This window comes from Diabrotica undecimpunctata, chromosome 7 (genome assembly GCF_040954645.1).
Source record: "Diabrotica undecimpunctata isolate CICGRU chromosome 7, icDiaUnde3, whole genome shotgun sequence".
Classification (NCBI taxonomy): domain Eukaryota; kingdom Metazoa; phylum Arthropoda; class Insecta; order Coleoptera; family Chrysomelidae; genus Diabrotica; species Diabrotica undecimpunctata.
In genome coordinates, this window is record NC_092809.1 from 74661728 (window position 1) to 74805906 (window position 144179).

At 33.5% G+C, this 144179-nt stretch overlaps 2 protein-coding genes across 2 annotated transcripts; one reads left to right on the plus strand and one right to left on the minus strand.

Annotated features, from left to right (window-relative positions):
- Nucleotides 1-13259: 13259 nt before the first annotated feature.
- LOC140446460 (G-protein coupled receptor Mth2-like) lies at nt 13260-118186 on the plus strand. The gene is made up of 7 exons (XM_072539013.1): nt 13260-13986; nt 56868-57308; nt 59292-59370; nt 60446-60636; nt 83366-83543; nt 87900-88039; nt 118020-118186. Exons 1-7 carry the CDS (start codon nt 13293-13295, stop codon nt 118184-118186), a joined length of 1890 nt encoding a protein of 629 aa, XP_072395114.1. The 5' UTR covers nt 13260-13292.
- A 2742-nt stretch (nt 118187-120928) lies between these two features.
- Nucleotides 120929-121234, minus strand: LOC140446461 (uncharacterized). The gene has a single exon (XM_072539014.1). It carries the CDS (start codon nt 121232-121234, stop codon nt 120929-120931), a length of 306 nt encoding a protein of 101 aa, XP_072395115.1.
- Between the last annotated feature and the right edge of the window lie 22945 nt (nt 121235-144179).

Here is a 144179-nt window from a genome sequence, read left to right on the forward strand (position 1 = left end):
AAAACAGGAGTCACTCCACCGCGCTCCAATGCTCCAGACCATCCCTTTCCCCTCTATAGCACTCTGATGCGCGATAGGGGCACAACTATCAGCCAAATGCTCTTCATGTGGAGATCCTGGGTAATAGAACCCCAACATGGTTTCCTAACCGAATTCAAAACACAGGACAGCGCATTGTCGCTATATTCCTGTTATCTTAATGTGGCTTATCCGCGAACTAAAATTGCTTACTTGGGCCTCAAGTCTCCGCTCTGAGCTAGGCTCAGTTCGGCGACTTGGTGCTCAAGGGGTTGGGCCCTACATGCCCGAGTTTTTAGTGGTTTTTGTTAATATTTTTTTGTGGCTTGCGCCGGTTTTTGTTAGTAGTTTTTTGATTTTTTTGGTGGCCGAAGCCGTTATTTGTTGTTTTTTGGATATTTTTTGTAGGATGCCTGAAATATAAAATCAGAATTAGTGCATATTAATATAATAAATTATCTACATAAAATTTACTGGGTCCACGCTGTACGTTGCGATTGTCCACTAGGGTTATGAGCTACGAACTATCTTCATTGTGCGTTGTTGTTGTTTTTTGAAGTGTTTTCTCTCTGGTGTTTTGTTTTCTCTCTGGTTTGATTGTTGATTTTCTCTCTAGTATTATGATTTTATTCTAGTATTTGTTGTTTGGGTCTTTTGTGCTTCCATCTGTGGAAAGCGTCGTACCTTAATATCTCTAGCAATATGTGGCTGGGGTGGTTCTCTATCTCCGCGAACTTTGTCCTAGCTTTTTCTTTCATTGTGTCGGTCACTCTGATTTGTTGTAGTTTTCTAAAGAGGAATCTTTCTGCTACGTATCTCGGTACGTTGACTGCTTCTCTTAGGCTGTTGTTATGTGCCGCTTGTATTTTCTTTTTTGATGTATTGCATATGTGTCCCCATGCGAGAGATGCATATGTTAGTATAGGAAAAATTATACTATTTATTAATCTTATTTTGGTTTTCAATCTAAGTTTGCTTTTTCTTCCTGCTAGGCCTCTTATTGATGCTCTTGCCATGTTGGCTTTTTGTACTGTAGCTTCTACATGTTTGCTAAACGTTAAGCCTTTGTCCATGATTACTCCGAGGTATTTTGCTTCACTTTTCCACTCGATGGGATTGTCTTGCAGAGTTACCTGTTCTTCTGGTTGTTGGTGCCTCTTTTTGAAAAGTACAGCCTGTGTCTTTTCGGAGTTTATAGCGATTTTCCATTTTAAACTCCATTCTTCTATGTCGTCTAGCGCTGTTTGTAAGTTGTTTACCGCTATGTCTACATTTCTGTGTTTGGCCGCTATCGCTGTGCCGTAGGCATAGAGACTTAGTAGTGTACCTGGTGTTCTAGGTATGTCTGCTGTGTATATCGTGTACAGTAGAGGTTACAGTACCGCTCCCTGTGGCACTCCAGCCTCCGGGTTCCCGAGTTCGGATAGGACTTGTCCTATCCGGACTCTGAAACTACGATTGCTTAAGTACGAAGAGATTAGTCTTGTCATTGCTCGTGTGAATTGATTGTCATTAAATCCAGCTGCTATGTACTCTGTTAATCTGAGTACTTGTAGCTCACTGGAGTATTCTGATCTAAAACCGAATTGGGCTTCGGGTATTATATCTAATCTGTCTGTTTCAGCTTGGAGTCTGATGAGTATTATTCTCTCTACAATCTTGCTGATTGCAGGTAGTTTGCTTATTGGCCTGTAGTTTTGCGGTAATGTGCTGTTTTTTTCGGGCTTTGGTAACATTATGACATGAGCCTCTTTCCATCTGTTTGGGAATTTCTTGAATCTTAGCATCGCGTTGATAATATTTGTTAGATATACTATGACTCTCGCTAATAAGTATTTTAGAGCCCTGTTCGTTATTTGATCGGGACGAGGTGCTTTTTTCGGCGAGCTATTTTTAATTAGCTCGTTTAACTCCGCCAGTGATGTAGGAGGGATGATTTCGTTCGGGTTTTCGGGTCTTTCTCTTTGTCTTTTGACTTCTTCTATGAAGTCGATGTCCTCGTCTGGGTGGTAATTTAATGTACACTCTCTTTCGAGAGTACTCCTCATTACTTCTGCTTTTTCCTCTGTGGTGTAGACTTTTCCGTTTTCTCCATGTAATGGAGGGATTTGCTTTCTGTCGTTTCTCAGTATTCTCTGGAGCCTCCAAATATTTTGCATATTTGGTCCTTGCTCCTCCATGTCTCTTATATGGTTTTCCCAGCTTTCACCACGGTGTTATTGTAGAGCTGTTTTGACCCCTCTGTTTAGCCTATTTGCTTTATTTTTGTCTGCCTGGTTCCTTGTCCTTCTCGCTGTCTGCTTTGCTCTGTTCTTTTCCCTTATTAAGTCTTTTATTTCTTGTGGTATATCCTTAAATCTTCCCGTGTGCATTTCTACTTCTTCTTCTGTAGTGCTGTTTCTGAGTGCTTGTTGGATGATGTTTTCCAACTCTAGGACTCTGTATTCTATTTCTCGTGGGTTGTCTATCACTGGAACTATGTTAATTCCAGTGCTTACGAGTCTTTTAAAGTTTGTCCACTTTGTTTTCTTTTTAACTCTTTTGATTGTACTTTCTTTTTCCCACGTTCCTAGTTTTAATAGGATGGGGTTGTGGTCCGTTGTGCCTTCGTTTAATGTTTGTATTTCTGTTTGTAGTCCTAGGTTTCTTGCTACTACAATGTCTATGTGTGTAGGAAGTCCGTTTCCTGAGTAATGCGTTGGGTTTGTGGGGCCCATTGCCATAACGTCGTCATTATTTTCTATGTATGTGTTTAGTAGTCTTCCGTTTCTGTTCGTAGCTCTGTCGTTCCAGTTTGGGGATCTTGCGTCTAGGTCTCCTATTATGATTGAGGGTTCGTTGCTTAGGAACGTATTTAAGTCGTCTTCAATCAGTAGGTCTTGTGGTCTTACGTAGGCAGAGGTAATTCTGACTTCTCCTTGCCTCATTTGTGCTCTTATTGTTGTTGCTTGCATAGTATTTAGTTGTGGTGTTAGAATTCTGATGTGACCTATGCCTTTTTTCACTAATATTGCTGTGCCACCTGATCTTGCTGTGTTGTCGTTCCTGTATATGTCGTAGCCTGGAAACTTGATGTTGATGTTGTTCGTGAGCTTTGTTTCCTGTATTGCCACGACGTCCATTTCATATCTATTGACCAGTTCGTCCAGTATATTCTGGTTGGTCCTTATGCCTCCTGGGTTCCAGGAGCCTATCCTCAAGTATCCCCTATTTGCTTGCACTAGTTCAGTGCTAGCTTTATATCTGCAATCGCCTCGTGGACAATTCTAGTGACCAGTTCCTTAACTGAGTACACTAGGCTGTCTTGCTGTTGTTTCGAGATCAAGATGGTGTTCTCGGTATTTTGCGCTTTTGCTGCCTGTGCGTTGGAAGGTCCGCTTGATGTTTGTTGCGGCCTTTTTTGCGGGGCTTGTTGTCTCTGTGGTTGTTTTCTTCCCCAGGTTGGACATCTGGGGCATCCTCTGAAGTTTTCCGGGTCTTGCAAGAAAACGAAGACACATAGCTATTCGGACTTTTGAGACGGGTGCTCTGAAAAGTTCATTTGATGTACATCCGTACCACTCTCATAGGTTGCGCAGCCATGACATTCTACACCTCCCCATGCTTCTCTTTCCTTGGATCTTTCCCGGCATAATCGGAGCAGGGTGTATTATTTATCTTTACTTGTAATATGCCCAAGATATTCCAATTTTCTTGTTTTAATTGTATTTAAAGTTTCCATTTCTTTATTGATCCTTCTCAGAACCTATTTGTTTGTGACGTGTTCTGTCCACGATTTTTCAGAATTCTTTTATACACCCACAGCTCGAACGATTCCAGTTTTTTCGTTGATGCCGCATTCAAGGTCCAAGATTCCATACCATAAAACAAAGTGCAAAAAACATGGCACCTTGCCAACCTAACTTTTAATTTCAATTTTAAATCCCTTGTACATAGCACTCTTCTCATTTTGTTGAAATTTGCTCTAGCCTTTTCTATTCTGATTTTGATATCCGGAATGTAATCATCCGTGGAGTCAATTATTGTTCCCAGATATGCATATTTGTCCACTTGCTCGACGTTGGTTCCGTTTATTAGAAGATTTCTTTGAGTGTTCGATACTCTTATAAATTTCGTCTTCTTGGCGTTCATTGTTAGACCGTACTCTTTTATATATTCCGCTATTCTGGTCACCAGTCTCTGAAGATCGTCAATATTTTCGTCTAAGATCACAGTGTCGTCCGCATATCTAATGTTGTTAATGGGAACTCCATTTACCTTCATTCCAGCTGTTTTACCCTTAAGACCTTTTTTCAGGATCTCTTAACACGTACTTTTGCTCGCTGTTTATAGTATAAATTTGATATGATCCTGAGGTCGTTGTACTCAATCTTCTTTGATTTCAGGACATTCATTAATTGTTCATGTCGTACTTTATCGAATGCCGCAAATTGTGTATCATTAACGTCTATGTCCAGTTTGTGATATATTCGGTTATGGATGACTTTTAGTAGTAACTTTAGCACATGAGACATCAAGCTAATGGTGCGGTAATCGCTGCATTCTCTTGCGTTTTTCTTTTTGGGGAGACAAATAAAAATCGACGTTAACTACTCTCTGGGTAATATGCCTGAACTATAAATTTGGTTCAAGAGTGTCACTAAAATATCAATGTGCTTCTCATCTAGAATTTTTAGGATTTCTATAAAAAGCATGTCAGGTCCAGGACTTTTTCCACTCTTTATTGTTTTTAATGCGTGTAATATTTCTTTTTTGTAATATATAGACTTATTTATTCTAACGTTAGTTCTATGTGTTCCAGATCTCCTCTTTAATCATCGAACAGTTCGTCAATATATTCTGCCCACCTTTTTATTTTCTCGTCCGTCTGTGTTATAGTAGTCCCGTGTCTATCCAGAAGTGCACCAGTGTTTTCTTAGTCCTGCAGTCCTTTAACTTTCTTGTGTGGATTAAACAGATCATATTTATTTTCAAGGTCTTTGATCTCTTTGCATTTCTCTTTAAAATATTTTTCTTTTGTCTGCTTTATCATCTTCCTGATCTCGTAGTTTATTTCTCTGCATTTATTGTTGTCTTTGTTTTTAAATTGTGTCAGTTGTTCCATCATATTGAGTATCTCGTCATTCATCCATTCTTCTTTTCTCCTTGAGGAAGTCTTTAATATTTCTTTACAGGGTTCCGGTAGACAATGTTTTAGTCAATCCCAGTACTCGTCAATATCATTGGTGTTTTGTTCAATTTGCTGCAGTTTAAATGCAGTTAATGTTAGAGGCATTCTTTTACGTTAGGTTCTTTAAGTTTTCTTGCGTCTATTGTAGGAATTCTTTGATGTTTTTTAATATTCTTAAGCGTGAGTCTAATCTTGGCGATAACTGGATTATGATCTAAGGTCACGTCTGATCCAGGATATGCTTTCACGGCTTTAACAGCATTATGGTATGTTTCATTGATCATAATGTAGTCTATCTGGTTCCTGGCTACTTTCTCCGATGTATCTGCAGACGATCGTCATGTATACAGTCGTCTGTTTGGTAAATTGAAAAATGTGTTTGTAATAATCAATTTCTGCTCTTGACAGAATTGTAACAGATGGTCTTCTCTCTTGTTTTGATTTCCCAGACCATAGTTTTCTATACACTTTCCGCTTTGTCCCTTTCCAATCTTTGCATTGAGATCCCCTAGGACTATTGTGATTTCTCTTGTTTTCGTTATTCTCAGTGTCTCTTCGATATCTTGGTAAAATAATTCCACTTGTTCTTCGTCGGCATTCGCCGTAGGAGAATAAACTTGTACCAAATTCAGTTTAGCATTCCACCGCTCTATTAAATTTTTTATTAACTCTTATTACCACGCCGTGACTGCATTGGTTATTCTCTTTGCCGGAATAATATATTGTGGCTTCGTCTGTTAAAAAACAACCTGAGTTGGGTCACTTAGCTTCACTGATACCCAGTATATCGATATTCAACTTGTTCATTTCTTAAATAACATAGAGCATTTTACCAGACTGAAACATGCTCTAAACATTCCAGTTTTCTATTTTAGTGTTGGACAGTCTTATTTTCTCATCCACGTTCTTTTGACAAGGAATTGGCTGATAAACGACCTTAGAGTCCTTGTCTTCTTCTCCTCTGCCGGATCTTGGCTTTCGAGGGCCATGATCAGTAACGCCGCGCGCCGTTATGAGTTTCTAACACCATGATGATTGTACTAGGGATATCCATGGGGATCTTTAATGTAGTGGTTTCTCCTTGCCTTTTACATCCTTATGCTGTTGACCAAGATATTGGTTCAGCCACCTTCGGGACCGATTTCTTAACTCCAGGACAAAAAGGGTGCCCTACCATCTACCATCAAAAATCGGTTGGTGAAATTTTCACCAACTGGCAATATATGCACACAGTTTCGAGGAGGTTGAAACAATCAAATATTTGGAAGTACAAGTCAACAGAAGAAATGAAAGTGTAGATATAAAAAGAAGAATTCAAGCGGGAAATACAGCATTTTATAGAAATAAAAAAATATTTAGAGATAAGAATATAAGCCAAAACACAAAAATGAAAATCTACAAAACTACCATAAGACCAATAGTAGTATATGCTGCAAAAACATTTACTTTAACATCAAGAAAAAATTGGTAAAGCAACTCTCCGTTATTGCAGCTTATTGAAGAAATGCCCCAGGAAACTAGATCTTTGCCATACCATTTTTATTTTGATAACCTATTTATATTTATTGATATTCTTTATTATTTAAAAGAGAATGATTATGAAGTAACAAGATCAGTTAGATAAAATAGACTAACAAAGAATTTTCCACTTCGGACAGCAAAAGAGTTAAAAAGATACCTAGAAGTATTTATAACTATGCCATAACCACAGATTAACAATTAACGGTTACATACTGGATTGATAATTCTGTAGTTATTGTAGCATCAAATGTTCATGGAGTTTCTCCAGTATCGAATGCAAGCAGCTACTCATCGACTGAAAAATAGAAAATAGGGATACATCTATCCAAAATTCGAGGATAATATATAAAAAACATCACACGGGTGCAACCCAATTGATTATTCGAAGGAACATAGCACAAGTGTATTTAAAAAGGTTTTAAAACCTACCAGGAGCTGCTGGACGACCATCCACATATTCCCTGAAAGCAGGATTGCTGTCGATATTCGGTACAATCAGAGTGATTACTATGTTAAATAATATGTTCCGAATAATAGAAGACTTTGTGCTGGCAGTCACGCACAATCCATCAATATGAGAACACAATGGGGCAAATGCAATGTGTGTATTCAGTTCTCTAGTGACAAACAAAATTAAAGCTCTGTAAGAAATTTTCATAATTTTTCTAAAATTAACAATAAAAATAGATTTTTAAATATTTGTTTACTCTAGTAGTAGAGGGGAGTACCGTGTCATATATGGTACATGGTGTAATATTGTTATTACCAGACGCTTATTTAAAATATTAGTTATGTACAAAATTTGGACACCATTGAGAAAAAATTAAAAACTACAGCAAATTGCACAATTTTAAAATTCAGTACTTAATGTGTAAAATAATAGTAGTGACAAAATATAGTTGATTTTCCAACAGTTGCACTGCCTATAATTGCCGTCCTTTGGGTAAAGTGTAAAATCCCTTTGAACCAAATTATTTCTTTGGACTTAAACATAAAACTTAAATCAGATTTAAATGTTGCCATTGTTTACAGAAACTGAATAAACAGAGCAAAAAAAAGTATCATCCGTTCAATCATCGCTATGATATTCTTAGAATCTATATAGTCTGTGGTATATTACTGTTTACTTCAAATAAAACGGGAAATCTTATTTCAGAAAAATGAATACCAACAACCACAATATCTTATGAAACACACCACAATCTAATCTAAATCTACTACCAAGATAACATAAATAATCTAATTAGTTACATTGAATGGCATAAAAAACTAATTCTATTCTATCGTCTTCATTCCGAAAAATTAAAAGGCCATTTTTTTGGTTTTTATTAATATTTTTGACTCATTTTTGATATACTCTCAAAGGAGCGAAAGTCAGAACTTGTCGCAGCATAATAAAAGAAAAATAAAGAATGCTGTTACAGAGGTGTTGTCAAAAATTTCTAGTAGACTAGATGCTCCTAAATCCAAATAAAAGTTCAGTGCTTTCGGCGAACATGTGACTGAAAAGTTAAGATCAATGCCAAAAGGTACGACATTATACAGCCAAAAAATAATAAATGATGCTATTTTCTATGCCCACTGAGGTATTTTAAATTATACATCTCACATTGTCATTGTTAAAACAGATACCAGCCCAATTGCCACCTTCATAATTGGCTCAACAGCAACATGTACAACAGCCACCGGTCTATTTGGCACTTCCACCACGATTGTTCTAACAACTATTGGTCCAGTTACCACCTCCACTACCACCGGACCAATTGCCACCTCCACCAACCCAACAGCAACATGTTCAACAGCCACCGGTTTAAATACAACAAATTCAAAAATCACAAACAGTGAAACAGTGAAACTACAGGGTAAGATTAATGATGCTTAACCCTGTACTGTCCGATTTTTTTTAACAGCAAAAAAATCTGCTGTTATATACTTCCAGGATAGGACCAAATTAAAACATTTTTTAAGTTTTTTTTTTCTTTATTTCATTTGTTTTAATAGGGTTTGTAATTCCCAAGCTACAATGGGAAAAAAGTTAATTTTTATAAAAGTCCACAAAGCATTTCGAATTAGGCGTAAAGCACAAATTTATATTACATTTTTCACATATTACTTTTGGCACGCCTAGGCATTACGATTTTTTGCAACGACCGCGCTTTTCTGAAAATTTAGACCCTGTTGACAAAGACAAGCGGCAATAGATGTTTTGAAATCTAAAACACTTAATTCAACGTTTTTTCTCATACCAAGTAACTGGGTGGTTTTTCTATAAAGTAACCAAGCATTCACAACTGCTAAATCAAATATATGAAACACAATGCGGAGGTACCACTTTTTAGAACGAATCGTAGTTCTATATAAAGCCATCAACGTGTCCATTAAATCCACTCCGTCCATACAATTATTGTAAAATATAACAATCTTGGGACACTCCACAAGAATAGTAGTCCACAACGAACTAAGTAAATGCACCGGCGTGTTGTACTATTTGACTGCACTAAGGGTTATTTCTTCTTTCTTGTAGACAAGTTCTTCGAAACTCTCCCTTCCTTTCTTTCTCATATCTTTGTCAGTAGAGAAACTACATCCTTTCAATCTGTTAGCACTCGTACCTACAGAGCGAATAACATACTTGTAAACCAGTAACCAAAACATATCTTATGGTAAGCATTTCTTGGAATTATTGTAGCCAATCGAAGAACCACATTTCCGCCGACTCTAACATTTAGTAAATATTCTGGATGCTCTTCTTGACCAGTATATAGTTCAAAATTATATACAATTCTGTTGGTATCGCATAGGAGAAACGCTTTATAGCCCCACTTTTTTGGTTTGTTTTTTATATACATTATCCAGATTTAGCCATACGGTTCACACTCCCTCTAAGGGGAAAATTCACTCATCCCAGATACCTACGGTATCAAAAGGATTGAGCTCTGGTGGGACTCTTTACGTGTTATCGAGCCCTAGGTAACTTGGTCTGCTGGAGTATCTCCCAGAAATTTTCGTACACATCTGGACGTTGAGAGTAGTACAGCTTTCTGCATGGTCTTGTAGAGATGTTCATTCAGACAGCTTTTTTATGTTTTTTAGGAGGTTCTTTGGAATGACTCCAGTGGTAGAAAGAATAATAGGTATCGTATTATTCGTATCCAGATTTAGCCATACGGCTCACACTCCCTCTAAGAGGAAAATTCACTCATCCCAGATACCTACGGTATCAAAAGGATTGAGCTCTGGTTACATTACCAGATTTAGCCATACGGCTCTCACTCCCTCTAAGGGGAAAATTCACTCATCTTAGATACGGTATCAAAAGGATTAAGCTCTGGTGGGACTCTTTCCGTGTTATCGAGCCCTAGGTGACTTGGTACGCTGAAGTATCTCCCAAAAATTTTCGTACAGATCTGAGAGAAGTACAGCTTTCTTCAAACTGCATATTCTGGTTACATTATTATTATATATAGTTATTTTAGGATATACAGTACTGGCTGTTTTTCGAGAGAACTTAATCATTTTTGTCTGTTTAACAGAACAGTTAAAGCCATTCAAGTAATTTATCAGTAGTTTTCTCGATCAATTTGCACATGGAAATTTACTTATTGATTATTCGCAATTTCACTTTTATTTCTGAACCAGCCACTAGATTCGGGAAGGAAACGTACACCCTCTCCTTCTTTTTCACAAATTTTACAAGATCTACTTTTTTCTTTTTTTTTAATACGATTTTTCTTTTTGCCCTGGCGTCTTTGTATACTTATAAAGTATTCTAGAGATCTTACTTTATTAAAGAGATCTTCAGTATCTTCTAAAGTGTCTATCAGTTCTGTCTACTCAGAATAATGGGTATTGTCTGGGTACTTTCCATTCTCCACTGTCTTCGAATTTGAATTTCCAGATCCCTGTATTTGGCGATTTTTTCGTTCTGTTTAATACGAAGATTATTGTTGTTGGGTATCGCCACATCAATTAATGTTGTTTATCTCTTTAGTTTATTAACAAGTATGAGATCAGGTCTATTATGTGCCACTATTTGATCTGTGAGCACAGTGCGGTCCCAGTATAGCTTGTAGTTATCATTCTCAAGTATACTCTCAGGAACGTATTGATAATATGGAAGATGGTTTGTTTAAAGAAGTCCCAGTTTGATAGCTATCTCTTGATGAATGATCTTTCCTACAGAGTCGTGTCGTTCCTTATATTCAGTTGCAGCAAATGCCTGACAGCCCCCGGTAAGATGTTTGATGGTTTCCTGAGCTTGACACCCATATCGGCATTTGTCATTTTTGACCTGAGGGTCTTTGACGATATATTTTAGGTAATTTTTGCTTGGTATAACCTGATCCAGAATGGCCAGTAGTGAAACTTCTGTTTCAGGGAACATCTTTCCTGATGTCAGCCAATAGTTCGACGCTATATTGTCGACATGGTCTTGACTGACCTCATTGGGATGTCGCCCGTGCAGAGTTTTACCCATCCAGTTGCGCATTTTTTCGTCCTTAGTGAGATGGTTTATGCGCATCTCTGGTTCCCTCAGTTTGATCGGTGTTGTATCATCTACTGCGCAAATCGCGCGATGTAGAGTAGATGTCTCAGCCTGCACCTGAAAATAAGTTCTTAAATTAGTAATTTGTTTTTCTAGTTGCTCACTTATATCCATAAGTCCTCGTCCTCCTAAATACCGCGGTAATGTCGTTCTATCTACTGCACTTTGAGGATGGTGTTTTTGTGCCTTTGTGAGGCGTTATCGTACTTTTAGCTGAAGATTTTCTATATCGGTTTTTGTCCACTTAACAATACCAAATGAGTAGCTAACTACTAATAATTATATACATTATTACTGTGTTTTCCTTTGAAAGAAATATCCTGTTAATCCACTGAATTTTCCGAAAATTTGTTGTAACTGATTTCAAAAGCGGTTTGATTTTGTATAACTTATCTCTGGGAATTATCTGACTATTGTCATTGAAGCGGATATTGTTTTTTATTTGTTCCCAGCGATTCCGACTCATAGTTTCTACAACAACTGAAATTCGAGAAGACGCTTTTCAGTACATTTTAGTTGAGGGTAAACCATACACTGACATGAACAAACATACACCAAAAAACTATTCTATTTCGTTCTTGACCACATTTAAAAATTTTTTTGGTGTTTTTTTAGTTAGAATTACATATTTGTTTGATAAACGATATTGCCCAGAATGTTGCCATCTATTAACGTTCTAAAATACTTGATTGGAGTATACCCGTGTTCAGGTCCTAGCGGTAAACTATCTTTCCAGGGTTGAATTGGTGATATTCTGATGTGATATGTGAAATGTGATATTCTGATGATTGGGCACGTCATTTTCGTCGTCATTGTCATTCTCTTTTTCATTATCATCTACCTGGTTCTCATTATTGTCTTCCATATCTCCCTCGCTCACTTCTTCCGAACAAACATTTTCTGAAACATGTACCTCTTCATCATCGTAACTGTCGGATTCTGGAATATAATCTTCAGTTATATCCACAAATGTCTCTAATTTGAACAATATTTAGTTCTTTCTTGCCATAAAATTAAATAGAATGATAACTTTGGATGGTGAAATGCTTGTAAAAAATAATATATGGAGATGCATGCAGTAGAATTAGGGTGAAATGGAAAAAGTGGAAAAGAGTGAGTCGTATGTTATGTGACAGAAAGATTTCAATGAAACTAAAGGGAAAATTCTATGAAACTGAGATAAGACCAGCGATGATGTGTGAAACTGAGTGTTGAGCAGTTAAAAAGAAAGAAGAATAACTAATGCATGTGGCGGAAACAGAATGCCTAGATGGATGAGTGGAGATGTTCCTCATGGAGAAGTTAATCATTCAATGTGGATAATTACTGGTTAATACATTCCTGGAGGAAGTAAGAAAGAAAGACTAAATAAAACATTATAATACAAATATGCCTTAACCCAACTTAACCGTTATATAGACCTCTATACTTAATACAAACATTTATATTACTAATTTTTATAAATACTTGCTTTGACAACTTTTCATATTTCTTTATGACTTCTATAACATCATGTATACTTATTTTGAGAATCTGCCTTTGTGATTCGGTTCTTTATTCTAACTGTTGATTATATTTCTAATTTCTTCTTGATATATCGTTATTAAAGAACGTTATGACAGCTGGCCGTTTTTTTTATTTTGACTTTCTATGTAAAACATAGTTTATTGTTCTTTGATTAATCTGGTTATTATCTGCTTGTAATGGTCTGCACATTTTACTTGAATTCCTTTGTTTTATCATTATTATTAATTTTATCTAGAATTGTTTACTGAAAAAATTTAAAATATAAAGCAGATTTCTTAAAATAACGGAAAAAGATTTTCTTGTTTCTCTCTAATTTTTATTATTGCTTCAATTATAAACGCATATGATTATTAATAAAATATACAATGGGATTTTTTCGATATATAAACAAATCCCAGATGATATATGGCTATCGTCATACTCTCAAATTAAACGGGAAAAGACCCATCCGAATATAACGTCAGTCATGATGAAGATCTTGAGATAAACGTGTTATATATTTTTAGAAGAATGCGTGAACAATTGTTTTACTCGTTTGTATTGATAGTGGCGGATCTGCTCAACGGTGGTCAAAAATTGCATAAATGTTGTGAAAAGGAAGTGGTTTTTAATAGAGGTGTGTATTCATGCAAGGACAGAGATGATAATACAACAGCTTCTGAAGTGATAAGAACTAATGTGGTATTCGAAAAAGATGATAATAATACACAGTGCATGGATATTTTTGAAAAAACTGTTTCGAAGTTTAATAAAGAAGGTTTAACAATTTCTAAAACAGAAGATTTGTCTGTGCTCACCAAATGCTGCCCGGTGCAGTATTTTTATAATCAAACAGCAAGGTCTTGCACAAAAATGACAAATACAACCAACTCATTTACGAGAGAAATACTAAAAATTGGTTTGCAATGTGAAATAATTTTAGATATGATCATAAATTTCAATACAGATGTAATTTATAACAAAACTCTTACTGTTTTAAAAACAGGTGAAACGTATTTAGAAAACCAGTTTTGTTTGGACAACACAGTAGATGGAAAGGATATCGTAAGACTTTGTAAAAGTTGGAGATATTGTAAGAGAGTTAAGTGTGTGCGGAAATGTTGTCCAGATGGTCAGAGTTTCGTAAACGGATCATTTTGTCGGGATACTTTTATTCATGGCGTCGAATTTCAAAAATACAAAGATTTTTTTGGAGAAATAAAAGGTAAGTTCAATATGGTTCTTTCTCTTTGAAACAATTTTTGATTAAACTTAACACAATAGTGTTAAGTTTAATCAACAGTTTTAGGCAAATATGCAAAAAAGTGAAAAATATGCGCATAAATATCACTTATTTACTCAAAAATACATATTAAATATTCATTTCTTTTCAGTATTCAGAAAATATGTATTAAATAATCATTTTTTAGAAAATATCCCTACTATCAATGGAAACATATATTTAATAATAGTATATTAATTAATGTTTATTTTAATAATTTAAAAACAATATAAATACATTTAAAACTAAGTAATTGAACCAATACTAATGAAAGTAATAATAAAGTAAAATACTATTCCTTAGAATTATGGAAACAATACAGTCCTCTCTCTCTATAACGATATGCAAGGGACCAGGAATTTTCATCGTTATAAGGAGAGATCGTTATACAGAGAGAGACAAAATTCGGTACTGTGATATTAATAATACTGTACTAAATAACCTATTTTAATTTAAAAAAATTATCAAAACGAATATAAATGAATTAACATTGTATTTCACATAGATTTATTAACGAATAATATAAGCAATACAGTATAAAAAGTGACTGTACAATTAAAACATGTGTACTGTACAATAAAAAAAAATAATATGCTACTGTAAAATATATTTAGCCTACATTACCAAAAAAATCTGCACCTTGGTGTGTCTTCTTTTCCCTTTCCACTGAACTAAACTGACCTTGTCCTGAAGACGCATCGAATCTTCCACAGCACTCATATCGTCTTCCTGGTGGATGAAGAATCAATGCAGTACTTTTGCCGCATCCAATGCCTGCTGAGGGGTCGGATCTGGTTCTGGCTCTGCTTCCACTTCCGAGTAACTGTTTTCTTCTTCTTCTACAAGAACTGCTTGCAGGATGTCCTCGTCAGAAAGTCCAGATGTAGCTACATTTTCATCAACTTCTTCAAAATCTGTTACCTCTTTCGGTCCATAGGCGATAATAAGTTCAAACTGTCTGGCCTAAACATCTAATGGCAGGTCATCTTCATCATCAGTCAATCCTTGATCTTCCAGCCATCCTGCGTGTTTGAAGGAAAGTTTTATTGTATTGCTCGTCACCTCGTCCCAGGATTTACTAATCATTAGGATGGCGTCAAGAATGTTCAGTTTAAGATCTCCATTATTCTCAACCAATTCCATCAAAAGTCTTTTCCTGTAATGGCTTTTCAAACTCTTGATGACACTTTGGTCTATGGGCTGAAGGACACTCGTTGTGTTTGCTGGCAGAAAACAGAGTTCGAAATTGTCTACAAGCAAAAGAATTTTTTTCCCTTTAAGCTCAATATCCCACTTTCTTATCGCTTCTTCAAAAATTTCCGAGGTCATCCACGCACTCTTGTTTCCTTTATAGGTCACCGGTAGATTTTTTATGTTTTTAAAGCAATGCGAGTTTTTCGACTTCCCTATCACTAACAATTTTCGCTTCACCGAACCTGTCATGTTAGCGGCCACTAAAACTGTAATGCGTTCCTTAGAGAGCTTTCCACCAACGCACTTTTCCAATTTAAATTTTAAAGTTCTGTTTGGTGTCATTTTAAAAAACAATCCAGTCTCATCCGCATTGAAAATGTCGTCTGACGCATATCGTGCCTTCAGTCCAGGCCATACGTTTTCTAGCCAATCATCCGTTACGTTTTTGTTAACATCGCCAGCCTCTCCGCTGATTTGCCTGTAGTTGATCTTGTGCCGCAGCTTCCACTTGTTCAGCCAACCCTCAGATGCCTTGAAATTCTCGATTCCAAGTTCAAATGCAAAAAACTCAGCCTCGTCCTGACCACAGGCCCAGAAAGTGGAATATGGTTCATACGCTGCTGCTGGAACCATTGAAGCATAGCGCAATCTAAATCTTCGTGCTGAGGTTTCCGCAACTTCTTCCTGCTATCGCCCTCCATCTCCGCTTTAGGTCACTTTTTTCTGTCATTCCATATCGTAGCCATAGTTGACTGAGACAGCCCCGTCCAGCGAACGACATCCGCTTGCTTTTCACCTTTCTCTATTGCTTGAGTTATCGATAACTTTTCCTCCACCGAGAGCACTTTACGCTTTTTCGAAAACATGTTGACTGTTGACACACTAAGACACAACTCAAACTGGAAATGAAAAGTCGTCAATAGATGACAACATCTGTGTGATAACAGTTAGGTACGCCGCCCGAACAATAAACTTGAGTCACTTAATTTTCTGATAAGAAAGAGTAGAATGGGTGGCCGCATTCCTTAAGCGCAAAATAAAACAACCGCTGGATAATGACCGTGCTACTCGTGACTCAGGTAGTCTGAACTTTAAACACAATAATACATTTGTCATCAACTATTGAACGCTAAAAAGTTATCGCTATAAAGAGAGAATGATATCGGTATAGAGAAAAAATTAATACATTGTTCTTATGACGAACCAACCAACGTTTACTATTTTCATCGTTATAGAGGAATTATCGTTATATAGGGAATCGTTATAGAGAGAGACTACTGTAAATGAAATGTTTTTTAAAATTCTCGAAATAAAAACTTTTATCAGTATACATAATACTTGAGAAACTTCTTTTACATCAACGGTTGTAATGGGAGCATATTTTAAATTCACAAAAATATATGCTTCTAAATCTATTTCTTAGCAAAAATTACCAACAAGAACGTCAGCTACCTCAGTAACTTTCTAACTACCATTGTTTTTTTTATTATTATTTAAAATTTTTGAAAATATCTTCTCCGGTGTCACCTTTAACATTTTGATAAGCTGATCTAATTTCTTTTATTAAGGCTATGCTTTCAACCAACGACAACGTTGATGATTCTAATTGAGTCAAAAATATTTTCCAAGCAAACTAAAATTTGTTTTAATAAATGAAAGTTGCTACTGATGAACGTTGTTTTTAAAAATTTGTTTGTCATCTAGAAGGGATTGGAAACTTTCATCAGTTAAAGCGTCAATTATATTTTTTAAATCTACGAAATAGTCTGAATAGAAAAAAGCGGCTTCCAACCATATTCCCCATAGTGTTAGAACGGGTTCTGGTGGATGTGGACTATTTGGAAGAATTTCTTCAAAAAGTTAAATTGCTATAGGAGATTTAAAAAATACTTTTTTTATGCTTAATATCAGGAAGTTTACAAAAGGAAACTTTCTCATTTCTTTCGCAACTCTGTTCATTCCATGTACTAAACAAGTAATGTGCATTAAGTTGGTGTAAAATATTTTTAAATTTTGTCCTGCCTTGGCCATATATGCGACAGAAACGGATAAAAAGCAATAATTTACAGCTAGGAAAGCTAAAAGAAGAAAAAAAAATTGATATATCTTCTTGTACAAAACGTGATACTATTGCAGAGTTGGTTTTCTCTAATTGCTTGTATTAAATAGTATTTTGGTAAGATCTAATCGAATACAACACCAATCATTAAATAAGCGATATATTTTCCTGACGAATCAGTGGTTTCGTCAACACACACGTAGAAGTAACTGTCACTAATATTATTTTTATATTATCTATTACTGACGAGTACAACGAGTTGACGTGGTTTTTCTTTAGAGTCATTTCACTTGGAATATTTAATTTAAAATATTTTTTTAAAAGAAGTTAAGTTTTTATTGGATAATTTTGAAAGCGATATATTTGAAGAGATTAATGCACGGCACAAGTCTTCATTAAAAGCATCTTGTTCATTTCGTTCTTTCCAACTTGACTGAAGAAACTTAGAAACCGAAGGTTTATATTTTTCTCCAGTTTTAGTTTTGTCTTTTTTTGATAAATCTGACGTAGTTCTAACATGTTGATATATCTGAAAATTATGTTCGCATGCAACCTGTAATAAATTTTATAATATAAGTAACTACAGTTAGAAGCGATTTCTTTATAATCTTTAACTAAAGGCATCAATAGAAGAACTTCATTTAAGTAACTGCACGATTATTACATGGCAGTCACTGATATTTTAGCAATAGGTAAAATATTTATTTTATAATAAAATATACCTAAATATTTAATTTAATTATATTATTTCTGTTTTATTAACGTTAATTTAGGCAATCAAATATTTTAAATAACATATCAAATGTAGAAAAGTATTAAATATTTAGTACTTACAATTTTGCCACAAACTGAACAATAAACTTTTAGCCCAGTCTGGTTAAAAAAAAGGTCAAAAGTTTTTCGCAGATATCTGAAACTTTTAAGACATAGGTGGGGGTTACTAGATGACGAATAGATGAAAAGGTACTTATATTTTTACCTTGCGTTTTTTTATAAACAATAATTTATGGTTAAAATTTGATTTTTTGTTTTTTCCCTTACATAAACAATATTTATTTTTTTTTTATATTTTTTTATATCAAGAGTATCTTTATTTTCCCGTTTTTTTAAATTAAACTTGATAAATAATTTACGAAGATATTTGCAAAAAAGCAGTTTTTTTGCACTAATTTATAAATTTTATTAATATTTTTTATTTACAAAATAAAATTATATTAATACATTAGAACATCGAGAACTTACCCTCTTTTAAATTTAGCTGGTAAAAAAACCTTCTATGACCAATAGGAACGAAGTTAGGGACTATTTTTTAAAAACCCATGTCTCCATTGTTTATAAAAATTAAGAAGTAAAATTTGCACAAATTTTGAATGAAAATCTAAACTTTATATTGAAACTTATAGCTATCAAATTCATCCAATTTTTTGGAACTTGCAGTCCTTTGAAACGAAGGTACTTTCGAAAGATCGACATAGGAACGTGGAGGGGATAAGTGTTTCAGCTCCGTTTTTTTTTTCGAGATCGGAACTTCAAATTGATACACGTAGGAAAAATATACATTATCTCGGCTTCCGTTGCTGCTAGAAGCCTCTTTTTTTTAATCTGGGGTAGCTCGTCGAAATGTGAATAACTACATAGTTTTCACTGGCAGGGAAATATGGGAAACCTCGGAAAAATTGAGTCCATTTGAAATTCACCACCGTAAAAACTTACTTTTTCTTTAATTTGGCTGAAATAGTCTTTCGCAGTATTAATAATGATGACATAATTTTCATCCCCCCGGAAATTTCGGAAAATCCCGGAAAATCAACATAATTATAATTAATATAAGGAATATAGTAATATAATGTGTAAAAAATTACCTGAAATTTAATTTATAAAATATGTAAGTATTATTACATCATTGATATAAAATAAAAAAAATATATGTTGATTTTCCGGGATTTTCCGAGATTTCAGGGGGGCCAGGGGTGAAAATTATGTCATCATTATTAATAATGCGACAGACTATTCCAGCCAAATTAAAGAAAAAGTAAGTTTTTACGGTGAATTTCAAATGGACTCAATTTTTCCGAGGTTTCCCATATTTCCTGGCTAGTGAAAACTATGTAGTTATTCACATTTCGACAAGCTACCCCAGATTAAAAAAAAGAGGCTTCTAGCAGCAACGGAAGCCGAGATACTGTAAATTTTTCCTACGTGTTTTAAGTTCGGATCTCGAAAAAAAACGGAGCTGAAACAGTTATCCCCTCCACTTTCCTATGTCGATCTTTCGAAAGTACCTTCGTTTCGAAGGGCTGTAAGTTTCGAAAAATTTAATGAATTTTATAGCTATAAGTTTCAATACAAAGTTTAGAATTTTATTTAAAATTTTTGCAAATTTTACTTCTTAACGTTTATAAACAATGGAGATATGATTTAAAAAAAAATAGTTTCTATTGGTCTTAGAAGGTTATTTTACCAGCTATCCAATGGTTGTACATACAAGTCTGTAGCTTAAAAAATAAAGAAGTTATTACAATTATAAGTAAGAAACTAATCCCTTTTTCAAACGTTTATTTTGTAAATAATTTCGATGAAAACGCAATATGCATTTAACTTATGAGATAGTTTAATTCTTAAAAAATCCTATGAAATTTGCTAAATGTGTCCAGCATCATTAATAGAGCAAGTTCAATAGTTTAAATATTTAGCCTCAGGGATAAACAAATTAAATAACTTTTAAACTATTTGACAGATCGGGAGGAAATTTCGCACAAATTTAAAATACGGTAATTTCTCGATGTTAAAATATAATAATAACGTTTTATGTTCTTAATAAAAAAATTAATAAAATTTATAAATTAGTGCAAAAAACTGCTTTTTTGCAAGTATCTCCGTAAATTATTTATCAATTTTAATTTCAAAAACAAAAAAATTAAGATATTCTTAATATAAAAAATGATATAAATATTGTTTATGTAAAATATAAGGGAAAAAACTTATAGACAAGAAATCAAATTGTGACTATAAACTATTGTTAAAAAAAAGCAAGGTAAAAATACGAGTACTTTTTCATCTATTCGTCATCTAGTTACGCCCACCTATGTCTTTAAAGCTTTAGATATCTGCGAATAATTTTGCTGCGAAATCGATGATTTTTGCATAACTAGACTGGGCTATTTGTCCATATCCATAGATAGTTCTGTGTAAAGTTTATTCCAAGTAGCGACACTAGAGATTTTTGGCATTTTAAAATGTAAATAGTTCAAACAAATTAAACAAGCTCGACTGACAATGCTTAAGTTTTCACTTTTACTTTTGAGAACAACATGATTTGTAAAAGGACAATTCTATTCCTATTCCACGCAATACAGTTTTAAAACACCCTTTTATTAAGGGATTATAATCGGTTACCTGCTACAATAATACCAAGAATATTAGGTAATATCTATAGGTATTATCGGTAATTTTGTATTTTAAAATATTGAAATAAAATAAACATTCAAATGTCCAGTTATTTAGTCATACCATTATCTACGGTTAGATGAATATTATTTAAAATTCGCAATTCGAAATAAATTGACGTTTATGCATAATTATGAAATTGTTTGTATAAATATGCAAAACAATGTTTGTATAAATTAATTGGGAATTTCAAGGTTTAGAGAATAGTGTTTGCTTATTTCATATTATGAAATATAAATTATTGTATTCAAATCATCATAAATTTTAAACAGCTCATAAAAATAAAAAGTTTTCAATCGAAAAATAATTTTTTTATCATTTTCCCTTGTGTTATTATTGTGCTTTGTTTCTCTTATAATTTACAATAATTTTTAAGAGTAAGTATTTTATTGAGCCAGTTGTTTTATTAATTTTTTATATTTTATTGGAGCGACTGTAGCACAGCGGCCAACATACTGACCTTTTAAGCCAGATCGCACGAGTTCGACTCTTGGCACCAACAGTGGCATTTTAATTTCTAAAAATGATACCAACCGTTCATAGTGCTTTGGAAGGTATGTAAAATCGTCGGTCTCCCTAAGCTGATGTGCATTGACACTATACTTCAGCAAAGAAATAATGACATAAGTCATACGCGTGATATCGTAAGTTATCGTACAATTTAGCTGTACTTATGAGTGTTACCAAGAAGCGTATCAGTAGCGGAGAATTTATTTTTTATTTAGCGTATGGCATATTAAGAACACATAATTAAAAACAATATTTTTATAAAAAAAACTAAAACATTTTCGGTCTCATTCAGGAATTCTATCTTCTTAGTTATTCCTGATGTTCCGTCAATATATTTTCCCCTTATTTCTTTACTTCTTTAGTTTGAATTCCTTTTTACTTTTGTTCAGTTTCTGGTAAAATTTTCTCGTCTCTACTGGCTTACTTAAACCTTGTAGTTCTTTGTTTATAGTTTCTCTCTTTTTTTCTTCGGTGGATTTTCTTTTCTTCCTTGCATAGTTATTTATATTCCTCATCTGCTTGTCCAGTTCTGTACCCCTGTTGCATCAATAAATATGCTCTGTTTTTCTCTCTATTATAATCTGATATTCTTCATCAAAACAGTCATTCGTTTTTTTTTTGTTTACCTTTAACGCCTAGTAATTCTTCAGTTGCTTCTTTTATGACGTTTCTGCGCTCTTTCCACTCTTTTTCCATTTTTAAGTCCTCCTAGATTGTATCGTTCATGTCTAGAACCGATTTTCTGTTTTAAACCTTTAAAATTCTGGCCCTTACCCTACTTTCAATCCAGTAGTGATTAGAACCCGCATTTGCTACTCTTCTGGCGCGAACATTTATTATATTGGATTGATGTCTTGAGTCTACAATAGAATGATCTATCATATTTTTCTTCCTTTGACGAAATTTTTACTTTTCTATTGACGCTTATAAAATAAAAGTATTTGCTTCATTGTGTAGTTGCAGCAATCTTCTGATTCAGCTGTTGATTCATCTGTAGTCTCTTTATTTTGCTTTGTAAACACATTTCGACATAATGTCAGGACATTGATTAATTCTGTTATGAAATAGACTTCTCGGTTATTTAACACTCAAAAGGAATTAAATTTTTTTACTAGACATAAACTTCGAGTCACGATAATTGCGTTTCGTTGTGCTTACTGGCGTAAACGCAATACGTAGAATTAATTGCGGGGAGGATTGTAATGTATGACTCGAGGTATAAATTCTTCCAAATAAACACGTTTTGGCATGTTTTTAAAAGACATTATGTAGATACAAACCAAACAAGCATCTGCGGTTGCTACCACTTTTTCTATTGACAGGCTAAATAATTATAATTGAATATCGTTCTGAAATAAAAAGAATATACTAATTTGAGTATTTTACATCTTTAGGTATATAGTCGACTTTCGCACATCCGCTCAGCTTACATTATTAATGTAAATGAAAACTTATTTTATAAAGTAGATCTTATGGAATATTTTTATTATTCTAAGCAGAAATATAATATTCTATTGTTACAATGTAAAGTGACCGCAAGTAAACATATTTTCTTATGCGCCGCCAATGATTGAATTCAAAATTTCCGAGAACGCATGATAGACACGTGATTTCGGCTACATTTGACCACTTACAACGCGTGATTTGTGATTTATAGTTTCATTTAATATTTTTCAGATTATAGTTACCTGAAACAGGGTTATTGACGCCAGAATCTGTCCGAAAGGATCTCCCCGGTAAAAATGCCATAGGATATTTTTATTATATTTTATCAAGATGAAAAACTACAAGATGCAAATCAAATTAAAAATATAAGTTATTGCAACTAATAGAAGTTCTGGAATGGACATAAATTATAAGTTCAAAAAGATATAAAACATAATGTATGTATATGTATACGGTATCCCGTGTATAATGTATTGTATTCCAATGGAAATTAAATATTCATTTTCCTTCGAAACGGGACAGAGAGTCATTGTGTGGTTTAGCTCTTCTATGTGTACTTCGTTACTGTGTATATTGGTTTTGGTTGTTGTTTATATTTGTTTATTCCCATTCATGAGTCTAGTATAGTATGTAGTAGTATACGTAGATGTTAATTTGCAAATATTCGCATCTCTTTACCTAATACAGTGTACGGAAATGTGTTTACGATGTAATTAGTGACAGCAAATTGTTTGTTTTATTGCAAATGGTGTTTATTTGTTTGTTATTTCGATCTGGTACAATAAATAAAATATCTGTAAAGCATGCCTTAGGCCTTAGAGAGTAAGAATAAGAAATAGAGAAAATTCGAAAAGATTGTAAAAAATGCTCCTCTGGGAAGAGCTACTTTGGTGAACGGTTAATTAGGTTTTGGGGAGTGTAACGTGTTGTGGATTTGTTAATGCAATTTTAGTAAAAGTGCTAACAATATTAATTTTTCCTCAAATATGTCTCGTAAAAAATTATTATGGTAATAGTGACTATATTTTGTTTGATTTAATCTAAAACTGTGCCTAGTACCATTAAAATTGTGTAAAACTCCTTATAAATTAAATTAGACGAGATTAAACTATGTACAGAGTCTTGGATATAATGTCCTAAAAAATGTGCAGTTTACATGCTATGCAGAGAATGGATCGACGCTAAAGAGTCGGTACAGTAAATACTGCTAGGATGATAACTCGACCCTTCGTGGTGCTTCCTGGGTAACGCTAAATGACCTATCAATTTTGAATGCCAAACTAGCTGCCGATCTCCCCTGGCAATCATTACGTAAAAGAAAAGTAAGAAAAGTGAGAAAAAAAATCTCCATGTGGGAGTATGAAAAACTGCAAAGGTGTTTATCAAAGCCATTTGACAAGGCGTGTCGGACCAACCCTTCGCATATGCTAAATAAACATAAAGGAAAATAGTGAATCAAAATCTGAATTTATTTCAAAACTACTAATCGAAAATAATGTTCACATCATAGCCATTTAAACTCATACACCATCAGAAACCGAGCTTATTAGGAGGGATAAAATTCCGGGATACAGCATGATTGGAGCTACTTACAGCATTGTTTGCAGTACTGTAAACTACTAGACCGTCTAGAGCTGTAAAAATCATGTGTCCATAATATCTACAGAAGTGTATAACAATCAGGAACATCTATAAACCACCAGTAACTAAATGACCAATAAATGCAATCAGAATTCTGGACAACCAACCTATAGTTTCCAATAAGGACTTTAACAGTCACTATAATAAATAAGATTATGAAAACAACGATAAAAATAGAAAAAACTCCTGGAGTAGGCCAACGAGCCTTTTCCAGAAAATAGCACGAAGGCTACAACTCAGATCTTTATCGGGTTTTGAGGAGCTTACAGATGTAACCGCTCTTAAACTCCTGTATTCCCATTTTCCCCTTATAGCCAACATCGACCTATCATAATCGAAAGAGGCATTCAAATTCCTATCGTTGAATCTACAATGGCCAACAATTATCACCATTTTTAAGGAATAGCTACCTCTATTGCCAAAAACATATCCCTTGAGGTTTTCTAAAGTCGTACATCCCATGCTGTATGAAGAAAAGTCAAAAACTATATGGCGAATTTTTGAAATCAGAGAATTCCGAAATTGGAGACAATTTACTGAAGTCGGAAGGCATTGGACTGATTCGAAAATGAGCAAAGCATGTACAGCAGAACACTCGAACAAATCAGCAATTGAGCCAAATTTCAATAAGATAGCTGACAGAATAATTGAGAACTCCTGAGCTCCTTCTAAGAAAACTAATATATCGGCTGTAAGAAGAGCTCTTAAACAACCTAAAACAAATACTCCAGCAACATCTAAATACTCACGTGCCTTCTTATTGGATGAAATAAACGAAGCACTTAACCACACCAAAACAGGAAAAGCAGCCAGCTTCGATGGTATGTATCCTGAATTTATAGTCCACACCGGTACAAAAACACTTAGCGACATTATGTCTATAGTTGTGCTATCTCCAGAATTCAAAAGAACAAAAATTATCGCAATTCAGAAGCCTGGCAAAGACAACAAATTGTCTGAAAGTTATTAACCTATTTTTATATAACAGAATATGTAACACTAGAGATTGCTCTACCAATTCCCTACTGAGTCATGCCGTTCCTTATATTCAGTTGCAGCAAATGCCTGGCAGCTCCCGGTAAGATGTTGGATAGTTTCTTGGGCTTGACATCCATATCGGCATTTGTCGTTTTGGACCTGAGGGTCTTTGACGATATATTTCAGGTAATTTCTGGTTGGTATAACCTGATCCTGAATGGCGAGTAATGAACCTTTTGTTTAGGGGAACATCTTTCCTGATGTCAGCCAACAGTTCGACGCTAAATTGTCGACATAGTCTTGACTGACTTCATTCGGATGTCGCCCTTGCAGAGGTTTACCCATCCAGTTGCGCATTTTTTCATTCTTAGTAAGATGGTTTATGCGCATTTCTTGTTTCCTCAGTTTGATCGGTGTTGTGTCATCCACTGCACAAATCGCGCGATAAAGAGTAGATGTCTCCGCCTGCACCTGAAAATTAGTTCGTAAATTAGTAATCTGTTCTTCTAATTGCTCGCTTATATCAATAAGTCCTCGTCCTTCTAAATACCGCGGTAATGTCGTTCTTTCTACTGCACTTCGAGGATGGTGTTTTTATTTTATTTTATTATTATTATCCAGATTTAGTTATATGGCTCACACTCCCTCTAAGGGGAAAATTCATTCATCCCAGATACCTACGGTATCAAAAGGATTGAGCTCTGGTGGGAGTCTTTCCGTGTTATCGCGCCCTAGGTGACTTGGTTTGCTGGAGTATCTCCCAAAAATTTTCGTATACATCTGGACGTCGCGAGGAGTACAGCTTTCTGCATGGCCTTATAAAGATGTTTATTTAGACCCAGCTGTTTGATGTTCGCTAGGAGGTTTTTGGGAATAACACCAGTAGTAGATAGAATAATGGGTACTGCCTGGGTACTTTCCATTCTCCATTGTCTCCTGATTTGTATTTCTAGATCTCTATACTTGGCGATCTTTTCGTTGTATTTAACACGCAAATTATTGGTGTTAGGTATCGCCACATCAATGAGTGTTGTTTGCCTGGTAAGTTTATTAACTAGTATGAGATCCGGTCTATTATGTGCCACTGGTTGGTCTGTGAGCGCAGTGCGGTCTTACTATAGCTTGTAGTTTTCATTTTCAAGCATTCTGTCAGGGACATATTGATAATAAGGAAGATGGTCGATTTGGAGAAGTCCTAGTTTGTCAGCTAGTTCTTGGTGGATATTCTTTCCTACTGAGTCATGGCGTTCTTTATAATCAGTTCCGACAAACGCCTGGTAGCCCCCGGTAAGATGTTGGATGGTTTCTTGGGCTTGGCATCCATATCGGCATTTGTCATTTTGGACTTGAGGATCTTTAACAATATATTTCAGGTAATTTTCAGTTGGAATAACCTGATCCTGAATGGCAAGTAGAAAGCCCTCAGTCTCGGGAAACATCTTTCCTGATATCAACCAATAGTTCGACACTGTATTGTCAACATATTCTTGGCTGATCTCATTGAGATGTAGCCCATGCAGAGGTTTACTCATCCAGGTGCGCATTTTTTCTTGCTTAGTCAGATGGTTTATGCGCATTTCTTGTTCCCTCAGTTTTAGCGGCGTTGTATCATCTACTGCGCAAATTGCTCGATGTAAGGTAGATGTCTCAGCCTGCACCTGAAAATAAGTTCTTAAATTAGCAACCTGTTTATCCAATTGCTCACCTATATCCATAAATCCTTTTTCCCCTTGATATCGCGGTAATGTTGTTCTTTCTACTGCACTGCGTGGATGGTGTTTTTGCGCCTTTGTGAGAAGTGTTCTTACTTTCCGCTGAAGACTCTCAATATCCGTTTTTAACCACTTTATAATACAAAATGAGTAGCTCAGCACGGAACAGGCGTATGTATTTATTGCCTTAAACAAATTTTTACTATTAAGATATGACCGATTTAGTTGTCTTACTCTTCGTACGAACTCGGAAGTTAGTTCGGTTTTCATTAGCTTATGGTCATTTTTTCAAGCTTGCTGTACTCCGAGATATTTGTACATATCATTTTCACCCATCGCCTCGATGTTATGGCCATCTTGCATATCGAAACCTCCGGGGTGAATCTTTCCTCTGACTATATTTAGTATACGGCACTTATATGCTTCAAAAAGGTCACGACATTATCATCGACTTTATATATTTTCAATATATCTATAAGCCATTCATGCGGTACTGAATCAAAAGCCTTCTTGTAGTTAATGAAGGCAGTAAAAAGGTTTCTTTTTTTGGTGTATGCCTGGTTAGAAATGACTGAGTCGATAATAAGTTATTCTTTGCAGCCCATGGAGTCCTTAGCGCATCCTTTCTGTCGAGGCTTTATGATATTGTTCAGAGCACAGTGTTGGTAGATACGCCGGGCCACACAGGATGTGACCAATTTGTACAAACTTGGCTATATCTTGGGTGTACTTGGCTGGATCTTGGGTGTTATTTTGATCCTTCGGTATTACATAAGTGGTTCCCTGAGTAAGAAATGATGGTATTTCCTGTGAATTAGAAATAATAGTATTAATCAATACTGTTAAAAGCTTTTATCATTTTAAAAGCTTTTATTTTATTATTATCCAGATTTAGCCATACAGCTCACACTCCATCTGAGGAGAAAATTCACTCATCCCAGATACCTACGGTATCAAAAGAATTGAGCTCTGGTGGGACTCTTTCCATGTTATCGAGTCCTAGGTGACTTAGTACGTCGGTGTATCTCCCAAAAATTTTCGCACGCATCTGGACGTCGAAAGTAGCACAGATTTCTGCATGACGTTATATAGATGTTCATTTAGACCCAGCTTTTTTATATTTTCTAGAAGGTTCTTCGGGATGACTTCAGTGGTAGAAAGAATAATAGGTATCGTATTATTCGTATCCAGATTTAGCCATGCGGCTCACACTCCCTCTAAGGGGAAAATTCACTCATCCCAGATACCTACGGTATCAAAAGGATTGAGCTCTGGTTACATTATTATTATCCAGATTTAGCCATACGGCTCACACTCCCTCTAAGGGGAAAATTCACTCATCTCAGATACCTACGGTATCAAAAGAATTGATTATTATTATATCAGATTTAGCCATACGGTTCTCACTCCCTCTAAGAAGAAAATTTACTCATCGGTTGAGCTCTGGAGGGAGTCTTTCGGTGTTATCGAGAATCAAAAGGGAGTCTTTCGGTGTTATCGAGCCCTAGGTGACTTGGTATGCTGGAGTATCTCGCAAAAATTTTCGTACACATCTGGACGTTGAGATAAGTACAGCTTTCTGCATAGTCTTGTAGAGATGTTCATTCAGACCTAGCTTTCTTATGATTTCTAGGAGGTTCTTCGGAATGACTCCAGTAGTAGAGAGAATAATAGGTATTGTTTGGGTACTTTCCATTCTCCACTGTCTTCGTATTTGAATTTCCAGATCACTGTATTTAACGATCTTTTCGTTTTGTTTAACACGAAGGTTATTGTTGTTGAGTATCGCCACATCAATTAGTGTTGTTTGTCTCTTTAGTTTATTAACTAGTAGGAGATCTGGTCTATTATGTGCCACTGTTTGGTCTGTGAGCACAGTAGGGTCCCAGTATAGCTTGTAGTTATCATTCTCAAGTATACTTTCCGGAACGTATTGATAATATGGGACATGGTTTGTTTGGAGAAGTCCCAGTTTAATGGCTATCTCTTAATGAAGGATCTTTCCTACTGAGTCGTGCCGTTCCTTATATTCAGTTGCATCAAATGCCTGGCAACCCCTGGTAATCTGTTGGATGGTTTCATGAGCTTGACATTCATAACGGCATTTGTCATTTTGGACCTGAGGGTCTTTGACGATATATTTCAAGTAATTTTTGGTTGGTATAACCTGATCCTGAATGGCCAGTAGTGAACCTTCTGTTTTAGGGAACATCTTTCCTGATGTCAGCCAATAGTTCGACGCTTTATTGTCGATGTGGTCTTGAGTGACCTCATTAGGATGTCGCCCACGCAGAGGTTTACCCATCCAGGTGCGCATTTTTTTGTCCTTAGTAAGATGGTTTATGCACATTTCTGGTACCCTCAGTTTGATCGGTGTTGTATCATCTACTGCACAAATCGCGCGATGTAAAGTAGATGCTTCAGCTTGCACCTGAAAATAAGTTCTTAAATTAGTAATTTTTTTTTCTAGTTGCTCACTTATATCCATAAGTCCTCGTCCTCCTAAATACCGCGGTAATGTCGTTCTTTCTACTGCACTTCGAGGATGGTGTTTTTGTGCCTTTGTGAGGTGTGTTCGTACTTTTCGCTGAAGATTTTCTATATCCGTTTTTGTTTACTTAACAATACCAAATGAGTAGCTAAGCCTGTAACATGCGTGGGTGTTTAGTGCCTTAAACAAATTTTTACTGTTAAGGTGTGAACGGAGCAGCTGTTTTACCCTTCGTATAAACTCAATAGTTATCTCAGTTTTCATTTGCTTATGGTCGATCTTCCGCGCTTACTTTATTCCAAAGTATTTCAGTTTCAAATTCACTCATCCCAGATACCTACAGTATCAAAAGGATTGAGCTCTTGTGGCACTCTTTCCGTGTTATCGAGCCCTAGGTGACTTGGTTTGCTGAAGTATCTCCCAAAAATTTTCTTACACACCTGGACGTCGCGAGGAGTACAGCTTTCTGCATGGCCTTATAAAGATGTTCATTTAGACCCAGCTGTTTTATGTTCGCTAGGAGGTTTTTGGGAATAACACCAGTAGTACATAGAATAATAGGTACTGTCTGGGTACTTTCCATTCTCCATTGTCTCCTTATTTGTATTTCTAGATCTCTATATTTGGCGATCTTTTCGTTGTATTTAACACGCAGATTATTGGTGTTAGGTATCGCCACATCAATAAGTGTTGTTTGCCTGGTAAGTTTATTAACTAGTATGAGATCCGATCTATTATGTGTCACTGGTTGGTCTGTGAGCACAGTGCGGTCCCAGTATAGCTTGTAAATGTCATTTTCAAGCATTCTGTCAGGGACATATTGATAATAAGGAAGATGGTCGGTTTGGAGAAGTCCCAGTTTGTCAGCTAGTTTTTGGTGGATAATCTTTCCTACTGAGTCATGGCGTTCTTTATAATCAGTTCCGACAAACGCCTGGCAGCCGCCGGTAAGATGTTGGATGGTTTCTTGGGCTTGGCATCCATTTTGTCATTTTGGACTTGAGGATCTTTAACAATATATTTCAGGTAATTTTTAGTTGGAATAACCTGATCCTGAATGGCAAGTACAAAGCCCTCAGTCTCGGGAAACATCTTTCCTGATGTCAACCAATAGTTCGACGCTGTATTGTCGACATATTCTTGGCTGATCTCATTGAGATGTCGCCCATGCAGAGCTTTACTCATCCAGGTGCGCATTTTTTCTTGCTTACTCAGATGGTTTTTGCGCATTTGTTGTTCCCTCAGTTTTAGCGGCGTTGTGTCATCTACTGCGCAAATTGCTCGATATAAGGTAGATGTCTCAGCCTGAACTTGAAAATAAGTTCTTAAATTAGCAACCAGTTTATCCAATTGCTCACATATGTCCATAAGTCCTCTTCCCCCTTGATATCGCGGTAATGTTGTTCTCTCTACTGCACTGCGTGGATGGTGTTTTTGCGCCTTTGTGAGAAGTGTTCTTATAAACATTAAATTGTACTAATCTATACATGATCCTGCTAAAAATAATATTGGAATTTCGATTTTATCGGTGTTTTGATCGATTTTTAATCCAGTACAGCTAGTTCCTAAAAAAACTGATACGACTCTTAGTAAGATTTGATCATTTTAAGCAGTGTCATTGGTCTGACATTATATTATATTTATTATGACAGACAAATAATAAAATAAACAAACAAACAATTGATTACATATGCTAATTCATAAATTGTAACAAAATTGTTAAGGTCTAAATTTTTATATTATTTTGAATTACGGCATTTTATAAAGAGTATATAAATGATAGTTTTTACATAAAACAGGGTTGTCATTTTTATTAATGTTATTGAATAAAACAAACGACTTAACTCAACAATATATTAAAGAAAGAATTGTAACCAAATTAAAAGATAACTGGCGCTAAAATGACCAGCTGCTCGATATCTATCAACATATAAAGGAATAAATCTATTATTATCTGGCCTATACACCCAAACTTTGCCCTTTTAGAAGATTAAAAATTTTTTCATCTGTAAATATTACCCTGTCAAAAATCTTGATTTTGTTGCTGAAGGTTTAAAGCAAATATAAGTCTTGATTGCTTCTGTTACCTTGGTACATAGGACGCGATGCTTTAATTCTGCGCCAAGTTCTTGTCTTTCTTCCCGGAAACTGTGACATAATTCTTGCAGTTTTCTCATCTTCAAAAGGATTCTCTTCGAATCTCTCCAAAAGCGTACGATCTTCATAAGCGGTAGATATTTTGGTCTTCCAGAATCTTGCTTTCTTTCGAGAGTTTCTTTTTCTCTCCATCATTTATTAATATTAATAACTGTTGTTCTGTTTACGTTAAAATGGTTCGCTATGGCAGATAGTGACCAACCATCTTCTAATTACGTTAAAATTCTTGTTTTTAGTTCTTTGCTAGCAAGTGGAGCCATTTTTTGAGTTTGAACAGAATAAGTTATCTGTATATCAGTTTTTTAGGAACCAGCTGTACATTCACTTTTAATCTAATGTAAAACGTTCATATTTTAACCTGTGAATTTTTCTATTACTAATTTTTTTTAATAATTATTTTTAACTAGAGCTTTCAGATCTTTGATTCTTATTTGATGTAGTTATTTGTTATTTGAGGTAGTAACTTTTTGATTTGATGTAGATACTAACTAAGTATCTTTATCCAACGTGATCCACACTTTCTTGTAGTACCCCTTTTTGTTAGAGCTCTTTTTACTTTTTGAAAAGTTGCTGTAGCCTGTATTTTTTCATGATTGGAAATATTTTGCACATCGATTGCCATTATAAATATTTCATTTTTCTCGGTCTCAATTGAGGTTATGGTGATACAATTTGTTTTATTATCACTTGCTAATGCCTTCACGATAAAATAAAATAATAGTTTTGACATTTGAACGTAAATTATAAGCAAACATGTTGTTTTGTAATAATGTTTGTTTCTTTCGTCAGCAAAGTTTCAATATTAAAACTCAATTGCGTTTCTCTGCAAAAGGAACAGCTTTATTATTAATCACTATTTAAATGGGAATAAGCCACAGTTAAAGGTTAAAATACGTTTATTGACGTTTCAATTTCCACTTCGGAAACCGTTCTCAAAATACAAACATTCGTAAAAAAAAATTAATGGCAGTAATACAAATTAATAATGACAAGACTCCATGTCACTGTCAAAAGATGAGACTAAGTATTTTGACAGTTGCGTAACAAACTAACAAAAGACTCCATGTCACTGTCAAAAGATAAGACAAAGTATTTTAACAGTTGCGTAACAAACTAATAAAACGTACGGTTCCTTACAACGGTTACCTACTCCGACTAACCAATGAATATTAAGCAACCAATACGTCACGAGAGTACAGTACTTTGAATCGTTCAATGGATAATCAGCATTTTATTTCTTTGATGTACGGAAAATAGTAAAGATAGTTATGAAATACAGATGTTTAGTGGATTATAATATCTACCTAATTATGGAAAACTGTTGATCTGTAGGTAGTTTGGTACTTAAAATTAGTCAGAACCGGTTGTTCACGTTTATCTAACGGTTAATACAGGAATTACGTACAACTAGGAGTTCAATCTTTATTTTACACTGAACATTTGTCGCGTATACTGAATTTCCATCAATACTGGATTAATAATAGGTAATAAATTTTAATTGGTAAAAAACGTAACTAGTTTATTGTATTTCCAATAGATATAAATATACACGACATAATTATTTTTTCCATTTTTTTAATATTTTTTCTTGATTGATCATTAATGTCTTCAAGCATTTATTAAAATACTTGATCCGCATGATATTCTTTGTCTTCAACAATGACCGGAAACATACTTTGCAGTTCGATATATAATTTTCTTACCCCGATTTAGCTTTTCACCATGAAAATTTTGGAAATATTTTTCCATCGTCATTACTTGGTCTACCCATTCCGATGATGCGTTTATGACTCCACCAATTGATAAGTGTTGTATTTAGGATGGTACAGAATAATTATGAACATTTATATTTTAATCCTCATAGATAAGTCTTTCTAAATTTGGGAATTGATTTTTATAATTAAATGGTTTCGGTTTCTTTTGTTAAATTAACTATTTGTGACACGTCTGAACTACTGCTACTTTGACTTTGTAGATCCATGAACATAGTATCTTCACTTGTGGTTACTTCAGGTTGCAATATATTTATCTTTGCTTGTTTAAAAGCTTTTGCAACGATATATTCTTTTTTCTTGATTACCATAATGAGAAACGTTAGTAGTTCTTTGCACCATACCTGGACTTTTTTTTAGTATTATCATTTGTACTCTGTAAAGGGTATTTAGAGGTAACGGATGGTCCACCCCTTGTTCTCAACTAAAAATACAAAATAATTAAACATACCTATGCTTAAAATACTTTTTAAAATTTCTTACCTGTGAGAAAAAGTTTTCCAGACAGTCTTGGTTTACTCTGTGTGACTGATCTGACTGAATAGATTTGGAGGATAATATAATGCCCCTTTGGAAAATTTGTATGGATTTTTTCCAATGCACACCATTTTAGTAACAGTATCAATTACTGGAACCAATAACCTATTTTCTTCTTCCAAAATGTCAGTTCCGTAAGAACGTTTACATGTAGTTGTAGCTGATGTAAAGAATTCATTAAATTAAACCAACTATTAATAAGCTCTATAAACTTCCCAAATGTTTGTGCTGCGATTTTTTGATCCCTGGCTCCATTTTGAAAATCATGTTTTAAGGCTGTTGCAGTTGTGTGGGATAGTAATACTGTAGCAACTTATTTCTATCGTTGCAGCTTCAGTTAGTTCTTGTAACAATTTTTTTTTTAATACATTTTTATCTTCAAGTGTAAATCCTGTGTCGATTAACCAGTTTCTTGTCAATTGAAATATTCAATTTTTTCCAAAGTCCTTGATTGCCTCCCCCCGCAATCAGACAAGCATTCAACTACATTATATTTTACATTGTGCAACTCAGTAATTATTGTAGACATAATATGGTCAGTCATAATTGATTTAAAGCCAATGTAGACTGGTTGCTTCCATTTATCAAAAAGTCCTCTTGCCATCACTACTTGCATGTACCTATATGATCCAACCATTTTGTCTTCTTTTTGGGCAGATTCATACCGGGCACATACTTTCATTTCATCATATGACAAGATGGTTACTCTTTGTAGTTTAGTTTTTAATTTTCCAGCAATAAACATCACCTGAAGTACATCTTGTAGGGGACCAGATCTAAGATTAATGTGTGCAGCCCATTTTTGTAAAGTTGATATTCCAGGTAATGGATATTTAAGGGTATTTCTTAGATATAGGTAACATCTTTTACTAAAAAATCTTATTGTAAAAGCTTTTGAAATTTCTTCTGTTGTCCAACATGCTCCCTTTTTCTTTTTCCTAATAATTTCAATTTTGTTTTTGACTAAACATGTGACCAACGTGTTTCAAAATCTTTTGCTTTCTGTCAATGTCTTTTTCTTTGATTAATTTATTTAATTTTACAATTCTCTTTCTAGTAGTACACAAATCTTGTTAATTTTTTTCTAATTTCTCTTTTAGTTTTTTGTTTTCTTCAAGCAACTCCTCGTATTTTTATCTTAAAATATTTTCCTCCGATTCTTTACTTGGATCGGATACATCAGACAAATCAATGGTTACAAGATTAGTTTTTCCCTTTTATGTGAATACACCTCTAATAAGTCTACAATTATAGCTGTTTGTGTTTTCATTGCTACTTTTTTATCTCTTCTTGCTGTATGTTCACATTCTGTTTATTTTGAAACATCTTGAGATTTTAAGTTTTTATTTAGAATTGCTACAAAATAGTGATAATAGTAAACAGAATTACATTCAGTCAATAACACTTACCTCCAGCCTTTAATTTCAGTTAGGCCTAGCTCCAATTATTCGAGCATACATGTCATTCACAAAATCATCCTTCTTGAAATGATTAGTACATACTTTAGCAGTTTTTATATTTATTTTATCATTTCTGCAACAGCGCATAAGTCATATTTTTTCTAATTTTGTATTTTTGGGAAATGTGAAAAATGCTATGTTAATCAGAATCAACAAACTTCTTGTTTTTATAAAAATTATTTTTACAAGTGGCCACACTACAATCTGTGACTGGCGTTCTAAATTTTCATCAATATTATTATTACGTGTATACACAATGAAATTTTAAAGTTTTAACCTACCTTATAAAAGATATTCTTATGTAAGGTACTCTACAATAGGTACTATGTAAAACTACAATAACTAACTTTTCTTCGATAATTTAAAATAAGTTTTTTACAGGAAACAACACCAAAATTACAAATACAAAAATATAAAGTAAACTAAGATATTTAAGAAACGATAAATAATAAACTAAAAGATTATTACCACGCACAAACTGTGATAATAAATGGGCTTGTATTCTGATGTGCTTGAGTACTTTGATGACGTAAGTCAAGCATTTTTAACTCTCCCCACTCCAGTCGGAGTAGGCAACCGTAGTAAGTCTACGAACCGTGATTAAAACCTAAATTACGTAAATTAAAGAAAAGCAAAAGAGTGAGATATATATATATTATATATATATATATATATATATATATATATATATATATATATATATATATATATATTATAATATATATGTATATATATATATATATATATATATATATATATATATATATTTAATGACATCATTCAAAATAACATCGTTATTGATTCATTTAAAAACGCCATTGTGGTTCCTATCCTAAGGTCTGGTAAAGATCCAAATATTGCAAATTCATACAGACCAATATCGTTACTTTCCTGTGTTTTTAAAACTCTAGAGAGACTCATAAAATTTAAACTGGATTGGTGGTTACAAAAAAATAATTTGCTACCAGAAAATCAGTTTGGTTATAAGAGAAGCTTTGGAACACTAGATGCTCTAACAACCATTGTGGTAGATGTACAAAATACCTTAACCAGAAACAACTATTTAACAGGACTATTCTTGGATATTGAGGGAGCATACGAATCAGTTTGCTTGTCAACTTTAAGAAATAAAATGGTTAATTTATTTCATATGTCAATCGCATTCGTGGATACAATAATTGGATTTTACACAAAGAGGATCATCTATGTAAGAGATCATAATAACAAGCTAATTGGACCGCGATATAATTATCAAGGTATACCACAAGGCTCAGTTTTATCTCCAATCTTATTCAATATATACAGCTCTGACATACATAACATCCAAATAAATAACAGTTCATTCAAAATCGTACAGTATGCCGACGATTTCTGCATCTATACAGAAAACAAAAAATATGAAACCTGTATACAAAGCCTTAGCAAAGTATGTGAATCCCTTTTTTCATGGTTCTTAGAGAATGGTCTCAATTTATCTATAGAAAAATCTGTAGTATCTATCTTCACAAGACACAACATTCCTACAAATGAAAATATCATTCTGAACGATCAATGTTTTAAGCTTCAAAATCATGTCAAATATCTAGGCCTTATTTTGGATAAGAAGTTAACTTGGAGACAACACATAGAGTACATGCTTGATAGATGTAACAAAGGCAGCAATTTCCTCAGAATGACAACTAAAACGTGGTGGGGTTGCGATGTAGAAACATCCTTGTTGTTTTATCGCGCATATATACGATCTATTCTAGATTACGGTGCTACTCTTTATGGTTCCGCCTCTAAGAACCTTTTAAGAAAAATCGACACGTTTCAAAATTCTATTATGAGGATATGTTTGGGTGCTATGAGATCAACCCCTATACAACCCTTATATGTTGAAGCCGCTGAGCTACCCCTGGAAAATAGAAGAAATTTTTTAAGTGAAAAAAGCCTTCTTAAAATTCTATTAACTAACTCCCAGTTATTTTCAAGCGTCCGTCAACTTAACGAGTCAGATCTTACAAACAAATATTGGGAGAAAAAACCTTCCCCGCCTTTATGCATGGCATTACAGAATAATCCTATTTTTTTCAAGAAATTGGACACATTCTTTATTCCACAGAACTCAGGTTATAATACCCACTTATAGTGAGAACACCATTATGAGTAGCAATCTTCTAATATCTCTATTGCAGGATTATAGGGAAGCCACAGTAATATACACGGACGCATCAAAAACAACAGAAGGGACGGGATGCGCATACTTTTTACCTGCTGCAAACGTAGATTTCAAGTATAAACTACCATATGAATTTTCAATCTTTTCAGCGGAATCAATAGCTATACTTGAAGCTCTAAAATATGTTAAAAACACCTGTAATAGACATATCTTAATTCTGTCAGATTGCCTTTCAGTTTTGCAGAGCATAAAAAACATTGAATTACCCTCAACATTTAGCAACCCCTACATATTTGAAATAAAAGACCGATTGTATCATTTATCATCGACTGGAGTCAACATAAAATTTATTTGGGTCAAAGCACATATTGGTCTCAAACACAATGAATATGTAGATCACTTGGCTAAAATGAGTGTAACAACTGGCTCTACGTTGAAATATATGCCTAACACATCAGATGTTACTACGATTTTTAAAAAAAAATCAGCAACTTAGATGGAAAGAGCAATGGAAACATTACTGTTCTACAAACTCTAAAAGGTATACCTCTTTACAACCAACTCTACCTCAAACAACCTGGTTTCAGAATTTCAAAGCTCCTCGTAAATATATTACTACTATAAATCGAATACGATTTGGACATGCATGCTACCCATGCCATTTATTTAAAATTAAAGTCATCGATGATGATAGTTGCAAACATTGCGGCAAGCTAGGTGACCTCGATCACATCTTCTTTGAATGTCCTAAATTTATTCAGCATTCAAACTCCCTGTATACAAAATTAACTAAATGCAATACATACGCTCCATATAATATACAGTCTTTGTTAGCCATAGGTTCTGTAACAATATATAATTTAATTATAGAATTTTTGTCAGACACATGCATAGCTTTATAAATCTGGTACTCGTTCATGAAAATTTTCATGAGCGTGTATAGGATTAGACTTGTACCCTTTGTTTATCCTATATGTAACAATACCTTATCCGTGGTCCAGTATTGTTTGTCTGTTAAAATAAATGTCTTGACGGACCCCTAGACGAGAAGCGAGTGTCCTTGTATTTTCCTTCGACGTGTTCTTCTATTAATTATTCGTCTATTTCGTTTTAGGGATATCGCTGTGCATTTGTCTGAGAGAAATAACCTGTACTTATCTGTCTATACTTTTTTAAGGAATATATTATAACCTTTCGAGACTGGCTGAATGACGAAAGTCAATGCCACAAAAAAAATATATATATATATATATATATATATATATATATATATATATATATATATATATATATATATATATATTATAATATATATACAGTGATGAGTGTCTTACCACCCGGCTTTTTAACGTAAGAGATAGAAAACACAGTTACCTTGTGAAATAAAAAGAGATGAAACTCGTAGAGGTGAGAAATAATCGGAAAAACCTATAATTTATATTATATTACATTACCACTATCGATAGTCTCACACCTTTAGACGTTAGATTCGAGCTAAATCACCTCGGTCATAATTATTATGAGTAACGTCGAATGTGTGACGTATTTCCATTTTTTAATTTCGCATAAAGTAAAAACTGATTGACCACAATAAAGCAAAAATGTGTAGTGATTATTTAATCTAAAGTTTTAAATTATTAACCAAGAATAATTTCTACTATGATTTGAGGAGTTTCATACACTCTTGTTAATAATTTGAAATTATGCAAAGATCGTTTTGCTTTGAATCACTAAACAAAACTAAACAAAAACTAAAGTTAAAACAAAAAATCTTATTGACAAAATAGTATCGTCGTACTTTCGAAAATAAAGTAAAAACTTTTAAAGAATGTTTAAATAAGTAAAAATTCTACAAAAATAAAAAAATATCCGTGGCCACTAATCAATCGATTAGGAAAAGTCGCACTGAGATATTCACTGACGATGCGAGAATTATGTGCAGGACAACCATCGTGTTGAAATCATATGGAATCGAAAGGTATTGGTAAATTACAAAGGGCTGGGACAATTTCATTTTGCAGAAGTTCCAAGTATTTCCGCCCAGTCAACATACCGTCTATAAAAAATGGACCAATGACATGATTCCCTATTATGCCTCCACAAACATTTACTTTTCGAAGACGCTGGGTACGAGCGACATAAATCTGATAAGGATTTCCTCGAGATCAATACCTAGCATTGATTGAATTGTGACGGCCATGCAATGAAAACGTACATTCATCGGTGAACAAAACGTTCTCTAAAAAATGTTCATCTTGATGTGACATTTCCATTGCAGTTTGACAAAATTCTAAACGTCTATATTGATCCCCAGGGAATTGTTCGTTGGATTTATGAAGTTTATAGGGACGGTATCGATGTCTTTACAAAATTTCACCTACTCTAAATCTTGGAATTCCACATTGTTCTCCGAGACGAGGTGTTGATTGGGTAGGATTTTGCTCAATACTTGCACAAATCAAAGTGTCCCTTAGTTCCAAATCTGGATTTACCTCCCTTCGTCTACGAACTCCTCTTGGATCGAACACGGATCCATAAGTAAAAAAATTACGTATAATAGACTGAATTGTTGATCGTGCTGGAGCCGGCCTATTTGGAAACATATTTACAAATTGTTGTCTAATCATGTTGTCTGATAATCCATTCACATGCCAGACAACAATTTGCACTTTTTCCTCGACCGTTAAAATCCTTTTCACGAATTGTTTTTTCAATAAAAAGTTTCTGTTTACCGTAAAAAACACTTCTCGATGTGTTATTATTTGATAACTTGGCTTATTTGAAGGCTTGATGATTTGGTTAGCTATAAAGCAGGTAGCTGTTCGCGCGCATCCATTCCAATATCGTCAATTGTTTTGAAAATCATTACCTGTACAGAGGAATTGATATTAACACTGAGAATTTAGTGATGGATTTGACATTAAACAGTCTTCAATGGATTATTTTCCATTCACAACTGAAGACTGTAAAACTGGAATTGAATTTGAAATATTTTGTATTTCTATTTTATAACATTGAAATAAGAATAAATTGTAAATAATGAGTTTTTCGAAAACTTGTTACCTAATATGTATCATATTTTCTATTATTTTTGATTGAGTAAAACAAAAATTTTACCCTTGGTGTGAATTGAACCCCAGTCTTCTTATCGATAGACAACGTCTCTAACTATTACACCAACTCTAGATACAATAATTGTTTTCGGACTGATCATACCTATTTAGTTTAGTCAAATATTTCAGTTGAGTTATTTTTATTATTAAATAAACTTAAAGATTTATAATATAAAATCGCTACTAATTAATGTTTTTTACTATAATATATTTAATCATTTATTCTAACATCAAAAATTATTAAAATAAAATATTTTCGAGGTCATCCGTATAATTATGACTGAAGTCAAATAGACACGTCTAATAACTAGCCTTATCTCGTACTATCTCACAACTTAATCTGTCTTCTATCCTTTCCGCTATTTTGCCGGGGGGTAAGACACTCATCACTGTATATATATATATATATATATATATATATATATATATATATATATTCCGATTTGTTTACAGAGGCGTAATAGTATAAATTTATAAACATTGGTTGTAGAAATTTTTAATCATTTTTTTTTTTATTAAACTGTGTTCTATATTCAGCTAATAACAACTGAATATCACCAATACACATTTTCTATAAAGGTATATTAAAGAAAAAATTTGACAATGTAAAAGAATAATCTATTCCCTTATACCAATAAATTTTATTAAATTCTCCAACATTCTACTTCCACTTTTAAACCCAGCAGAAGGTTTCTTTGTATATTTTTAATTTATGTTCCCCGCCGATTCAATTTTTTACCGAATTCAACCTAAAAGTAATATTTTTTAATAATTGCGGTTGAGGTCTGTAAGCCAGGAAAAAAAATTAAAAACCGCTTATTCTCGCAAAGAGAGAATTATTTTTACCTGGCAGGATTTACAATTCTAATTTCTTAATAAATCTTTCCTGACCTAAATATGTAAGAAACTCCAGATACTCTGCGACAGACAGTATTTTAAAAGAAGGAACAATCTACCGTGCTCTGCTACCACTGCTGCACTTGTTTTATTAGATTTATTGTATCGAAGTTGCTTCCAGCGCCAAAACTTTTTTAAAAGTATGATGTATAAGTAGAAATAAAGTATTTTAAAACAGATCCTGAGTGGCATCAGTTGAAATGTAGAGACACGAGTTCAATAAAACGTTAAAGTTTATAGAATTGTTCGTAACGAAATAATAATAAAGTAAAACGATAGATCAAAACAAAAATTAGATGAGAAACTTTTACTCTTAAATAGGACTCAAATATACACAGGAGTGAGTTTTGTGTAGGGAATCTGAATTGCAGATTATTTAGAAAGCACGTTAAACCCAACGACAATGATGGTAAAGAACGGTGATGGGAAGAACCATTCCAATCCGAAGAAAGAATATCATAGTATCGACAGAGATAAAAGAGAATATAAATCCCAAGGAAGCTCCAGGATATGATCTCATAACAGGGGAACTATAAAAAAAGACAAGCCATAGTTAAGCTGACACACCTAATAAATGCTGCTTTTAGATCGAGATTTGTTCCCAGACTCTGGAAAGTAGCCGAAGTCATTATGATCGCCAATCCAGGCAAACCTCCTAATAAAGTGACATCCTATCGACAATATCACTCCTTCCAGCGATGTCAAAACTATTTAAAAAACTTCTATTGAAAAGATTGAAACCATTAATAGAAAGAAAAAATCTTATACCAAATCATAAATTTGGTTGCAGAAATAAACAGTCCACTGTAGATCAAGTTCACAGAATAACGAATATAATAGAAAAAACATTAGACGAAAAGAAAGTCTGCTCTACAATCTTCTTGGACGTATCACAAGCGTTTGAGAAAGTCTGGCATGAGGGTTTGAACTATAAACTAAGAACGTTCATGCCTAAACAGTATTCAGAAGTCTTACATACATTGCGAATAGATATTTCAGAGTAAAACAAGGAGAAGTGTACACTGACTTAAGGGAGATCAAAGCTGACGTGCCACAAGGGAGTATATTAGGTCCGGTCCTGTACCTATTGTATATACGTGGCATTCTAGAGCTAGAACAAAACACTATTGCTACCTTCGCGGATGATACATATATACTAGCTATAGGAGATACTAGTAAAGAAGCGACTGATAAGTTGCAACTATCAGTAAATAAAATACGTACATGGACCAGAAAATGGCGAATAAAATTAAATGACTCTAAATTGGCACATATTAACTTTACAAATAAAAAATAGAAACTTTCCCCGTTTGAATAAATGATACCCAAGTTCCTGATGCAAAATCAGCAAAATACTTGGACATCACTCTAGACGCGAGGCTGCACTGGAAAGTCCATGTCAAAAAGTAAAGAGGGGAAATTGATATTAGATATCTCTCTCTCTTGTCGTTTCCTCATTGCTGAGGATCGTGATTTCCCACAATGCGGGCTGTCAATTCTCTCCATCTCTTGCGATTTTGGGCTGCTCTCATGGACTCGGAAAACGTCTCTCCAGTGGCTTTCTGTACTTGATCTGACCATCGGATAGGTGAGCGTCCTCTGCCTCTACGTCCTTCTACGTTTCCGCATACAATTAATCTTTCTAAGTTGTCATTGTCTCTTCTCGCAATGTGGCCAAAAAACTTTAAAATATTTGCAAGACACTGAGAGGAGAGTCTGGTCTGAATGTTTAGCTCTTCGAGAATCGACTGATTGGATCTGTGCTCCGTCCACGAGACGCGTAGCATTCGTCTCCAGCACCACATTTCGAATGCGTCAATCCTTTTCCTATCCTCTGATTTTATTGTCCATGTTTCGGCACCGTAACTGAAGATTGAAAAAATGAGTGTCCGTACCAGTCTCATTTTGAGTTTTTTGGATAAAGAGCGGTCCTTCCATATTTTTGACAGTCGACTCATCGCGTTCTTGGCCATCCCTATTCTTCTGCGAATTTCCGTATGGGAGGAGGCTGCATTGCTTAAGGAAGATCCTAGATACGTGAACTCGTCTACTTTCTCGAATTGATTTAGGGCGCCTGTTGTTTGGAGGATATTCGCGTGGTCCACAATCATGATTTTTGTTTTCTGATTATTAATCTTGAGCCCACACTTGTTGCTTTCGGTTTCTACTCTCTTTATCAGTCTCGACATCTCCTCTTCAGATGTTGCTATCAGTGTTGTATCGTCTGCGAATCTTAAGTTTGAGATCTTTTTTCCTGCAATGGAGATGCCGCCTCTCCATCCATCGAGTGCGTTCCTCATTATGTATTCTCCATATAAATTGAACAGGTCTGGAGATAGTATGCACCCTTGTCGTACACCTCTGCTGGTTTTGAAGGTATCAGATTGCTGGTTTTCAATTCTTATTTTAACTGAGTTATCTTCGTATAAGTTTTTAATTAATATTGCCAAATGATCTGGAACTCCCATCTCATGAAGAACTGTCCAGAGAACTTCCCACTTCACACAATCAAATGCCTTTTGGTAGTCTAGAAAACAGATTATTATTGGAATTTTAAATTCGCGGGCCTTTTCTATGAGCTGCCGCATATTAAGGATTTGCTCTCTCGTACCCTTCCCTTTGACAAAGCCTGCTTGTTCTTGGGGAATTTGTTTGTCTAAGTATTGTTGCAAACAGCGTTGTCGATATTAGATATATATTTACATATATATATATACATATATATATATATATATATATATATATATATATATATATATATATATATAGAGAGAGAGAGAGAGAGAGAGAGAGAGAAAAGAAATTTAATCTTTGCAGAAAAGTTAAATAGTAAACTATTAAATATTGGGGAAATCTGAAAGAAAGACTCTAATGAGTATCCATTGTTTCGCCGAACGTTTTCGAATTAATTTGGCTTCTTTAGGGCTGAAAGAGAATAAATTATAATTAGCTACCATATATTATCTATTTAAAACATTATTGATCTTACCGTAACTTAGAATTGTAGAGTTAGAATGTTAAAAAACTTAGCTAGTAACAACATAGTGGTGTTTTTTGTTACTATGTGTAAAAAAAAAGTTTTTTTTTAACGTTGGAAATGTATGGTAGCTTTGAACTTAAAACGCAAAGGTTTACCCAAGGTTAATCGAAAAACCCAATGTAACTACATTTAAAAGGAGGTAATTCTTTGAATTGTCGGCAATAACTAAATTTTTGATTGTTAGAAAGTTTAAATGTGAGGTTCTGTTTTACCAGAACGCATGTGCTGACAATTCAAGTAGTTCTTTTGAATCTTTATGTCGTTAAGGTTCATTGGTAAAAGCGAATGAAGTTAAATCCCAGTATAGAGAAATATTATTTTAGATTTTCTTTTTTAATTATATTATATTGTTCATGTATTATTATAATAATATCTTATTGAGATGTATCTAAGAAAAGCAAAAATGCAGTCTTTTACTTTCATTTAAACGCCTTTCTCTACGTAAAGAGCGAAAAAGATAGTATTTTTCAAAGGTGAATCGTAGATGTATGTCGAAGTAAAAGGATACTTCTAGCGTCGTTAAAAGCCTCTAGTAAGAGGCTTTGAATTTGCGGTTCACCTAATTTGCTCTCTCTGATAGTAACTCTGATTTAAAGGCGTATTTCGGAAAATTGATATTATTTTTAACTAACCAATTTTTTATGCTCGCTATGTTCTACGACTGGTTTGGTTGTTTCTCCAAAATCTCCGAATATTAAGGTGCATTATCTAAAACTATAACTGATGGTTCACTCCGACTAGGTAACAGTTTCTCCTTAAGCCATTTAATAAACATATCTGCATTCATGTTTTCACTGTAATTAGCAGAATTTGATTTTGAACAAAAAATCAAATCTGTGTTTTTTATAAAGCCTTCTTTTCCTCCTGCATGAAGAATGATGTGTCTTTTGCCTTCGCCATCTGTGTGTTTTATTGATTTTATGCTGTCGTCTTGCCAAATTCTTTTAATTCCACCCTTTGAAAATATCCATCTCTCATCTAAGTATACGAATGTTGCATTTTCAGATTTAAATCTAGTATATTCTTCCAAAAATTTAATTCTGTTGTGAACCACACTACTCCCTTCGCATAAAATTAACCTATTATTTTCTTTTTTGAATTTAAATCCTAAATCTCTCAACACTTTCCAAAGGCTAGTCCTCTTAATTTCAGAAATTTATCTTTCTCTTATTTTGGCCAGTAAAGTATCTAATCTGACATGTTGATTGTTTTCACGCGTTCGATACCACATATTGCGAATTTCAAATTTTTCTCAGGTAAGTCAATGCTTCTTTACGAGTTGTTAGTGTACGAGTATTCGAGTACCAAAATGCTTGATAATCTCTGACAGTTTTCGTTACAGTTTTTAGTTTATTTTCACTGGTCCCGAGTGCGTTGATTTATACATAAAAATGATTTTAAAGGTCCACCATTATCTCTTTCCATGATAAAGTATTTATGCACATTTGCAATTAATTCATCAATATCCAACTTACGTCTAGACATGATGGTCACTTGAAACTACATGTTAAGACTCTGTCCTAACTGTATTCATTTTGTATTTATGATATTGAAATTGAGTGATTTCAAGGTAGGTGGTAATGCCGAGTATTGGGAAACGACCTTAAAAAAAATAAAAATGTAATTAAATAAGTATGCAAATGTAAAAAATGTCAATTTTGACAAATTAATAATTTTCATGTTGTATATTGTATTTGGTTTGTTAATCACTTTTGCAAGTACAGTAAAACCTCTGTTAACCGAAATAATTGGGGGGGAGGACGTTTCGGATAACAAGAATTTCGGTTAAAAATAACATTGTTTTTTGTATTGTTCTTGTATCAAATTACATAGTACTCTTGGTCAAAGTTGGTATTAAAAATACTATGAGGTGATTTTGTAATGTTTTCTAATATGTAAATAAAATACAGAATAAAGTAATAAATAAGGAAAATTAACATGTTCCTGTTTTGTTTAAGAAATCGTCTATTTTTGTTTGTGTTTTTCTTTGAATACGATGTTTTGCAGCTATATCTCTCCATCGTTTCATTTGCAGAACGTCATGCGGTTTTGCCTCATTAGATTGTTCGACGAAACATAAAGCAATCTGAAAAGGACAAAACGTTATGCCATGACAACAAAAATTAAGAACCTAGCCGTGTCCCTAACTAATTAGACCTACTGTATAAAATTCTTACCTCTAAGGCATTGAAAATCTCGTTGTGCTGCCTGTCGTCTGCTGGGTCGTCATCTTCGTCGTCTGATACGCTCAGGTTGTCTGGATGAAGAACCATATCAATAATGTCTTCGTCTATATAATGTCTGTATCTCTTGGTGGTTAATTTCGTCACATCCTGGCAAATTTCTTATCAAAGGTTCAATTTCTTCAGTCTTTTTTTCCACATTCTCTTCTTCAGGATCGTCAATCAAAATCCCATCAAAAAGTTTGTTCCAGCATTTTTCCAATGTTGAAGATTTGATCTTGGCCCACGACTCAGCACACCAATAAACAACATGTTTCATTGTTAACGATTTAAGAATTTCAGGAACGCTTTTGGTTTCATTCGTCTCCTGTAATAACAGATGCCTTAAGAATGCTCCTCTATAATGTCTTTTGAATGTCTCTATTACTCCCTGGTCTAACGGCTGAATTAAGCTTGTGACATTCGGTGGCAAAAATCTGACAATTATGTCACCATTTTGTAGATTTTGAGGGTGAGTTGGCGCATTATCAATAAGCAACAATGCTTTGATGGGAAGATTTTTTGATTTTAAGAAGGATTTTACACTTGGGACGAATTCATTTTCGAACCATTCTGAAAACAAAGTGGTCGACATCCATGAGCTCTTTTGGCTTCTATAAAAAACTGGAAGTGCTTTTTCTGAAACATCTTTTAGAGCTCTTGGTTTTTTTGATTTCCCAACACACATAGGCCTCAATCGGTGAGTTCCTGCTGCATTGCTACAAAACAGAACTGTTATTCGTTGTTTATTCATTTTTAGACCCGGTGCACTGTGTTCATGTTTTGATGCAAGTGATTTTTTGGGCAGCATTTTGAAATTTAATCCAGTCTCATCTGCGTTGTAAATCTGATCTTTAGTGTAGTTTGTCAATAACTCATCCATTTCAGTTTTAAAAATATTCACAGCATCGTGGTCAGCAGATAGCTTTTCTCCACATAAATTAACTTGACGAATAGCGTACCTATTTTTCCATTTGTCTAGCCAACCTGAACTTGCTTTAAAACCTTTACCTTCATCGCCCATCATTTCGGATAACATTTTTGCCTTCTCTTGAATTATTGGTCCAGATAATGCTACTCCTTTGGTTCTTTGTTGTGTGAACCACAAATAGACAGCTTCATTTACCTTCTCATTTTGACTTAGTTTCATAGTTTTTTTGTTTGGCATTTTCGAAGCATGTTCCTCAAATTTGCTTTTCATTTTAACCCAATCGGAAACTGTAGAAACGCCAAGGCCAAAATCTCTTGCGACTGTCCGTAAAATCTCTCCATTTTGAATCCTTCGGATAGCCTCTAATTTCTGTTCAATCGCAACAACAACACGTTTTCTTTTATTTGACATTTTCATACAAGGCACACAACAGAAGGTTTAATGAAATAAAAGTAGCACACAAACAAGTATGATACTGAATCAAAGAACAGACTGAAGAATGATATACGGCCGCCTGCACTAAATGTGTCATTACAGTAAGACAGTGAGTAATTGATACCGATAAGTGAGTAATTGATACCGATACAACACATAATTAGATAACTACAGTAGTAAAAAACATGTTTTGTATATTTAATTGCATTCTTTAGTTCCATGAAAGCAATGCTGACGAGGTTTTTTCGTTTTGCGTTAAAAATTTATGTTGTATTGACGAAATTATTGAAACTGTCAGCCGTTTCGGTTAAACGATGTTTCGGTTAAAAAGGTTTCGGTTAACGGAGGTTTTACTGTATTCCAATTTCCTGATTTTTTATGGAATTTAAAACTTCGCATTGTTTTCCTAGTTGTTCGAGAACTTGTTCGTTTTTTTTTGCGATCCATCCTTGATATTTTTCAAATAATTCGGTAACACCACATTTCGAATGCTTCTAGATTTTTAATGTTGGATTTTTTAAGTGTTCAAGCTTCAACCCCATACAAAAAGGTAGAGAAAATATAACATCGAAGCATTCTTATTCGAAGCGATATATTGATATCGCGATTACAAAAAAGTATTCTCATTCTATTAAAAGTTGACCGTGCAATTTCAATGCGGCATCTTATTTCTTTTGTCTGATCAGTATCTTTTGTGATCCATGCTCCAAGATATTTGTACGAAGATATTTGTTCAATTTCTGTATTATCTAGTACTAGCTTAACTTTGATGTTTTGTGCTTTTGTAAATATCATGAATATGCAAAACTATGTCATTAACAACGGGTTAATGACACATATATTTATTTTATACCTAAAATTTAGTAAAGTGGTAAAAATTATGGAGAATACCAGTGTAGTTTACCGTGCCTTTTATACAACGAAATGTTTTCTGGGAATTCCGTTAATCGTTTAGAGGTGTAAGTTGGTTGAATGTAGTGTAGTTTATTTGACTACAAATTACACAAGGTTTATAGCAAGTCAAAAGTAAAAATTACAAATACAAAAAATGAAACAATACATTAAACATATTTCAAACACTAAAATACATATAAAGCGTACAATATGGATAGCGTAATATAGTTTTTTTTTTATAATTAAATTAATGTATCTCGGCAGCAAAGACCACTGACACAAACAATATTGTGTAAAATAATTAAAAAAAGGACATGTTACTAATTGCTACAGTTAATCTATAATCTTAGAACCTATGACTAAATACCCTGCATGGGTATTAAGTCATAGCCTTATGCAGGGTAAAGTATTTGGCAGAAGCGGACCGGGACGCCGTCGTATCTCGTGGTTGAAAAATCTCCGACAATGGTTTGGGATGACCTCAGCGGAGCTGTTTCGCAGAGCAGTCAACAAAACCATGATAGCCTTGATGATCGCCAACATCCGGACCGGATAAGGCACTGAAGAAAAAGAAGATGACTAAATAATACAATAGTTTTATTACTAAGTTATAAGTTAAAGGTAAAGTACATGGAAAACAAGGGGTCATATTCTGTTGAACAACTGAATGTCTTTCAAGAAAAAAAAACTCGGTTTCTGTTAAGTTGTAATTAGGTGGAATATATGTACTGCATATGGTTATTTGGTCGGGACACCAGACAGTTATTGCTATGGCCTCTAAATTGGTAGTTAGGATATATTGTATAGAAAATAAATCATTAGACACGAAGATAGATGTTCCTCCACTTGTTCTTGTATACATAGTCCGAACGAAATGGTAACCTTCAAAACTTTTAAGATTACGTCTATGAGTTTCCTTGAAATTGGTTTCTTGAAGGCAGATGATATCTGATTTCGTATTATTGATTAATTGTTGTCAGCGTTCTAAGCGAGGGTGGAACCCATCGCAGTGCCACTGCACTAACGTGAAAGTAAAATATATTTAACATTGAGAACGTTGAGAGGTTAGAGAATAGTCTGTTAGATAATCTTCATCATTATTTGTAGATTGCGATGTTGTGCTTCCAATTTGTGAATTGTTTATATTAAGTTGCTGTTTAATTTTCTTAGAAACTCTTGTAAATCTATTCTTAATTTTTCTATCTTCCAGTGAAGGGTATATTCTAAACATGTAGTCGAGTAGTGATCGAACATTTTGAGTGAACTGCTGTGCTTCTTGAAGAGAGTTACTACTGCCGAATGAGTTTTCCAGAAAGGCAAGAAAATTTTCAACCGGTGAAGAGAATAAGTTTAGATTTTCTTGATAAAGATTATTAATTGTGAGAACAGAGGTGGCGGTTAATTTAGATTGATCGGGTGCGACTTTCTTGGATTTTTTAGTTTTATGCTTTTTATGCACTTTTGCATCGGGTAAAGGAATTTTTATGCCTTTGCTGGGTAAGTTAGTAGATGTGTTTGTTTCTTGGGAGGTAAAATCGCTGAAGTCAGAACGAGTTCGTTTCTGACCAGTGGTAGGAGGAAGAAATTCATTGTTTGCGGCAATAGAAGTGGTGGATATATCGACAGTGTTTATCTGTTGACTGGGAACAGTATTTTGTGTTATATTTGGTGGTGCCATATTGTTTGGGGTAGCAGGAATGGGGTCAGATTGGGACGTTTGTTCATTTGGGGAGGATTGCTAGGGGTATTTTGATAGTTATTTGCTATATGTCCATATTTTTTGCATAGAAAACATGCCATTTTGTCGGTGGAGAGAAATATTCTGTACGAATTATTGTCGAATGGAATTATTAATGAAGTTTCAATTTCGAGGCTCTCTGTGGTTGGAGTAACGTATACCTGTCTTCTGAAGCTCTTCATATGCGTAAATTCATCACCGGGGATTCCAGCTTTAATATATGACACTGGTGAAGCAAGTTAAAGACCTAGATCTTGAAGGTGTTTTTTTATAATTTCATGAGGTATTGATGGACAGACGTTGGAGACTATTAGTCTTTTGGCTGGGGTAACCAGTCTTCTTACGGGTAGTTCTACAGAGTTGATTGTAATCGTAGGGTATTCTGTTAAAATATGTTCGACAAGTTCAGGATTTGTTAAGTAGATGCATATCCGATTATTGGAAATTATTAAGGCGAAGCATATGTTTTTGGGGCTAACAATGTTACCTATGGCTTTGACGTAGTCGAGTAGTAATAAGTTTGGTTCAGCATGTATTAATACGGCTTGATCTTTTTTGGGATATTTCGGTTTGGGTTTTGACATAGTAGCAGTTGCATATGAATTTGGATTATTACTGAATATGTTGTTTCCAGACATGGTGTTGCTTACTGTAGGAGAACATTGATTTGAGTTGTTACTCATGTAGTCAAAAGTACCTATTTTTGGGTTTCTTGGTTTAAAGTTTCGACTGATAGGGAGCAATTGTAGCGCATGCTGTATTACTGGTTGGCTGGCTAATACTTCGCCGAACCAGTCCTTGATGGGACTGGCTTATGTCAAAGTCAAATGTGACAAAAAATGTCAACACAGCTGAATGTTTTGGTTAGAAAAGTATTAATAAACAATTTCTTAATGAATAATATTACAGCTCTTGATGTTAAAAACTCTACACAACAATTACTAATTACTTTTTGTTGGTTAAATACTTTAAAAAACTGGTATTTACCGCGATAAACAGCCAATTTTTACACTGATTCACAGAGCGGTATGTAGTCGTTTGAATGACATACTGTCAATATTCGTAATATAATTAAAATAATATTAAATTTGGTTATGTTGCAGCTTGGGCATTCACAGATACACTCTCGTAATATTCACCGTGTATAAGGACACATAGTCACTCTCTCTCTCTCTTGTCGTTTCCTCATTGCTGAGGATCGTGATTTCCTACAATGCGGGCTGTCAATTCTCTCCATCTCTTGCGATTTTGGGCTGCTCTTATGGACTCGGAAACGTCTCTCCAGTGGCTTTCTGTACTTGATCTGACCATCGGATAGGTGAGCGTCCTCTGCCTCTACGTCCTTCTACGTTTCCGCATACAATTAGTCTTTCTAAGTTGTCATTGTCTCTTCTCGCAATGTGGCCAAAAAACTTTAAAATATTTGCAAGACACTGAGAGGAGAGTCTGGTCTAAATGTTTAGCTCTTCGAGAATCGACTGATTGGATCTGTGCTCCGTCCACGAGACGCGTAGCATTCGTCTCCAGCACCACATTTCGAATGCATCAATCCTTTTCCTATCCTCTGATTTTATTGTCCATGTTTCGGCACCGTAACTGAAGATTGAAAAAATGAGTGTCCGTACCAGTCTCATTTTGAGTTTTTTGGATAAAGAGCGGTCCTTCCATATTTTTGACAGTCGACTCATCGCGTTCTTGGCCATCCCTATTCTTCTGCGAATTTCCGTATGGGAGGAGGCTGCATTGCTTAAGGAAGATCCTAGATACGTGAACTCGTCTACTTTCTCGAATTGATTTAGGGCGCCTGTTGTTTGGAGGATATTCGCGTGGTCCACAATCATGATTTTTGTTTTCTGAATATTAATCTTGAGCTCACACTTGTTGCTTTCGGTTTCTACTCTCTTTATCAGTCTCGACATCTCCTCTTCAGATGTTGCTATCAGTGTTGTATCGTCTGCGAATCTTAAGTTTGAGATCTTTTTTCCTGCAATGGAGATGCCGCCTCTCCATCCATCGAGTGCGTTCCTCATTATGTATTCTCCATATAAATTGAACAGGTCTGGAGATAGTATGCACCCTTGTCGTACACCTCTGCTGGTTTTGAAGGTATCAGATTGCTGGTTTTCAATTCTTATTTTAACTGAGTTATCTTCGTATAAGTTTTTAATTAATATTGCCAAATGATCTGAAACTCCCATCTCATGAAGAACTGTCCAGAGAACTTCCCACTTCACACAATCAAATGCCTTTTGGTAGTCTAGAAAACAGATTATTATTGGAATTTTAAATTCGCGGGCCTTGTCTATGAGCTGCCGCATATTAAGGATTTGCTCTCTCGTACCCTTCCCTTTGACAAAGCCTGCTTGTTCTTGGGGAATTTGTTTGTCTAAGTATTGTTGCAAACGGCGTTTAATGATTCTTAGTAATATTTTGCTTGGATGGGAAATCAGTGAGATGGTACGATAATTACTACACTTTGTAGTTGTTCCTTTTTTATGGATTGGTATGCACAATGATGTGCGCCATTCTCTGGGCCACTTTCCGCATCTCCAAATTTTATTACAAAGTTTCCACATTATGTAACATCCTTTGTCTCCCATGTTCTGAAGGAGCTCTCCCGTGATATCATCGCAGCCAGGGGATTTATTCTTCTTGAGGTGAGTTACAGCTTCTTCAATCTCGGACAGCAGAATTTCAGGTTCAGGGTTGTATGCGATGTTTTCGAGGGCTGAAGTGTGGCCTAGATTTACGTGTTCTTCCCTGTAGAGCTCTGAACAATAGTTTTTCCATGTTTCCAACACTCTGTCGATATCACTTATGATAATACCATGTTTGTCCTCTATTGCATAGTTCTTGGGTTTAAATTCTCTCGCAAGAATTTTCACTTTCCGGAAGAGGTCTTTGGTTTCATTTCGATATCCGTGATTTTCTATTTCTTGACAGATTTCAGAGATGTATTCTTGTTTGTCTTTTCGGCATCTTCGTTGAATATCTCTGGAGAGAGCTTTATATGTCTATTGATCACAGGGGCCAACTTTAAGTTGCTTTCTTTGTTCAATCACTTTCCACGTGTTTCTGCTGATCCACGGTTTATTGCTATTATTTATAGATGGTTGGCGACATTGGTTCACTGTTGTTACGATGGTTTCTAGTCACTAGGTACTCTTTAACTTGGTTTGCAAAAGCTATAGTTGAAATAATGTTTTTAAATTTTTGAGGAAGTTTATCATACAGTAGTAAACCACAAACAGTAGATGACTTTCTACTTATTTCTCTTATTACTTGAGTTGTGCTGTGTGAGTGAATATCACTGTTACATAAAAAAGTTCTTTGATTCTTATGAATTAGTATCAATAATTCCAAAATGTAAGTTCCATACACTGTTAGTATATTTAAATCCCTAAATAGGCCTTTACAAAACCAACCATACGGAATACCTAAAATATATCTCACAATACGCTTTTGGGCCTTGAAAACATCCTTTATCCCAGGAGAGCCACCCTAGACGGTTATACCTTAACTTATGGTCTACTGTACTTTAGCAAAATAAAAAAGACGAAATGGTGCAAACTAAGTATTCTACCAAAATTTATCAATTGATAACACTTAAAGTTGAGTTTTTTTACAAATATTCCAATATTGAGTCTTAAAAGATAAATAAAAGATAAGAGTTGAAAGTCACTCCTATAAACTCCACATCACTACAATTCAAAATATCCTCGCAATTGATAACAATACTTAGATCAGGTTTAGTAGAACTTGCACGGGATGCAAATGATACAAAATTAGTTTTGTGAACATTGAACAGGAGCGATTAATTACTGAACCATTTAGAGGAAGTCTTTACTCTTCAGTGAGTTTGTTATTTTATACTATAAAAAAACATTACATATGGTAGTTCATTAATATACAAAATAAATAATATTGAGCCAATATGGAGCCCTGTGGTACTCGATTCTTATTAACAATAGACCATATATTAAAATTTAAAAAGTTTTTTTTTATTTTAGCTATTTGGTGTCGGTCTTTCAGATAGGATCCAAGCCAACTATGGGCAACTCCCCAAACACCATATCTGTACAATCTATCGAGGAGTACATCATGTTGCACACAATCAAAAGCACGACCCAGGTCACAAAAAATGGCAGTTCGGTCTTCACTGTTTTTAATTAAGATTAAAACCTCCTCATAGAAACTGTTAATGGCTGAGGAAGTAGAAAATTTATTTTGAAATCCATGTTGATGTTTTGTGATAATTTGATTGATATCTCAAAATGATAAAATGTTATTTTAGCACTGCATATTTAATAATCTTAGATACCACAGATGGAACAGACAATGGTCGAAAATTTGACATTAATTCAAAATCACCTTGTTGTAATACCGGTAAAATGATAAAAGTTTTAAGCATACTGGAAAAAACACCAGTATTGAAAGAAGCATTTATAATGTGGGCAACTGGTGTCAAAATCTGAAACGTAATTTTCTTAATTACTGTACCTGATATTTCTTAAAAACAACACGATGCTTTGTTTTTAATTTTATATTTTATTATGTCTAATATATTCTCTGTGAATAAGATAGGAAGAAACTATTTAAAAAAAAAATCGTTGGAATGCTGAAAATTAAAATTTGGTTTATTTATTTTACTAATTAGATCTTCTGGTGCATCTTCTTCTTCTTCTTCTTCTTCTAATGGCGCTACAACCCTTTGTGAGTCTTGGCCTGCTTAACAGTGTTCTTCCATTCTGCCCTGTCGGATACTTTCCTTCGCCACTGCCTGATGTTCATGGTTTTAAGATCCCTCTCTACGTCGTCTATCCATCTTTTACGGGGCCTTCCTCTTGTTCTGTTTCCTTGGGGCTTCCATCTCTGGACTACTTTTACAGCTCGATTATCTGGCATTCTTTCTAGGTGACCAAGCCAGTTTAGTCTTTGTGACTTTACAAATCTGACAATATCTGCGCTCTGCATTAGTTCATCCAGCTCGTGATTCAGTTTAATTCTCCACGAACCATCGCTGCATTGGGTTGGTCCAAATATCTTCCTTAGTATTTTGCGCTCAAATATTCTCAGTTGATTTTCATCAGTGGTTGAGAGGGTCCACGTTTCACATCCATATGTGACCACTGGTCTAATTACTGTTTTGTAGATTCTCAGCTTAGACTCACGATTCAGTATCTTACTTTTCATTAAGTCTTTGTATGCATAAAAGCACTTATTACCGCTCTTCTGGTGCATCTATAATCATTAAATTTGTTTGATATTCTATATGAATCTGCAATCCTAGCATCATCTATTTCTAAAAAAATATTTTTGTGATTTTTTTGTTTTCCATTAAGTTCATTAATAACAGTCCATGTGGCTTTGTTTTTGATAGAGGATTTAGAGATTTTGTTAAAATAAAACTAACCTTTTGCAGGTAGAATTCCTTATCAGCTTCCCATGTTTCAATGGGTAATTGAAAAGCCCAAGCTTAAATACAAAAATTATAGAGTTCTGATAGAACTCTTGCAATTTGTCCCACCGATATACCATGTATTTTATCTAAGCCTATCTCACGAAACAAAGACTAGAAAGCCAATTAAATAATTTTACGGTGCCAACATCTGGTATTTTCTGTTGTAATACTGTCGTGTAAAAAGAACATACAAAATAGTTGTTTAAATAATAATAAAACCACTTATATATTTTGTGCTTACAAACCACTATGTGCGCACCATCAATTATTTTTTATTAATAAAATAATAACCGAATGTTGTAATACTTTCTGATATTGGCAATAAAAACCCAAAGACTTGATTATCCTTTTTACATGGTTACATGATTATCTTCTGACTTTGACTTGAGTTTTCTCAAAATGTTGATTTTGTTACTTAGACCGCTTCACTTCTAGGGGCCTTAAATATTATAGATGATACGATATTTATTATACAATAGTTTTATTCATTTTATGTTTGTATATATTCATCCTACTTTTTTTTTCTAGACGATGTTGGAATTATCCATGGCCGCCCAGGAGCAGTCTATCTAGAGCCGAACGTATCTTCATTTTATCTTGACGAGCACGGAAATTTCTACAACAAAAAAACCGAAAGCGTTTACCCTAGGAAAGAACATCCATACTGTATCGAACATGCGACGAAAAACGGAATAAACTACGGTCATAAATATTTCGGCTTCTTAGTGGGCAAAAATCCACCGATGCCCTCTAAATTTTATTGGAACAGAACAGCAATGATATTTTCTGGGATTTGCTTGATCCTCACTATTCTTTTTTATGTAATATCAAGAGAAACAAAAAAGATTTTTGGGAAGATTTTAGTTTGCTTTTGTTTTTCGTTATTGTTTCTTTACTCCTTTCTTGTGTATCATACATTTAATATGAATTTGCACTACAAGCCAACAAAAACAACTTGTAAAGTCATTGGTAAGTTATACATATTTTTTAATTATATTATTAAAATTTCTGAAATGATGAATTCTCAAACCTGACATAAAAACAGTTTATCTTTCAGCGTTTTTCATTTGACGTAAGCTTTTGTCTTTCAGGGAGAATAATTTGCAATATCTAGCTCATAAAAAAAAACTATCGAATGATTGTAGCTATTTTTCTTTTATTGGTACTCGTAACCGATTTGTAAAAAACATTTTTGTAATTTTTTCAAATATTTGTCTAGTTTTTTAAATAGTCGTAAATTAAAATGCTTAGGTATGATATACGTTTTCATCATCATCATCATCTTTGGTTTGACAATCGTCTGTGGATCCTGGCCTGCTCTAAGATTAGTTGCCATTCTGTTCAGTTCTTCTGATCTCTAGTATCCCTAAGTCGGCCATAACTCCATCTAACCGCCTAATTCGCGGTCACATTCTACTTCTTCTTCCTATAGGTGTACCTGTCGTTAGCTTTTTAGCATTCATGTTGTCAGACATTCATATTATGTGTCCGACCCATCTAAGTCGCTGTTTTTTAATGAACATTACGACATCTGGTTCATTAAAGAGTAGAAATTAAATCTTTTGTGCCATTGCCCTTAATTATTTATAATTCCCAATAATTGTCGAAGTATCTTACGCTCAAATATTCCCAGAAGACTTTCTGCTGCGTTAGAGCTAATGTCCCCCCCCCCGTATCCCCGTATGTAAGAACAGGCCTCAGCATTGTTTTGAATATAATAATTTTAGTTTTTCTTTGGATATTTCTTAAGTTCCTCATTTGCTATAGGATCCTTAGTAACCAACATGTACTTGGTTTTGTCTTCGTTGATAACTAGACCGACCTGTTTCGCCGCTGTTTCCAATTCTACGAAATATTGCTTAACATCTCGCTTACCACGCCCTATTATGTCAATGTCATTAGCGTATGCTAATATTTGTATTGATCTATTGTAATTAGTACCGCCGTCTCTAATTCGTGTGTCTCGGACAGCCTTTCGTTCTCGGTCTGGAAGTTATATTTTTGTTTGAATTTGCCGACGGACGATAGATAGATGGTGCTAACTATACGTCTTAATGCTTTTAATATGTATGTTAATAAAATAGGTTCATGGAATAATATTTCTACACCCCGTACACAGTCTTGATTATACGAACCATTAATCAAGCTGGTTGTACATTGTATGCTTTATTTAATACACTTTATTATCGGAATATCTGCTCATTTGTGGAGGTTTCTGAAAAATTATCTGTTCTGTTTGTTATGTCTTAACTCGAAATTTAATAGAATCATCAAAATTGATCATTTTCATATCATAGACTAACAATCGAATTTCGAGTATTTTTGTTTATTTGGAGTGCCATATTATGTATTAATAGTCTTATTTTGACATCTGTTTTTTATTGAAAAATTTACCGCATCCACCATAAAGTCAATAGCGGAAATATAGTGTAGGTATAGTAGCGGAAATATATATATATATATATATATATATATATATATATATATATATATATATATATATATATATATATATATATATATATATATATATATATATATATATATAGTTTAGTAAAACGCTAAGATTTGGAGGTTTTGATAGTCCTGCTTTAATATATAGTACGGCAACTGATTTGGTTCAGGTCTTCCTTCTCGATTTTTATCTTTGCTGTCACAATCCTTTCTGATGAATGTATTGACACTCTCTCACGAGATTTTGGTGTATTTGTTATATAAGTAAGTCTACTCCTTCTCTTTTGCTACTCCACTGTACACTATATTGTAAAACTTGTCTGTAAAATATTTTCCCTAGAATGAGCCTCCGTTAATTTTTAAAATGTTTTCTGTGTCTCCTGAAATATTCTGTTTTTGCGACTTACGGGATTTTCTCGCATTAAGTGGACGATATGATGTATGTATTTTAAGCCGCTTATAGTTTTAAATAAAAATATCTAATTTTTGTTCTTTTAGGGTTCTTTATTATATATCTTGGCTTTTCTTGCTTCTTTTGGCTTCAAGTATTGTGTTATGATATTTATTGTAAATTGGGGTAAGTTAATTTTTTTAGATTTTTATATTGTACGTATGTATTGTATTTTATATTGAATATTTTAATATTACTATTATCTAACTAGGGTTTTCATATTTCGAGTATGTTCTGGTCTGAAAATGGCAAACCTGATTGCTCTATTGGAAATAACAATAAAAAATTAACAAAAATTGTTATTAACATATAGTTAAGATTATACATGTGCTAAAAACATGAAAAAAACACCAAAAATTGGATTTTTGTTCGAATTTTGAGAATTTTCCAGAGCAAAAATGAAAAATCTAACATCGCCATTGAAAAACAAAAAAAAACACAAATAATGATATAGAATTTTGCCAAAAATGATCAACATAACCAAAAAATTTTTTGAAAAATTCATATATTTTTCTTGAACTTGATTTTGATCCAAAAAATCTGAAAAAAAATCAGAGGCGTTTTGAGTATTAAAATTTATGTTTTTGAATTTTTTCAGATTTTTTAAAGCAAAGGATCGTCCAGGAAATTTTTTTTAAGTTATACTTCTATACGCGCGTTCGACGTTGGAAATTTGTACGAGAGTGAATCGGCAAAATCTTTACATATGTAAGATATAGGTAGGAGAAAGACAGAAGATATATTTTTTTTTCTTTCTCTCTCTACAATAAAAATGTTCCTTTTAATATTAAATATATTTAATATTTATTAATATTATTATTTTTCCATTCTGTTCAGATTTGTCTTAGCCTCGTTAGGCATGTTAAATTAAAACTTCTTTAGGGAGCTAAAAATTTGGCGAAAGAGGTTTCTAAATACGTACTTTCAAATACCTAACCCCACATAGAATCCAGCCAAGTGCAGATTTTACCATGTTATCCCGCTACAGTCTTTGTAATAAGAGAATAAGTGAAAAGTGAGTAATAATAAATCCACCACAACAACAGTTTATAAGGATTAAGTAACAGATTAATGTTAATAAAAAAATCGTATATCATTTTGGTGCATTTCAATGACTTCTGTATGGAAGAATCTAGTATAATACTAAAACATTTTCTCTGATACAATTTTTCTTGTTTTTTAAGATATAAAACTTTTTCAGCGCCTCAGATAAACCGATGGTAAAAATCGAAAAAAGAAAAAGGGAGTTACATAAATTTTTTTTATACAATTTATATGGATGGGGATTTCCGTTAATTTATACCATTCTGTTGGTTGTTTTTCATCTTACAGCCGTTTTACCTGATGAAATAGAAGTCGGTATGGGTAAAACCAGATGTGGCATAGAAAAAGGTAAATATTACTTATAATGTACAATTATTAATTGTGCCATTTTTGTGGTCCTTAGATGCTTTAACTTGATTTTACTGGAGACATTCTCTCCCATCAGGAAGAAACTCTAACGTTTAGGGGTCATATTGAACGGGTATCGTACTCAACGTATACAAAGGTCTCTAATGTTACCATGACAGGTAACATATATGGAGAGAACATTATATAACCATTATTTGTTTTTCTACACTCTTAGTCAAAAAAACTTGCATTTTGAATGTTTTTCTAATTTTGTCAGTGCATAATGGTTTTAATAGGAAGAACGTAAGTAATAATAATAAAAAACGTTCATTTATAATAATTAAAATGTTTCTTTTAATATTTTTCAATGATCGCGTCACCATAGAAACAAAATTTTAGCATTTGTCAAAAACGATACATTATCTTGTTTACTAGCAACAGATTGTTTGAATAATTTTATTGCATTTAAGATAAGTTTCACGTTTATTCTGATAAATTCAGAGGATTGTTCATTAGTGTTTTCAAATCGTGTTAGTATTACTTCCAAAAATAATGCAAAAGTTGTGCTGTTGAATATTGCTAAAAGTACCATCCATAATGCCCCTATGAAGTATTGTCAGGCTGGACAATATACTAGAAGACCTGGATCAGGCAAAAAAGGTGAAGAAATCAGCTTAATAAAACGTTTTTTTTTAAGATTTTTGCAGTACTGAATCGTTCTTAAATCGTCAAATGTTCACGCTAGTCGTTTGTTAGAAGCCCAAAAAACTCATATTTCTGCAAGAACTATAAAAAAAGTCCTGCAAGAAAGTGGTTAACTTTCTACTTAGTAGCATACCCTAAATTAACAGCAGCTCATCAAGATAACAGGATGAGATTTACGAATGATGATGGAGACTGGACTGTTCAGCCATAAAGTGTGGTAACGTTTTCTCACGAGTCCTCACGAATATGTATGGAGAAGACCAGGAGATCGATTTGCACTCAAAACGCCGTTTGGTGGCGGAGGTGTTATGGTATGGTTGGATATTTCTGTCAACGAACGCACCGAATTAATTTTCATTGAAAGGGATACAGCAGACAGATACATACTTCAGTGTCTGGAGGACAATGATGTCCGCTATACCCCTTTGGTTGGGGATAATTTCTTATTTATGCAGGATAATGCTCGTCCACATACTGCGCGAATCGCCATGGACTATTTAAATACTGTCGGAATTCCCGTTTTGGATTGGCCCGCTTGTAGTCCTGACATGCATTCATTAGATCAGTTATGGGATATTTTAGGAAAAAAAAATTAAAAAGGAGCAACTATTGCCACAACAGATTCAAGCGATGAAAATGACGCTGAATGAAGAATGGGAATATTTACCTCAAGAACAGATTCAGCAACTTATTGCAAGTATGCCTAGGCATATTTTAAATCATCCGCAGATGTAGGTGAGACAATATCCGATACTACTATCCGAACAGCCAACGGTGGGTAATTCAAATTTTATTTTTTCTTTTATTTAATTTTTCAAACAATGTTATTTTTTTGGTTATTACTTTTTTTATTTATTTTTTCCATTATTACTCTTTTAGTGTTTTAGATAAACGATTTCTATTATTAATTTTTATTTCTTCCCCATTTCGAATCACCCTGTATGTATAAAAACACCGAAAAATATTTTTAATCCTTTTGCATCGTTGGGATTTATAACATAAGCATTTCTGGTTTGTATATAATAATTTTAATTGCCTTCTTTTGATCGTGATGTCACCTAATATTGCGCATCAAATAAATATCCCCTTAGATTGGTGAGAAAGTATTGCGGAGAAGAGAATTACATCACTCTACGATATGTCGCCAAAGCGTTTGGTTTTATTGTTTGAGTCCGGATTTTTCTTCAAATTCGTTATTTTTGTTCATTTTTCGTATTTGTCATCGAAATACAGAGTAAAGTCATAGTAGCAGTTACATGTGTAGTTTAAGTGAAAGGTTGGATTAAGATTTTGAAGCAGAAAGATTCGGCGTGTGTAGTCTTCAAAAGCTAGTAAATTTTTTTTTCTGGATAGTAAAAATAGACATTTTTCATTAATAAAAAAATTATACGTTTTATGGATTGGCTAATTGTCATATTATTCTTCTCTTAAATGCAAATAATTTTAAAAACTTAATTAATATTTAAAAAAGTTTTAATATTTCGACATATGACAGTCAGTATTATCCTATTTTTTTGACAAATGGTACATAACCATAAAATTGAATTGTTTGTTTAAAGGTTAACCTCAATGTAAGCTCCGTTGAAAAATCTACATATTTTCATTTTATTAATAATTTAAATTTCTATAGTTTCCCCAACGTCTGGAGCTTGTTGTAAACCGTTTGCTTGTTTTTAAATCTTGTTATTATTATTTTAATAAATGTTTATGCTGAAGTAATCATAAATATGTAATGTTTCTAAACCAAGTGTAGAATTATTTCCTTTAAAAAGATTTTCATCCTTTAATATTTTTTAGGAAAGAAAAGCCTTTCTTTCCATACAGCAAGAAGATTCTTTTAAACGGCGTCCAATTTAAATAGTTTAGGAACCCTTCTTGTGTGTGTTGCTCAGGAAAGCTATATAAGTATTTTTTGATTTATTTCTTTGTAGTTACCTCTTTTATTAACTTACTTAGGACCCAGCTCTCCAACCAAACCAAGAGTGGCTCGCAGACGTTTCGGTTTGTTTGCTTAATTATCTCTAGCCCAGTAAATGCAGTTCCTCCCTTCAACCCCCTGTAAGTGATACCCAATGTGGTAGGCAATATAACCGCTACAATCACATACAGAATTAAAAAAAAACATACAAAATGCAAGGGTCCCGATTTTTGTGACCAGGAGTGAAATTAGAGAAAATCTATTTTTATGAAGTACAAGAAGCATGGAAAAATTTTCTCCGTAAGTAAATATCCAACGATTGATCTGGACACTTAAGTTACCTGATGTGAATCCTACAGAGTATTTGACATATATTGTCAAAAGAACCATCAAAAACATTCCACATCCACCACTTAAAACTCACAGATCTTTAAAATTTTTTCAACGCGTGCTTTGTTTACAGTTATCATATATTTTAATTTTTTAAACAAAAGTTAATATGGTAAAAGGATTTACTTGTAATAAGTGTATTATATATATATATATATATATATATATATATATATATATATATATATATATATATATATATCATCATAACACTTTTCCAATTTTTTAATAATAAAAAGAAACAAGTATTACGACAATGTGATCATGTTTTTGAAAATGTGTATAAAGAAATTGTTTTAAAGAATAAAAGATGAGGTTTTTGGCATATTATTTTTCGAGTTTACTCGAGTACTACTTAAAACAGTTTAGTTATTACAAAAATTATATCACTGATAAAAAAAAACCTTTCGCAAATCACCAATCACCATCCATATCTAAAAATAAAACGAAACTGCTTAGAATAAACATTCTGATATAAATTTTTTAAAGAAATTTTTTTCTGGTATCTCATATATTAAGAACCTGGTATCAAATTAATTTAATTAAATTTAATAGGGCTGTATCTTAGAAGATAATGAAAAATTTAGAAAGTCCTTAAGCAAAAGGATTTTGTTACAAATTTAATTTTGGGCGATGATATCGGAACAAGAAACCTTTATATATTAATATTCGTAAAGGGTAAAATTTTTGTGTTCCCAAATTATTATTCTGTTAAAATGAGTTTTCATCACGGGTAATTAAAACGTGTAAGTGGGTAGGTAAAACACAACACAATTAATTTGAAAAATATATGGAAGTGAGGATACTATTACGAACTTAGCAAACATTGAAAACTTGTATGTAAAATTGTACAATCGCTGTTGTACACATTATACGTTAAAAGAGACAATATCATTTATATTTAAGAGTTTATTATTTAATTTGTTGTAATGACAGTTCGGCAGATTTAGTCCGTATAGAAAAATTTCCTTGACGAAAACAATTAAAAATCTAGAATGTTATAGAATTCATCTAAATGTCCCGATTGTTATATTTGGAAACTATATATAAATAGAAATGTTGCTGTACAATTCAGTACCATAATTATGTGTATGTTGGCAACACATTTTATTTTTATTTATGTCTGATGAATTACTTGTCACTTGTCACTGGTCTCTGTACACCTTACACTTGTAGTTGCAAAACAATAAAACTTATTTATTTTCTAATTAAATACATATGATAGTGTTATTATTTTTAACCTTCGCAAACATGTTATGTGGCCAGCTGCAGAAATTTAGAAAAGATATTTTAGGTTTGTGTTTTAAACAAAGTAAAATTTGTTCTACTAAAAGTATAGTTTGCAGGAAAAATTGTGTTTACAATTTTTGCACGTGTGTTATTTAGTTATAGCTTAGTCCAGCAAACAATTTTTTATGGCTAATGTAAAACAATTTAATGGAGCCGGTTTTGATTCGTGGAAATTTTGATTAGAAAGAACATTGGAACGACATGGTATTCTTTATATCATTTCTCGAGAGAAACCTGCTAGGACTGACGATGAGTACAACGACTTTGTTAAAAGTGATTCGACTGCAAAGGATAATATTATTCAATTAGTTGGGGATAATGTTTTGGAAATAATTAAAACCCAAGATACTTCGATGGGAATGATGGAAGCTCTCAAAGCTGTTTACGAAAAGACAGGACTTCAGTTTCGAGTACAAATCCAGAAAAAGTTGCGCAACTTAGTACTTAAAGAAGATGGCAACTTGGGTGAGTTTTTGGTGAAGTTTGATAAAACCTTAAGAGAATTAAATGATGCAAGAGGTAAAATGGATGATAGTGAAAAGATCACCATACTTTTATCTGCAATGCCTGACAGATTTAGTTCAGATGTAACATCCATTGATATTTTATTTCGTTCTGATCCAACCAAAGTAACTATAGATTTTGTGAAAAATAGTTTAATGGCAGAAGATGATAAAAACAAAGGAAGTTACTAGTGTACATACCTGTTCCTTCACATGCCTTTGTTGGTCAAGATAAATACAAAGGTAAGAGCAAACATACTTTTAAAGTTTGTTGTTAGCATTGTCATGAAATGGGGCATATTCGCTCGAAATGTCCAAAAAGATTGCCAAAAAATCGTGAAACTGCTAATAAGAGTAATGTTGAAAATAAAGAAATTGCATTTCTTGGTAGTCACACAAAACAGGAAGTTGCAGTCAGCTGTAATTTAATTGTAATGAATAGTGTACATTTGGTTGTGCAAATCACCTGTTTATTTCAAAATAAATTCAATTTTTGACTAATTCCCTAGCAGTAGATAGACAAATAAATGTAGCAAAAGGTGGTGTAACTGTAGAAGCAAAATTTCAGGTAGTTTCTCAGCTATATCTAAAGAAGGACTTTCAGTTACTTTAAATGATGTTCTTGTTTGTGACAATCTTTCTTACAATTTTTTATCAGTAAGACAAATTGAAGAAAAAGGTTTTCGTGTGATTTTTGAAAATAAGGAAGTAAAAATCATGAGGGGTGATACTGCAATTATTACTGGAAAGTTGATTGATAATTTGTATTTTATAGAATTGCAATTGTATTCAGATGTGGTTAACATTGTTCGAGATACACCTGAGTTGTGGCACAAGCGGATGGGACACTCTTATAGATTTCCTGTGAGTTCAGTATGTGAGATATGCTTGAAAGGTAAGCAGATACGTTCTCCATTTCTAAAGAGCATTCCAAGTGACAGGAAAGCTCGACGAGAAAATTATTATGTTTCATTCATTGATCATTACAGTCATTTTGGAATTTGTGCCTTATTAAAGAAAAGAATGAAGTAAAAACATGCTTTAGAAATTTTGTAGCCTTAACTGAATTAAAATTCAACCTGAAAATAGAGTATTTGAAATGTGATAATGCTGGGGAGAATAGTTCTAAAAGCTTTAAAGATTTTTGTACTAGTAAAGGAATAACTATACAATATTCTGTATCCAGGAATCCAGAACAGAATGGATTAGCAGAAAAATACAATCGTACTATTTATGTTTAATTTTGGACAGTGGTCTTGACAAGTCATTTTGGGGAGAAGCTGTATTGGCTCCTGTGTACTTAACAAATCGAACTCCTACAAGTACATTGCTGCCGTCGTAATAGAGAGTACCGTACGTGCAAAATCTTAGTTTTGAGACAACATTAAAAACCGGTTTTTTTTATATTGTCCCAGCTTATGTTCTAACGACTTTTAAAATATGCTATATCTAGAAATTTTGGGCTAAAAAAAATTTTTAAACTGTAAATTTTTTCCTAATGGTTTAAAATGCACTTAAGGCGTTTAAAGTTACCATAGAATACTTTTTAAATTTGCTAAATTTAAAGAAAAAAAACGTAACTGCAAAAAACAATACTTACAGTATTTAAAGCTAAAATAAACTATGTATTAAGAAACTATTTTTGGTTTAGAAACGTTGGTTATATGTAAATCTTATCATTAAAATAAAACAGATTAGGTAATTTGGTTTTCAACAAAATATATTTAACTTCTACATTTTTTTAAATTAATATAACATACAGTATACAGTTTTCCCAAAACAGCTTTATTCAAAAATTTGAATTAAATCATTTGACGTATCTGAAACTGGAATATTTTTCCAAAACTTGAGGCGGTCTTTTGGCATGACAGATGATAAATTTTTTAAAATATTATTACGCTTTGAAGTGGGTATTCCCCGATTTGTTGTATATTTTTCAGGCTCCAACATTTAATGCTTATTTTTGGCCAATGACATTTTCAAAAAATTTAACTGCCTAAGTTCGTCATCCAAAAAACTATCTCTCTATTCTAAATAAAAATGAAGTAAAATGAAGAAAGCCACGGTTTGCAACAACTTACACAAGATCTGCTATATATACTCTGGGTTTTAATCCATTTAAAACTGTCTTTGAAGAATGGTCTTTCCAATTGTAACAATCTAAATATGCCATAGATTTTGTTATGACTTTTCCGGAGTTGGCTTTTGATACTGCAGATTCAAAGTCTCGAAAGTCATAGGTTTTCTTTCGTGTTTTTAAAGCGTTTTCAACCTGGTGGTGGAAATTGTCAGCAGACATGAAATTGTGGCCAGGTTCAAAGTATTTTAATTCTTTAAATTAATTTAATTTAATAGGTAAAAGAAATAATAAATTAGACTTACTCACAATCAATTTAATTTAACTATTCAGACGACCGGTTTCGCTTTCTACAATATGCAAAGCATCTTCAGGTCTCGATACAAAGTTAAATAAATGCTGAAATAATAAAACTTATATTGGGGAGTTGTTTAATAAAGATAAACAAAGATAGATGATATAAATTACAGTAATTATGCCAATATTACATGTCTGTGGTTTTTCAAAATGAATAAAATGTTTAAGCAGACAAGGTAAGACCCATAAATTGGTAAAACAGTCTATTAAATTGTAATAAATTAATAAATGAACAAATAAATAAAACATTACTTACATGGTGGTACTCTATTAATTGATGGTTGAAAGAACATGGTTCAAACTATCCAGTATTGTTGAATGGAGAACTTAAGTCTGCTATTGTAATTGTTTGACAGTAAACGGGGAAGTTCTTGAGGAGACAGATTTTATCCAATGAAGTAGAGATAGGTGTAATGTGATTGTTTGTTAGATGAAAGTAATGTTCCATACCATTGAGTTATTTAAAAGTTATTTATAATTATTCTAGAGATATATTTATGAAATGTGTGTTATTTATTGAGATTTTATTTTATGAAGGTGACAGTTGTAAGACAATGAATGGGATTAGATGTACAAATTGTGTGGGTGTGCAATTCTTTCAACTTGTAATTATCAAATTTCTTTGATAAAGTTCTATTGAAATATATGGCAAATGATTGCAAAGTCAAGTATTTAAAATTAAAAATTAAGGACAATTTAAGACACACAGAAAACACTTAAAAGGGGGACGAAACAAACATTAAATTTAAATTTAAAAATTTTTAAATTTAAAATTCCGGAACCGGTCGTCTGGATAGTTAAATTAAATTGATTGTGAGTAAGTCTAATCTATTATTTCTTTTACCTTTTGAAATGGACTCCCACAAGCAACACATTCATGATTTTTAATTTAATAATTTAATATTTTTTCGGTACTAACATGGTCAGAATTTATTAAATAAACAAGAAATAAAAATAAAGCCCAGTTCTTGTTTTGGCCAGAGCGATTGTCGAGCCAAAGTACAATGTGCTTTTGATTGCGATGCAAGGGAAATACTGAAAATAGGTACTAATTATCTATTCCTTTTTACGTCCTGCGGTAGCTTCATGCCATATAACTGCAAAAGGTTCTCCTTTAAGAGTTTTTTCCTATGGGTACAAAGCTTTCGTTAAAAGCAATAATACGTTGTGTAAAGAGAATACTTTTGAACGTCTCGATGCGTGGCAACATTATGACTTTTTGTAAGTCTGCGGAAAAATAAATTGTTGGGGAATCGATGGATTTTTGAACATCATCTCTGTATATCCGACGGGCAGTATGTAACGATGCTCTGCTCGTTTAACAGTTCGAACCGTGGGAGTGTCAATATTTGCGCATCCACTTCTACAACGTGAAGGCGTAGTGGGATTCAAACGGCTATTTAAGGCGTGTGAATAGCGGAATTAGACAGTCTTGTAGCTAGCGCTCTAGGCTCCCTGACTCGCCGGTGTAGTGAACCAGCGAGACATTCTGGACAGAGATTTCCGTATTGAGGATCATACTCTGTCCTTAGCCAAGCGGAACCCGTCGGCATTGTGTATTGAACATTGCCGTGGGTCTGCACAGCTAAATATTTTGTTTGCGAGCATATTCGGAGCTTTCGCTGAATTGAAGCGAAAGCGAGTATATTAGTAGTACTAATTAGTTTCTTTTCTTTTATAGACGTTTGCCGGGGAATTCGTTCATCGCGGGACCCAGACGGAAACGTAGAATTCATTTTATTTTTGTTTTATAAGTATACAACGTAGAATTCCTTTTTTTTTAGTTTTTATTTATTGTATATATATACTTAATAGATTTATTTTTATTTCAAACCTGTGTTTTACTGAGTCTGTCGCCCCGAAAGAGCTACCCATCACAAGTATTGGCACGTTTAATATGTTTATGCCATTTCTGACAGTTTTCGCATTCTGAATACAAATTTTCTTGTGGATGTACATCAATATGACTTTTATTCTCTATTAAATGATGTGTGTTCGTTGGAAAATTAAATAACGTCTGAATGAAATGCACAAATTTATTTAGATGTTAACAGTTTAGGGTATAAAACTATACTAACTTAAGAAATACAAACTATATCCTACAAACCTCTCATAGTTCTTGATCATATCGTAAACACCCCGAGATACTCAGCGTGGGTGTTTATCATCTTCTAAGTAGTCTGAATATTGAGCTAAAACACACACACACACACAGTGGCGTGCTTGCCATAACACCTCCCTCCTGAAGACCGAAGCTGGGCTGTCCAAGAAGGGCTTCTTTTGCAGCTTCGAAGTTTTGACTTGTAGTGAAGAGCCTCTCATACTCCGTACAGGGCAGGTAGGTCTCAAGTACTTCCGTGAGAACGTGGCTTTACACCGGAACGGGTCGAAAACGTTGCAGCGTCTCAGATCAAGTGGATTTACACTGGAACGGGTAGAGAACGGGTGGAGAACGTTGTACCTTCTGGATCAACTGGGTTTACACTGGAACTGGTGGAAATTCTAAACTGTTTGTAGTCGGAATGGTATCCGAGATGTTGCTTCTTCTGTGGAAAGGCTTCACTGTTTCCAGGGTCGAGTGGCTTTTCACTAAAGCTGGTTGAGAAGATTTCACGAAGTTGCTAGTTGCGCCTCCCCAGAACTTCCGAATTACTTTGTGGCTTTACACAACAAGTGGCCTTACACTTGGAATTCTTCTAAGTTGCTTACGGGTTCATTCAGTTTTCCTTCCTCGTGGCCTTACATTCGGAACTCAAATACTAAGTCACTAATTCTCCAATTTTCCAATTAACGATAAAAATCGATTAAAAAAAGGCTTTACTTTTTCTAATTGGAAATCTTACTGACTGCGCCACTTTTATTCTTTATAAAATGATGTGTGTTCGTTGAAGAATTAAATAACGTCTGAATGAAATTCACAAATTTAGATATACTTATATCCTAAAAACCTCTCATAGTTCTTGATCATATCGTAAACACCTCGAGATACTCAGCGTGGGTGTTTATCATCTTCTAAGTAGTCTGAATATTGAGATAAAACACACACACACACAGTGCCGTGCTCGCCATAACATATGTAACTTAAAGCTTTCACATATTTCACATTCTTCGTTACCGAGATGTGAAAACGAAATGTTTTTTCCTTAACTACAACATTTCTATAAAGTTCATATGAACAATCAACAGTGGGATTACTTTGCACAAAGTCAGGGTGCATGTCTTTTATTGTTATATCAGACGGTGGATACAGTTTGTTTGGGGCGTGTTCTCGCCTGTAGTGCAACACGCATGGATAATATTTTTGAATATGATCATATATGGATATTCGATCAACTTTTTTGTGTTTCGGGTGTAAGCCTCTTTTGTCTTTTTCCACTGATATAGCCGTTGCATTGCACACTAACTTTATAATTGTGTCATTGTGACTATTATAACCTAGTGTTGACAAATAAAAAGTCTTACATACTTGAAAAGATTTTCCTTTTTCATCTTTAAGGTAAAAGTTTATGGTCTTATTCCTTCTAAAGTCTTCAGTTAATGTATGTGCGGTCCTTCTTTTTACATCATTTTTTTTTGTAGTACGAAGAATAAATGTAGAGTGACGGGGCAAAGTGATTAAGTGCCAAAAACATTTTATTGGGAAAACACAAAAAACCGTTTTTGAATCAAATTTATTGTCGTAAATCGTTTATTTAAAAATAAAAACTGTTAAATTAAGTCATTTTAAATATTAAACATGCTTCAAATATAACACATATTACAAAAAATGAAAATGATAAAGTGCTTAAACTGTCAAAATGTTTAAAAAATATTGTTTATTGTCATCATCGAGAAATTGCAACATTGCAGTAATGTCTTTCTTTTTAGATTCTTTGAAAGGTAAGGAATTTGGAAGAGAAGACAGTGTAGCATTTTTGATGGTAGTCCCAGTAATGCCAGGTTTTAGGGCTATACAACTTTCCCACGGTGCTAAATCACTGTAACTTTTCTTGTACATGACGGTCCCAGGGTTGTTCTTTGAAACTCGAATCCAAACAGCTGTAGAAATTCCAAGTTTGGCTGTATTCAGAAACGCGGAAGAGGCTGCATCAAAATCAAAAAACGTTTTCTCGTCACCCATGTTCAGAACTTTGTAAGGACGTGAAGGTCTCGCTGTGACTATCGCCTTCATAACATCCTGCATATTAATTAGCTTGCATTGTCTTACTCTTTTTTCGATTAAAGCAAAATCCCGATCTGAAGCTGAGAACGAATGACCTGATACAAGAAACTTATGATCAATCGTTTCAAAAACTTCATGGCAGACAAGAAAAATGTACAAGAACAAAAGCATTCTGTTTTTCAACTGACCTGCACAGTTATCACTAGAAACGCACAGATTTTTTTTGTATGTATTGAGTAGTCCACAGTTTAGTGTTTGTAAAAGGCAAGATGCCATTTGGTTGCCTCCTCTTCCTGATTGCCCCTCATGCCAAATACACATCAATCCATCATCTGTATCAGCCACGTGAATACCAAATTTGTAACCAGATATTTGGCGGGAATAGTACATACTACTGTGAGTTAGTTTGGGTAACGAAAAAACTTTCTGCAAATCCATTGTTATGGTGCACGTGTCACTGGCAAGGTGCTTCGTATAAAGTCGCTTTTTATAGATGCGAAAACAGCTTCTACTTGGCGGTGATGTAACTAAAGTTTTGTTGTCCCTGTTTTCTTGGTTGCTGGGTCAGAACTTTTGGTTGATATGCTCAGTTGATCGCATGTTTTGCAAGTATCCACTCGTGGTCGACGGAAGGATAGGTTCGGAAAATCCTTCAAAAAAACACTTCGGTAAAACTTGTGTGAAATATGAGTACAAGGATTCTTTTCTTGAAATGCCCTGAAAAGCCTGTGCACATTCAGATCAGAGCTCAAATACTCTTTGTCCGACTTAAGTCGGTTGTAATGACTGGCATCTCTAGGGAAGCTATTAATATGTTGTTTCACTAAACGACGATCATGGACAGTGAATTTAAACAGTTTTGCACCACCTCGCTTGTCTGTGTACATGTAATCCCCACTTTTTTTCTTCTTGACAATGGTTGTAATCCTTTGGGGAGTAACAGCAAAAATCTTCATGAACAAACTTTTTGTAAACCTCCCTTACCATCAGGAACAGTGTAACTCATAGTGCATTGGCGTCGGCTCTCTGAATCATCATCGTAAGTACCATGACGACGTCGTGTCACCGGAAGTATCTGAATCAGTCCCATAAGATAACTACCCTGTGCATTTTAGTCCAGTGAATAGTAGGACTCATGGAGTTGCATCTTCTCTATTCCAGTCAGTTCCTTACAATAGCTGTTCTTACATTTGCATTCAACCTGAAAACAAAAAAAGCAAAATATAAGGTTACTTTGCAAATATTGGTTTTTGTTGCTAACGCCATTATTGCACACATACTCGAAAATAAAAATTAATACTAACCTCGTTTTTAGGTTTACGTCTTGCCGGAACTAGTTTTTTAAATTTATCGGTAGTGTACGAATTTCCCCTAACTCGTGCCTCACTCTGTATTTTTCTCTTACGTTTTTTGTTTTTAACTGTTTCATCACGACAAAATGCTTGTTCATTCATTATTTCATGCAAAATAGGAATTTTAACCTTAAAACGACACGTTCCCGAACGTTTATAAGCAACTACTGATATGGAACAATACTAATAAAGAAGCATGGCACTTAGAACAGTTTGGCCGGACACGTCCGAAGAACATACCGCTAGCTTGATCATGCAGTCAATTTTTAAATTAGGTAACAGTAGAATAGGGACTTAAATCACAGTGGGGCTATTGGCGATGGCACATAGAACACTTTGAATGGAAAAAGTGATTTTTTGATTTTTTGGCACTTAGATCACTTTGCCCCGTCACTCTACAAATAGCCTTTTTGCTGTCCAATCCTGATTCCAAAATTCTTCGTTAATCAACTTTCGTCGATCATCAGTTGTTTGTTTTCTACACTTTCTTTTGCAAGACTCATTGCACGGGGGTGTAAGTCTATCTTTATAGTTTTCTGTTCATCTTCATCATGTTCGGGCAATGCGTCACCTGGCTCAGAAAAATCTTTAGCTGGTTTAGTAAATGCTTGGTCATCTTGGTTTTTATGCTTGGCTTTGGTACTTTTGTCAGAAATAGGATCAAGGTAAAAAAACATAGGTGCGGATTCTACTTCTGAATCTGAAAACAGTTCTATGGCTCCCAGTAAACTAGTGTCGGTTAAGTCACATTTATCTTCAATAACTGTTTCAATTATTATTGGAATTAGGTCTTCATCTGGCTCTTCGAGATTTGGCACGTTTACAGGCGGTGTCGAGATTGTAGTAATAGGTTTTTCTTCATTGCAAGATAGCGGCATTAAATTTTGAAATATTTGTTTTTCTGGTTCACTGCTTTTAGAAGGCTCCGTCACAGATGATGCATCCTTAATATTTTCAATGTTCTGGAAATCTGAACTTTCGTACTTAATGTTGTGTTTTTGCGTTCCAATTTTCGTAACAGTTTGAATATTATGAACATTACCTGCAACTTCAACTTGATTTTCATTTGCAAGGCACAGTATCTTTCTAGCTCGCTGAATTCTTAAACGAAGTTAGTAACTGAAAAAAAACAGGTTTTATACTTACTATTTTTTGTATAACTCGTTTTTGTAAAATAAGAAAGTCAAATCCCAGTTTACAGTATGTATAACGAAAGTTCAACGTCGCGTCATAGGTTGCCTTTCTCGCTTTTTATTTGTAAACCAGACGAAATAAAGTTTTGACCTCTTAAATGTAGTTCGATTCTAGATCGATATTAATGACAGCGATCGAACAGCTGATTTTTTCACTTTAGGTTAAGACGTCTGACAGCGGCTAACAGTAAGGACATGTCCCAAAATCCTTATGTGATCATTATTATGATGCAACGTTGAACCTCCGTTATACTAACAAACTTTACATATTTACATAAAATACACGTTAATTTTTCGCAATAAAAACTCACACCAAACTACTTACTTTACCAAAGTTAATAATCAAAATAACTTTACTAATGACTTTTGCGATCCAAAAAAAGGCAAAGAACTTAATTTTCTAATTCATTTTTATAATAATAAGCGGTTACTTACCAGCAATATTTCTGATGGATAATTGTAACTTTTAAATTACACAAACTAACAAAATACTGAAAAAGTTGCCCACACAACACAAAAACACATTGATTAGAACAAGTGAACGTGGTTTTCATTACATCAAATGAATACTAAATTACTGAATTATTTACTAAACACCCGCGGATAAATCGGATATGAAATTGTAGCTTAAAATGCCGTAACTACTTCGCGCGAATGCAGTTACGGTTTTTTAAGCTTGTAAAGCGCTGTAAGGCTTTCTAAGCTACAAACGTCTCTAATAATGCATGTATGAATCGTAAGATAGAAACTGGAAAGTTCTAAATACAGCAATATAAACAAAATTTGCTGGATATGATTGTTTAAGATATGAAATCGAAAAATAACGTCATATTGTCAAAAACGTATGTGTATTTTGATAAACTTGCGACGCAGCTACGGTTTTTTAACATGCACCAGTCGATTCCGCATACCTGAAATACTCATAAAAGTGTAGTTTTAACTCAAATTTAAAAATGCAGATACGGCACTCTTTGATACGACGGCAGATTGCCTAATGACCAGCTGAAGTTTGGTATGGTTACAAACCTGATACAAGCAAAATTAAATTATTTGGATGTAATGCTTATGAACACATTCCTGAAGAAGATCAATCTGGGAACTTTGCTGAGAGATCAAGAAAATGTATTTTTATTGGCTATTGTGACAATGGATACCGCTTCTGGGACAAGAGGTAGAAGTTTAAGAGAGAGACGTAAGCCTTCTTGTCTTGATGACTATGAAGTGAGTATGATGATGGCTTTATCTGCTGGCTGTCTACCTTCTGAATTACCTAAAAACTATACTGAAGCTGTTTCGATGGGGGAAAAGATGGAAGGAGGCCATAGATAAAGAACTTTTGGCGGCAAAAAGCACGATACCTGGGTTTTTGTTGAGAAAAATGTTGATGGCCAGTTGGGGAAAAGAGCTCGATTAGTGGCCAGAGGCTATCAGCAGCCAGCATTGGACAACGAAGACGTGTATGCACCAGAAGCTAGATTAACCGCCCTAAGGGTACTATTAGCCATTGCTGTCGATCGTGATATGGATATTCATCAACTTAATGTGAAAAGTGCTTTTTTGAAAAGTCCAGTGTCTAGTAATGTATTTTTAAAGCCACCGGATGATCTTAGTGTTAAACCTGGTGTAGTATGTAGGCTGGTAAAAGCTTTATATGGTTAACGAGAAAGCCCTAAACGTTGGAATACAACTATTAATAAGCATTTATGTAATTTAGGATTTAAAAGATATAAGGTTGATTATTGCTTGTATTTCAATGGAAAAACCTTTGTTTTGATATGGGTAGATGATATTTTTGTTATTTCAATTTCTGAAGATGATGTCAAATTTTTAAAATCAAATTTAGAGCAAATTTTAGAGTGATTTATCAAATGAAACAAAAATTGTCCTTTTAGGATTAGAGATTGAAAGGAAAGATAAGACTTTAGTTGTTAGCCAGAAAAATTTAGTTACAAAAATTGTTAATCGTTTTAATATGGTAAATTGCAAGACTAGTAAAATTCCAATAAAACCTAAATTGAATTTAGAAAAAGAAGCTCAAACTGATTTTAAAGTCCCTTATAAGGAGATACTTGGTAGCTTAATGTATTTGATGCTTGGCACTAGGCCAGATTTGTGTTTTACAGTTTCATTTTTTGGAAGATTTCAAAATAATTTTAATAGTAATCATTGGAAGCATCTTAAAAAAATGTAATTCGTTATTTGAGCTATACTAATGAGTTGGGATTAATATACAATAAATTTACTAAAAATGATCAAGTTTCTGTTCATGCATATGACTCAGATTTTGCGAGCGATGCTAATGACAGAAAGAGTGTTTCTGGATATGTTATTCTTTGTAATAATTAAATTGTAAACTGGTGTTCTAAAAAGCAATCTGTAGTTTCTCTTAGTAGCAGTGAAGCCTAATATTTGGCTCTGTCTGCGTGTATGACTGAGTGTTTGTTTTAGGTCAACTTATAAAAGAAATGTTTGATTTTCAATATCCTATTAAAATTTTTGGGGAAAAGTGGCTTAAACTTATGAGACCAAACGCTCAAAACATATTATTGTAAAACATCATTTCGTAAAAGATATGGTAAATAAAGGAAATTTTGTTATTGAGTATGTTAACACAAACAAACAGTTACTTGATATTATAACCAAGGCATTGCCTTTTACTCAATTTGAATTATTAAGAAATTTTTTGAATGTTTCTATGACTAATGTTTAATTTTACAGTTTATTAGTTTATTGTAATTTTGTTTGCAGTTTGTATTTAATTCATTTGTACTTTTGTAGAATTGAGAGGGACTGTTGCTGTACAATTCAGTACTTTATGTGTATGTTGGGAACACATTTTATTTTTATTGATGTCTGATGACTTACTTGTAATTTGTCACTGGTCTCTGTACACCTTACACTTATACTTGTAAAACAATAAAACTTATTTCTTTTCTAAATAAATACATATAATGGTGTTATTTTTATTAACCTGCGTAAACAAGGAATACAGTGTGCAGTCTTACTTAATAAAATTAATATATCTTTTGTATATTAATATATATATATATATATATATATATATATATATATATATATATATATAAGATATATAAGATATATATCTATTGAATACACTTGTTTGAACAATTCGGTAATAATAAAACAGTTTTGTGTGGTGATTTTAATGCTCACCATTACATGTGGAGTCTGATACCAGATGATCGTAATGGTAGAATATTGGTCGAAAGCATGGATTTTTTCGAATTAGTTTCTCTAAATGACGGAACATCTACTAGAATCGCCCTGAGTGCAAAATCATTCTGCCGTTGATTTGACTATCATCTCAGCTACATTAACAAATCGTATAAACTGGTCAGTATATCTCAACACATTTTTCTATTAAAATTGAACTTAAAATTAATCCTTCTTCATTCCGCGCTGACTGAAAGCTATTTCAGACAGATTTAGAGAAACAATTATCCACATTTTTATCATCTAATAATCTTTCTAACAATGAGAAGACACCCCTACTCTTTCAGACTATCTCTCGAGCTGCTTCCAAATTCATACTCATAAAAAAAATCTTTTACTCCTTCAACGCCAAGGCCTTATTGGTGGGATGAGGAATGTACCTACATATAAAATAAAAAAACGATTAGCAGCCTTGAAAGCGTAACGAAAGTAAAGTAACCATAATAATTACATAAACTATAAAAATATAGCAGCCAAAACCAGATGATTATTTAAAATAAAAAAACAGTAGTTAGATAACTTTTTTAGTGTGGTATTGATAAAAGGTTATCTGTTAATATAATAAATTTGTATGTGAACAGAAAAATATACTTACGGGACCATAGAAATGTATTACACGGTCCAAGAATATTGTATAACGGTCTCCCACAAGGCTTAATTCTAAGTCCTTTATTATTTAATGTTTATACTGCAGATCTGCATGGTCTGAAGGATGACAAATGCAAAATAATTCAATATGCAGACGATATATGTTTATATACCAGCTATAAATCACCTGATGATTTTATGGTCAATCTAAAACTTAGATTAACATAGATAAGTGGGTAAAACAAATCGGTTGAAGTAGATTATAAGAAAAATCTTCGATTGTATGTTTCACTAGACATAGAAAAAAAGTCACAGGTAAATGCCAGATAGGTGATTATATTTTCCCCTTAGCAGAAGAGTATAAGTATCTACGCATGATACTAGATAAAAAACTCTTGTGATCCAGCCATATAAGTATGTAAAACAAAAGTGCGAGCGTAGAATTATCCTTCTTCGTTTCGTTTTCAAAAAAAGATGGGGAGCAGATCAATATATCTCTTTAATATTTTATAGATCCTACATACATAATATTGAATAAAATTCAGAACTGGCAGGTATCGGAGGATATCTCTATGTCTGACCACCGCTGGCTAACGTATAATATTAGTCTTAAAAAAAGCCTTATCAAATCGCGCGATCCTAGGAGGACGGATGTAAAACTCTACAACCGACTCTTAGAAGATGCTCTGCAGAATGAAAAGGCTTCAACTCCAGGAACTAATACAGAATTGAATAGGTATACGGTATCTATCCAAAAAAAAAATAAGCCATGCTTATAAAAAAACCTGTCCAATAAGGATGGTCCGCAAAGTTGCAAAACCAACTCTTGGTGGTACACTGAATTGGAACAGCTTTTAATAGAGCAAAACGCACCAAACTCAAAGAGGATTGGGATTCTTATTAATCAAATCTCAGAGGGTTTAAAAAAGTCTGCAGACAAAGACAAAGAGCTGCTTGGAGAACCTTCTGTGAGGAAATCGAAGATTTCCCGCAGGCTTCCAGGCTACAAAAAGCGCTCTCAAAGGACCTACATCGGCATGTCGGCATACTATTAAAGAAAGATGGAAACAAAACTTCCAACCTTCGCGAAAGTGCTGAAGTCCTGATGAAAACACACTTTCCCGGTTCTAGTGTCTCAACAGCACCAAACTGGATGGAAGAAGCAATCATACCCTTAATAAACAACTGGCATCTCGCCAGAACAATGGTTAATAAAGAAAAGGTAGAATGGGCCATACTGTGCTTCATCCCTTTCAAATCACCAGGACCTGACGGCATATATCCAGCCTTACTACGGTGGGGACTGAATATCCTTCTGCCGCACCTCGTGGAAATATTCAGAGCCTCTTTGGTTCTGAGATATATTCATAGAAAGTGGAGGGAGGTACGTGTGGTCTTCATACCAAAATCAGGTAGGATGGACTACACCCTACCAAAGGTTTTCCGACCAATTAGCCTAACATACTTTCTGTTGAAAACGATGGAAAGGCTATGCGAGAGGTACATAAGGGATGAAGTTCTGGTCCATAACCCACTTCACCCAAATCAGCATGCTGGTTGGGAAGATCTACCGATTCTGCACTGCATCATGTAGTGGGAAGAATTGAAAAATCGCTGGATAATAAAGAATCCACCCTAGGTATATTCATAGACATTGAGGAGGCGTTTGATAAAACCACATTCCCAACCATCACCTAGCAGCTCAACGTCAGGAATGTTCCCCTGGCCGTAAGCGAATGGATATTCAGTATGCTCTCTAATAGAGCAATAAGCATAAACGTAGAAGACGTTTCTGTTAGAGGCATGTTTACGAGGGGGTGTCTACAGGGAGGGGTGCTATCACCACTACTCTGGAACATAGTTCTAGATACTCTGGTTGACTAACTCAGCAGCAACGGTTTCTACACAATAGCCTATGCAGACGATATTGCTGTCCTGCAAAGCAGTAAGTTTGAGAATATACTATGTGAGAGATCACAAGTTGCTCTCCCACTAATAGAAACATGGTGCAAGGAACACTCACTATCTATAAATCCTAAGAAAACAGAGATGGTCCTCTTTACCAGGAAAAGAAGAATCACGGGCTTAATACCCCCAAGGATTCTAAACTACAGTCTAAATTTTTCTGACGAGGTGAAGTACCTTGGTATTACCCTTGACAAGAAGTTAACATGGAACTCACACTTAGATGGTAGAGCTAAAAGAGCATATATTGCCTATGAGCAGTGTCGACGAACGGTCGGACGCACCTGGGGCCTTACGCTCACGGTGATCGTCTACACTGCTGTCATTAGGCCAATGCTAACTTACGGAGCTATTGCTTGGGTATCAAAAGTGCTACAGGCAACAGCGATTAACAAACTAAACCATATTCAGCGGATGGTTTACATAAATATAACAGATGTCATGTAAACAACACCAACTGCTGCAATGTAGTTGATTATTGGCATCACGTCTCTAGATATATATGACACAGAGATGGCGCTAGGGACAATGATGCGACTGCGCTCAGATGGTGCAAACCTTGATGTAGGAATGGGACAATTGAGAACTCGTTTCTGGCGAGGAGAGCTAGATGCGCTACCACTGGTACAGGCAGGCTGCGACTCGATTGAATCAAAGTTTATCTTCAACAAACCCTACAAAATCGAAACAAAACAGTATAGGGAGACAAACGTAGCAAATGCCTATTGCATATACACCGATGGCTCAAAAATGAAAGAAGGCTTAGGATGCGGGATATACTCCAGATCACTGAACCTAAGAATAAAGTGGGGTATGGGCAAAAATGCCAGCGTAGCTCAGATAGAACTGACTGGTATCTACATAGCCGCAAAAGAGATAACCCAAAAAGGTATAGCAGGGAAAACTATAATGATCTGCACAGAGAGCAGACAAGCGCTATTAACCTTGAATAGACCACGTGTCACATCAGGGTTAGTAATGGAGTGTTACGAGTTACTAACTCAAGCTTCGGATGGTAATACCATCATCCTGAGACGGGTTAAATTACACAATAGGAATAAAGACAACCACATTGCTGACCAATTATCTAGGAAGGCGGCATGCCTAAGACTCTTAGGACCTGGGGATCTTTTTGGTTGGTCAACTACAATAATCGCGGAAATTGTCAAATGTCACTCCCATACGCAAACCATAAAAAGATGGAAAGAAGGGCAAGGATGTAAACTTGCCAGGGTAACACTAAGTAACCTTGAAGAGTCAACATCAAAGAAGTACTTGGGAATGACCAGGAAAAACCTACGTTTGACAGTTGATTTTTTAACTGGTCATTGCCAACTAAGCAAACCCCTCGACACACTGGGGCTAGCAGACACACCTTTATGTAGGAAGTGTGAACGAGAAGACGAAACTGTAGAGCATGTCCTATGTGAATGCCCGGAGTTATCGTTAATACGAGAGTACGCGTTCGGCGAGTCCTGGCCCACACCTGCCCACAGAAGAGAGATGTCTCCTGGTGACTTGTCCACCTTCCTAGCAATGGCAGGATGGACAATGAGCTAAGGGTGACAGCTCCCTAGGAGGATGCATAATGGGTCAATTGTGGCTCAAGTGCTGTGAAACTTAACTCGCCCTCCCTACTCTACAGATGCAGATCCTACATAAGATCCATTCTGGATTATGGTTATATTCTTTACGGTTCAACATGCAAAACAACTCTATTAACTCTTGACAGAATACAATTTAAATCAATAAAAATTTGTCTAAAAGCTATGATGTCTGTGCCAAACCAAGCAGTTCTAGCAGAAGCCCAAGAACCACCTTTACACATAAAAATGTTAGCTAACAAACGTCTAATACACAGATCGTTTAATACAACTATGGTTCACAAAATAGGTTTAATTTTGACAGCAAATTTAATAAGTTCTTACTGGAGAATAAAAAATTCTCCTCCTGTTGCAGAATCTTTTATTGACACGAGTTCATTTCAATCTTATATATTACAGCTACCAAAATTTCGTTTTTACAAACAAGACCTTAACGAATAGACGAACCAACGATTATAATGCCCTCTTTTTCAGACTTGCCAATTTTAACTAATCTGGTATCTATTAAAATCCATACTAAGCAAATAAAGATTTAACAAATTTTTTTGTTTCAAACAGCAATTATGTTGAGAAATATCGAATTCCTAAATGTTGTTCTATTTTTACAGCCGAGGCTGCTGCTATACCGAAAGAGCTAACTTGGTGTGTCACTAATTATTGTGAGAACATCGTAAGCTATTCGTTGCCATCTGTTAGATAGTTTTCAAAACTCCACTATACTTGATATCAAAAAATTATTACATGAACTAAAATTCTCAAAAAATCAGTTACTTTACTCTGGGTTAAAGGACACAATGGAGTAATTGGAAACGAATTAGTGGACAGTATGGCAAGAAATACATCTGAGATATCTGAAATTACAAATGTTTACTACTTTAAAGATCTTTTTTCTATTATAAGGAGTATTGGCAGGGAAAGATGGATGTCAAAATATAAAGAGGTTCAGAAGATTTTAAGAAACTATTACTTTTCTATTCATTAAAGCTTACCAAAAAATATTCCCCATTTTAATTTTAACTATAATAAAGTACATTCCTAGTTGATAGCTCGGCTAAAACTGAACCATGGCCTCTTTCCAGAGTATCTGCATGGGATTGGAATCTATGAAACTTTCTTTTGTCCGTGTAATAGTAGATTTGTAATAGTAGATAATAGGAGATTTGAACCACGTATTTTTCGATTGTCTTAATCATAAGGAACAGACTTGGAGACACACACACACACACACACACACACACACACACACACACACAAACACACACATACAGACACATACACACACATACACACAACTAATAAAAAAATGTCTTGACTTCTAAACTATCTGTTTCGAGTATAATAAAATTCATTTTAAGATTAGGAAAACGGAAAATATGTATTTTTTTTTTCAGACAACTACGCCGATATATTGTTCAGAAGCATACCATTGACGTTTGTGCAAATAGTAAATGTGATTTTATTCGTTAAGACAGTAGTATATGTTTTGCAAGTAAAAAGGGAAATCCAGAGAATGGTTGAAACCCCAGCGACATTAAAGAAAAAAAGAAAATTTATAAAACGAAAAGAAAGGTAAATATTTGAATATAATTTATAGTACCTATCACTAGTTATTTTTCTTAATTTCGTATCAAAAACTTTATTTAATTTTACTGAAGACATATCAAATCCGTTAACGTCCACATTTTGATATTTGCCAATCAATGAGTAAAACTGAAACTAACAAGAGTAGGGAAATATATGGCCTTGATGTATTTGGTGTAAATTACAATTTCGTCTTTTTAGTAAGGCTTTACAAGAAGAATATTAAAAATTGTTGCAAGATAAGACACCTGTGTTGTTATAAAACTCTTCCAATTATATTGTACCAAATACTGAATATCTGTGAGTACTGAATTCTGTACTCAAAGAATAAAAATATGGTATATTTTACATTTTTATTTTTAACTGTTCAATTGAAAATAGTATACTTGACGTTTTGGCTTCTGACGTAAAGGCTGAAACGTCAAATGAGGCAGTTCCAGTCAAACAATTGTGATTAATTTCCAACATTATATAAATTTAGAGATTTTGTTGCCCACAACTCAATCTAAGAATTAAAAGTGTTTCCTTCACCAAATAAGTGAAAAAGTATATTACTTTTTACTCGGGCAATTCGATCAAGTAAAGCATTCTACCACCGACGCCTCCAAAAACGAGGACGAAACTCAAAAAGCAACGTGCTCATCAGACTACACAGTAGATTATAAATTAGCTTCATATACACAACGTTCTCTGCTGATCTATTTGCCAAAGTAACGAGGTTGTAGACAAAATAGCAAAAAATGCACCTACTAACCCAAGTGCAGAAGAGAATATGAAACCTCTACACACCGACCTGAAAGCATATCCTAAAGAAAAGACTACTACAATATGGCAGCATACATCAAAGAACTGCCCAACCAAGTGGTATGAAGTTGATATAAACCATTATCATATTCCAAAATTTAAAAAAATAGAAGAGAGGTAACTCAAAGTTAACTCTTAACTGGCATGGTGAAACAAGAACGTTTAAAGTATGGCGGGGTCAAATTAGACCTTTGAATTTTTTTGTAAATAAAACAAAAAGTGAAAAAAGTAGTATATTGTTAATAATGAAACTATAAAAACCAACATATTATATTACTATGGATGTTTCGGAAACAAAATATACAGGGTTAATAACAAAACTATGTTAATGTTGAAAATCTTGAAACAAACAAAAAAAATTATCGTGTCAAAAATAAAGAATTCGCTTACAGAAATGTTTAAATATCTTAAACAAATTCAAATTAAAACTTAATTTGAGAAAATACACAAATCAACAAACAAGTTGCTGATCCATACATCTATTACAAATGCATATTTGTGTTCTGATATTGCCAACTCGCCAATATTCACCATTTGAACACGTCGAATTAAGTGGTCCTGTATTAGTTCGTTTCCTAAAACGATGATGAATTTTTGCCTTCCTACTTTATAATTAGCGCAATTTTTATTCAGTAGATCCATTCACACTTTAGTAGCATTGTAAAAATGTACCGTATCTGGCAATTTTTTTCTTTTTGCAAAACTTAGTCATTATGATGGAAACTCTAAATGAGACAAACTGATCGATTTTTTTGATACGTAAGACAGCAGGGTTACGTCTTTAGTAAAACCAAAGATTGACTAATAAACCTAGGTGTTGATTATTTGACAAAAACTCGTTTGGCAACTCTCTTTTGTTTCTTTTGATAGAACCTACATAAGTAAGTTTACGTTGTTTGTTGACCAGTTCTAGTGACGAAAACCAGTTATCACCAGTCACATTGTGTTAGATGAGCACACAATTCGTGTTAAAAGTAAACACAAAAAATTCAAGAAAATAAACCATAGTAATTAATCTGAGCTTCACTAAAATAATCAAATCAAGGACTAAGTAAAATGTATATCAAATTTAGATATGCATATTTTTATTAACTATTTATTAATTATTTACCTCCTGTAATACAGTGGTTATTTTTACGAAGTGTGTGGCCTATGCAACCACACTTTCTATAATTTATTTCATTTTTATCACCTTTTGTTTGGTTGGGTGTATTATATCCTCGTTTCTAACGGTGTTAGATCAAAAAGTGTAGCCTAAGAGGTGAAAAATTACATAAACAAGGGATCATTTCATAAAAGAATTAGATCCCTTGTATATGGAATTTCACGCCTGGGGACAATAGTACCCGGCTGAGCTGAATAATCATGAATCTCTATGATAGCTTGTTAGTGAGTACAAACAAGTCTTCATAGGCTTTTGTTAACAAAATCCTGCAGTTTATCTATAAGGGTTTCTGTCACTTTTCCAGGTTTCATCCCATACATATAAAGGTAATGGATTTTATTATTCGTCTTGGAAGACGACAAAATCACAGACCTGCAATCCTGCAAATATTTGGGGGTCATTTTCAACAAGAAGCGAAATAGCGCAGGTCAAATCAGGGAAAGAATAAACAAGGGCAGAGCAGCGATCTGTGCCTTCCTTCTCTGGCAAAAAACAATTCGACGAGAAACCAAAAAACACATTTACGGTAGTATAGTCCAAAGTATTACACTTTACGGTTCGGAAGTATGGGACGTCACCAAAGCTAATAGAAACAAACTTCTGACGACAGAAATGGATTATCTGAGACGAAGCTGCGGTAGATCGAAACTGGAGAGAGTTAGAAACGAACAAATAAGAAAGGAAATGAAAGTGGAACGAAATATCAATGATGAGATAGAAAGAAAACAATTAATCTGGTTCGGACATGTTAAAAGAATGCCAGAGGATAGATGGCCTAGAAGACTACTGGAATGGATCTCTCCTGATAGAAGGAAGAGAGGACGACCACGGAGAAGTTGGCGCAACGATATTGATGAAGCAATGGCAGCAAGAGACTTAGAAGAGGCAACTGGATATGACAGAAAAAGATGGAAATTGGGGGCGGAGAAGCGGCGACAGCCGTAATCAATCCGTTATTATATATATATATATATATATATATATATATATATATATATATATATATATATATATATATATATATATATATATATATATATATATATATATATATATATATATATATATATGTATATATAATTAATTACGATCGTAGAAAATATACTGATGAAATTTATACCTTAACTATCTTTTTCCACGCGTTAAAATTTTTCACGTGTAAAAAAATTACATGCTTTATATACCTTTTGCATAAATTTTCCTTTTAATATCAATTTGAAAATTGCTTTCATTTTTATTATAACATTGTTCTGAAGCTATTTTCTTGTGGAATTTTAAATTAGATACTATTTTATTGGGAATAAGCCACAATTTAAGGTTAAAATTGACGTTTCAATTTCCACTTCGGAAATCGTTCTTGTATTTTGAGAACGATTTATGAAGTGAAAATTGGAACGTCAATAAACTTATTTTAACCTTCAATTGTGGCTTATTCCCAATAAAATAGTATCTAATTTATTATAACAGTTTTTATTATATAAATCCGATTTTTCAGAAGGTTGATTTTATATTTTATTATAAAAATGTTCAACTTAAGCTTTGTCTTTTAGCCAATATTTCGTATCTAAATTCCGAAGTTATTTACTTTTACAATATAAGCCTTGTTCAAAATCCACCTTATATAATATTCTTATTTTATTAGTATTCTAGTATATCATAAAGTTGAGATTTTTAGATGCATTTGAACGAGATGTATTTCCAATAATAAGAGATTCTGCAATAAGCTATCTATAAGTAGTGTTTTATTAGAATTTATTTTCAAATATTAACTTTTGACAATTAACATCTGGTATTCCGAATATATTTTATATATAAGACTAGAAGAAGTAATGTTTTAGTGATAGTATTTTGTATTTTCTTATTTAGCTGGGAGAAACCAATAAAAAACTAACAATTTTATCTATAAATTCAAAACGTATAGATTTAATTGATATTTAATCATAACTCATAAATCAAAATCATAAAATTCGAAATATTATCCATTGAAGCACAATCATCAATTTATTTATTAGTAAACACTCGAAAGCATTCCAAAAATTCAAAAAACTATAAAAACTCAGTCGGCTACAAAGACTAAAAAAACAATCAGCGAATATTTGCCACAAACAACTTAAAAATAGAGGAACGTCATGCAAAAGGCATAGATACTCAGAGAAGATGTAATGGAAGGAAAGAGGAATCGTAGTAATAGTTCTTACTAACAAAAAAAAATTGGAATAAATAGAAAATTATTCAATTATGTACATTTTTTCAGTGCTAAACTTATGGGCAGAATAACATTTTTTAGTATCAAATATTTTAAGTATTTTATTTAATTATTAAACGCTTTATTTAATTTTTGTATTACATAATTTTTTTACATGTATTTTTTTTAGATTTGGTCTTGTGGTCAGATTGTTATTTACGATGGGAGTTTTTTACTTATTTGAAGTAGTTTCTTCTTTTTTCGATTTCAACGATTATGATATTACATCCACCATAGAAATTATTTGGGACTTTATAAACTGTCTGCAAGGTGAGGAATTTTATTACTAGTTTTTAAAGCAAAAATATTACTATACTTTTTGTTTACTTTATAGGGTGGTTCTGAAGTAATTGTACAAAAAGAACCAGTAGATTCTACACTTTAAAATGTTACGATTTAAGCCAAATTGATTTGATAAAATGTTGATATTAAGAAAGATACAGGGTGTTAAAGTGCAAATTTAAAATTTTATTTTTCGCTATAACTTTCATGTTTGCAAACATTTATGTATAAAAATTTACAACTAGGTACTTATAAGTATGAGAAATTAAACTTTGATGCACATTTTGATGTAATTGACAGAGGGCGCCAGATATGCCACATATGTGGTATAAATTTGCACCTAAATATTTTGCTTTTTAAGATACTTGCATTTGGGATAAAAAATATTAAAGTTACATTATTTTTACAAAAAAAAAGGTATACCTGTTAATAACTTCACAACTTAACAGTTTTCGAGATAATAGCATTTTACAAATCAGCTGCACAATTCTGATTTAAGGCAATTACTCCAGGCAACGAAGAAAAAATAGACAAAAACATTAATACTTCTGAATTTTGGTATAAAATACCTTTCACTAAAATTAATAGTTAACGAAATATTAAATAAAATAAATAATATATCAGCAGGATAATTAATAATAGGATTTGACAAAATAACAGAATAATAGGATTTTACATCAAACATTTTACGTTTTATGTTAAATTAAAGTCATAAGCAAAACATTTGTTTACAAAACAAATTAAGAAATAGTTAAACCAAATAACATAACTTTTTGTCAAAGTAAGTGTTTGATATGTCCACCATTTTTTTAATTGATTTGTCAATATATTCCATAAAAGATCGTCTGATATTAAATAGCATCATTGGTCCCAAGAGACACTGCTGCAGTATTTATTTCTTCCCTTATTTGGTTGCGAATGTTTATGTAGTGCAGTAGTAGATAGAATAATAGGTACTGTCTGGGTACTTTCCATTCTCCATTGTCTCCTGATTTGTATTTCTAGATCTCTCTAGATCCAGATTTAGCCATACGGCTCACACTCCCTCTAAGGGGAAAATTCACTCATCCCAAATACCTACGCTATCAAAAGGATTGAGCTCTGGTGGGACTCTTTCCGTGTTATCGAGCCCTAGGTAACTTGGTATGCTGGAGTATCTCCCAGAAATTTTCGTACACATCTGGACGTTGAGAGTAGTACAGCTTTCTGCATGGTCTTGTAGAGATGTTCATTCAGACCTAGCTTTTTTATGTTTCCTTGGAGATTCTTTGGAATGACTCCAGCAGTAGAGAGAATAATAGGCATTGTCTGGGTACTTTCCATTCGCCACTGTCTTCGTATTTGAATTTCCAGATCCCTGTATTTGGCGATTTTTTCGTTCTGTTTAACACGAAGATTATTGTTGTTGTGTATCGCCATATCAATTAATGTTGTTTGTCTCTTTAGTTTATTAACAAGTATGAGATCCGGTCTATTATGTGCCACTGTTTGATCTGTGAGCACAGTGCGGTCCCAGTATAGCTTGTAGTTGTCATTCTCAAGTATACTCTCAGGAACGTATTGATCATATGGAAGATGGTTTGTTTGAAGAAGTCCTAGTTTGATAGCTATCTCTTGATGAATGATCTTTCCTACTGAGTCGTGCCGTTCCTTATATTCAGTTGCAGCAAATGCCTGACAGCCCCCGGTAAGATGTTGGATGGTTTCCTGAGCTTGACACCCATATCGGCATTTGTCATTTTTGACCTGAGGATCTTTGACGATATATTTCAGGTAATTTTTGGTTGTTATAACCTGATCCTGAATGGCCAGTAGTGAACCCTCTGTTTCAGGGAACAACTTTCCTGATGTCAGCCAATAGTTCGACGCTATATTGTCGACATGGTTTTGACTGACCTCATTGGGATGCCGCCCGTGCAGAGGTTTACCCATCCAGGTGCGCAATTTTTCGTCCTTAGTAAGATGGTTTATGCACATTTCTGGTTCCCTCAGTTTGATCGGTGTTGTATCATCTACTGCGCAAATCGCGCGATGTAGATTAGATGTCTCAGCCTGCACCTGAAAATAAGTTCTTAAATTAGTAATTTGTTTTTCTAGTTGCTCACTTATATCCATAAGTCCTCGTCCTCCTAAATACCGCTGTAATGTCGTTCTTTCTACTGCACTTCGAGGATGGTGTTTTTGTGCCTTTGTGAGGTGTGTTCGTACTTTTCGCTGAAGATTTTCTATATCGGTTTTTGTCCACTTAACAATACCAAATGAGTAGCTAAGCGCGGAACATGCGTAGGCGTTTAGTGCCTTAAACAAATTTTTACTGTTAAGGTGTGAACGAAGTAGCTGTTTTACCCTTCGTATAAACTCAGTAGTTATCTCAGTTTTCATTTGCTTATGGTCAATCTTCCGCGCTTGCTTTATTCCGAGGTATTTATAAATATCATTTTCACCCATGGCCTCGATGTTCTGGCCGTTTTGCATATCGAATCCGCCGGGCTAAACCTTTCCTTTGATTATATTTAAGACACGGCACTTGTCAAGACCGAAGTGCATACTAATATCATTAGAGAAATTTTCTACTGTTTTTATCATCTGATCCAGGTGGCTTCGAGTGGAAGTTAATAGTTTAAAATCATCCATATACAATAGATGATTAAGCTTTGCAACAACAGTGGTGTTATTTTTGATGCTAAAACCTGTGTCAGTTGAGTTCAGTATCTGGAATAGGGGGTTCATTGCTAGACAAAACCACAGTGGGCTCAACGAATCTCCTTGAAATAGGCCCCGGTTGATTGCAATATTTTCAGTTTCGATGTTATTTTCACCAGGTATTTTGAGGTGAATTTTTGTCAATCTGACATTATATGTTTTAAAAAGGTCACTATGTTATCATCGACTTTATATATTTTTAATATATCTATAAGCCATTCATGTGGCACTGAATCAAACGCTTTCTTGTAGTCGATGAAAGCAGTAAAGAGATTCCGTTTTTGGCTATATGATTGATTAGAAATCTCTCTAGATTATTATATATATATATATATATATATATATATATATATATATATATATATATATATATATATATATATATATATATATACATGTCCAAAAGTTTGGAATACGTACAAATAATATATCTACGCCTATGGTGGTTTTAAAACTGTTGATTAAAAATGATTAAAAATTTGAATCGTTTTTGTATGATTTTGGTCCCATTCAACTGCTTAGCGGATTTACACATTATTTCAATCTTTGTTTAAATTTGAATTGAGCCGTTTAAAAATGCATACCTAGAAACGTGATATCTCATTTTGACAGATCTAGAGTAAATGCTTTGTTACAACAGGACTTTAGTCAGAGTGCTATATCGAAAAATAAAAAAAAATCCAAGATACAAATGACGTCAAGGATCATCCCATAAGTGGTAAAAGTCGATGTACAACAGCAGCACAAGACCGGAAAATAACATTGATAGCTCGTAGAAATAGTCTGGAATCTACAAATGGTATATTTAGGGAAATTTCTAGGCTTCAAGGACAGAATATTTCACGGCAAACAATAACACGCACATTAAATGCGATAAATTTGTAACGTAGAAGACCGCTACGTGTTCCTAAACGAACCTACCAACACAAAATAGTAAGATTGTAATGGGCTAGGAAAATTGTACATCATGGTCCTAACTGGAATAACGTGATGTTCTCTGATGAGTCAAAAATTGGCTTGGTATCTGATTCGCGAAGAACACTGGTTTGGAGGGCCCCAGGACGACAAGCCCGACTAAAAACAGCCCAACCGCGTTTTCCATTTGAAGGTGGCAGTATTATGGTTTGGGGTGGTATTATGAGTGGTACACGGACTCCACTGCTGGTTCTGGAGAGAAGAGTCACTGATGCTGTGTACATCGAATAAGTTTTAAATCCTGTCGTACGTCTATTCCGAGGAGCAGCAGGTGATGAATTTGTGTCTATGCATGACTCGATTTGGCCCTCGAATTCCCCCGACATGAACGTTATTGAACAAGCTTGGGACTTTCTCAAAACACGCATCAAGAAGCGAAATAATCCCCCTATTACACTTCGAGAACTAAAAGATGCTGCTCGTGAAGAATGGGAGAGAATTCCGCAGGCCCAGCTCGACCAGTTAATCGGCAGCATGCCAAATCGCCTACAGGCATGCATTCAGGCCAATGGAGGAAATACTAATTATTATGAAAAAGACGTTTCGTTTGTTTCGAAACTATCTTACCAATTTTACTAATTATTAGTTTTATTAAAAATTATTTTTTTCTATACTAATTTAGTTCTAAATGTAAGTTGTACATATTTTTTTTGCATATCGTTTATCTGGTTTTGAGATTTATTTAGTATTTTTAAGAATTGAAACAAAATGATGTTTAACTATTCAGAAGAGTTTATACATCAAAATCAATAAAAAGATGAAATATTCCAATATTCCAAACTTTTGGAAATATGTATATATATGTATATATATATATATATATATATATATATATATATATATAATATATTTTATATATATATATATATATATATATATATATATATATATATATATATATATATATATTATATTATATATATATATATATATATATATATATATATATATATATATATATATATATATATAGTATAAGTATAGTATAAGTATATCCTCGTATCCCAGTGTTCGTCGCCATACTCTTCCGAAACAGCTGGACCGATTTTTATGAAATTTTACATATATATTCGATAGGTCTACAAATAGGTCGTAATATATTTTTCATACCCCTAAGACGTAAGAATATTACGTCCCCAAATATATTTTCTTATTTTTTGGACAAAATTTTTTATTTTTGTAAAAATAAAAACAACAAATAATAGGTGAAGACGACGGACCAGAAATGGCGGATTAATACCTTTATAAAATGTTGTTACTCCATCTTTGCGCGGTCGTCCAATAGTTCTTTTGCCAATTGGTTACTTATTTCTGTCTATTTTGATGACACGGCTCTCCCCCATTCTGCTTATGTGCTTATTCCATGCTTTTTTTCAATTAAGTATCCACTCATTTATACACTGTACGTTATATATTTTTTTTAATGTCTTCACTTGTCTTTTAATCTCTCTGTGTATTTCCTATAATTCTTCTCAGTACTCTGATTTTTGCCATTTTCAGTAGCATTTGTATTGTATTTAACAAGTTCTCTGTAGTTTTCTGGCTGTATCCTTTTTGGAATAGTAAAATTAGTTCGCTCGTTCTCCATTCTTTTATTGTGTTTTATAATTTTATTAACTAATATTGTTAATTGTTCTGTCATTGCTGCTCCACGATATTTCATTAACTCTTTTGATATCCCGTTTTTACCGGCTTCTTTTCTGTTCTTCAGCTTTTTAATCATTTTATCAACTCTTTGAATATTTATATTAAGTTCTTTATTTGTGGCAATTTCTGGTATTTCCGGTTATAGCGTCGTTTGTTCTTCCTGTGCATAGAGGTTTTCTAGGTAGTCATTCGCACTAAAATATTGGTTAAGCTTTTCAATCATGTGTACTTACTGAACTGTTGAAATCCTAGAGAATTGGTTGAAGTCTGAATTTATAACTTCACACTTTGAAGTTATTGCTACGTATCATTCACAGTAGAATAAACGAAAAGTATGAAAATGATGAAAATGAAACTGAGTTTGGATTTAGAGATAGATTGGAAAGTAGAGAAGTAAATGTCGAGATCCATGTAAAGATATCTTTGCTGAGATAGCTATGACATCACAATCGTTGAAAAAATATATTGGCGTCAAAAAGAGATCATTCGTGTTAACGAATAGTTGACACAAGTGTGTAAGATCGTAAAGAGAGTTGTGTGCTTTCCTCACTGTTGTTTAATTTGTATTTAGATATAATCCTTAAACCTGCTTTGTAGAACTTGGAATATAATGTAGGAATTAATGTAAAACTGATAAATACCTTATCACCAGATACGCTGGTGACACAGTTACGTTTAACGATGACTAAAATGGATTGCAATGTCTATTTAACTCTAATAATACGGTGGGACGAGACATCGTCATACTTTAAAAACAACAATTGTTCCAATACATGGTAATAATACACAATAATAAAATACATGGTGTTTAATTGCTTATCTTATCAAAATAGATAATTGGAATTAGATAGACAACCAATACAAAGAATATACAATTTTAAATATCTATGTTGTTATATTACCGAACAATTAAATTCAGTTAAACTAAATAGATAAAACGTAGAATTTAGATAGCTCGTGCCACTGTTATGAAAATGAGGTCTTTATTCTGTAACGATAACTTGAAACTATAGAATCTTTTAAAATGTGGTTATACAGACAAACACTAAAAATATCGTGGACGGCTAAGCAGACAAATGAAGCAATTTTTAACAGATCACAAGCTACGCGTCAGTTGATTAAAGCACCAAATCCATGACAATAGCATATCTTAGACATATCATGCAGGGAAAACAGTATAATATTCTTCGACTAATTATGATGGGTAAACTCGAAGGACGTAGACAAAAAGTAAAAAACAAGCCTCGTGGTTGAAGAACGTCGAAGAAGGAAGCGGGATACGCAGAGCCAAACAAATGTTCAGAATAGCTCAATACAGAGAGTATTTCCATGTAAGTGTGCACTCATAACGAGGCGCCGCCCTCGCTCAGACCATAGGATGGTATCATATTATCATCGACAGGTAAAATAAATGCATTACTTTAAAAATGCCAGCGTTCACCGTCAAAGCGCAGCGCCCAGCCTCGAGCCAGGTATCTGCCCATAGACTAAGTGTGCACTTTTAACGAGGCGCCGACTCTCGCTCAGACCATAGGATGGTATCATATTATCATCGACAGGTAAAATAAATGCATTACTTTAAAAATGCCAGCGTTCACCGTCAAAACGCAGCGCCCAGCCTCGAGCCAGGTATTGGACCATAGACTTGGACCATAGTATTCGAGCTTAGTATTTTTTCTACAATCGACCCTATTACTCTACAATCGGCACTACGAGGTGCCGACCACCGACCCACGCTCCGACCATAGGATCGTATCGATCGACAGGTAAAATAAATGAATTATTTTAAACGCGAACGTTCACTGTCAGTGCTATGATCTAAGCGAGGATACGATGTGATGGTCTCCGTTATGAATTTACCCTAAATTGCCAAGGTCAAGATGACTTGAAAAAGAACATTTAGAAGAACTGGGATGGTAACTAGATCAGATAATAAAATCGGCACATGTTTTTAGTAATCTCTTTATAAAAGTTATGTCGCTCGCATAATTTAGAATAACATCGAGAATATGATCTTTTACTGTGTAAATAATATGAATCTTCTTCTTGATGTGCTTATCCGTTACGGATGTTGGCGATCATCATGGGAAGCTTTATCTTATCTGCAGCAGCGCGGAAAAGCTGCACAGACTGACCAGATTCTGAGGTTTTTTACCAAGATGTTCTTTTTCTTCCTGGACTTCGTTTTCCAAATATTTTTCCTTGCAGGATGGCTTGAATGAAAGCATATCTTGATTCATTTCTCATAATATGTCTGAAGAATTGTAACTTTCAAGATTTGATGGTGGTCAGTACCTCTCGGATCTTATTTATTTTTCTGAGGACCTCCTCATTTGTGATTCGGTCAGTCGACGGGATCTTAAGTATTCTCCGATATAGGCACATCTCAAATGCTTCCAGTTTTATGCACATATCTTCGTTCAAGGTCCACGATTCAACACCATAAAAAAAGACAGAGAAGACGTAGCATCGCAGCATTCTTACTTTTGTATCAAGAAAAAGTTGTGACTCTTGAAGAAGGCCCCCATCCGATTGAAGGTGGATCTAGCTTTTCCGATGCGTGCTCTAATCACCTGGATGTTGGTCCATTCTTCATTTATTATGGTGCCGAGATGGTTGTAGTGCGTCACTCTTTCTACAAGGGTCTGGTTGACGTATAGTTGACCTTCTGTTATCCCTTTCTTGCTTATTATCATTAGCTTTGTCTTATTAACGTTTATATTAAGTCCATATTATTGACTGTAATACGTGATTTTGCTCATACGAACTTGTAGGTCTTCTAAGTTGTCCGCAAATACTATGGTGTCATCTGCATATCTAATGTTGTTTAGCCTGTAACCATTTAGTAGAATACCTTTGTCAGTTTTGTGCAAAGCTTCGATAAATATTCTTTTAGAGTACAGATTAAAGATTAAAGGAGACAAAATACAGCCTTGCCTCACTCCACGCATGATTTTTACATAATCAGTGTGTTCACCTTCAACTCTCAGATTTGTTGTCCGTTTCCAATAAAGATTTCTAATTATTTTCAGATCTTGGTTGTTAATTCCTGCTTCTTTTAGTATTTTCATTATCTTGTCATGCTGTACTCGAGCTTTCTCGTTATCAACCAGACATGCGTATACGTCACAGTTGACGTCTCTGCATCTCTGGAATAAGACTTGTACTGAGGACTAAGCCTCTTTAGTACCAACAGCATTTGTGAACCAGAACTGGTTGGGGGAAATTTGACTTTCACACAGCTTGTAGATTCTCTTATGAATTATCTTTAGGAACAATTTTAGGAGATGACTCATGAGGCTTATAGTACGGTAATCTTCGCATTTTTTGGCTCCTACTCTTCTGCTTGTATATTATCAGGGCCTGCCGCTTTGCCATCCTTTAACTATGTTATTGCGGAATAAAAACCTGCTGTAATATTCTTGGTTCATCATTTACCTCTTCTTCTAGTTCAAAGGTATTATCTCTTTGGTCTTCAAATAGTTTTTCTAAATATTCTTTCCATATTCTTATTTTACTCTGTTTGTCCAAGATGATGTTTCTGTAAGAAGTCTGCTCCAGGATAAGTCTTGACAGATGTAAAGCTGTTTCGGAATCTTTTGTTTACTAAAATGTAGTCTATTTGATACCTAATAATTCTCCAGGGGCTGTCTTAAGGGGATTTCTATAATATGGATGAGTTATAAAAATTACCGAAAAAATTATTTTCGGTAAAACGAAAGGCACTTTTTAAATGTTATTAAAAATTAAAGAAATACTAAATTTGATAACACGTTAAAAAGTTATTCGTTCAAAACACCTTTCTGCTAAATTACTTTCGTAAATAACAAGAAAGTAAGTTAATATATGTTTTCAAAAGTTTAAATTATGTTTATAAATTTGTATTGGAGCTTTCTCGGTTACATGTAGTTACCTTCGATTTACCGCTCCCACATATATACGAAAACTTTGTCTTTCCCGATTATCTACCTACGTAATTTTACTTCGATATAATAAAATACTCCCTCTGGAATATTTGTTCATGTTTAGAAATACCGCTGAATCCTTTATATTGTTTTTGCGTGTCATTTTAATTAATTTTCGAGTGTCTGTATTTTTTGTTAAAGTTTTCGACTAATTTTTGGTTGTTGCTAGGATCGTATACATTGCGTATTACTTTTTTAACTACTAAACAACTTGCTGTAAGAATTTTTGTAAATAATATTTTTTAGTTATCTTTACCAAATTTTTCCATTTTATGAGATTTTACCCTATTTGTCCTTTTAACTGTTTACTTTAATTTTATAAATCAACATTTTAAAAACGAAATATATGGTCATTAGCAGAAACCCTCCAGAAAAAACGATAATATGTATAGGTGACGATCGCATAAAACGCGTGAAAACTTTTAAATACCTTGGCACCACAATCAATGACCAATCGGATCCACAACAAGAGATAAAAACCCGAATACAAATGGCAAGACAAGCTTTTGTGAAATTCAGACCGCTCCTATGTAATCAAAACCTAAATTTCGAAATACGCTACAGAATGGTCAAGTGCTACATATGGTCCATCTTGCTTTATGGCATGGAAACGTGGACTTTGAAAAAAACATCTATCAACAAACTTGAAGCATTTGAAATGTGGTCATTGAGAAGAATGATGCGCATACCTTGGGTGGATAGAGTTCGAAACGATGACGTCCTTAAGAGAGCCGGCGTGGAAAGAGAACTCTTTGAATTAATTAAAAAACGCAAGATTGGTTACCTTGGGCACATATTGAGAGGAGCAAAATATGAAATACCACAGTTAATCCTACAAGGGAAGATCGAAGGTAGGAGAGGAGCCGGCCGCAAACAATTATCCTGGTTAAGGAATATTAAAGAATGGACAGGAATACACAATACAGGCGAGCTGTGTCACGCCGCCAAGAACAGAATTCTAGTAATGAGATAGTCGCCTACGCACTTTGGTGTATGGCATGTTAAGAAGAAGAAGTCCTTTTAACTCGAGAGCATTGTTTGTTTGTTTTCGTTACATTAAGTTACTAGTCACTCTTTACCACTTTTATTTTTACAAACATTTTGGTATCTCTTCTTCCAACAACTTCTTCCTATTCCTTGAACTCTATCTATAGGTTTCTGTGACTTCTGCTCTTTCTCAGCAATGGTAATCTATTTATTTCTAACGTGACCATTCAGTTATGAAATCATTTCGGACCTTCATTTAAAAAAAAATGGTTTCGGCTCTTCAGCCCCATGTAGTATTAAAGTAGTTAAAAACGTATCTTACAAATACTGAGATAAATACAGTAATTCAAAAGTATTAGAAGTATAAAAAATATTAAATCGAAATAAACATTTCTTTTCAATATAAAACTGGAGCACACGTATTGGATACCATGCGTGTCTTGTTTCGTAACATTTCAATACACTTTAAATTGACCTTGTAGATTCAGCAGTTTTGTATGAACGTATTTGACCTAGTAACGAGGCGATGTGTAATACAACCTTGATGGTATGAAAGGAAAACAGAGAGGTATCGGCAATCAATATTAGTAATTTTTTTTAGTTGGTCGTTACTCGAAAAAAATAAGATGTTATCTCAGTTACGCGTAGTCAACGATATCACCACGTCAAAGGATTCAAGTAAATCGCGTTATATCTTCGATTAAGTACTATACAAATCATTATAAATTGTAAATATTGTGTCAAAAATAAAGATGTAAGAACAGATTTAGTCGACTCACTATTCCAACAGAAATTAAATACACAATATTTTTTCAGTTCGTCATGGTGATCAACCATTTTTGGTAAACAAATGCTGTAAGATTTGCTGGATTCGACCGTTACTTGATGGAAATTCATTTTATGTAACACTAAAACACTGAAAACTTTGTTTTCAAAACTTCCACGAAATTTATTTTAAACTATTATCACTACAGCTGTTTCGGCTGATTGCCTTTCTCAAGTGACTTTTATACGTATTAGAACTCCTTCTTTTTCTTAGAGTGCCTGTTCGTTCCGAATGTTGGCGATCATTCTGGCTATGATGACTTTGTTGGTTACTATACGGAATAGCTGTGGTGAGGTCTTTCTATACCATGCTCTCAGGTTAGTAGGCCAGGATATTCTTCTTCGTCCTGGGACCCTTTTCCCTTCAATTACACCTAGCAAAATGCACTGGTGTAGCTCATATCAGCCTTATTTCTTATTATATGTCCCAAGTACTGCAGCTTACGGCCCTTCACGATGTTGAACAAATCCGCGGTTGTGTTCACCGTCCTTAGTATTTCTTCATTGGTATATTTAGGATTCAAAAGGGGAGTCACGCAAGGTGATACCATGTCACCAAAGCTGTTCATTACCGTTCTTGAGTATGCATTTCAAAGACTAAAATGGCAACAGAAAGGAATATCCATCGATGGAGAAAAATTAAACCATCTACGTTTTGCGGACGATATCGTGCTTCTGTCAGATAATCTGGGAGAGATCAAAGACATGCTCCCAGAACTGAATGGCATACTACAAGAAACTGGGCTGGAGATAAATTTCGAGAAAACCAAAATGATGACCAATATGGTTCCCAGCGAAGAGATACAGATCAATAACAACAAGGTAGAATTAATTGATAAATACACATACTTGGGTCATGAAATTAGAATAACCAGAGACAACCAATCCTGCGAGCTAAATAGACGAATCACGTTGGGATGGGCGGCATATGGAAGGATGAGAGACATTTTTAAAACAAATACCCCAATTCACCTGAAAAGGAAGGCATTTAACCAATGCATCTTACCAGTCTTGACCTACGGAGCAGAGACCCTAACTTTAACGAAAGCTACTGCCGAAAAACTGAGGGTAACACAAAGGCGAATGGAGAGATCAATGCTGGGCCTGACCTTGAAAGATCCGCCTTCAATGTCCACATTTCTACTCCGTACAGAAGCACTGAGTGCACGTAACATTTAAGGAGCCTTATTTTTGTTTCTATGGTGAGTTAGAAAACTAAATAAAGGCATTATAAAGAACTGCGACAACATTTTTGAAAAACCCAGCGACACATCGACTTTTGATTAGAGAGAATCGCCCTAACATCTTTTATTGGAAAAAGGGTTCAGATATGATATGGTTTTAAAGCCTTTGCAATTCCGCATATACTAGTCTAAATTTTTAATCATTAAAATTTTATTCAATGATAAAGATTTTGTTCGAAACAATCTCCAAAAAAATCTAGAGAAGATAAATTTGGTGACCAAGGAGGCCATTCGATGCTGCCTCTACTCCCTATCCAATGCCGTGGAAGATGTTAGTCTAAATATTGACAAACAAATAAATCATAATACGAAGGGGTATCATTTTGTTCAAACGTCACAAATATCCTTCATAATACTGTTGATCTTCTTCTTCTTGTAGTGCCTATCAATTTCTGATGTTGGCGACCATCATGGCAATCTGTATTTTGCAAACTGCTGCTCTGAAAAGATTTGTGGTTCTTCGCCTTCCTGGTCCTCGTTTTCCTTCTACTTTTCTTTGAAGAATTATTTGCAGCAACCCATATCTTTCGCTGTTCGTCATGATGTGACCGAGGTATTAAATTTTGGCTGCCTTTTTCATGGCTAACAACTCTTTTCCTTTTTGCATTCTTAATAAAACGTCCTGCTTAGTCACGTAGTCGGTAATAGGATATCTTTAGGATTCTACGATTAAGCCACATTTCGAAAGCCTTAATTTTCTTAAGGTCGTATCTGTGAGAAACCACAACTTAACTCCGTACAACAGTATAGGAAAGATAACATCGTATGAAACCTGATTTTTATGGGTACTGATAAATCGTGGCATTTGAATAACTTAACCATTTTTTGAAATGAAAATCTTGCTTTCTCTATGCGATCCTAGAATCTCAGATTAGTATCAAGGTAGGTATATGTTTTTACTCTTTCTATTGGTTAGACATCCACATTGATTCTTTCAATTTGCTGTTCCTTCTTAGAGATCATCATACATTTTGTTTTCTTAATGTTGAGTGAAAGTCCACATCTCTGACTCACTTCTGTGATTCTATTCATTACTTCTTGGAGGACTTTATAAATGTCAGCAAATTCCACCGTGTCATCCGCGTATCTGATGTTATTGATACATTCTCCGTTAATTCGAATTTTGGCTACAACGTATTCTATGGCTTCTTGAAAGATTTCCTCAGAGTATAAAGTATTGTTCATCATTTTTAATAATATCAGTCAATGCAGGATTAATCACGTCCTTCAATAATTGTAAATACATTTCGCTAGTCAAATTGACAAATAAAAAAAGGGTCCCATTAGTTGATTGCCAAAAATACCAGTCCATAGATTTAATTTTTGTGGTTACTGTATATGCACCTCGTGAAAAATCCTGCAGTTTAAATGGGATCAATAACGATATCGTTACGATTTGCAGTTCGGTTTATGAAAAAATGCATTCATCCGAGGAACAGATATTAAAAAGAAACTGTGTATCGAATACTGCTCGTTCAATTATTTCACAAAACTGTAAACGGCGGTCGTATTTATCCTCATTAAGAGGCCAGAGTAAAATAATCGAAAATATCGGAAAAATAGGTCTTCCTTTAATAAAAAAAAACGACGTGGGGTTTTTAAAAAATGTTTTTACAGTTTTTAATAATGCGTCTATTTCGCTTTGTTCGGGCATCCAGTATTTAGCTTCACTTTGTTTTATCCACAGTCCTAATTATAGTATAGCTGGAAGACTATCTTCTTTTTTTACACCGTTTATATTATTGAAGTCTTTATACTTTTGTATTAGCACGGTTGCTTTGGTGTTAGTCAGAGTATTAACCTTTTTATTCAAAGTTTATTTAATGATAACCAAGTTTGTACATAGTTTTGCTCTGTTTAATGTTAAAAAATCTCAGGAATTTCCTATCAGTGGCCATGATTTGGTTTATTTGTCCTTTATTGAGGCAAAGAAGATTCCGGCTCTTTGACCATGAAGTATCATGGTTAGTACCAAATTTACCACTTAATGGTTTTAGGAGGTTGGCTCTGTTTCATAACCTGTTAGAGTGTTTTAAAGGTCTGCGTTCCAGTTAAGTGTAAAAATTCAACACTGACAGTCTGAATTCGAGTCTTTCTCCATTGAGCATGATATGTGATTGTTCTGTTTAAGTTCTGTACAAGAACATTTGGGAAGTCTAAACAGTATAACTTGTGTTTTTGTTGAGATTATAGCTACCTATTATTTGTTAAATTACTTAATGTATTATTAATGTATATTATTACTGTAATAATAATCTGAAGTTTGGTTTACTCAAGTGTATATGCGATACATCTAAAGAAAATGTTAACTGCGTGAGTCTATTTTTGTCTTAATTAACTAAATTCCCACAAAAAATTTAAAGGCCCAGCACTCTTAAGGTCTATTATCGAATCAAAAGCGTAATTAAAAAAAGTTACAATTGGCTGCCAGTTTGGCAGTCTTTTTATAGTGAGTTAGCTAATCACCGGTTTGTTGGATGCTGTATTCTTTGTCAAGGGATCTAATAACAACGTTTTTGAGGGCTGAGGGACATAGTTTTAAGTGAAAAATAAGCAACCAAGTTTTGAAGAATGACATATTGTATTTATCCAGGCTAACCTGAGTCCCAGTTTTGCTGTTCGTTAGCCTCTATTTTGTGTCTCCCATGGGTTGAATCCAGATAGTTTGAAGTTTGTGTGGGACAGTGTTTTTTGTCTAATTCTAAGATAACAAACTTGTCTAATAACTAAAAAGGAAATAATCAACCAGTGAAGAAGATAGTTTTGTTAAATTTTTCTAAATAAACACTTTTCGTTAATATACTAAGATTTTCTTTCAAGGCAAAATAAAAAGTTTATAAATAAATATAAGTTTTATTGTTCGGTAAATTGTCATATTCCAGTTTTCTTTTAAATAAAGCTTATTTTGATAATTAAATAATAATTCAGAAAAGTTTGATATTACATTTCGACATAGACAGTCAGTATATCCTTTTCTATCATTTGGTAAATAACCAAAATTTTAAAGTCTGTTTTGTTATACGGTCAAATTCAATGTAAGTTTTGTTAATAAATTTGGATAGAAAAAAAAATAATTATGTAATATTTCTCTTTAAACCAGGAGTTTAAAATTATTTCTTTTAAAAAAATTTTTACCCTTAAAATTTTATAGGAAAAAAACTCCTTTCCAAGCAAGAGGATTTTTTAAACGGTGCCCATTTTAAATAGTTTAGAAATCTTCTTAGGTAGTGTTGCCCAGTACATCTCAGTAAGTATTTTTTTGATTTTTTTTTTCGTAGTTAATTTTTTCCAGTCCCTCCTTCCAACCCCATATAAGCATATAATAAACTGTTACACCCTGTATATGCCCTGCAAAGAGGTCATCATTATAGACATTATATACAATAGGCTCTTATTATAGGTGGTAAACTCGGTGGTACTCCTGCCAGAGGAGTAAATAGTATGGATAACCGATGCTAGCTACTTTAACACGGATAATCTGAGCAGATGGATTGGAGTGAACTATTTTCAGGAAAAGAATTTGCAGTAGTACTTTTTTAGATATAGTTTTTTGATCAGACCAGCGTGCCAAATCTGATTGAATGTTTTTAGACATGTAGAAAGATGCAGATAGCTTGACTGTTGTGCTCATTTATTGCTTGAGAAGTGGAGAATGCTGCTTCTATCAATGCGTTGGGTATGGAGTGACCGGCTCTGAATCCAAATGGAATATTTGGTATAATGTAATGTGCCTCTAGGTATTCTACTAGTTTTTTCTTGAGCATTTTCTCGTAGATTTAGCTTAGAGTACTTATGAGAGAAATTGTTCTATAGGATTCAGCACTGGTAGTAGATTTACCTGGTTTGGAAATCATGATGGTGCTGTCTATTTTCCAGGAGTTAGAAAAATATTCCAGCTGGAGGCTTGCATTGATGATTTGGGCTAGCACAGGGAAGATGGGTTCTAGAAGTTGTTTAAGACATCTTCTGTGAGATTCCTTACTGGTGATTTTTAGTCACTAATAATATTTATGATACATGGCGTTTTTCTGTTATATAGATAGAAGAAATTTATTTTGACACTTTTTTAGTGTTATAATAATTACTGATGCTTCTTAGTTGATGTAATTATTTTATTCTCGCTTTGTTCTTCTGTCCTATACTCTATCTACATTATGTAGATAGAGATATTTTTATATATTTTTTTCAAGTTTTCCTATTTTCCATTCAGTCGCTTTAAGGATACAGTTCCTGATATATTATAGCCATCAGTTTCACATATTGAATAATCTTACTTCCTTTTAGATTACATTATATATCGTTTGACGTGATTTGTTTAGAAGTTTATTTATATTTAATTTTAAGGTTTATCCACTACAATTTTGAAATTATTGCGTATTTTTTTATTTTCAAAGTAAATGACTTAAAGGTGACAGAATTCGCTGACTGATAATCGTACCGATTATCTTATTTCTAGCTGGAGCTTACACAATATTTCTGCATTACCTTCTGTAAACTTTATTGTCTTGCATTATATTGATTGTGTACTAATTTTTAAATTGAAGTCGTTCTCCTACTCATTGGAATAGGAAGAGAACTTTTGCAGTCGGAGTATACTTATTTGTAATAGACATGTTAATAATACTGTGAATGTGTTCTTAAAAATGTGGTTTTATCGTCGGTTCCTGAAGATATGCTATAGCGACCACGTTACTAACCAGGAGGTTTTATTTAGCATGCAAAAAGAAAAACCGTTATTAACCACAATAAAAACAGACTAAATCGTATACGTTGGTTACATCATGAGGAACAGCGAAAGATATGGGTTGCTGGAATTAATTATTCAAGGAAAAGTAGAAAGAAAACAAGAACCAGGAAGGCGAAGAATTTCCTGGCTGAAAATTCTACGTACGTAGTTCAACACAACAACCAAAAATCCTTTCAGAGCAGCAGTTTGCAAAATACAGATTGCCATGATGGTCGGCAACATCTGAAATGGACAGACACTATAAGAAGAAGAAGCTCTTAAAAAAGTATTTTCCTTAATGGCCATTAGGGCTCAAAATTATATACATCCTCTTTTTTGTTTTGTATATACTTTTGTAGAATTTGAGTAACAATGTTCTTGCCACATGAGCTTTTGTCTTCCTCATAACCTACAACCTGAAGGATATAGCTAACTTTTAATGTCCAACATTTAATGTAATTATCTGTAGTTCTCTTACATTTTTTTAAGTAAAAATAAATTGTTTTAAAATTTAATGTCATAATGAAATAAGTTGTGAGTTAACCAATACTGGTATCTCTTATTCATTATTTTTAATAATTTTCGTTAGATTTTTTAAGAGTCTAACAAAAAGTTTTGATTAAAACTGACTTATAATTTCTACCTGGACTATCAAAACACTATTGTAATTAAAATCGACTATAACTCTTATAAAATAATTAAAAATAATACATAATAGCATTCAAAGTTTTCCCATTGAAATAATTTTCCGCAGGACTGAGAAGAAAAGAATCTGCAACAAAAAGATCTCTAACTTTTGTAATAATACTAAATAAGAGTTTCTTTTTATATAGTCGAGTGGACCTTTATTGATCCTACTTAGGTAAACCGACGGAAAAAAGAAAAGGGAAATAAAAATGAAGTAGGTAAAAGCCGTGTATTTTGATAAAAATCAGATTCTTGTGGATCTCAACAAACGTTTTTAACAACGACTGCGAGGATACTTCAGGTTTCTATTGTTTTTAGTGAGATGATATTTACATTTTTATAGATATCCTTAGGCTGCTCATGGTATTGTGAAACTGTAAAAGAACAAAGAATTTCGTTTTTTATTCCAAGACTTTTTCTGGATTTTCGTATTTTGTTTGATTTTTAAGAAGCGAAAAATTTTCATTTAAACTTCGTAATATAAAAATAATATTGTGTATTTAAATTTAAATACTTGTAGAGAAGAAGTCCTAAAATCCTTCGATTAACGATCAAAGTTTCCCTGCAGTAATATTCCTGATTCTACAGCTTAAGGGTTAAGGCATCGGGATAACTAACTATTTAATATTAGAAAAAAAGAAAATGTTAAAAAACACAGCAACAAGCCTCGAAACGAACAAGAAAAACAAAGACGACCGAAAGACTGCGAATATGAATAGTAATTCATTTATTTTATTGGAGAGGCTTTCTATGTTCCATTTTCTAAGGGCCGATTGTTCGAACACTAATCAAAACTTGATGGTAATCAAATATTTAATTAAAATCAAATACATTATATTTTGAGGTTATCTTGATTGATATATTTTATTCAATTTTATTATTTTGCGTTTTAATTTAAAATAAACCATAATTAAACTGTTTCTGATGTTAATTTCATGTTTTTATTTACAAATCAATAATAATAATAATAAGCAATTTTTAATAATTTTGACAGCTGCTGTGACGTATTTGATTGTAATAAAATATTTGATTACAATCAAGTTTTGATTAGCGTTCGAACAATCAGCTCTTAGAAAATGGAACATAGAAAGCTTCTCCAATAAAATAAATTAATTACTATTCAAATTGAAACTGAGAAAATTGAGGGTGATGAGGTCATCCTAACAGAAACAAAAGAGAAAGAAGAAGGATCAGAACATCTCTAACAATACGATAATTTATAGTCACGAGATAAAAGACCAAAGATAGTCCAACAAGTGGTATCAATAATGATACCTAAGGTATGTAACTTAAACACCAAGAAAATTTAAAGATCCAATCAATACAGAACAAACTGAAATAACAAAAGAAAGAAGCTACAATCTAAATAGCCTAAAAAGACCCTACAAAAATATATTAGATGCTAAATTAAACACCAAAAACCATTTTAACTCAATAGAACTGTAACTGTACTTACAGAGATGTCCTGGGCAACACTGCACAAGAATATTCCTAAACTGTTTAAAATAGGACGCCGTTTAAAAAAATTCTCTTGTTGCTTGTAAAGAAAGGCTTTTCTTTCCAAAAAGATTTCAAGGGTGACTATCTTTTTTTTAAGAAATAATTTTTAAACTTCTGGTTTAAAGAGACACAATATATATTTATTTTTATTTCACATAAACAGGTATTACAAATAAAAATTTTTAAATTTATCAACAAACCTTACATTAAATTGGACCTTCTAACAAAATAGAATTAAAACTATGCTCATTAACAAATGTTACGTTGAACCTTCTACCAAAATAGACTTTAAAATTATGGTTATGTACCAAATGATAGATAAGGATATCCGGTGATTATCTTACTTTACATAGACTCCCTCATAGCATTTTGAAATTAAATCACCTTTTTATCAAAACTCATGAATTAAATGAAAGCTTGGCGGTTTTTAAAACTTTTTGCGATGTTTTACCATTCAGATTAAAATTTGTTTTCTTTGACCGCTACGCTAACGAATTTTCGATGACAAAATCCGGACTCAAACAATGAAATCGACTGTTCTGGCGGCCGGTCCACCGAGTAGTGACTTTATCCTCAAAAATGATGCTCTTGTTTTTCCCACCAACTCAAGTGGAAATATTCCTGTTTATTTCGTGCCCAAATATCTAGGCGGAACAAAGATCAATCGAAAGAACAATTATAATTATTATAAACAAACTCGAAAATGTTTACATTACCAATCTTAGAGACGCAAAAAGGTTAAGAATCTTTTTCGGTGCTTTATTATATACGGAGTGAAACGAAAATGCTATAGAGCAAAACAAACATATAAACGATCGTACACACACATACAAGCAAATGAAGTAATCGGACTATATGAAGCAGATAAAAATAAAAGACCCCTATTTGTGGGATCAGGAAATCGAAACTGAAATCGAGGATAAAAGGCAAAGAATATCAATGATGTGGTCTCATAGAAAACAGCCCAAACAAGAGTCAGAAAAAAGAATAACTTAGAAAAGGAACAAAAGTTGGGAAAATAATTTAAACAAGAGACATCCATACATAAGTGGTAGAAGAATCTCTGAAGGCATTAAAGTAATAAAGAACATACGGAAACAAAATGGAAGACACATCATATCACCAGTAATAATATAAAAATGAAAAAAAAAACACTACTTTACTAACTGAAACCAGAAACTTATTTATAAATGCTAAAAATATAGACGCTAACGAACGGATGGTGGCATCCTTAATAAGAACACAGGAATCAGACATAAAAAAAATTTGTAAGGAGCTGACAAACGGAAAAGCCCCTGGCCCTAGTGACATGCCTTTTAAGCTAATAAAATATGCAAGTAGGCACCAATTAACCCAATTATTTTAGAATTGTATTAACAGAGCTTAAAGACCGACAAAATGAAAATAATCTTACATTTCATTACCATAATTCTGGCTTACACCCCTGTATACGTCCTAGCCTCCAAAACTATTTCGATTCAGTCGTCAGTATCCATTGTTCTTCTTCACATAGCACGTATTCTCATAGTTCTCATGTCTTTATCGATATTGTCAAGGAACCTTGTTTTGGTGCTTCTTCTTTTTCTCTGATCAATGGGTCTATCAAGAAGTATTTTTCTAGCTAAGTCAGTTTGTTTCATCCTCAATACATGTTCTACCCAACTCAAACGTCCTATCTTATTGTCATCCATTTTAACAATACATTGGAAAGACAGCAAATACATCTGTGAAAATTACCAGGTAATAGCGGTCACAAACTCAATCAAGTCGGGTATATGAAACAATACTTCTTCTTACTCTTTGGTTTCTCAGCACTCTATTCTTCCAACCACCCTCTCTGATGCCTCTATCTATTTTCTAGCATTTTCTATGTATGTTTTCTCTCCGTCTCCTTCTCGGCGCCGACGGGTCCCAGTCAAAGATTATTTTCGACCACCTATGCTCTGGCATTCTCTGCACATGTCCATACCACTACAGGACTCCGTTTTCCAACTTGATTGTAATTGAGTATTATATTTCCATTCTATTCCATCGCTGTTCTTATTTTATCCTCTTTGCTGATTTGTAGACATTTTCTCATAAAGCCCAATCTAATGGAAACCTAACCTAACCTTACCTAATTGTTCTTTTTTGTCAGCAACAACAATTGTTGTCACTGGCCATACTTCCGCTTCATAATATTCAGTATTATGCTCTGAAAGATACTGTTTTTTAAACAGGTAAAAGAAATAATAAGTTAGACTTACTCACAATCAATTTAATTTAACTAATCGGACGACCGGTTTCGCTTTCTATAATATGCAAAGCATCTTCAGGTCACGATACAAAGTTAAAATGCTGAAAATAATAATCCCATATTAGGGTGTTGTCTAATAAAGATAAAACATAGGTAGGTGATATAAACTATATAAATTACAGTAATTATGCCAATATTACATGTCTGTGGTTTTATAAATGAATAAAATGTTTAAGCAGACAAGGTAAGACCCACAAATTGGTAACATAGTCTATTAAACTGTAATGAATTAATAAATAAACAAATAAATAAACATTACTTACATGCCGGTACTCTATTAATTGATGGCTGAAAAAACATGGTTCAAACTATCTTGTATTGTTGATTGGAGAATTCAGGTCAACGATTGTAATTGTTTAACAGTAAACGGGGAAGTTCTTGAGGAGACAGATTTTATCCAATGAAGTAGAGATAGGTGAAATGTATTGTTTGTTTGATGAAAGTAATGTTCTATACCATTAAGTTCTTTAAAGTTATTTATATTTATTCTGGAGATATATTTATGAAATGTGTGTTATTTATTGAGATTTTATGTTTTGTTTTGGAAGGTGACAGTTGTAAGACAATGAATAAGAATGGATGTACAAATTGTGTGGGTGTGCAATTATATAAGCTTGTGGTTATCAAATTTCTTTGATAAAGTTGTTGCAATATCTGGCAAATTTTGTAAAGTCAAAAAATTTTTATGTTAAAATTAAATTAAGACACTTTTACACACACAGAAACACACAGAAAACACTTAAAAAACGGGGGACGAAACAGATATTTAATTTAAAAAGGGGGAGTATTTTAAAAAGAACTACATTTCTTACTAGGAGACAATGAGTTTTTTATGCTATATATCAGATTTTAGAGGTTAACCCTCTATTGCATGAATTTATTTTATTTTATTTTTGACGAAATAAAATAAAATTATATTAAATTACTCTTAATAGATGTATGTAGAATTCACCGATATATATAGTTTTTTGAAAATGATCCAGTTTTTGAAAAAAAAAATGTGTGCCCATTTGGGAACATTATGTATAAAAACTTTTATTAGAACCAATTGTCATACACATTAGATAGATGTATTGTCAGTAACACACTATTCCAAATTGTGAAACTTCTTAAAACAATTACTTTTAGAATGAAAGCATAAATGCACCTTACATTTCTCGCACTGGACCCTTGATTTTCCTTTACAGTTTATCAACTTACATCTTTCCCTGTTTACAGTCCAGTTTGGCCAGTGTGAAAACTGATCTGTTTGTACATATATATTGGGTCTACGTTCAATGCATCTTCTTTTGGATGGTTGTTCGGGTGTAGAACTTCTAGGACGACCTACTTTTTTTTTTGTAAAAGACCACTGTTAGTTAGTTGTTCAGCTAGAATTGTTTTGAAATTCAGCAGTGGTATAATCTCTTCAGTTTTTCCAATTTGTTTTTTAATTCGCCTGTCTAATAGCCAAGCATTGACTACTGCTACATCCAGCATATGATAGAAAATACGGTGGTACCATTTTTTACTTTTGATTTTGATTGGATATAATCCCAATAAGGAATCTTGCAGATCCACACCGCCCATGTGCCTGTTGTATTGTTGTACAATGTCTGGGCAATCAATTTCTTTCCTAGTTCTTTCGGTGCGAAAGAATCTTTCCACTTTGGCTGTTGGTTGAGTTCCACAATAATCTGACAGTAAAGACACAATTTTGTTGTCACACCACTGGACTGTATGTATTGCAGTATTCTCATACGTGCCAGAGTGTTCCTGAATGCTACCCCTTTGTAATTTTTTAATTTCCTTCTTTTTCCAACCTTTATAATTGAGAATTCGATTTGTACGGATTGTTGCGATAGAATGTATGCCTCGTTTTGACAAATATGACACCAGTGGTATGCTTGAAAAATAATTATCATAGAAGAGTTTGTGATGTTTATTGGATGGTACTTCTCTGCTCAACCGAACTACAACATTACTAGCAGCTCCCAAATTTACTTCATTCGATAATTCTGTGTAACCATCTTTTCCAGCCAAAATTTCAAAATTATATAAAAATCCTGAGATTCCTGAGAGAACCCACATCTTGTATCCCCATTTATGAGGCTTTTTCGGATTGTATGTCTTCATGCTCGAACGTCCTTTGAACGATATAACTTGTTCGTCACAAGATAAGTGTTCTTCTAAAGGTATTTGCAAACACGATCTTTTTATTTGTTCAATCAGAGGCGCTATTTTGTCAAGACTGCGCGTATTTTCTAAATTATTACTAAAATGAAGAAACCTTTTGACTGTTTCAAAACGATTGATAGGCATTACATCTCAACTTGTGAAATTCTTGTTGTCGGAGCCCAATAGCGTCTTGTATTAGGTTGTCTTATTAGAGACATCCACAGCAATATCCCCATAAAATTTTCAATTTCTACAGGACATGTGGTAATTGGCTTTTGTGGATTTGTTTGAGCGCTGTATATACAAGTTTGTCGAACTACCTCAATTAGAAAATCTGGTGTCAAAAAAAAACTAAACAATTTGTAAGGAGAGTTGAGCTGCAATATGTTGATTGGAAGTAATTCACTACCTTCAAAATGCAGTTCATCTATATTTCGCACAGTTTTTGAAGGATGCCATGTCATTTGACTTTTTTTGCTAGATTTTTGTTTAGTAGGTAGTTCAGTATCCGAATCATCGGTTGATAAATTATCATCTTCATTATCAGAGTCTTCTTGACTGTCAATGATTACTCTGGGCCGGGTGGTTTGTGCAGCTAACGGCTCAACATTATCTTCATCAGATAGTTCCGAATCTTCACTTTCAGATGGAATCTGTCGTAACTTATAGGGCTGAATAGTTTTTGCTTTATTGTTGTAAAACGATGTTGGTGGAATACTTTCAAATTCATCCATTTTTTTTCTAAAAAAAAAAAGTTTACTTCAGGTTTATTCAAATTAATTTATTTAAACCAATAATGCATTAAATAAGTACCAACTTGATAAAAACAAGCTATAAAATATTAAATTTTTTCAGTTTCAAAATTTACTTTTAGCACACAATGTTCCCGTACGGGAACAGTAATACTTTGGGGCAAATTCTAACAACAACAAAGTAAATTTATTATTTCAATATATCAGTAGATCCTTACAACACTTATAAACGCGTATATAATTTTTATTTATCAAACTTACCTTATTTTTAGCTGATATTTGAAAATAAAATACACGTGCTAAACAAACAACTTACTCGAAGGTCACTTCAAACAAAACTGCTATTTATTGAAATAACCGGTGGGTATATCGGCAACACACAATACACATCTAAGAATGAACGTTCCCAAAAGGGAATAAGATGTGTACGCGCTTAAAATTGTCGATAGCAAATACTCATGGAAATTTTATATATTGAGTTCCCGTTTGGGTCCATTATGCAATAGAGGGTCTTGACAAATGTAGGTTAAAGTGTGACAGTTCTTCTTCTATTTTTAAATGCTGTAAGTTAAGTTATCTAGTTTATGAAATAAGCTGATATTAATAAATGTCTAAAATTTTTAATTTTAATTTTAGATATCAAAGTTATTTGATGTGTTAATATTGGCATACTTTAACAAACTTTAAATAATTGATTTCAATGTAACAATATAAATAATTGTAATACTTATTCTATGATAACTAACTCGGCTTAGTCAAAGTTACAGAACAAACTTAAGTGATTATTTGTTAATTAAATTAAATATGTACATTTGTAGTCAAAATGTATAAGTTTGTAATTTTGTTATACGTTATACATTTTGACTACAAATGTACATATTTAATTTAATTAACAAATAATCACTTAAGTTTGTTCTGTAACTTTGACTAAGCTGAGTTAGTTATCATAGAATAAGTATTACAATTATTTATATTGTTACATTGAAATCAATTATTTAAAGTTTGTTAAAGTATGCCAATATTAACACATCAAATAACTTTGATATCTAAAATTAAAATTAAAAATTTTAGACATTTATTAATATCAGCTTATTTCATAAACTAGATAACTTAACTTACAGCATTTAAAAATAGAAGAAGAACTGTCACACTTTAACCTACATTTGTCAAGTTTACCTCTAAAATCTGATATATAGCATAAAAAAACTCATTGTCTCCTAGTAAGAAATGTAGTTCTTTTTAAAATACTCCCCCTTTTTAAATTAAATGTCTGTTTCGTCCCCCGTTTTTTAAGTGTTTTCTGTGTGTTTCTGTGTGTGTAAAAGTGTCTTAATTTAATTTTAACATAAAAATTTTTTGACTTTACAAAATTTGCCAGATATTGCAACAACTTTATCAAAGAAATTTGATAACCACAAGCTTATATAATTGCACACCCACACAATTTGTACATCCATTCTTATTCATTGTCTTACAACTGTCACCTTCCAAAACAAAACATAAAATCTCAATAAATAACACACATTTCATAAATATATCTCCAGAATAAATATAAATAACTTTAAAGAACTTAATGGTATAGAACATTACTTTCATCAAACAAACAATACATTTCACCTATCTCTACTTCATTGGATAAAATCTGTCTCCTCAAGAACTTCCCCGTTTACTGTTAAACAATTACAATAGTTGACCTGAGTTCTCCAATCAACAATACAAGATAGTTTGAACCATGTTTTTTCAACCATCAATTAATAGAGTACCGGCATGTAAGTAATGTTTATTTATTTATTAATTCATTACAGTTTAATAGACTATGTTACCAATTTGTGAGTCTTACCTTATCTGCTTAAACATTTTATTCATTTATAAAACCACAGACATGTAATATTGGCATAATTACTGTAATTTATATAGTTTATATCACCTACCTATGTTTTATCTTTATTAGACAACACCCTAATATGGCATTATTATTTTCAGCATTTTAACTTTGTATCGTGACCTGAAGATGCTTTGCATATTATGGAAAGCGAAACCGGTCGTCCGATTAGTTAAATTAAATTGATTATGAGTAAGTCTAACTTATTATTTCTTTTACCTTTTGAAATGGACTCACACAAGCAACACATTCATGATACTGTTTTTTGTTTTCTTTGGTTAGAGTTTTGACCATTTCACCCCGTTGAGTGTTTTTGTGGCTTGTTTTAAAATAACCGACTCATTGTCGTTTCTAATTTTATCATTTTTAAATCATCCCACTACATCTTTATCTTTCTTTCCTATGTAGCTGTTAACTTATTCAATTAGTAGAATATTTTCTTTCTCTTTGCCTTGTCTAATACATCTTCTATTACTTCGAAAAAATCTTCCTTTTCCCTTATCGTCGCATTGTCATTCATTGCATATACTCCAACAATTATTGTTGGTTATCCAAATATGTTTATGCTAATTTTCATTATTAATTTTTTTTTGTTTCACTTAAAATTATATTATATCTGTGCCTAGTCTTTCGATTTCTGGGAGTATTTCATTTTGTTTCGTTGCGTTTCCTTGTACAGTACACGTATCTATTCTAATAATGTTTTGCCCAAGTCGCATATCGTTCAAATTCCGAGGCTGCGTTGGATTGTTTTTTCCGAGTTTTGGGTAGCACTCCCAGCTCCTCAATCATCTATTCTTGTAAGAACCATAATTCCTGTTCGTTAATCGTTATCATTTTCACATTGAATCTAGGTATGTTATCGGTAAATTCATCCAGGATACTGGGAGGGAAATAACAGGTTTGGATATGAACTAAGGGTGAGACGATGGTTTCCCCTGTATGATATTAGAAGATAAACCAAGGCTCGCGTAGGCACAGGCGCATCCTTGAAGGATATCTGTCTGATATTGGGATTATATTAAATATCTACCCACTACTCATGGAACAATACTAAAAAATATAATCGAAAGGGAGTGCAAAGATATAGAAACACAACAGGCAAGCAAGAGGTAAATTTACTATATGTCGACATTAAAAAGCACATGATACTGAAGAAGCCATGAGATTCTACACCAGTCGCTCTGATGAGTCTTGCTAAGACGAAATACGTATAAGCAAATACTAGAGGCACTATATGTAAAATCAAATCTTAACTGTCTATTTTATAACTTATAGAACTATCTTGAGATGTCTACTGTGACGTATTTATATGTCTATTTGACTTTTACAAAGCATTCGACCAAACACAACACAGAAGGCTTGCAAATATACAACAGAACACAAAATAGATGATCAGGATGTGAGAATCATTACCAATTTATTCTGTTATCAAAAAGCCATAAACGATTGGACCAACATAAATCTAAAAAGACACCTATAAGACGAGGAATAAGACAGTGATGTGGACTGTCTCCTTTACAAAATAGAAAATAAGATATCGCAAGCAATAGAAATACGTAGAGGAGTACGACAGGGATGCATTTTGTCACCGCTGCTATTTAATGTTTATAGTGAAAGCATCTGCCAGGAAACCCTTCTGCAAGCAAACGAAGAAATCATAATCAATGGAGAGGTTGTAAATAATATTCGATACGCAGACGAGACTGTACTAGTCGCAAGAACAGTAGAAGAATTACAATGATTACTTACAAATATAAATATTGCCTGCAACAATTATGGCATAAGTATCAATATAAAAAAAACCAAGTATATGGTCTTCAGTAAGAACATGACACAACCAGCACATATTAGTATAAACGGCATTCAAATTGAAAAAGTATCATGTTACAAATACTTGGGTACTTCAATAAACGAAACTTTAGACCAAAACAATGAAATAAAACGACGTATTGAAATTGCCAGGGCCACTTTCATAAATATGAGGAAATATAAGCTCTCTTCTGCAACAGACATATAAGCATCCCTCTCCGATTAAGAATGCTAAGGGGCTACGTATTTAACACGCTATTATACGGTGTAAAGGCCTGGACTCTCAAGCAGAACAATATAAAAAATATTGAAAGTTTCGAGATGTGGTGCTACCGTCGAATGCTGAAAATAAGTTGGGTTGAAAGAGTTACAAACTTTGAAGTAATGCAAAGGATAGGAAAAGACCCAGAAATTTTGTCAACGATCAAACGAAGAAAACTCGAATATTCACCTGATGAGAGGACATAAATAGGTATTACTTCAAAATATAATGTAAGGAAAAATAGAAGGAAAACGGAATCCAGGCCGTAGAAGAATGTCATGTTTGCGTAATTTGAGAGAGTGGTTTGGCTGTACCACTAATGAACTCTTTAGGTCAGCTGTAAACAAGGTCAGGATAGCCTTGATGATTTCCAATCGCCGATAAGAGTGGCACAAAAAGAAGAAGAAGTCTCCTTTACTATTTAATGTGTTAAGGAGAGATATTTAAAGAGACACAAGAAGCCGTAAATGACGGTATGTTAACGAAACACTAGTGAATAATCTCAGATATGCAGATAATACAATACTCTTTGCGGACAGCAAAGAAGGGCTGAAGATTTTGGTTGATCTCACTACACAGTACTTCGAGAGGTATGGAATGGCCCTAAATACAAAAACAAACAAAAATCATGATTGCCAGTGAGAACAAGATTGAAGGACAAAAAATTTACGTTAAAGAAAAGGCTTTAGAGAAAGTATCCAGATACAATTACCTCGGATGTGAGCTAAATGAACAATGGAACCGAATCCTTAAAATATATCGACGCATTGAGATGGTCAGAAGCGCTTTTAATAAGATTCAAGCGGTATTAGGCAATGGAAAAATTGGGAATAAAAATTAGAATTAGAGTCTCAAGATGCTACGTATTCTCTGTGTTTTAAATGGAGTTGAAGCCTAGACAATTACGGATGTAACTGAAAAAATACTTGCCATCTTTAAGATGTGGTGTTATTGAAGAATGTGGAAAATATCGAGGACAGCTCACCTAACAAACACGAAAATCTTAAGGAAGATAAAAAGAAAAAAAAAATACTCAACATCATGAAGAAAAGAAAAATTAGCTACTTTGGTTACATATTAACAAATAAAAAATATGAGTTAGGTTACACAAGGAAAGGTAAAAGGAAACCAAGAACTGAGGAGATGACGCACATTCTAGTTCAAAAATTCAAGTTAGTGAAATGAAAAAACAACAATATTCAGAACTACTGCAGATAGAGTAAAATGAGCTATGATAATCGACAATGTCCCAATATCCATCAAGAATGAGAAGGAGTAAGAAGAACCAAATGCATTAAAAACGAATCTCTATTTTATATATCATTTAAAAATAAAATTATATTTCGAACATAAAAATGTTATAACTTACATTTTTTTATTAAAAAATACTTTTAATACTTTCCTATTACCTCTTATGTTTATATAAATTTTAAATGTATATATTCAAATACTTTAATGGTAAATTCAAATTAAATTTACTTTAATTCTTTCTTTTTGAAACATATTTAAGTCAGTTACATGTAAAGAATCTTATATTCTATATTTCAGGTCTATTTATATTCCTTATCTTCGTATGCAAAAGGAGAAACTACGTACGATTCAAGAAGTCGAGTGCCGTTGAAAGAATAAGGAAAATATCTCTTTCGACTTCGAGAAAGACAAGCTTAACCACTCTCGCTAATGTACAGACGGGTCTTAATATGCAATGTAAATAAATATACTTTCGAATTTATTATTAATGTTGTTTTAGTAAAAAGCTCTATTTTAATTTAAAACCACCCTTAATAAGTACGTTAGTTTCAATAAATAACACTAACGGCTCTACTATATAGTCATTCAAATAATAAGGCCCTAAACGCCATTGGAAAAAATCATGTGAAAATCATATTATGCCACCATACGTTTGATTCACCATTCACCATTGATTCACCATGAATCAAACGAGTTGTAAATAAAAGCTGGATACTTATACCTTTTTGGAGGAAAAAGACCACTCTTTGCAATCTTGTGTGACCTCTCTCACCGCCCTACAAAGACAACTACTTCTAAATATATGAGCAGCCTTAGATAATACAGAAAGGGCATCTTTACAGAGGCTATCACAAGCCTTCCTCCGCTGGAAATAAATATTTCAGTGGTAGTTTTTATGACCATCCTGAGACTTAAAGCAAATAATACTTGGAGGCCAAATTATGTATTGAATATTCACAAAAATATTTACTACTAGGACTATAGATGATAAATCCACAATCATAACTAATACTTATTAAAAGGGTTACCATTAAAAAGAGTCAATGAGCAATTTCACAGATTAACCTGTCATCAAAACCTGAAAAAAAAACAGAAGACCCATAATCCAATAGACCTATAAGTTTGCTGCAGATTTTATTAAAGGTATTTGAAACCCTTTTATTGATAAGATTAATTCCAATCTTATAAAAAACTAAACTGATTAAGGACCACCAATTCGGCTTCAGGTTAAAGCATGGGACAATCTAACAACAAGTCCACAGAATAGTAAAAATCTACGCGCTGGAGTAATGGAGTAAATCCTATCTGTTAGCAACCTTCCTAGACGTCAGTCAATTCGATAAGGTTTCGCATGAAGGCCTGCTTTATAAGATAAAAAAAAATTTGCCATATCCTTTCTTTCCACTCCTAAAATCCTATCTATCAGATAGACACTTACTGGTAAAGCAGCACAAGGAATACACTTAGCTCCACCCTATCAAAGCAGTAGGAGGAAACACAAGGAAGCGTACTAAGACCTATTTTATTATTAATGTTCACTGCAGACCTCCCATACAGCATTAACACAGAAGTTGCTCCTTTGCAAACGACACCAAAAAAACCTAAATAATATAGAAACTTTAAGGCTAAAAAAATTGCGAATTAGAGTGAATGAGACCAAGTCAATACATGTTTTCTTCACAATAAAACGAGTTTAATGCCATTCAGTCACACTCAAGGGCGAGCAATTAAGTAAGACAAACGACACAAAATACTTATGTATCCATCTTGACAAACGACTAATCTGGCAGCAGCACATCTTTACTAAAAGAAAACAAGTGGGCATTAAAGTTGATTGGTCGAAACTCTAAATTAACATTGGATAACAAACTGCTTATATAAAAGGCGGCGATCCTTAAGATATGGACACATGGTATTCAGTATTCATCCGACGCTTTCAGAATAAAGTGTTAAGATATATAGTAAATGCTCCATGGTATGTTAAAATTCTTTTTTATAGGAAAATATCTGGAAGTGCCATCGGTACAAGAAGTTTAACAAGTCACAGCGTCAAATATAGTGAACGGATAAAAGTGTATCCCAATACTCAATCGATGACAATAATGAAATGCGTAGGCTGAAACGTTTTAAACCAAATGATCTACAAAACAGATTTAATGTTTAAGCAAAACCAAATGTATTTTAAATTCTATCGTAATTATGTGATATGTAGTTATGATTGTTTTTTATTATTTTATTGCTTTTAACTTACATACTTTTTAATTAACCTATTCATAATAAATTAGTAACATTTACAGTTGCTAAAAAAAAATAAACTCTTCGCTGGAAGAGGCTCCTACACGCTATGTAAACAAACAAATTACTATTCTTTATTTTTGGTAAGATTGTAATTTTAGTTAAATAGTTAATAAAAAAAGAAGATTAACAATCTTGTGGTACTGGATAAGTAGTCTTTGGGAAAACATGTAATTACAGGGTCTAGAACTTTGTTCTAGGCTAAAGTTTTTTGCGTTGGTTGTCTGCATTTTCTGAATGGAGACCCAAAAGCAAAGAAAATACAGATAGCCAAGCGGGTATTCTGGGCGTAAAGAAGTCATCCACCAAATCAAAACTGCTGAGGAGCTCCAAAAATCTCCTGGACAACCTGGCAAAATACATTACTTTTAATAATGAAACTAAATATGAATTAACCAAAAACACTTTAACATGATATGTTAACCTTTAACTACCCGCGCTCCAAAAGCTCATGCAGCTACCCGCGCGGTGTATTCTATACACCATATTTATTAATATCAGATTCAATACATACTAATTATTTATATTAATGTATGGGGATAAAAAACATGATTCCTTAATTTTTATGCATTTTTAATGATATAAATAAAAAATACTTTTTTTTAAAGACAAAATCTTAACAAAGAAATAACTCAAGAAAACAAGTAAATTCTTAAAATGAAAACGTCACATGTGTCACTGTTAGTTTGTATTATTCACTCCTTGCTTCTCCATTTTGCAACAATCGCATGTAACAACTGTTGTCATATGTTGTTTGCAAACTGACTTATTGCAACTTCCGCAGATAATTGTTGTGACTCGATTGTTTTTCCTACCGCAAATGAAACGCAAATGATCTTTGAAGGTGGTTCCTCATTGTCTTGTGTTGGTTTTTTATATTTCGCCAGAAAACCTTTTATATCACTTGGCAGTTATTGAATACTGGCGCGTTCAGAGAGGTATGGCTTCATCAAACCTAAGGAAAGCACTTTCAAAAATTCCCGTCTATGCTTATAAGCTGCATTGACATGAGTTGCATTATAGAGAAGTTGTCCATTGATTCCCGCGATGTTCATGAGTTGGAAAAATATAGACAATGGCCATCGTCTTATTCTTCTTGATACTAAGTATGTGCTACACATTTTATCAACAGTATCAACTCCACCTTTGGTTGCGTTATATTGTAAGATGATTTCAGGTTTACTCGACACTGGATCTATATATCCATCCTCGTGCATCGCTGAGATCAATACAACCGCTCTATTTGTTTTCGGTATATGGGAAATCAATGTTACATTTTTTTGGAATCCAAATAACGAAGATTTAACAGGTCTATTTTTATGAGGTAAAACTCTTGCGGTATTTCCCGTTTATATTTTTTTTCATGGTCCTAATCATGGTAGTTTTCTCTTCCAATTATTCCTTCGCTAGCGGATAACTTGAATACCAGTTATCACATGTCAAGTTCCGATAAGTACCTTTTATTTCGTTCAACAAACGGTGCACAATTGCACTAGGTGTATTTGGCATGCTGTAGGGGTCTTCGGGCTGCTTACCACAATAAGCTTCAAAGTTTGACACATAAAATGTTTTTGCATCACACGATATAAAAAGTTTCAGTCCATACTTCGCGGGTTTGTTGGGAAGATATTAAAGAAAACTACAACGCCCTCGGAAAAGTATCAACATTTCATCAATTGTTAAAAATTCACCCAGAGTGTAATTGTCTTTGCAATTCGTTACGAATGTATCTATGATCCATCTTATTGCAGCTAACTTATCTACCTTTTTTCTTTCATTTCTGGTACTTTTATCATCGAATCGAATCACTGCGAGTAAAAATAAGAACCCGTTTTTGCTCATACAAAAATTTCAGAGCCGGTGCCATCTGTTGTCCAGAGTTCCAAAAAGTGGGTATAATTTTGCTTCTTGTATCTAGATAACAAAAGCAAACCTATAAATGCCTGCATTTCTACTTTTGTTACGTCTTTTGCATCACGTTCTCTCATAAACTGTGGTTTAACATTCGTAATGTATCGATTCGTGCATTTAATAATGTACTCTATCATTTCATCTGTGAATATTCTCATAAAAGCATCTACTTCGTTTTGAATATCCCTTGCTTTTTGTTTCACGACAGGAAAGATTTTTACAAGATTTTTAGCGCTGACTTTACTAAATTTGCTCTTGAGTGGATTTTTATTCCATCTAGTTAGTTTATCTTTGGCAATAAAGTAACTGCTAGATTCAACATGTTCTAAATCGTCATGGGAGTCGTTACTTTCGATTTCTGATTCTGAGTCATGTTCAGTCTCCTCTACGTACTCTTCAGAAGAAGTATCAGCATCGTCGTTTGGTAATTCTTTTTCCGAATCGGAATTGCAAATAACTTGAGCCAGCTCCTCTAATTCCATCTGAGTTAATTTGTTGGGGTTTCTGATTTTTTACTTTGTCCCTAAAAATAAAATATAAATATAATAAAAATAAATAAAATAATGAAAATGTCCAAAAAACAAAAAAAAAACACCAATTTACTGAACAAATAATTATACTTACATTGCTACCAGCGCGGTGTATTTTATTCACCAAACTGTATTGCATGAAGAAAGTGATAAATAAATCATCAAACTCTACAGCTATCGACATGCAACTGCGTGTGCACGTAAAAAACACATCGTTCCAAGGTTACATAGAGTGTAAAAAATTGGGGTATACGGAATTTGGATTTTATCGTTGTTTTAGTAGAAATGGTGTATTTTATACACCAGCGCGGGTAGTTAAGGTTAAAGTCATATGTTATAAGTCAAAATAAAATAAAATAATTACTCATAAAAACTCACATTAAAAGTTCAATGCCTCTGAAGACAACATCTGATACCACCAAAACAGGTGAATTTCGGTAATATTTAAAAGGCCCGAAAGTTGATGCTCTCAAAAATTCCTTCATACTTCGTCGGAAAATAACCAGATGAAGATCGGAAATGTATTGCTCTTTCGGCATAAATTAGATAGTGAAAAAAAGGTCTGGGAGTAAGTAGCAGCAAAAGGTGAATTTCCAGTCGGACTCTATAAATATACGAAAAAAAAAGGATCTCTTAATATTTCAATTAATTAAAAACGGAGAATGATCAACTTTCAACTAACCACAAAAAATTTGAGTTTCCCGATCATAACTGAACTACATATATACACGTCTAAATGCATATTGCTCGGAGATTAAAAACGGAGTGATCCAAAAAAAGTGGTACTATTTGTTTTTGTAAACTCTGAACAAAACTAATTAAAAAAAGGGGTATTTAAAAAAAAATAGAATTCTAGAAGTGATTACGTCAAATCGCTCTCAACTGGACTAAATTAAGGAAAAACCGTGCAAGTGTGATTTGAAATTAAATACTATAACATCGAACATAATTTATTACAAAAAGGGTACTTTTAAGTACACGTACTTGACGTATTCAAAATAGTGATGGTGAATGTAATGATTTTTAAATCACGCCGTGATCAGTGACCGTGATTTTTAAATAACGGTGATTTTAAACGGTGACCGTGTGCACCGTTCTTTTATTTACAGTAACAAGTAGTCACAAGTACTATACACTAAACACACGATCACGATTACTCTCTGTTAGGTTCTTCATCTTGATGTGCCCATCCGTTACGAATGTTGCGATCATCATGGCAATCTTTATATTATCGACAGCAGCGCGGAAAAACTGCACAGATGTGTTGAACCAGATTCTGAGGTTCTTTAACCAAGATGTTCTTCTCCTTCTTGAAACTTGTTTTTAAAATATTTTTCCTTGCAGGATGGCTTGAAGGAGATCATATCTGGATTTATTTCGCATAATATGTCCGAAGAACTGTAGCTTTCGAGACTTAATGGTTGGTGATGGAACCTCTCGGTTATTATTCATTTTTCTGAGGACCTTCTCATTTGTGACTCGGTCGGTCCACGGGATCTTAAGCATTCTCCAATATAGTCACATCAGAATCAGTTATATTTCCTTTCTGCCTTCGTCTTAGTTCCCCTGTGAGTTCTTTAACATTCCTATGTACATTGTGACCATCGTACTTTGACTGCAGAGTCTCAATTTCTTCGCATATTTCCCTTGCTTCTTTTTTTTCGCTTTCCTGATTTTCATTTTTATTAATATATTTATAGTTTTATATTTGTCTAGGTCATTTTCGGCTTCTCTTCTCTCGTCCATTAGTTTCAGGATTTCATCTGTTATCCATGATTTTTTCTTCATTAATCTATCTGTATTTAGGTGTTTATCCTTTACATTTTGCACTATTTCGTTTGATCATTTGTTCTTCGATCGATTCGTCTCTAATTGTACTCACATGCTCGTTTAACGTGGCTGGACTGTCATCCTCGTATCAAGGTCTTTCAACATACGTAGCTCGTATGATTGTGCTTTCTTTTTCTGCACTGTTTTGAGTTTGACTCAAAATACTCCCATCATTGAAACGTAGTTTGTCTCCAAGTCTGCTTCAGGATAAGTATTGATAGATATAAAGCTGTTTCAGGATCTTTTATTTACTAAATTGTAGTCCATTTGATTTCTAATAATTCTCTCGGGTCTGTCTTGAGGAGATTTCCACGTATATAGCTTGCGAGTTGGAATTTAAAAAAATGTTTTGGTAACAACTAGTTCTGAGTCTTCTGCGAATTTTTCTAGGAAGTCTCCTCTCTCGTTTCTGACTCCAAGTCCATGTGCTCCAATGTACTGTGTCTTATCTCCAGCTCCAATCTTGGCATTGAAATCGCCCATAATAATAAGAACTTCCTGTCGAGGAATTTTCTGTGTGATACTGTTGATGTTCTGATAGAACTCAATTGCTTTTCCTCGCTTTATCTGCAGTGGGAGCATAGACTTGGATGATTGGATATTACTTGTAGTCACATCACTCACTCTGATATTGACGTAAAGTTAGTAATGCATTTGGCAACCTTGGGTGATACGATTATTCCGACTCCATATTCATGTGATCTATCACTTTTTTCTGAGTAATATACCTTGTGATCTTCTATTTGTATTTTTTCAGAATCTGGCCATCTCATTTCTGCTATTCCCATGATTTCAATATGCATTATCTTCATCTCCTGTATTGCATTAAGGATTTTCCCTGCTTTGTATGAAGTTTTGACATTCCATGTGCAGATCTTGATATTCCTTCTGCACTTCAATTTATTATCTTTTGGTAAACTCAAAACTGTCCTCCCCTGATACCCGATTGGAGGGCTTACTCCGGAATTTATTTTAATATTGAGCATTGTCATGATTGACTGACTAGGGCGTATCGCTGTGAATCTTTAACGGAGTGTTTGCCCTACTTGTGCTTCCCCATCCTTATGCCGTTGATCAAATCTTTGGTTCATCCACCTTCGAGACCGATTTCATAACATCAGGACAAAAGAGTGCTCCTCTACCACTTACCAACTCATCCGCCCGAAGCCGTTGGTCAGTAAGTGGGGGATTGCTTATACCGGCAATCGCTCGGTGATCTGTTAGGTATAAGTAGTATGTTAAGTATACTAATGTTAGGTATATAGTACTATAAAAAATTGTTGCTGATAATGAATATCTTTAACTAACGCAACTAGATGGTTTAACTTAATAATAATAAATTTACTAACAATAAATAATCCATTTTTAAAGCACTATAAAACTTTCTTGATAACTCTTTTAAATAAAACTAAAAATAACTCTGGAATTTCACTTATTTTTTTATAAACCTAACAATGTTTTTATGAAAAAAAAAATATATTCAATACGTTAAATGACATTATTTTTAATTTAATATTTTAAAAAGACAGATATCAGTAGATAATATCATAAACTATCTCGTATTTAAGTTCCTAATATTCACTGTTAATTCATCACCAGATGTTAGTCACCGCTCTCCGAAAATATCATAATATTTATTATATAAACAAATTTTGTAAGACTGTGACCGTGAATTGATATCTGAGATATCTGGTCACCGATCACATTTATCGAAATTAGCAAGGAACGCTAGTTATCGGTGATTTATAAATCACCGTGACTGAATCACCGTTACTGAAATCACGTCCCATTACTAATTCAAAGTGACAAAATAATAATTTTCATACAGACTTATGACATACGGACTGAAAATGCAGTCTCGTCAAAAGTTTTGAATTCAAGAGACAATAATATGCTACAGCATCACCAAAAATGTTGCAAGAAACAAGGTTTCTTATAACAAATATGATTGATAAGGCTGATATGGCTGATCATAAAAAGCAATAGAGGTGTCGATACTGTCGTTTAAGAAAACGCTACAAAATAGATAATGTGAATGAGCCATGAATGGTGCAAAAAATGGTAACACATCCTAGACCATTGCAATATACTAAGCGATATGAGGCACAAATTAACTGAGCAACTGCGTTAAATCAGAAGAGATCCCAAGAGTATCATTGAGAAAACTGTTGGTCTTCTTTGGGCCATAGAACCTATTGGAGTTTATTTAAAAAAACAGTATATGATGCAAAGGTCTTATGACCAAATGCCAAAGATTAAAGTGCCTCGCCTGAACTAAGAAGAAGAAAACCCATTTTAAATGGACCATTCTATTCCATCCGTTTCCAAGCCTCCCGAGAAACAAAAATATAAACAAAATAAACAAAAGCAAATTACAAATATAACTCAGAAAAGGCCAAAAAAGATGGAGCTGGTGAGCATAAGAAATCGGGGAAAAGGTTTAGGTACTTGTAGCAAGGTGCCGTTTTGCAAAAAGACAGACACCAGGTACCAAAACCTATCCGAATGCCATAAACATAAAATGTAGTGTGTAGTGTATCTACAAAATATATTTTAGGTCACAGTGGAGAAATATGTAAGAAACGCCACAACGACTTCTTTGTGGAGAATCAGCAAGCTACAAATAATAGTATTCTTTTCATCCAGTCAATATCCTATAATATTTATATGGATTTTTATAATTTTTAAATTATCAATTATCATATGGATTATATAATGGTGAACAAGAGATTGCTTAATGGATGCCTATCAGTAAAAAGTTAACCCGGTGCTGACGTATCGTCAGATCATATTCCTGTTATTAGTAAATTTAGGTTTAGATTTAAAAATATTACAAAAACGAATAGTACCAAAAATGTGATATAAGACGACTAAAAGATAAGGAAACAAATGAGATAGTCGCACGGATTCTTTCAGAAAAGCTAAGTAAGATAGAGCAAACATGTGATCCAGAAGAATCACTCCAGAATATATGTGAAACTCTTAACAAGATCAGAGAAGAACATCTGATAGGAAATAAAGAGAAGAAGAAAAATTGAATAAATGACAATATACTACAACTCATGGAAGAAAGAAGGAAATCAAAGAATAACAAAGAATGAATAAAAATATTCGGAGACAAATACCAACCGAAATATGAAATGCCAAAGAAAATTGATTAAAAACACAGTGTAAAGAGATAGAGTTATTGGAGCAAAAACACGATACATTTAATATGCTTAGAAAAGTAAAGGTCTTTAAAAGTCCAACATAGCTAGCAAACTGCAAGATCCACATAGGAATATCATCATAGATAAAAATCAAAAAATATGCATATGGACCAAATACATATAAGAACTGTTTGATGATAATAGGTCCGAACAACCTTCGTCCTACATATGTAATGACCACTTACCAATCACATCAGATGAAGTGGAAAAAGCAATATCACAACTAAAAGATGGCAAAGCTCCTGGACCTGACAATACATATGCTGAACCAATAAAGCTATTTAACACGGACGGTACTTAACTACTAAAAAAATATTTAATGAAATATTCAATGACATATGTTTAAACGGATTAATACCGGCTCTAATCATGGCTAAAGTCAACGTTTATTGCTCTACAAAAGGAAACAAAATCCTTATCCTACAATGATTACCAGACCATTAGCTTAATGAGCCACATTTTAAAGTTATTTCTAAAAATCATGGTTCAGGATATATAGACTATACAAAGAAAAAAATCAGCCGTACACAGTTTGGTTTTCGAAACGCATTGGGTACGAAAGAGCCTCTCTTTAGCATACAAGTGCTATTTCAACGATGTAGACATGTGTATTGCAACATTTATGCATGCTTCATTGATTACCATAAAGTGTTCGATACAGTAAAACACGACAAGATGATGAAGATATTAACAAATATTGGAATAAACACCTGTCATTTAAGAATTATTAGCAATCTTTACTGGAATAAAACATCGTTTATCCGTACAGAGGCAGGAGAATCCGATGACATCAAAATCAAACGTAGGGTCCGACAGGGATGTAGACAATCATCCTTGCTATTTAACATATACCCTGAGGAAATTTTTCAAGAAGCAGTAGAGGATGTTGAAGCCGGAATTCAAATGAACAAAGAATGTATCAATAACATCAGATACGCGGATGACACGGTGGTATTCGCTGACAGTTCACAGAATCTCCAGAATCACAGAAGTGAGTCAGAGATATGGACTTCCCTGAGCAATAAGAAAACAAAATGTATAATAATTAAGAAGGAACAGCAAATTGAAAGAATCAGTGTGAATGGCCAACCAATAGAAAAAGTAAAAAAATATACCTACTTTGATACGAACGTCAATGAAAATTGGGACCATTCCCTAGAAATAAAATGTAGGATAGAGAAAGCTAGATCTGAAATTCAAAAAATGGCTAAGCTATTCAAATGCCATGATTTATCAGTACCCATAAAAATCAGGTTACTACGATGTTATATATTTCCTATACTGTTGTACGGAGTCGTGGACTCTCACAGACGCTACCTGCAAGAAATTTAAGGCTTTAGAAATGTGGCTTTATACCCGAATTCTGAAGATATCTTATACCAACCACGTTACTAACCAGGACGTTTTATTAAGAATGCAAACGGGAAAAGAGTTGTTAACCACAATAAAAACAGCTAAAATCGAATAGCTCGGTCGCATCATGAGGAGCAGCAAAAGATATGGGTTGCTGCAATTACTTCTATAAGAAAAAGTATAGGGAAAACGTGGACCAGAAAGGCGAAGGATTCCCTGGCTGAAAAATCTACGGACTTGTTTCAACACAATAACCACAAATCTTTTCGGGGCAGCAGTTTGCAATATACAGATTGCCATGATGGTCGCCAACATCCGAAATGGATAGGCACTACAAGAAGAAGAAGATTATAATTTTTGTGGCGAGTAAATTGTATTTTCTTTCTATTAAGAGCAGATAAAATAATTGAGTAATTATTTTTCGATATGTTCGGATAGGACCGATTTTGAAGTGTTTGTTTAATAATTTCCTTAACCAATATTTATCATTAATCACATAATCATAAACCGCTTGATAATTGTTTGAAACATTTTGAATCATTCTAAAGCTTTTGTGAGACCCATTATAATATTTATATGGATTATTATAATTTTTGTGGCGAGCAAATTGTATTTTCTTTCTATCAAGAGCAGATAACAATTGACTAATTATTTTTTGATACGCTCGGATAGAACCTTCTTTTAAACTTTTTGTTTAATAATTTCAGCAACGAATATTTATCATTAATCACATAATCACAAACCGCTTGATAATTGTTTGAAACATTTTGAATCGTTTTAAAGCTCTTGTGAGACCCATATTTTGTTGACATCAATCATCACGCTTTGAATAATTACAAACTTTCGTGTAAAAAGAGCATTATAATGCACGATGCATTAAAAACAATTATCATTGGAAAAACATTTAAAGAAATGTAGACAATCAACGAGTGTAGGTTTCTATAGCTGGTATATTGTGGAATTTCGTGCTTAAAAGCTGCGGTCTGAAATTATTTATTATGGATTAACGTTTCATCTTCAACCGAGATAGATTTTATCAAAAGTGATGCGGCGTGGGTCGGAGTGTTTGCTTCGTTTTGAGTAGGCAGCGGGTACTCGCTGACTGAGCCTGTTTTCTCGGGAAATGCGATCGTTTCTCTTGTGCCTTGTGAGTGAATTTTCGTTATATTGGCACGTGTTATTTGAATATGAAGTATATAAAGATCAAATCCATTTCCGAGTTAAAAGTTGACACATATACATTTTTGGTTACTTTTCAAAATATCAGTTAAGGAACTTTGATTTAGTCATAAAATTAAGTTTATTTACGCATTTATCTATAATATAAATAAGTCTAAAAAGACCCGGGAACTATCCAATTTTTTTTTATTTGGGAAGATGCGTGAAAAAAAAATTAAGCTAGGATAAATATATATAAATGCTGAAATTTGGACTGTGGCGAATCCTTTGGATACCATGGTTGTATATAAGTTCTACAAAGCACTAACACACATACTGACCTTGAAAGGGAATATACTGACCTTAAAATAAACATTAAATAGGGTGATCCTGGAAGAAAGGTTATCAGAGATTTTTATGGCAAGGAAGGGATTAAGACAAGCAGATCCACTGTTAATTGTAATGTAAGTAAAGAAGTAATGCATAAACAATTATTTATTTTATATAATAAAGTAAACAATATATTGTAGTTTTTAAACTAAGTTTAATTAAAATTCTTCACAAAAATTTGTATACAGGGTGAACTACAAAATAAAATTACGATATTCTCAATTTTTTTAAATGAATCATCCTATATTTTATTTTTAAGAAATATTGTATTTATGATACTCTTTCATTTTAAATAGCATACCCTATACTTAAACTCATTACTTTCCGAGATATTTGTATCCGATATACCAGAAGCCTCCAACGCCAGATGATATAAAAAATAAAATAAGACAAGCTTTTAATAAAATTGACTTACAAATATTAAAAAGTGTGGCTCGGTCATTTGAATATCGTTACAAACTTGTATAGCTGTTAAAGGTGGACATTTTGAACATTTACTTTAGACTTATTTCCTTAATATGACATTAATTGTTACATTCGTTACATATTATTATGATTTATACTTTTTTTTAGTTACTTATTAAATAAAAATAATTTTGTTATGTTATGACTCAATACTCAATACTTATTTCTACTTACAAAAATTGAATGTATTCCCGAAATTTGAAGAAAACTAAAAATATTTAGGAAAATAATGAGTTTAGGTATAGGGATGCTATATAAAAATAAGAAATTATCATAAATACAATATTTCTAAAAAATAAAATACAGGGTGGTTTATATAAAAAATTTGAGAAAATCGTAATTTTGTTTTGTAGTGCACCCTGTATAAAAATTTCAGTCAATGATTTTAATTGAAGTTAATTTAAAAACTACAATATATTGTTTCTTCTCTTCTCATGGCGCCGTCTCCTTTCGAAGGATGGCGATCCAAATGGCAATTGTAGTTTTGGAAACTGCTGCGCGAAAGATTTCTGCGGATGAGCGGTCGAACCATCTCCTCAGGTCTTTTAGCCACGAGTTCTGGCGTCTTCCTACTGATCTTTTGGCGTGTACTTTTCCTTTCAATATAACTTGAAGTAATTCGTATCTTTCGCCTCTCAACACATGACCCAAGTATTGCATTTTCCTCTCTTTGATTATTCTTAGTAATTCTTTTTGTTCACACATGCGACGAAGTACCTCAACATTAGTAACTCTTTGTACCCATGGAATTCTCAGCATTCGTCTGTATGTATACATCTCAAAGGCATCCATTCTTTTTTTGATTTCAGAGTCCATTGTCCAACTTTCACAGCCATACAGTAAGACAGAAAAAACCTAACATATAATCATTCGGATTCTAAGCTGCAAACTAGGGTCTGATCTCGTAAAAAATTTTTTCATGCTCATGAATGCTTTCCTTGCTTGTTCGATTCCTTGATAGAATTTCTTTTTCTGGATTACACTGACTATTGATATTTGCTCCCAAATATTTTATGGAATTTACTTGTTCTATTATTCGACCCTTGGCTTACACATGTACGTTTATTGGTGTCTTTGAAAATACTAAAGTTTTAGTTTTGGAAACGTTTAGGTGTAAACCGAACATTTCGCTGTGGTGACCTACCGCATTTATTATATTTTGTAGTTCTTGTGCGTTGCTTGCTCTTAAGACGGTATCATCAGCATATCTAATGTTGTCTATTATATCTAATTCCGCCTTGGACCTCGTCTAATGCTTCTCTGAATATAGACTCCGAATATAAATTAAACAGTAGCGGTGATAAGGTGCAACCCTGTCTCACTCCTCGTCGGATTTGTATATCTTCGGATGTTGTGTACTCTATTTCAATTGTTGCCGTTTGGTGCCAGTATAGTTCTAAGATAATTCGCAAGTCTTGTTCGTCAACTCCAGTTGTTCTCAGAATTTCGATCATCTTTTGATGGTTAACGCAGTCAAATGCTTTTCGATAGTCAATAAAACATGCATATACATCTACATTCATGTCTCTTGCTAGTTAACATATTTAAAGCAAAAAGAGCCTCTCGTGTTCCCAGTCCATTTAGAAATCCGAATTGAGTGTCACTCACCTGGAACTCGCACTTCTTGTAAATTCGTGTATGGATAATTCTGAGAAAAGTTTTAAGGACATGAGACATCAAGCTTAATATTCGATAATCATCGCATTGTGAGGAATTCGTTTTTTTTTTGGTAATGCTCTGAATGTTGATTTTAGCCAGTCTGTTGGTATTTTACCTGTGTCATATATCTTATTGAATAGTGCTGTTATTAAGTCTAGGCTTTTACTTTCATTATCTGCAATTAGTTTTAGTATTTCGACATTGATATTGTCTGGACCGGTGGCTTTTCCGTCTTTCTGAGACTTTACTGCGTGGATCACTTCTTCTTGGTTATTTCTGGGCCTTTTTAATTTATTCGATTATCTGTGGATGGTGGAGAACAAGGTCTATCGTCGTCAAAAAGAGTTTGTATGTATTCTTTCCATCTCTCTAGTTTGTCTTTTGTACCCAAAATTATTTCGTTATTATCATTTTTTATATTGTTTACCTAATTATATAAAATAAATAATTGTTTATGCATTACTTCTTGATATACATGGTGATGATTTCATAGGGATTGCGATATAAAAATGGTCATAACTTGTTAAATACTCTGTATAGTAATGCAAAGCTCATTATTATAAGAATAAGAATTATGAGGAAAATATAAATATGAAAAAATATATAGGGTATCCCATTAAAAAATTGCGTGTTTGCTATACCACGTAGTTCTTAATCACCACTATTCTTCTTAATCACCCTGTAGAATTCCACATATTGTCCAAGTATGGAGAATATCATTGCCTACATTTTTTCAAAATAAGTTTTTTGGATATCTTTTACCACAATGGAATTATCGACCGATGTCGCACTAAAAACTCACCCTATATCTATAAAGAACGCAACATTTCCTATCTAGATCACATTATTCGAGATAACCATTACTACTAATAACGATAACACAGACACTGAACAGAACAGATATCCGCAGTGTCTACTAACTCTTTAAACTTGCGCATGGATGAGAAAAATTCACCAAAATGATTGCCAACTTTATAATTACCGGAAAAGGAACATGAAAAAGAAAAGGTGTAAAATGATAAATTTTGTGTGCTACAATAATTTTATTGCACGGTGACAAGAAACGAGGAAGAGCTGAATGTAGACGAGGAACATCATAAACAAAAATCATAAATAAGGGACTATAATATCACACCCCGAATTGTTCAAAAGTAAATGAAATTAATTACATAAAAAACATCCAAAGAGAGTAAGCAGAAGTAGAAGAAAATATTTTGATTTATAATTTAATTTTACTTGTATACAAAATACCATTGCTTCATCTTACAATGTATTACAAATATCAACTGAACATTCGTCTACCCAAATCTCTATATTTCAAGAAATACGTAAACCTACTACTTATAGAAGTTAACAAACTTCATTTCCGACATTGGCTCCCTCTTTATTAAATAAGCATTTATGATACCAATTTAACTTTTAATCTTTTCAAGGGGGCACCGAAAGTAAGTCAAACTCTCAACTGATTTTCTAATTGAAATAAACGACCTTCTGAAATAAACGACCCTAACGAAAGTTAAATATAACCCGACCTTGTCAAGCTCTGAAGTAAAATAACAAATTCAAAAGTAAATCGTCCTTTAACCAAAGCGGTTCGCAGAAAAATTCGAATAATTTATCTTCTGCAGATTTACCTGAACGAAACGTTGAGAATAAAAATAAAATAAATCAGTTATTTTAAAACGTCTAGCTATCCGTAGATATCCATGTTTTTTCTTATTTATTTGTAATAATTTAAAATCTACTCGGTATATTAATATAATAAATGAACTGAAAGAGGAGAAGTTTGAAGTTCTATCGATGCCTAACAGGAAATAATTTAAATTCTCTGGTCTTGATCTAGCTCGTATTTTTTTTTAAGCTAGATTTGTTCTTCTTTTTTTTTTGAAGCGTCCTGCTATAAATCGGTTGTACTGAAGCCAATGTCCTTGGTTGCAGTTCTTTATATTGATATTGGCTTCCCTAGCAGCTGTTGATGTGCTTCTCGGAGTCTCTGCAATTCTAAGGCAAGCAAGTCTTTGCGCTTTGCTACTTTGGGGATAGTAGCTGCACCTTTGGCCACCATACTACTAATACATATGTTACTATTAGTTGTAACACCATGTTATACATTCAATATAACATGTCTGGTTTTAGACCCCAAATTTTTCCGTGGGTTAAGATGACCGGGATACTCAAAAAGCTCAGGATATGTGTCTGTCGCTGCTGAGTCTAGCTATGAACTCCTTCATAACCAGATTCTACAAGAAATGAAAAAAGACTACCCTGCAAACAGCATTGGCTACCTCTATTAACAGTGTATCTCCAGAAACGTTGAGTATATCGCACGGCTCTTCAGCATGTAGTCGATTCATCTGCAGCTTGTTTAGCCTATTATTTTTAGACGAATCTCCCTTGTGATTGCTTCGTAGAAGGTACTGTCGAATACTCGAATTATTTTACCAGGTTTGGAAATAAAAGCTATCCTTATGAGCCTCCATGCTATTAATATGTTAACCAGTCCTAAACAGTCCTTCTACACAAAAAGTATTGGATAAATCTCATCTTGAGCCCGATCATTTATATAGCTAAAATTACCATTTTTTTTTGTCACATGCCAGTTTTCCCCTGAATCATTAGTTATGGTCTCAAGCCGAGGGTTTTTCCATATGTTTAGTAAAATTAGTTTTCTTTCAGACTTACGAAAGTGCATCCTGAATAATGTTTTATAAGTGTATTCACCTCACTTGTTTTAGAGTGAGGATATACTTATTGGAGAATCCTAGGAAGAGAACTTTAGGAAGGCTTAGTCTTTCTGGAGTCTGTTATATCTCCTCGCAGTGCTTTCTTCATGATTCTTGTTTTTCCTTCCCGAGTCCTTTTTTACATTCAGTTAGAACTTTGCCATAATCGTCCCATTCGCCAAATCTAAACGGGAATTCGCAGAAAACCTTTCGTTATACTAAAAGGCACGGAAAACTGCATTGGTGTTCTCCATCAAGTTTACCCCTTTGTTAAATTTTAGGTATAAAATAAATATATGTGTCATTAACCCGTTGTTCATAGTTTTGCATATATTGTTACTATTTTTGTTTAATAAATAGTATTTCTGCATAATGTTATTTAAGATAAATTTCTTTCACCTACTTGTTTAATAATTATTTTTTGAAACAAATACTACCGTGCTAAGTATAATTTATATTCAAAGTAGATATAGAAAGTATTAAAATATCACTTTTAATTTTTATTAAAAAATACTTTGGAGTAAACTAAAACATTTTGTTAATTTAAATAGTGGTGGTTAGATTGACCATATATCTGTTAGAGTGTACCGTTTTTGAGACGTCTCCGATTACGGGTTATATACGGGTTTTGGTAAATATATTTAAAAAAATTAAAATAAATATATATATATATATATATATATATATATATAATATAAATATAATAAAAACCATATATTGATGTCACAGCTACAATTTTAGTGTTAGCTTCAATTACAAAAGAAGGCACTGAGGATGATCTGATCTAGATCGAAAACGTCACGTTATGCTACTGTATAAATTTTGACGACACTTTTTAAAAATTTTAATTAAGTATATGTTTTATACCTAAATACAAATGTTTACTTCTGTATAAATATATTTAACTTTTCATTTTCAAATAAAAATACTTATGGGAAACATTTTAATTTGTTTATGTACGGTTTCCAACCATTTCTAAACTTTTAATCAAGCAAAATTAAATTACAATTGGCATTCCTAATTATTAAGAGGCTAATTTGTTTAATGTGTTTAGGATCTTTGTAAGCGGTTATATTATATTTTACCTCTCAAACACAACAGTTAGAAAGTTTCTGTTACATTGATCTAAACTCCGTATATTGTAATTCAAACGTGTAGTTTCAAGTGACCGTCATGCCTAGACCTAAGATGGATATTAATGAATTAATTGCAAATGTGCATAAATACTTTACCATGGAAAGACAAAGGTGGACTTTTAAAGTCATTATTATATCTTAATCAACGCGTTTGTAACGCTCGGGATAAGTGAAGGTAAGCTAAAAACTGTAATGAAGACTGTCAGAGATTCTCAAGAAGATCTCACTGTGACTGAGTATCACGAAGACAATGAAAACAACTCGTTAATATTATAGGAGCATTGACTTACTTGGAGAACAATTTGAAATTCGCAATATTTTGTATCGAATGGGTGAAAACAATCAACAGGTCAGTTTAGAGACTTTACTGGCCAAAATAAGAGAAAGACAACTTTTTGATATTAAAAAAACTAGCCTTTGGAAAGCGTTAAGAGATTTAGGATTAAAATTCAAAAAAGAAAATAATGGGTTACTTTTATGCGAAAGGAGTAGTGTGGTTCACAAAAAAATTAAATTTTTGAGAGAATATACTAGACCTAAATCTGAAAATGCAACATTCGTATACTTAGATGAGACATGGATATTTGCAAAGGGTAGAATTAAAAGAATTTGGAAAGACGACAGCATAAAATAAATAAAAGGCACAGATAGCGAAGGCAAAAGACACATCATTCTTCATGCCGGAGACAAAGAAGGCTTTATAAAAAACTTAGATTTGATGTTTTCTTCAAAATCAAAATCTGCTAATTACCATGAAAACATGGATGCAGATATGTTTGTTAAACAGCTTGAGGAGAAACTGTTACCTAGCCTAAGTGAACCATTAGTTATAGTTTTAGATAATGCACCTTACCATTCGGAGAATTTGGAGAAACAACCAAAACAGTAGTGGAACCTACCGAGTATAAAAAATTGGTTAGATAATAATATAAATTTTTCGGAATATGCCTTCAAATCAAAGTTACTGAAAATTTCGAAACGTAATAAAAAAACCAACAGTTTATATAGTATAGTAAACCAAATTGTATCAAGTTATGGACATTAAGTACTACGATTACTGCCGTATCACTGCCAGTTTAATCCCATCGAACACATCAGAGTAGGGAACAAAGTTACAAACAGCTTTCTGAGAATTCTTATCAACTATAATGCCAACTCCATGTTTATGCTTGGAGTCGTTGTTTTCAGAATAATACATTGTTCCATTTCTGGTGTTACATTTTCCTAATTCAGGCCATCGTATATCGCTAAGGCCCAGTATGTTAATTTTCATTCTGCACATTTCCGACACAGCGTTATCCAGTTTGCCTGATTGGTATAAACTTCTTACGTTCCATGTTCCGATTTTCAAGGCTACAGAGTTATTCTTATTTGCTTGACATTGATTTACCTTGATGACGACCTGAGAGGTCCTATCGTCTAAATCTGATTGTCCTCCCCTGCCGGATCTTGGATTCCGAGCTCCATGATTATTAAATAAATTATCCATTAGTGGATCCATGATGATTTTTACTAAGGATATCCTTACGGATCTTTAATGTGGTAGTCATCCCCTGGCTTTCCACATCCCAATGCCGTTGACTAATTTAGTTTTTCCGACTTCGGAGTTAATTTCTATGCTCCAGGGCAATGAAGTGCCCTACCACGTGTCGGTTCTTTCACCCGTAGCTGTTGACCAACAGGTGGGGGATTACTTATACCGGTAATCATTCGGTTAATTTAACAGCTCTAGTATACAATAATATACCGATCCAGGATCATTTTCTTTACGCTCTATCTTGGTACTGCTGCTGCTGTCTAACAGAGTAGGATATGTGAATGGAAACTTTGGTAATTAGGTGGGAGAATGGGTTTAGGACATAATTTCTCCCAGGTACCAGGAGATTGGGAGATAATTATGGATGACGTGGGCAGGGTCGCATCCCTGAAGTAGATCTATCTTTTACCGGGAACGTAAAAGAGTATCTAGCCGCTACCCTTAAAACTCTTAAAACTGCTACTCCAGAAATATGGGCCAAAACTGTAAATAAATTTGAAAAATTAATAGAAGAGTGGTGGATCCGGGAAAATGGGATGATGAATTATAAATTTAATTAATCAGTAAGTATACTATTATAATGTTATTTACAAAATAATTGTACAGCAAGTTATTCATTATATTTATACATTCATTACTAGCCAAATACACAATAATATTTAAAATTCGATTTGAATTTTTATTCCTCATTTTATACAAATTAACTCTAACTCATAATGCTGGCAAAAATATTCTAAACAAAGTAAGTAATTAGAAAGATTATGGAGAATACTGCATTTTCTGGCGACAGAATCTTATGACGACATAGTCCGTTCTTAATTTTCGAAAAAGGAGAATATCGGTGGAATTTAGGACAGTACTGAGGAAGATATTTTTGTGAAGTATGTGCAAATTTGCATTGTATTGGTGGAAGATGATTTGTCATTTGTAATTGTATTTACTAAGCACAGCGATTAGTTACGAAAAACTAATGGGTGTATTACAATCAACCGAAACATTTCTTTGGTTTTTTAAAAACTTTTATTTTGTTAACGCATAACTTGATTCTGGATAAATGTCGCAACCATCTTTTTGGAAAGACTTGGGGAACGGAATGCTTTTTGTCGACATTTCTTCATCTTTGGAACAACCAATCAGACGATTGACTTACTTGACTAGAAAGTTTGTATGAGTAAACCTATAATTCATTACTTCAGCTTCAAAAATACATAAAACAGTTTTAAAAATTATTGTATTTAATCTGAACGATAGAATTAATTTGATCAAATATGCTGCGTTGTGTCTTGTCTACGCGGGAATATTGTCGCAACTAGAATAAAGACCATAGTACTACTATAATAATCATACAGTTGCAACTGTATTTGGATAAATTGGATAGATCGTATTTCTGAAATAACTAATTCATGTTTTAAAATATGTACTACGATAAGATTTAAATGCGACTCAGAAAAAATAGTAATAGCACTGATTTGTTCACAATAAGTCGAGTTTCGTAAAATAAGCGAATACATCAGAGTAAAGTAATTATGATGAATGTGTTCGCCTTGGGATTTTTCTTTAGAATTGCAGTTAACATATTGCGGCAGTATTACAGTGGCTGCGAAATAGATTTATGTGACAAAAAAAATATTCATTATAATACGTAAATAGTAACAATTTAACCCTAAATTTAACAACGAGGAAATTATCCAGAATCTAATTTAATTAATCTGTATATCAAGGATATTTTAGAGATTAAATATCTTTCTTATATATGTATTATTAAAACTTATAAGTCTTAATCATGAAACGTTCATTTTTTTATAAACTGAGCACACTTTGTAATTTACTATACATTATAAGTAGACTTGGCAAATATGCAAAAAAAGTGGAAAATAGGCGCATAAATATGCACTAATTTCTTTTAGAAAATATTCATTAAATATGCATTTTTTTAGAAAATATACATACTATCAATGAAAACATACATTTAATACTCGTATATTAATTAATGTTTATTTTAATAATAATTAGAAAACAATATAAATATATTTAAAATCTAAGTAGGTAATTGTAATGTACCAATTGTAATGAAAGTAGTAAAAAAATAAAATACTGTTCCTTAGAATTATGGAAACAATAAATAATCACATGTTTTTAAAAAATTTCCAATAAAATCGGTTGCCTGTAAAGTCGGTTTTACGGGCGAAGATTTTACGTGACAACGTCTTTTTCTCGGTAGAATATTTATTGATATGAATATTATTAAATTGCACAATAGGAACAAGGAATTGAATGAAAATAAGAATTGCACAAATTTTAACTATAGAAATATATTTTGTTTACTAAAACATTGTACATGTAAACTTAAACTTAACTAATTTCTATTTGAGTGATTTTGTTGAGGATAGGATGATGATAGGAGAAATATGAAATGAAAGGAAGTGTTTCTGCTGTAATGTGTCTTGAACGCCAAGAACGCTCGAGAAAGACAGAGACACAAGCACGGAAGCACGCACCGATTCAACGCGCCTAATTCTCTAGTGCTGCGCGCGCAGCGGACCGATCATGTTTGAGTGGAAGAGAGACGCAAGGCATTCGCCGGTCCGGCGGGCCTCTCTCTTGTTCGGTGACTCACTGTAACAGACGTGAGCGGGCGTTACACTTTTTCATGAATGACTCCGAGCCACAACCTAATTTAAGACGTTGTCACGTCAAAAACTTATGGCTTCTATCTGTGTACATATATTTGTAGATAGAGAAACTTCTTTCCAGATCAACGGATGTAATGGGAGCATATTTTTAAGTCACAAAAATGTTTATTGTCTACGTTGTGAGATTTATTGTGAAATTTCTTCATTTTATAGTATTTTATTAAAATAATATAAGTAAATTCATAGATAACTTGGCTCTATTCGCGACTAATTATTCGTGATCATTTTCGTGACACTGTATTCTTACATTTTATGGTTTTGTTTTAAATTATTTCTCATTTAATTTTGGCTCTGTTTATTGTTTAATAATCTCCTAAGCTCTCCCTCTTATTCGACATCTCATAAAGATTTTTGTAGTATGTCTCTTATGTTTCCAATTCTACTTGTGGTGTTTAAAAGTACAGTGTTTGTTCTATTTTTGATCGTTCCTATCATTTCGATTTATTGAGAACGATTTTTTTATTAGAAGGTGGAGCCGTGTAAGTAAAATTGTTATTAATTCATATTAAATACAGTAGATAACACTGATCTTGTCATTCTGTAGAACAACAAAAGAATTAGACCTTAATAAATGTTCAGTTTTAAAAATTCTATATTTTTCTTAGTGTATGTAATTGTTCTATTTATTCAAAAACAAAACTTGGGCGTGTCCTTTAAAAGACAATAGTCAATTTAGTTCTGCGAACGAGTGTACTCACGACGTAGATTTGTAGGTAGAAAACGTTTAAGACTGAATGACAAATGTAAGAAGAATTTAGTGCTCATTAGTTGTCTATAGTAGGCCAAGATTAAGAAAATTAGGCACGTACGTCAGGCTTAAAGTAATTAAGATTAAATAGTAGTATACGGTGGGACACGATATATTTTATATAGTAAAGGTTACTTAAAACATTTTTAAAATTGTTTTGTTGAGCGCAACAAATTTTTAATTGGTTTGTTTTGACATAGGTATATTGCAGTATAAGATACAGCAGTTACTATCGGCTTTTTTATTTTTTTTATTAGGTACTGCTCCTTTTATTGTATTGTTAGGAAAGTACCTGTTTTGTCATGTGCATTAATAGCCTGTGTGATATCTAAAAAAATCATATGAACTTTGAATTCTACGAGCTAATAAATTATGATGATATTGTAAATTTTATTAAAATGCATAGAAAGCATTATAATAGCATTATAATTGCATAGAAAGCAATTATAGCTAGATAACATTTCGAAAACAACCATCTATAAAACGTCGTTTCCAGAGAAATGATAATGTTTTAAACATTATCGGAGTTTAAAATTTAATTCACTATTGTTCTTGATAATACTTTTTGTGAATTTTAAGTTGTTTTTATCACTTAAATTTATGTTTGTTGGTTTGTAGAAAGACAAAAAGAAGAAACAATGGACGGACAGCTACCACAACGTCTTTTCATTAGAAAAAAAATTGTCAGAGTACAATGAATTTGAAAGACAAAAGAAGTATAATTTGTCAGATATGTCTGAAGAAGAACAACAGGAGTAAATAAACTGTATTGAAAGTTCTAAAGAAGCAGAGGAGCGTGATTTCGACGATGATGATGACATTGCAGATCCAAATTATGTTCCAAGTGATATAACTCCGGTAGATGAGCAGTGTATTTCCAAATGCATCGAAGAAATGAATACAGCTGAGTCCAGTGAAACTTTCGTGGAAGCTGTAAATTTTAGTAATATTGAAGAACATTGTTCAGAAGTTTCAATACCGGAACCAACACCACATGAAGCAGAGATTTTAGCGCCAAGTACAGCAGTAGAAACAGTGAAAGCTCCAAAGAGAACAAGATCTCCATTGCCAGTTATACAGTCTTCTGGGCCTCAAATTGTGCTATCTGCAGGTGGATTTACCGGTTCAAGTATTGTCAAAAATATATCAAGAAATTATGTAGACACCTCATTTTTTTCTCTTTTTCCAGGTTTAGATGCAATACAGAAGGATTCAACCGAGTTTTCGAATATGAAATGAAATAGCCTTCAGAGGCAACAACAATTTGCCCGAAAATGTGACCCATCTGTCATCACCAATGCAGTATTTCAATTATTACTTTAATGAAGAAGTTATGACTTTGATTGTTGACGAAAAAAATCGAGTTGCTTTTATTGCCAACTCAAATTTCACAACAAATTTTGAGGACATGTATCATTACATCAGTATTTTGCTGTACATGCCGATCTATAAGTATCCAAACCTGGAAAGTTATTGAGGAAAAAACGCATTTAAACCAATCCAGTCCACTATGAAGCTACGGAAATTTGAACTGAACAAAAGATATTTATGTTTTGAGGATGAGAGTCGACGTGCTAGAAAAGGTGAGCCTGGATATGACAAGCTTTCTCGTATCAGAAAACTGGATGATATAATAAATGAAAGATTTGATTCCATTCCGAAAACAGCTCGTTTATGCGTAGATGAGCAAATGTGTAGTACCAAGATCAAGCATCATCTGAGACAATACCTTCCGAATAAACCACATAAATGGGGAATAAAGCTTTTTGTATTATGCGATTCACATGGTTATGCTTACCGATTTGAGATATACAATGGTGCAGGTGACAATATCATTTTAGCTGGTACTCCAGATCTTGGTGCTACAGGTAATATAGTTGTACGATTGTCTCAAACAATGCCTAATTTCGTCCATCATAGAATATACTTTGACAATTATTACACCTCATTACCTTTATTAGTATATCTTATTATTAGTATATCATGAAAAAATTTGGAAAAAAGAAATTGTAAAAATCGCATTTGCACCAATTTGAGTTCCCACTATTTTTGCTGAAAAATAGATAATGTGAGATATTGAACAAAATAGTTTTCCTTTTTCATTTTCAAATTCAAGATGGCGGCTAACGTGACAATTAAATTCAGTTCACGATTTTAAATTTACACTATTATTGAGAGGCAGCTTGCTATGCAAAGTTAGTTTTTTCTTTTTTTCTTTTTTTCGTCCAACCCGACTGAACTACAAACTGGTTATGGAAAATAAAACAAATACAAAAAAAAACAACTATTTATCATCGACAATTAATTTTGTGTGTTTTCTAAAATACTCAAGATGGTATATTCAAAATCTTGGATGCAGTTAAACAAGTTTTCAGAACATTTTCGAGTAATAAATAAAATAGCTTATAAATATGTTATTGAAACGAATGAAGAGCTTCTTTACCACAAGTAATTATTAAATAAATAAAAAGACCGCAATAAAAACAACTCGTTTAATTGTAAATCACGACTGAATGGTAAATAACTAATTAATTCGAGCTTTTACTGTTCAAAAACGCGTTGTTTCAACCGTTGTTGTTTGTGGGAAGTAGCTTTATCGTGGGGAAGAATAATCCTTTTTTGAGGTTGCTTTTGCTGAATTTCTCAAACACTTCTGATAAATAAATGATGGTGTACATTTATAATTTAAATTTAAACGTTATTCTGATAGTATAATGGAAAAATGTTCGATTTTTTTAAACACACGACCGTCTATCCTTGGTTTACGAATAACCTTTGTCGTATTTGGTGAATCTTGATATATGTTGTATCAAAATGTAG

What these genes read in the sequence shown, in the direction of transcription:
- LOC140446460 (XM_072539013.1), top strand. Translation starts at nt 13,293, where the DNA reads ATGCGTGAACAATTGTTTTACTCGTTTGTATTGATAGTGGCGGATCTG. An exon ending in TTTTTTTGGAGAAATAAAAG is followed by an intron (nt 13,987 to 56,867) that starts GTAAGTTCAATA and finishes TTTTTTTTCTAG; the next exon opens with ACGATGTTGGAATTATCCAT. An exon ending in CAGATGTGGCATAGAAAAAG is followed by an intron (nt 60,637 to 83,365) that starts GTAAATATTACT and finishes TTTTTTTTTCAG; the next exon opens with ACAACTACGCCGATATATTG.
- LOC140446461 (XM_072539014.1), bottom strand. Translation starts at nt 121,234, where the DNA reads ATGCACGAGGATGGATATATAGATCCAGTGTCGAGTAAACCTGAAATC.